This window comes from Acinonyx jubatus, chromosome C1, assembly GCF_027475565.1.
Source record: "Acinonyx jubatus isolate Ajub_Pintada_27869175 chromosome C1, VMU_Ajub_asm_v1.0, whole genome shotgun sequence".
Lineage (NCBI taxonomy): Eukaryota > Metazoa > Chordata > Mammalia > Carnivora > Felidae > Acinonyx > Acinonyx jubatus.
In genome coordinates, this window is record NC_069381.1 from 26,461,783 (window position 1) to 26,596,164 (window position 134,382).

The window sequence follows — 134,382 nt, forward strand, 5'->3', positions numbered from 1 at the left end:
TCCCTATCCCTTTTGGTTGTTGATATCACAGGATTGCATTTTTAAAGATTTTTTAAATGTTTGTTTTTAAGAGAGAGAGAGAGAGCACAAGCATGGGAGGGGCAGAGAGAGAGGGAGAAACAGAATCCAAAGCAGGCTCCAGGCTCTGAGCTGTCAGCACAGAGTCCAACGTGGGGCTTGAACCCACAAGCTGGGAGATCATGACCTGAGCTGAAACCAGACACTTACCGGACTGAGCCACCCAGGTGCCCAAAATTGCATGTTTAAACATTAAGTGTCCAAAAACATAAAGTAATAAATGCATTAGTACCCCAAATTATGTAAAAAACAAGGTTTGGAGTTACAAACCAAAATTATAGTAATACAGGCTTTACATTAATAAGTCTTTTCTTTAAATGCATTAGCGTTTGGGGTGCCTGGGTGGCTCAGTCAGTTAAGTCTCCATTTGTGAGATTGAGCCCTGCATCAGGCTCTGTGCTGGGCATAGAGATTACTTAAGATTTTCTCTCTCCCTCTCCCTCTGCCCCTCCCCTGTGTGTGCATGAGTGCACGTTCTGTCTGTCTCTGTCTCTCTTTCTCTCTCTCAAAAATAAATAAATAAATAAACAAACAAATAAATAAATGCATTAGTGTTCTAAACCAGGTAGAAAACTAACAAAAAATACAATTCAAACCATTGTGACAATAATACTAGTGCTTATAATTGCCTATCTATTTATATTTACTGAGATCTTTTATTTCTTCATACAACTTTAAATTACTGTTTACTGGGGCGCCTGGGTAGCTCAGTCGGTTGAGCGTCTGACTTCGGCTCAGGTCATGATCTCGCGGTGTGTGAATTCGAGCCCTGCATCAGGCTCTGTGCTGACAGCTTGGAGCCTGGAGCCTGCTTCAGATTCTGTGTCTCCCTCTCTCTCTGCCCCTCCCCTGCTCATGCTCTGTCTCTCTCTGTCTCAAAAATAAATAAAAACATTTAAAAAAATTACTGTTTACTGTGTTTTTTCTTCTTACCTTGCAGGACTCTACCTGTCTTTCAGGACAGGTCTAGTGGCCACCAACACCCTCAGCTTTTGTTTATTTGAGAATGTCTTAATTTCTCCCTCACTTTTGAAGGACAGTTTTGCAAATATAGGATTCTTGATTGACAGTTTTTTTTCTTTTAGCACTTTGGGATTATTTTTTAAGTTTTTATTCATTTAAGCAATCTCTATACCCAAGGTGGGACTTGAACTCATGACCGCAAGATCAACAGTCACCTGCTCCTCCAACTGAGCCAGACAGGTACCCCTCTTTTAGCACTTTGAATATATTGGCCACTCTCTTCTGGCCTCCAAATTTTATGCAAAATATGCTGATAATCTTTTGACAATCTTTGAATATAATGATTCACTTATTTCTTGCTGCTTTCAAGACTCTCTTTTTTTAAAGATTTATTTATTTATTTATTTATTTATTTATTTATGTAATCGCTACCCCCAACATGGGGCTCAAACTCACAATCCCAAAATCAAGAGCTGCATGCTGTACCGACTGAGCCAGCCAAGTGTCCCAAGACTCTCGGTTTTTTGAATGTTTGATTATAATGTGCCTTGGTGTGGGTCTCCTTGAATTCATTTTACTTGGATTCATTGAGCTTCTTGGACATTTATATTCATGTCTTTCATCAAATGTCTTTCATCAAATTTTTTAGCCATTATTTCTTCAAAAACTCTGACCCTTTCTCTCTCTCTACTCCTTCTAGGATTCTTAGGACACATATGTTGGTCCACTTGATTGTATCACAGATCCATGAGATTCTGCTCACTTTTCTTTCATCTTTTTCTTTCTGTTTCTTAGCCTCAATACTTTCCATTGTCCTGTCTTCAAGTTGGCTGATTCTTTCTCCTGCATGCTCACATCTTCCTTTAAATCCCTCTAGTGAATTTTTCATCTCAGTTAGTGTACGTTTCATTTCCAGAATTTCTTTCAGATTTCTTTTAGGTTTTCTATCTCTCCCTTCTTTTTTTTTTTCTATGTTTATTTAATTATTTTGAGAGAGAAAGAGAGAGCACAAGTAGGGGAGGGGCAGAGAGAGAGAATCCCAAGCAGGCTCCACACTGTCAGCACAGAGCCCAACACAGGGCCCTATCCCATGAACCATGAGATCATGACCTGGGCCAGAATCAAGAGCTGGACACTCAACTGACTGAGTCACCCAGGAATCCCTAGGTTTTCTATTTCTTTATCGATATTTCATTTGTTCATACACCATGTTCTTGATTTTCTCCACACAGTTTTTTTAGTTCTTTGAGCATCTTTAAGACAGTTGTTTTAATTTTTTTTTTTAGTTTATTTATTTTTGAGAGAGAGAGAGAGAGACAAAGCGTGAGTGGGGGAGGGTCAGAGAGAGAGGGAGTTGCAGAATCTGAAGCAGGCTCTAGGCTCTGAGCTGTCAGCACAGAGCCTGATGCAGGGCTTGAACTCACAAACAGTGAGATCAGACCTGAGCTGAAGTCAGATGCTTAACCAACTGAGCCACCCAGGTGCCCCTTTAAGACAGTTGTTTGAAAGTCTTTGTCTAGTAGGTCTGCCATTAGGTCTTTTTTAGGGACGATTTCTGGTGCTTTATTTTTCTTCTTTTTTTAAAAAAAATGTTTATTTATTTAGAGAGAGTGTGTATGTGAGTAGGGGAGGGGCAGGGAGAGAGGGAGAGAGATAATCCCAAGCAGGCTCTGAGCTGTCAGCACACAGAGCTGGATGTAGGGCTTGAGCTCACAGACCCTGAGATCATGAACTGAGCTGAAATCAAGAGTCAGACGCTTAACTGACTGAGCCACCCAGGCGCCCCTTTCCTTCCTTTGAATGGGCCACTTTGCTGTTTCTTTGTATGCTTTGGAACTTTTTGCTGAACACAATAAATTTGAATCTAAAATTATGGTAACTCAGGAAATCATTTTCTCCCTCTCCCTAGGGTTTACTCAATCTTATTATTTTTTTTTTTTAATTTACTGTGAGTTTTGTTTGCTTGGTCATTTTAGACCATTTTTATGCTGAGGGTCAGAATAAGGTGTAAGCTTAATATCTTTGGTCTTTCTGGACCTTTCCCTGGGCAAGTGTGGCCACTTTCTAATTTTCTCTGTATATGCAGTTGCTTTTCAATGTTCTAATCTTACATATCTGTCTCTCAAAAGGGAAAAAGCAAAAATAAAGGAGGAAAAAGAGACCCTGACCCTTTAAATCTCCTGCAAATCACTTCAGCAGAAATGTGTTTTTCAACAAGGGGGGATCAGGGTGGTGCGACAATGGCCACACATCTCTTTGCACCTCTTTGATCAGAAGCAACTATCAGTGATCAGAGCACAGATCCCGTATATTTGGAAGACAGGATCATAGTTGCACACCCTATCTCCCATGTACTATGTGCAAGTTGCTCCAGGAATACTTACACAGCTGTCTGCTATGTGACTGAGGGGGAGGGGATGGTGTTATTGTACTAATAGCTAAGAATGACCAAAATTAGCCATAATTTACCATCCTAAGTTTTCCCCAGAAGTTGCAAGCCTTCAAAGACTCTAGCGTTCCAAAACAGTTACATCAGAGAGATTCTGCCAGTGCAATTGTCCTCTCGGTGGGGAGACAGATTCCTGGTGACTCCTTTTTTGCCATCTTCTCAGAGTCCTCAAGCTAGTATTATATATATTGGAAAATACCAGAAGAAAATACGGAAGTCAAAAATAATTATCACAAGGGGTGACTGGCTGGCTCAGTCAATAGAGCATGTGATACTGGATCTCAGGATTGTGAGTTCCAGCCTCATGTTGGGTGTAGATATTACTTAAAAATAAAATGTTTAAAAAATAATTATCTACATATAAAAAGCTTATGCACAGCAAAAGAAACAAACAAAAAGACAACCTACTAAACGGGAGAAGATATTTGCAAATGACAGATCTGATAAGGGATTAGTACCCAAAATATATAAAGAATTTATACAAATCAACAGCAGAAAAACAAATAATCCAATTTTAAAAAATGGGCAGAGGACATGAACTGACATTTTTTTCTAAGAAAGCATATAGATGTTCAACAGACACATGAAAATATGCTCAGCATCACTCATCATCAGGGAAATGCAAATCAAAACCACAGTGAGGTATCACTTCACACCTGTCAGAATGGCTAAAATAAAAAACACTAGAAACAACAAGTGTTGGCAAGAATGTGGAGAAAAAGGAACCCTTGTGCACTGTTGGTGGGAAGTAATTCCACTACTGGATCTTTACCCAAAGAGTACAAAAGTACTAATTCAAAAATATATATTAACCTCCATGTTTATTGCAACATTATTTACAATAGCCAAATTTTGGAAGCAACCCGTATCCATTGACAGATGAATGGATAAAGAAGATGTGGTATGCATATACAATAGAATATTACTCAGTCACAGAAAAAAACAAAATCTTGCCATTTGTAACAACATAGATGGTCTAGAGGGTATAGTGCTAAGTGAAATAAGTCGGTCAGAGAAAGACAAGTAGCATATGATTTTACTCATATGTGGAATTTAAGAAACAAAACAAATGAACAAAGGAAAAAGAGACAAACCAACAAACTCCAGAGGGGAGGTGGGTTGGGGGGATGGGTGAAATAAGTGAAGGAGATTAATAGTACACTTACCATGATAAGCACTGAACAATGTACAGATTTGTTGAATCACTATATTGTACACCTGACGCTAATTCAACACTGTATGTTAATTATACTGAAATTAAAAATGTTTTAAATATTTTTTTAAATGAAACTTTTAGAATTTTAACAGAAGTTTTTAAAATTTGGGGCACCTAGATGGCTCAGTCGGTTGAGGGTCCGACTTCAGCTCAGGTCATGATCCCAGGTCTTTGTGGGTTCGAGCCCCGCATCAGGCTCTGTGCTGACCGCTTGCTCAGAGCCTGGAGCCCGCTTCAGATTCTGTGTCTCCTTCTCTCTCTGCCCCTCCTCCGCTCACACTTTGTCTCACTCTGTTTCTCAAAAATAAATAAATGTAAAAAAAAATGATTTTAAAAATAAGTTTTTAAAATTTTAAATGGTTATCACATCATTACTCCTATACATTTTTTAGAAGTATAAGAGTTTCTTCTTTTTTATTGGGATATACCTTGCATGCAATAAATTGCACAAATCTTAATTGTATAGATCTGTGAATTGTTACATATGTAATTGTTATCCAGATGAAGATATTGACATTTCTGATATCCCATAAAAGCTCCCTTATGCATGATGCCACTTAATACATTCCAAGAGATAACCACTGTTTTTTGAAATTCTATTGGCATAGAGTAGCTTTGCCTGTACTTTATGTAAAAATATAATCATACAGAATGTAGCTTTTTGTGTATGGATCTTTTCCTCAATTTTACAATTGTAAGATTCACCCATGTTATTGCATGCAGTTAAATCTTTTTCATTGTTGTTTAGTATCCCAGATATGACTATATCATAATTTATTAACCATTCTACTGTTGATTAACATTTGGTTTGCTTCTAATTTGGGGCTATAATGAAAAATTAGCTGCTATGAATATACTACATGCATATTTTTTAGTGGACATAGGCATTCATTTCTCTTGGGCATATACCCAAGGAGCTGAGTCGTACAGTCATGAAACACGTTTGTTTAGCGTTAGTATATTCTGCTGAATAGTTTTCTAAATTTGAAGTAATTTGAAGGAAGATATGAACATGATGAGAGGAGAAATAAAAGATTTTACAATAACTAGGTGGAATTTCTAGACATGAAAAATATAATGTGAAAAAGTCACTGGATAGCAAATTAGACACTGGAGAAGAAACATCAGTGAAGCTGAAGACACACAGTAAAAACTATTCAAAATGGAGAAGAGAGAGGGGAAAAAAGAGACTGGGAAAAATAAACAGACTCAATTTCAAGTGGTTAAATTTACCTGTAATTGGAATCCTAGAAAAGTAGGGAAAGTACACAAAATTATTTTAAGAAACAATTACCAAAACCTGTACCAATATGATGAACACTATAAAGTTGTTGATCCAAAACGCTGAAAGAACTTTAAAATATTTTATATTTTCTGTGACAATTTAATTCAATCATTTTTGATAATGCGCTGACTTTCGGTCCTTAAAACCACAGCTTTGCACCTATTTTTCTGCCCTGTCATTATGAAGGTATAGTTGTCAAAGTAGGAGGATGGAACATGTTTACCAGTGTGTTAGCTTCTAACTTTATTTTTTTAACGTTTATTTTTGAGACAGAGAGACAGAGCATGAACAGGGGAGGGGCAGAGAGAGAGGGCGACACAGAATCGGAAGCAGGCTCCAGGCTCTGAGCCATCAGCCCAGAGCCTGACGCGGGGCTCGAACTCACGGACTGAGAGATCGTGACCTGAGTGGAAGTCGGACGCTTAACCGACTGAGCCACCCAGGCACCCCTAACTTCTAACTTTTAAATCTTTAGACACATAGTACGTAGGCCTCTATTTGTAATTTTTCCCAGCACTCCACAAACGCTCAGGGTCACTGTGAACCCAGCGGTCCGATCACAAGTACATTTCAGAACTAGACTAGCGCTCGCTGGGAATTAGGGGTGAGGAAGCATGATTTTATGTCAATATGTCTGGATTAGCCTCGGTGGTGGACATGTGACGCACCAACAGCAGGAAAGGCAGGCCTGGGAGAGCCCTAGAGGTGATTGTTCTGGGAAGGAGGTTGTAGTTCTTGAGGCCAGAATATAGTCCAGGGAGGTGATTTCAGGATCAGCAAGGGATAGCTGCAGCCACAGGGGGATAAACACCATCCTCCTAGGGCTAGAGGAAAGGGAAATAGATGTCAGGGCAAAGAATCAGTTTCAGAGAGAGCACCTTGAGGACTGAAGACAGAGAGAGAAATTAAGGTAAAATCTGACAGGCTTCCCTACAGAAGCCAAAAGGGCAGGTGGTACCTGGGCTAGAGGCAGGTAGGCAGGTGTGTGCAGAGCCCAGGACCTGGACCAGCCCCGGTCATGGGCAGGAGTGGGGATGGGCTGGGTACAGAGATCTGGACTGCGAGTAAGTTGGGAGAGGGAGTGGGGTCTAATACAGAAGGGGACTTTGATTCTTTCTGTGTCAGGAGCAGCTTCTTGGCACCACATTTGGACCCCCACAGCCAAATGGCCTAGGTGGGTAGGGCCAGGGATTGAGCTTCCTGGTCCTGCAAGATGTAGGGGGAGTCTAGGGCATACTAACTGATAGCTGCTGAAAACAGTTGGCAGATGAGTTTTCCCTGGATCCTGAAGAAAGGGGTTGTCTGACATCTAATCAAGGACCAACCTGGGCTCCCTTCTTCTCCATCCTGGGTTGAGGGAGGGTCTTGGGTCAAATTCTTGAGGTTTGGAATAAGTAAGGGGATCAAGAATCCAGAAGGACTGACAATACAAAGCAGACTGTTCTCTCTCACCCCTTGAGCTCTTTGCCTCCTGGTCTGCACCCCAGGTTCCAGTCTCTTGAGTCAACAGGGAGGAAAGAAGGTGTTTCTCACACACTGTAACTCTAGACAGAGGCTTTATTTCCACCAGGTCTGACCTCCCAGAGGCAATCAAATCTCAAGTTATTTTTCCCCAGGTCAGACACAGAAGACTAAGTTAGACATTTCCCAAAGGAAACTGACTACTTTACTACAGGAAAAGTCACATTAAAAGCAAGATAGTACAAGACCATGGGGATGGACAAGGCCATAGGGAATAATGTTTTTATCTGGACAGAAATAAATTCAGCCTTAGGAGACTCAGCTGGCCCTAATGTGGACACCAGATCATTTCTCAATGACCCAGCCTTGCATGGCCCCGAGGCTGAGCAATTCATTCCACCAGAGCAAGTAAATTCATGATGTGGGCCTTGGCCTGAGATGCTGTTCCTCAATGCATGGGATAAACCAGCCTAATCCCCAAAGAAGGAGAGAGAGCTAAACATTATTGTGGACCTACCGGTGTGCAGTTGGGGTCTCATTTGTGCTTTTGTTTAATTCCTCCAAAAAGCAAGATAGGCTAAGATTTGGCTGGTGTGAGGTCTTAGGTGACAACTTTTCCTTCCCACTCCCACCCCCACCAGGTTTCAAATAAACACTGAGGAGACTGAGCACCCCTCTTGGAAAAAGACAAAAAATAGCCATGCCCATAGTGGTAATGCAAACAAGAGTCCAGATTCAAGAAAGGGCAGGTGACAATACCCAGACCTGGTAAGGGTGTGGTAAAATAGGGACCATCACATTACTGTTGAGTGTCTAATTGGTGCAGCATTTTTGAAGGCAATTTGGTGATGTAATTAAACAATTTAAGTGCACACACGTACTCCTTGACAAAGCAATTTCATCGCCAGGAATTTATTCTACAGATTTTACAAGTATGCAAAGATTTGTGAACAAGGACATTCATTTGCCTCATTTATCACAGTAAACAAGGAAAACAAATGCCCATCAATGGTGGACCCATTGAGTAAAATAAATACTCTGCATCTATCAAAAAGAATGAGGTAGATGTACAAGAAATAATTATTATGAAAAGATATAAAGAGATGTACAAGATTATTAAATGAGAAAAGAAATTGCAGGAGAGCCTTGTAATCTTATCCTATTTGTGGGTTTTTAAAGACTATTAATTATACATATATTTGTACTGGAATAGAAAACATACAGAAAGATACACACAAGAAAAAGTGAACAGTGGCTACCACTACGGGACCTTTACTTTCTATTTCACATTTTTCTCTACCGCTTTGAATTTATTTTCAAACATGTATTACTTTTAAAATATAAAAGAGGGGTTCCCAGGTGGCTCAGCTGGTTAAGCACCCAATTCTTGATCTCGGCTCAGATCATGATCTCGCTGTTCGTGAGACTGGGCCCTGTGTCAGGCTCTGCGCTGACAGCATGGAGCCTGCTTGGGATTCTCTCTCTCCCTCTCTCTCTGCCCATCCCCCGCACGTGTGCTCGCTCTCTTTCTCAAAATAAATGAACATTGAAAACTAAAATAAAATAAAATTTAAAAGAAAAAAAGAAGGAAAAAGGGACCAACGAAAGGTAACTTATCAAATGTCATCATTAGAAAGCAAATTCAGAAATAAGACCTGAAGGTCAGTAAGACCTGGTGGCTGACTGGGGGACCCTTCCTGACCCAGCTGACTGGGCAACATGAACATGCTGCTCTCACTCCTAAGTTCTAACTCCTTGAGACCCAAGCACTCTTGCTGTGGGGCCTCCTGCAACATGGCTGAAGAGAGGGAGTGGCTCTCTTCCCCAACTGAAGCCAATTTCTGAGTTATCAAGGCATATAAAGGGAAAGCACTGGTGGCCAGTGACATTGGCAGGGATTTGCACCCAGTGACAGAGTCCCAGCTCAGCTGAAGCAGAAGGCAGCAATTCTGGCAGATCCCCATCCCAGCTAATAGCAGGATAGATCTCCAGCTTGGTTACCACCAAGTCTTGGCACAGGAGTCTTGGCACAGTGGAGGTGATGGCAGAATTGCAGGTATCCAGCAACAGCAAAAGGAAGCAATCATCAAGACTGAGTCAAGAATAAACCTGGGTAATATGAGTTTGGAGAATCCCAGAAAAACTTGAGGAAAATCTACCTATCTGGAATGTCTGAGCATTTTAAGTTAAGAATACCTAGGGTTCATTCATTCATCTTATATACTGAGGTCTTACTGTGTTCAAGACACAGTAGCAAGCACAGGGGATACAGCAATGAATAAGGTAAACACAGAATTTATTAAGTTGAATTGGATGAAAATACAATTGCCAATATTCAACCTTTTTGGATCTACAAAAATGGCACCTTCCTATGGATCAACATAAATACATTCTGGCAAGAGAAAAGAAAAGATGAATTTCCTAATTAATTGCTTGATTACAATTGTGAAAATAGCTATAAAGGGACAGATTTAACACAATTGTGTGAGTGTGTGTGTGTGTGTGCGTGCGTATGTGTGCGCGCACACGTTTCTGGTCAAGAAGGGCTTCTCTATAGTTACTTTTAAAGAGGTGAGGATGGGGGCGCCTGGGTGGCGCAGTCGGTTAAGCGTCCGACATCAGCCAGGTCACGATCTCGCGGTCCGTGAGTTCAAGCCCCGCGTCAGGCTCTGGGCTGATGGCTCAGAGCCTGGAGCCTGTTTCCGATTCTGTGTCTCCCTCTCTCTCTGCCCCTCCCCCGTTCATGCTCTGTCTCTCTCTGTCCCAAAAATAAATAAAAACGTTGAAAAAAAAAATTTTAAAGAGGTGAGGATGAAGAGGAATTAACTTAGTGAAGGAGAGAGAGGTATATCATTCCTGGCCAAGCCAGGCGCAAAGGCCTCGAAGGGAAGGAAATTGGTCTGTTCCAGGGACTGAGATGGTGAGTGAACCCACGGAGAGGGGCGGAGGCGGTAGAGGATGAGATGGGGATAACAGGATGCTGAGACGGACACGGGAGCCAGATCACGGCATAATCCAAAACACTGCAACGTCTAGAGAACATTCAGGCAACAAAGCCTGTTCATTCCCCCTTGTAACCAGCGAGCCCCGCACTCTACAGCGAGGCGGCCAATGGGAATCGAGTCCTTCCGAGGGCTTCCTTCACCCAGTGCGCCACGCGCAGGGTGGCAGTGGTGACGCAGGCGGGGGAGGCCCGGGCCTCAGGAGGAGGAGGCCAGGGAGGCCGCGTGTGCACCGGGCGCCCTCACCCCAAGGCGGCAGCCCAGCGTCCAGCAGTCCTGGCGGAAGCGGCGCACCGAGAAGCAGTAGATGAGCGGATCCAGGCAGCTGTTGAGGCTCAGCAGCGCCAGGCTGAGGGTGTGCAGGACGTCGAGCGTGGAGGCGGCGCGGCACCCGCCGCCGTCGCTGCCCGCGGCTCCCTCCCGCCCGGCCACCCAGGGAGCCAGCAGCAGGTGGTAGGGCGCCAGGCAGAGGGCGAAGACCAGCAGGAGCCCCAGCACCATGGTCCTGGCCGCGCGCCGGTGCGGGCCGGCGGGGGCCGGGCCGGGGCCCGAGGGGGCCGCGAGCGCCCGCGCCAGGCTCACGTAGGCCGCGAGCACCAGCAGGAAGGCGGCGGCGAAGAAGGCCACGGTGGCGTAGGCCAGGCCGGCGCGCGCCCAGCCGTGCTCCAGGCAGCGAGCGGCACCGCCCGGACCCGGGCGCAGCGCGTGCGGCGCGGCCAACGAGGGCGCGGCGCAGGCCAGGCCGGCCAGCCAGGCGGCTGCGCAGGCGGCGCGCGCGGGGCCCCGCCGGCGCAGCGCGAGGCGGCCGGCCGCCCTGGGCCGGGGCCCGCGCACCGAGCCGCAGCGGCACACGCTGATGAGCGCGGCGAAGGCCATGGCCGCGTAGGTGGCCACGTAGTAGGCCGCGCCGGCCGCGCGGCAGGCGGCCTCCGGGAAGGGCCAGTGGGCCGGGCCCAGGTAGTAGGTGAGCCACAGCGGCAGCGTGAGCGTGAAGAGCACGTCGGCCAGGGCCAGGTTGAGAAGGTAGAGCCGCAGGGCCTGGCCCAGGCGCCTGCCGCTGCGGACGAACACCGCCAGGGCGGCCACGTTGGCCGGCAGCCCCAGGCCCAGCGCCAGGGCGTAGGCAGTGGGCACCACGATGAAGCGAGCAGGGTCGTCCCAGGGGCTGCAGCCGCCGACACCCGGGTCCCCAACACTGCCGTTCATCTCGGACCTTGCACCAGGGAGAGGAAGAGAGGTCACTGTGGAGGCTAGCCACAGAAGGCCTCCGTACCACCTCCCCCCCACCCCCACCCCGTCTTCCTCTAACTCAGTCCCTGCTGGAAGGGGACACTAAGGAGCAGGGAAGTTCGTGTAGGAGAGGATGAGGACTGAGCTGAGCCAGCACCCCTGAGGATGGAGAACAGGGGGTGGACTCCAGAGTCCCTTGAAGTACAACGGGCTTGCTGACAAGCTGCAGGAAATGAGGAAGACACAGGAGTCTCAGATAGCTTGGAAATTTCCAACCTTGGTGACTGAGAGGGTGGAAGTGCCGCCCCTCACAGATGGAGTATGGTTCAGATATGTGGAGGCACCGGCACGTGCTTAAGCCCGAGCAAGGCTGAGCCAACAGGGAGTTCTGGAGAAACCAGAAAAAGCGCAGTCCTCCCTCCTCCACATACTATGGACGAACAGGCTTATGATGCAGTGACCCTGAGGACAGTCCCATGCATAGTGACCTTGGACTTGCCTTAATGAAGGTCCACTCCCCGCTTGCCTGTAGCCCGGGGGGCAGGGCTGAAAAAACGGTTCAAAACTCTCAGGCTTTCCAGCCTGGTTCCTTCCCCTCACCTTTTGACCACAAAGAAGTCCTGGGTGTGCTTCAAAATTTTGGCCAGCAAAGCAAAACAGAGCACAGGCCCAGGAATCAGGCAGGTTCTAGATACACACGCTTATTTGCCATGTGACCTTGGGCAAATTACTCCGCTTCACTGAGCCAATCTTTCTCTGCTGTAAAACGGAGATTAAGATACCTACCTCACAGTGTTGTTGGGAGAACTATGAGAAAACATAAGTAAAACTCTGAGCGCTGTGGCTGACACTGGGGAGACACGCCAGAACCATTAGCTCCTTTCCCCCTAGGCAGCACACAGATGAATGTGTATACCACCCACACAGGCACCCCAAGCAAACAAAACAACACAGAGACATCTGGGCGTATTCCTCTTCTCTCCCCAGGGGGGTAAGTGCAGAAGCCCATGTCCTGTTCCTATTTTTGGCACAGTCACCCCCCTAGGGTGTCCCAAAACTCAGTTCCTCCAATACCAAAATTTGTATTTCTGCCTCTGCACCCCTCAGGCTGCAATCCTTTCTGGGACCCTGAGTGGAATGTCTTCTCCCCTCCCTCTCCACTCTGTCCACTGTTGGCTCTAGCCCCCAACTGCCCCACCCGGAACCTCTCCCTGCCATCCCTCCAGGTCGTTCCTCTCTTACCTCTTGCTGTCAAAGCTGCTGCAGCAATCTCTAGGGCCTTAGGGGGCCTGGCTTTAAGGAGCTGAGACAGAGCAGAATCCACTCCCACCCCCACATCTCAGACCCTCCCATCAACCCCACTAATCCCAGGACGCCACGTGAAGAATGGGCCAACAGCTGGAGGGGCTGGGGCACACCTGTGGCAGCTATAAGCTGGGTTTGTGGGGTGCGGCCAGGGCCGCAAGGGAAGGGTGCATCTTTGAGGGCAAGGGGGCACAGAGAGGGAGATAGAAAAGTAAAAGGCCTTGCAGCTGAATGTCATGGTACTGACCTGACCGAGGTTCAGGGTGCGGTTTGAGGGGGGCACATATCCTGAAGCCTGGCTTCTCCTTGGGCCAAGGAGGCACTGCTGGAACTCAAGATACTCCTGCTGCTGTCAATCCCAACTGCTCCACACCAGCTGGCCAACCCACTCCTCCAGCACCCTGCCTTTCCCACAGCTGCTAGGTGGGCCCTACAGCCGAGCTGGGGGCCCTGTAGCTGCTAATCAGCTTACAGGCCAAGCCGTGGTAAACAGGAGCCCTCAGTCTAATGCCAGCTGTGAGAGGTTTTACTCAAAGTCCAGGCTGGAGACAGGCTGACTGTCGCATCCCGGAAGGAGTAGAGATGGTAAGAGGCCAGGATCCTAGGGGCTCCAGATCCTATGTTTATGGCCTTCAAAATGTTCATGCAGAGGGGGAATTCTGGAAACAAGGCAGATTTAATCACATTGGGCAGATCATCTCCTCTACCCTGTTGAAGGGAGCAGGGGTGCTATGCATGCCCACTTTCAACTTTGACAGCCGGTGCAGTGCAAAGTGTGGGTTCTGGAGTTCATCAGGCCCTAATGAATCTCAGATCTGACACATGGGCACTTAAGCTTTCTGACCACATCTTCTCATCTATAGAACAAACTAATAGCAAATGCTATTTAATGATAGCATTTACTGAGCACTTATTATGTGCCAGGCACTACTGTAAGCACTTTCTCACTAAATCCTCACAGCAACTCTATGAAGTATTTACCATTATTACCCATATTTTGCAAAGAAGCTAGTAAGTGGTGGGTACCATTACCCACCTCTTCCCTTTCTTTGCTGACCAGGGTGGGTAAATCTTAACTAGTCTAAGTCCATCATAGGAATTCCTTTCTCCTTACGAATGGGTGGTCTAGGTATAGAGATGGGACTAATTCTGGCCAATGGGATGTGAGGGGAAATCTGGGGGTCTTCCAAGAGAGCTTTCCTCTCCCTTTTCACCTTTGGATGTTATGTGCAAATGTGCCGTCTGGAGCTGCTGCACCTATTTTGCAATGCTGAGGGCAGGAGCCAATAAATTGAAAGCAGCAGAGCAGAAAGTTGAAAGAACATCAGTCTTTGAGGTCATTGCAAAGCAGCCAAATTACCCAACACAGAAACTGAAAGTATGTTATCGCTGGACCTCTGTCAAAGAAAAGGATTCCTGATTGTTTCGACATTCTATGTAGTGAATGTATACTACTGCGTTAAAAAAAATTTTTTTTTAACATTTATTTATTATTGAGAGACAGAGACAAAGCATGAGCACGGGAGGGGCAAAGAAGGGGGAGACACAGATTCTGAGGCAGGCTCCAGGCTCTGAGCTGTTAGCACAGAGCCTGACGTGGGGTTTGAACTCACAAACCACGAGATCATGACCTGAGCCAAAGTCGGACATTAACCGACTAAGCCACCCAGGTGCCCTAATATACTACTCCATTTTTTTACGTATATTTACATATACTACTTTTAGATGTACCAGTGTGTGTCATACACACACACACACACACACACACACACACACAAATATAGATTGCATCACTGTGCTTTCAGACACAAGAGGAAAAGACCTAAGGGTGCCAACTTGCTTGAGGTTCCCAGCTAGTCAGTGTCAGGGCAGAAATTACCATTGTGTAGTAAAGATGAAATGGACTAATGTACACAGACAACTTTCATTCCTATGGGCTCCCAAAAGCCATTGTCCCTACCCCCAAAGTAATCTGTCGGCTGGTGGCTATGGCAGTTGCATAAATAAGCTCTTTTCCTCTCTTCCATTATGGGAGGCATATCACTTTCCAAAAGGCCCCCACTGAGGTGAAGACAGTTGGTGATGTGATAGTAGGGACTCTAATGTGGCCACTTTCCCTCAGTAATTGTCCATACACACACACACCCTTCTGATTCCCTGGGACCTCTGGGATTCATCCCCGGCTTCCAGCATTGCTTTACCACGCAGCATCCCTTGAGTTGGCTGTCCTCTGCTTTCATGTAGATATCCAAGGAGCACTGCACTAAGTACCTACCTCGCCACCAAAGGCTGCAGTTTCAGATCCTGTAAAACAATGATCCAATGCCCATCTTTGTTAGCTCCGCAGATCTAAAGTGCACAAAGTAAAAGAATGGGAGGGGATATCTCACGCGACTGGGAAGCACACAGGCAGAGGCAGGTACTTAGACTCTGCCATAGCCAAGGTGTAAATTTTAAGTATGTAATACCAATGCTTTAAATGTGCGGGTCTTTTGAAGCAGCACCCTCACTTCGAGGGAAAGACAGTAAGTATGCAAAGGTGATTTACTGTGAAGTTTACAATAGCAAAAAACTAGGGACAATCTAAATGTTCCTTAGTGGGGGCTTGGATAAATATATTACAGTACATCCTCACAACGGAATACTATATAGCCATTAACATCAATGAGGTAAAACGGACACGGAATGAATGGTGTTACAGTGTGTTAGTTTTAAGAGACATTTAATAAAGTAATTTATAATTGCCTCATTTTCATTAAAAACATCTGTACAAAGGCATAGTAAGAGTTGAGGTACAGTTATTAAAAAGGAGTGGATAGTGGTTATTTTTGGTGCATTAAATTTTGAGGTGATTTAAATTGCTTTTCTGTTTTCTATTTCCACATTACATGAGGAATGACAGTATGTGCAACACGTGCTCCTCAAAAAAGAGCAGTGAATGTCTCAGAGAGAAAGCAGGGTCAGGTAGAGAAGATGTCTGCTTCAACACTGAACAGCCCTGGATGCACTGGAAAGAAGGTGGCAGACTCGGCGTTCCACCATGCTCCTGCCGTGATAGTGATGTGGCATGAAGAGAAAAAAGGACTCCCAGGACTCCTTGAACGCACTTGCAAGAGTCTTCTTCCTAGTGGGTCTGACCACCTTCTTAGTTTGGACTTAGAGCTGGCAGATATCCAGCAGCAGCAGGAGCCCCAGGCAGATGATTGCTGGGATGTAGGTGTTCGGCGACTCTTTCAGAGATGCCAGAGTGAAGATGGCTCCTGGAATGGAAAGTGAGGTCCCTGAGGCCCCCTGCCCCTCTCCAGCTGAAGCCTTCCCATTCAACACCTCCCAACCACACCCACACAGAGCCTGAGCTAGCTGCTCTCATCTCTCTGGCCTCCCAAACAGAACCAGGAATCAGAAGCCTCTTAAACTAATGTAGCCCCTCTCAGAGGGTGAGAAAGAAACAGGAGCAATCTAGCCAAATAGCGCAGGGAGGTAGGTAGGTGGGCATCTGGGAACAACTTCTAATCCTTCTCCTTTCTTAATCCTACCGGAGGGAAGGTGGAGGTATGGGAAAGATCCGAAAATGAGGGAAGCCCCAGAGATGGAAAGCAAGTCCGGGGGGGAGGGGTGGCAGTGGTGGCAGCAATGGTGACACAAGGCCAGGGGATCCAGAAGAGTCTGAAGTCGTCTGATCTTTGAAGCAGCAGCTGTCTTGGTACATCAGCAGGTCCTGTGGGCAGAGCTGCTACGAGGGGGTGCTCTACAACTGCCTGTCACAGGGAAATTCTCTGCTTTTCTGGGGGCCCTGGCTTCCTTGCTCTCTATTCCCACCTGCCAGACACATAACCCCACCGGCAGCTGCAACTCCATCCCCTCCTCTCTAGGGTAGGGCTTAGGAGAGAGCAGTACGGACTTTGAGATTATATACATCCATACAATGGGAATACCCTGCAGCCAGCTGAACTGATGAGGTAGGAAGTATGTCTGACAAAAAATCACGTTCTAGTATATTAAGTTTTAAAAGCACCTGTCCTAGTCCAAAGGCCATGGAAAATAGAGTACAGCAGGGAGGGCTCCTGGTTCTAGAAAAAAAGGAAAGGAGGCAACAGTAAAGGGAACAGCCAGATCTTCCATGATCCTCTGCCAGAAGCCCCGATTTCCCCAGCCCAGTTGCACCCCCTTACCCATCATGAGCAGGGTCAAAAGCAAGTTACTGATCTCTTGCAGCATCGGTGGGCCCAGGACCAGGAGCAGCCCAGCCAGCAGTTCCAGCCAGCCCACAGCCTCTTGATAGCCCATGGGATCTGGCTGATAGCCGAACACCTTCAACGGGAACACCTCAGCAAACTGCACAAACAGGGCTTTCTAGGGGCAGCAGGGAATGTCTGTCAGCCACACTCAACAAGGATCCACTGCCTGGGCACTCCACAGGGACATTCTGGGCCTGCGCCCTCAACCCCTCCCCACCCCCCCCACCCCCAACAAAGGAGCTACTATTCTAGGTCAGGTCCAGGGTTGAGGTCAGTCTGGAGAGGGGAGGGCCTCCCTGGGGAGGGGCGGGGGGAGCTGAGCTTTGGAATCAGGAAACAGGCTTTACCCTCCAAGAAGGGCTGGATGGTGTGATGGACTGATTTTCTCAACAGACTCTCACCAGATTACAACCCAGCCCCAAATTCCAAGACCAGGAAGCTAGGCTTGCCAACTTTAGGAATGTCACAGCTTCTCTTTCTTTCTGCCTGACCTGCTTTCCCCTGATGACACTATGCTGGGAATATTGGGAGGTGGGGGTGAGGATGGAAGGGTAGACGGTTGCTCATTCAACGGATTCCACTATGAATATGGTATGCTGGGCCTGGATCCCATTGCAGTCGACACAAGAGTAGTTAAGGAGGCTCAAAGAGACTCATTGTGCTGAGTTAGGCTCCGTGACAACTTCAGCCTCAGGCTGACTACCTTTTCCTGCATCGCACGCCACCCCCACTTTAGCTCTACCTCCCCTACAGTCAGCAGCAAGGAAGAAACTCTAAGCGGCTGGCTCTGGGGAGGTATGTACTTCCGCAAACAATCCACCACCCTAAACCAGGGAGGAAGGGCAGAACCGAGGCCTGGGAGGCTGGCAGGGGTCTCCAAGTCAGGCTTATTTGAAGGGCTGGGGAATTGGTGAGCATAAGGACACGAAAGCTTTCCCGAGTCTGGACCTAGCCGGAAGGTGGAAGAACTTGTAGACTTCCCTCTCAAGCTGCCCGGGAAGGGTTCTCTGGATTCTGAGTTAGGGGAGCGTCTAGATTGACTCCTGCTTCCTGACCTGCCGTGTAACCTTTAGCAGACACACTTCACCTTCAGGGCGAGTTTCCTAGCCCACCAAGCGGTAATTCATAAACCCATCCTCATGAACCTCCCAAGAACGCAAACAGGAGAAGGAGGAGAAAGGGGCAGGGAGGGTTCTGGGTCCCCCTTCCATTCCATCTTCTTCCGCCCGGGGTCCCGGCGCATTCCTCCTCCAGCCCTAGGTTTGCCCGGGGTCCCCAGTGCTCAGCTGGAAGATGTGCCCCTTCCGTCTAGGCAAGAGCCAGAGGACTCGGAGGAGAACCCCGGGAGAGCGCCTACGTCTCAGTCTAGCACTGTCTCGCCGGAAGGCAGGCGGGTCCGCGGGGCACCGGCGCGGGCAGGCGGGCCGGTCGCCGCGGGGGGGGGGGGGGGGTAACGGCCGCGTCCGCAGTACCCGCCGCCGCGTGGCCGCCCACATCCCGCTGCTCACCATCTGCTCAGACGCTGGAGCTGAGATCTGCCCCGAGAGCTTGGCCGCCCCCGTGAGCGCGAAGAAGCCACCCAGCAGGACGCGCAGAGCGGCGAGCCCGAGCGCCATGGCCGCGCAGGTCCTCCGGGAGGGAAGGAAAGGGAAAGGAAGGGGAGGAGAGGAGAGGCCCCGCCGAAACCCTCCCCCTGCCGCCCGCTCGGTTCCTCCCTCCCCAGGGCCACCAGAAGACCGGCGCCAGAACCTCCCGCTCCCCGCCCCCCACCCCTAGGCTGTTGCCACCCTCTTTTCTGGCCCCCACCTGTTGCGAGGGGAGACGGCCTTCGGGAGGGGCATCCCCATCTCTCAGATGGGGGCACTGAAGCCCAGTGGCTCAACTGACCGCACGAGCCCCTTTGAATTCAAGGGGCGTCTCTTGTCTCCCAACCAGTATGACTGAGTAGAGTCAGACTCCAGGAGTAACCATCTACACGTGCCTCGCAGAAGACCGGGGTTTCCTTCCAGCCTGAGCCACACTAGCTTTGGGATCTGAGCTGCCACCTAACCTCCTCGGGCCTCACTATTTGCATCTGTAAAAGCGATTAAGCCCGTTCTCTTTAGGAACTGGCCTAGCACAATGTCTGGCACCTGTAAGAGCTCAAACGTTATTTGTAAATTAGTAAATTATGAAATCATTAATAATAAGTCAGTAGCAAGTAATTATAAATTGTTTTCTTTGTGTAAAATATATTTTTCCTCCAATTTCTCTCAGTTGAAATTAAAATATGAAAAGTGTTTGAAAATTCAGACACTTGCAGCATAGGTAAGAGAGACTTCCACTAACAAAACCCTACAGGCCACTCGTGGTCCATCTGCTATAACCTGGAAATCAGTCTAGACCTTGATGGACAAACTGTGGGCCAAATTTAGTCAGCGGTTTTTTTCCACTGGTTCCCCCTTCTTCCTCCCCAGCTAACAATGTTTTACACTTTTTAATGATAAAAAAAATTTTAAGGCAGCTTTCATGACACATGAAAATTATATGAAATTCTTAGTTCAATGTTCATAAAGTTTTATTGAAACACAGCCACACTCATTTGTCTGTGTATTGCCTACAGCTGCTTTTGTGCTGCAAACCCAAAATTGACTAGTTGCCACCACATGGCCTGCAAAACCTAAAGTATTCACTATCTGGCCTTTTATGGGAAAAGTTTGCCAAGCCCTGGTCTAGAGCGCCACAGAAACCCCTACTCTCCTGCAGCTTCTATTTCTGATCAGCCAAGCTGCTTATATCTTTGTTTTCTACGTACCCACAACCTGCTGGGGTGGGTGGCTGCCTGGCTGAAGACTGCAATGTCCCATGTGCTTCTAAAGGCCAAGCAGATTAACATCCAGGTGTGCTGATACATTACAAACAGGCTTTTTGTGACCATTTTTGTCCCTAATCCAGATGATCCAATCAATCAATCAAATAGCTAAATTCTCTGCCTTGGACTATTAAAATTATAATATATAACTAGGTATAAATGCACAATTATTCCTCAACAAAAAAAAATTATTAAAACATATAATCACTGAAAACACATATCCACATTAGGAAATTATATTTTAGGATATTTATACAAAATTTAACACAAAATTATAGACTTTGATCATTAGCAATACCCATCTTACTATTCTTTCTCCTTTACTAATTTTTCTATCCTTGGAATTAAAGATGTGACTGCAAGTCTTAGAGCAGGACCAGAAACCAACAGATTTCTTTGTCTTGACTCAGTCAAAGCGGAAAATGTAGCATCACATAAATAAACAGTTGAAAAGGGCAATAAAAACTTCATTGCCTTTTCATGGAGTTCTGGGTAATTTGTCTTTGCATTTATCCAAAACTGAGTCACAGACATTGATTTAAATACTGACTGTAATTCCAAATCTGAAGATAGCTGTACTAGTTTTTCTTCTTCGAAGTCCATGAGATTACTATCTTTGGGATTCATAAAAGGATTAATTATCCACAAATTTCCTGAACGCAAGTCTTCTTCTGGTGGGTAACAGTCATTGAACATTTGACAAAGTCCTTCCAGGTGCTCAAAAATAATGCTTGCAATGGTTCTCATATTTAAGTCTGATGAGTTTACGAATTCGGAAAATGAAGGGAACATGTCATAATCATTCTCTTGTATGCGCTTCAACCACATTTTTAACTTTTCCTTAAGTATATCCATTTTATTATACAAATTGAAGAGAGTAGTCATAGTTCCTCGGAGACTTAAGTTGAGTTCATTTATAAGTGAAAAAATATCTGATAAATAGGCCAGCTTTGCAACCCATTCTTCATCAAGAAAATACTTGGCCAAATCTGAATGCTTCTGGTTTAAAAAAATTTCAATTTCATGTCGTAGTTCAAATAATCTTGTTAAAATTCTCCCTCTCGAAATCCAACGTACTTCAGCATGAAGGGGTAGATTCACATGCTCAGGCCCCATTTCTTCACACAAAATCGTTAACATTCGTGAATTTGATGCATTGCTCTTTATAAAACTTAAAATTTGTGCTGACTGCAAAAGAATTTTATGTAAGCATGGAGACAACTTTTCTGCTGCTAAATGCTCACGGTGAATAAAACAGTGTGTAAATGCCACTGTATTCGTGGCGATTTCTTGAATCTTTGCCCTTAAACCAGAACACCTGCCAGTCATGCTTGCAGCCCCATCTGTACAGAGACCAACACAGTGTTTCCAATTCAGAGACTTACTATCAATATATTTATTTATTAGTTCAAATATTTCAAAACCAGTTATTTGAGAAGGCATTTCAATGCAACATAGTAATTCTTCTCTTATATCACTGCAATCATAATCAATGAAACGAATATAGCACAAAAGAAGGGTGATATTTGAGATTTCTGATGATTCATCTACCTGAAGGGCAAACCACTTTGACTTTCTGACTTTTTGAATCAGCTGATCTTCAATGTCTGCAGACAACTCATCAATCCTGTGTCCAATCGTGTTATTAGAAAGAGGAATGGTTTTCATTTTGTCTCCAGCACTTGAACCCAAAACTTCTGAACACATTTCCACTAAATATGGTTTAATTAATTCTTCGGCAATGGAGAATGGCTTCTTGCTGGCAGCAATTTGGAAAGCAATTAAATAAGAAGCTTTCACAAGTGACTTTTCAACCAGTAAACACTTTTTTAAAGAACTATTCTGACATTCCATTTCAAGAGATTTTTGTTCAAAAAAATCTACTGGTTTGTTTTCTAATTCTGAATGTTTTGTCTTCAGATGATGAGAAAGATTTGCTGGCTTCATGTTTTCAGTGGATAAGATTTCTCCACAAATGACACATTGTGGCCTTGGTGAACTTTCTTTTGATCCTGGACAGATAATAAAACCAACTTTTAAATATTCCGCATCATAAGTCTGGAAAAAACCTATTCTTTTTTTCTTTGCAGGTGGAGAATCAAGTTCCGCATCATTTTTCTCATTAGGCATAGGTAAATCTGAATGAAATATTTGAATCACTGTTATTTTTCAAGAAGAAATAAGCAATAGTCTTTATGTTTTCCCCCACACATTTAAAATATCTTTTTTTAGTATTTATATTTGTCAAAAGAATACACTAACGTTGAAACAGAAACCACAGAACTTTCATGGTGCCATTAAAAACAGAATTTCTCCTTGCCCAAAACTTGGCCACTGACTAGAGCAAAACTATAGGCTGCGGGACATGAACTAGCAATGCTATATATATATATTCAACAGATTGCTGGAATTAGGGCTGAAGTCCACAGGATGCATCTAGTTAAGAATAAATTAATTTACTTTTTTAAATTTCAGAAAAAAGAAAACAAATGTTTAAAAAGTTAACATTTGGTGAATCTAGCTGTAGAATATATTAATGTTCATTGTGCCATATTTTCAATCATTCTGAACTTTGAAATTTCTCCAAATTAAAGTTGAAGAAAAAAAAAGGTTAATTAGTAGTTTTAATACCCAATGTATGAGGGTAAAGAGAAATGAGTGTTCTCAAACACTGATGTAATTTTTCAGTTTTGCAACACATATCAAAAAGCCTTAAAAATCTATGATAGCTTTTGAATCTGAAATTCTACGACTTAGGATTTATCCTAAAGACCTAATTAGACAAGTGAACAAAGATTCATTTGCACAACTTAACTCAATACTGTTTACAATATTAAGCAACTAAAAGCGATCCAAGTGTCAATCTTAGGGGGATGGATAGGTACATACATTGGAATCTATGCATCCATTGAGAATCTCAATGTATATTTAAATTTATATTGACATGGAGTATTTCTGATGAGCAATGTCAAAGGAAAAAGTTCACAACAGTACATCTTAAACAATCCAGTATTTAATCTAGAAATTTTTAAAAAATGTATAAGCACACACATACCCACACATATAGATGTCCACAGATCTTTTACTACCTTCCACATGTGAATGTATATAGAATATAAATTCATGTACACAGAGTATATCATTTTAACAGGAATATACAACAATCAAATTTACTTTGGAAGGAAAACAGGATTCTCCTGGACTCCTACTAAAAGAAATGCACCCTACATAAAAACTCAAGATTACTTGTTGACAGATTATACTTTTAAATAAACTACATATATTCTGTGTTGTAAAATTATCATTAAAAACAAAAATCAAAAAATGCTTTGGGCAGAGTAGGCTATGTAAGTAATTGAAAACATGAGGGTAGTGGCAGTTAACATGGATTGGGGCAGCAATAGTTTACAGCCTTTCCAAATATGAATTCAAATCATTTTCCTGATCACCAACACCTCAGACACACAGTTATATTTTTAGTAAATGACAAATTAATTCACATTGTTTTTAAAAAGAAAGAAGAACTACAGTTAAATCATTAACGCTTTTAAAGAAATTTGTATCTTAATAGTTATAATAGTTTGTACATTTGAAAAACAGCAGTGCACAGAGATGTCTGTCCACATAATGCTGTGTGTGCAGATGGATTCAATTTAGTAGTTATTGGTGTTAATGAGAATAATTACAAAAGGAATAAATCAGATGTTCAAAGGATGTGATGCAAGGATGAATGTTTTCCCGTTTAAGAAATGGTATATGATTTTCTTTGCCTTTCTTAAAAAAAACAAAAACAAAACAGAGTTAACTTTCCACATAAGCAGAGCACAAGGATACATACCTGTCTGACATTCCTTGTGTTGTGTATGTGGTTTGCAAGAGGTGGCCTTGGTCTGTGTAACAGGCTTGCACAATACTGCTTTGTTCTTTAAAAGCTTGGAAGACTGGGAAGATAGAAGTTTTGTGGCATCTATCTGTGTGCTTCCCTAGTTAAAAGCAAATTCAGAAACCAAAAACATGTTTTTTAGTACCTTAACACTGACCAGAATCACTATCAATTGAAAGTTGGCACATAGTAAAAGAAACAGAATTCCTGTGAAAGAGTAGTTGCAATAAAGAAGCTACTTTGGAAAATATACACTAATTCCTAAATCTTCTAATTAGTGTCAGTTCCATTCATTAATTTTTTAAAAATACTCTGCCTATAGTAAGGACAATCAACACAATAAAAACAATCTTTACTGATTAAGACAACTGGCTATTCAGAAAAATTAGATCCAACTCAGACTTTATGCAAAATATATTCCATATTGATTTAAGACCTCAACATGAAAAAAATGAAACTTTAAAATCACTGGAGAGGGAGTGGCTAGCTGGCTCAGTCAGCAGAGACTCTTGATCTCGGGGTTGTGAGTTCAAGCCCCACGTTGGGACGAGAGATAACTTAAAAATAAAATATTTAAAAAATAAATAAAACAAAACAAAAAAATAAAATAAATTAAATCACTGGAGAACTTTCAAATGACCAGAACAAAGAGGAGGTATTCTTAAAAGAAACACAAGAATTATAAACAAAACAGAAACGACCAATACATTTGACTATCTTGAATTTTTTTTTTTTTAAATAAAGGTCTTTATAAAACAAAGCTGAAGAGTAAGCAACAGAGTTAGAGAATATATTTAAGGGGCACCTGGGTGGCTCAGTCTGTTAAGCATCCGACTTCAGCTCAGGTCATGATCTCAGTTTGTGGGTGTGAGCCCCACATCAGGCTCTGTGCTGACAGCTCAGAGCCTGGAGCCTGCTTCCGATTCTGTGTCTCCCTCTCTCTCTGCCCTCCCCTGCTCTCACTCTCTCTCTCTCAAAAATAAGAATAAAACATCCTAAAGGGAGAAAGAGAGAGAGAAAATGTATTTAAAAGATGTTTGCTGGAGTGCCTGGGTGTCTCAGTTGGTTAAGTGGTTAAGTGTCCGACTTCAGCTCAGGTCATGATCTCGCAGTTCATGAGTTCAAGCCCCACATCAGGCTCTACACTGGTAGCTCCGAGCCTGGAGCCTGCTTCAGATTCTGTGTCTCCCTCTCTCTCTCTGCCCCTTCCCTGCTTGCTCTCTCTCTCTCCCTCTCAAAAAATAAATAAAAATTAAAAAAAAATTTTTTTCATAAATAAAACATGTTTTTCACTCAACAAGTATTTACGGAATGTTTACTGTAACTCAGGCACTGTTCTAAGCCCTCGGGATACAGCAAAAAAAAAGAGAAAGAAAGACCTGCCTTTATGGGCTTTACATCCCACAGGGAGACACAGAAGATAAACAAGTAAAGCAATATATATTGTATAATTCCAGGTAGTGACGAGTGCTATGAAAGAAAGCAGGGTAAGGGAATGGAGGGTGATGGTGTGGAGAAAGGGTATTTTTAGAGTAAATATTTGAGCAGAGATCTTCTGAATACTCAACTCAAAAGAACAAACCACACAAAGGCCTGAAGTCAGAGGACTCCAGGCAGTGGGATTACAGATGCAAAAGCCCTGAAATGGGAGAGTCTAGCATGCTTTAGGAACATTAACAAGAACAAGGCTGAAATAAAGTAAGCAGGGGCTAGAATGAAATGTTTGAAGAGGCTGGCAGAAGCCAAACTGTATAGGATCTTGAAGGTCTTAGTTTCAAAAACAGTAAGAAATTAGGATTGTATTTTAAATATGATGGAATGCACTGCAGATTATATTTAAATTTACTTTTTAAATAAGCAATGGATGTAGTAATTTTGAATTATGTAATAATACAAAAGGTATAAAAGTATTTACATGAAAAGTAAGTTTTCCACCCATCTACCCCCTGTCCAGACTCAACCTTGAATACAAAGTTCCCAGTTTTGTTTTGTTTTTGAAGTTTATTAATTTGAGAGACAGAAAGCACATGTGTGAGCAGGAGAGGCGCGGAGAGAGGCAGAGAGAGAGAGAATCCCAAGCAGGCTCCACACTGTCAGTGTGAAGCTTGATGCAGGGCTCAAACCCACACACCGTGAGATCATGACCTGAGCCAAGATCAAGAGTCGGACACTTAACTGACTGAGCTACTCAGGTGCCCTCCTAGTTTCTTACACATCCTTCTAAAGGCGGTCTATGTAATTAAATAAGTTACTTCTGACTACAAATTGGTGGCATATTATTAGCAAGGCTCTAGCACCTTGTACTGTACCTATTAGCAAGCTATCTTAGAGATATATTTACATAACTTTGTATAAAGCCACCCTAGTAACAGCTTTATACATTGAATGTATCATAGGTAATCTGAAGAGTCTCTGCTACTGAAAACTGAATGTTAAAAACATTTGCTATTACAAACAAGGCTTTTTTTTTATTACATTTATTTATTTTTGAGAGACAGAGTGAGACAGAGCGCAAGCAGAGGGACAGAGAGAGAAGGAAGCACAGAATCTGAAGCAGGCTTCAGGCTCTGAGCAAGTGTTCAGCACAGAGCTTGATATGGGGCTCGAACCCATGAACCATGAGATCATGACCTGAGCTGAAGTTGGACACTTAACTGACTGAGCCACCCAGGCGCCCCAAACAATGCTTTAATAAATACCCCTACATATAAATTAATTCTACACGTGCTAGTATATTTATAGAATAAGGTATTCTAAATTGTGGTTTGGTGGGTCAGAAGACTTTAATTATGTTGGTACAGTCACACTGCTTTCCATAGAAGCACACTATATCATATTATATGACCTTCAGCAATGTACGTGAGCTCGTTTCCCAACACTCCAGTTAATATGGTATTTATGAAACTTTTTGTTATTTCTCAATAAATGAAAAATTATCTAACAGTAGTGTGGTTAGGTATTTTGCATGTTTAAGCATTATTAGTGTTTCCTCTTCTGTGAACTATCTACTCCTATCCTGTGCCCTGTTTTCCTTTAGCTTTTAAAAAAAATTCTATAAAGTTAAAAAAGAAGGGGGTGGGGGGGACACCTGGGTGGCTCAGTTGGTTAAGCACCTGATGGCACAGGTCATGATCTCACAGTTCAGGAGTTCGAGCCCCACATCAGGCTCTCTGCTGTCAGCACAGGAGCCTGCTTCAGAGTCTCTGTCTCCCTCTCTGCCTCTCCCCTGCTCACACTCTTTCTCTAAAAAATAAATAAACATTTAAAAAATGTTTTAAAAACTTCTATGCATAATTTTTTGAATGAGTAATGTAACATGTGACATAAAATTCAAAGACTTTAATATCAAACATGAAAATATACTAATTTCCCTCTTAAATTCTGCCTCAGTCGTTCAGTTCTCCTTAGAGGCAACCACTATTATCTATTCATTGGCTGCCTTCCAGGGCTTTCTATACATATGTATAGGTATGTGGTGGTGGTGGTGGTGTGTGTGTGTATGTGTGTTTAAAACACAAATGGCAGTTTGCTATACCATTTGGCCTTTTTCATTTATTGTATATAAGACTGCTCTATGTCTGTACATATATAGTTACCACATTCTTTTTAAGTGCACAGTATTCTACTGTAATGGATACAGCGTACTTATTTTAACTATAGTCCCCAAAGAGCTGCTGTATATGCTTGGGCAGGGAATTCCACTCACCAGACCACATGACTAAGTATGAGCTAGGAGAGGGGTATATTTCAGGTTCTACCCATGTAGGCCTATTTTTTTTTTTTCTAGTTCACACAGTAACTGAGAATGAACTCACAATGGCCCTGACTATTGATCAAACAATGTGGCTGTTTTCAAGCCTTTGCTACTACAAACAATGCTGAAATCATCCCCGTACATGCTTCAATTTATAAATGCGCAAAATATATCTGAAGGATAAATTCCTAAAAATGGAGTTCCTTGGTAATATGGTATTTACATTTTAAATTTTAACAAGTTTTACTAAATTGCTCTCTGTAGCAGTTTTACCAACTGCAATTGACAACATGTAAAAATGCCTTAACAGTGTTATCCATTATTTTTATTGTTGCCAATCTGATAAAGTTGGAATTTCTCTAATTTTAAAGTTGAATATCTTTGCATATGTTTAAGAATAATTTTTATTTCCGGGACACCTGGGTGGCTCAGTCGGTTAAGCATCTGACTTCGGCTCAGGTCATATCTCATGGTTCGTGAGTTCAAGTTCCACGTCAGGCTCTGTGCTGACAGCTCAGAGCCTGGAGCCTGCTTCAGATTCTGCCTCCCTCTCTCTGTCCCTCCCCCACTTGCCCTCTGTCTCTTTCTCTCTCTCAAATATAAATAAACATTAAAAAAATTTTTTTAAGAATAATTTTTATTTACTAGTCTGATGGATCAGATTTTGTTGCCCATTTTTCTACTGGGTGCTGGGTCTTTTTATTGATTTATAGAAGCTCTTTACATATGGAAAAACTGGCTTTTTATGACATGAATTGCAACCTTTTAATTTTTTTCATGTCTTCTGACTTTGAAATGTAGCTGAATTTCCATAACAACTCTTTATGGCTTCTGAGTTTTGTGACATATTTAGAAAGACTTTCTCTACTTGTTTATTAAAATTCTTTCCTGTATTCTTCCCTACTACTTTATTATTTTTTTACATTTAAATCTTTCTCCATGTGGACTTCATTTTGGTGGAACTCATAAGGTAGAAATCCAATTTATTTTTTTCCATATGTATGCTCAGTTGTCACAATGCTGTTTATTGAATAAGTTTCTCCTACTGATCTGAAGTGCTATCTTTATTATTTCTAAATCTACATACATATTTAGGTCTATTTCCGGACTTCTATTGAGTTCATGGCTTCAGTATCAATTGTTTTATCTTTCTAGCTTCATAAAATTTACAGTTCTACTATAATTTTGGAAACTAGCTCTTCCTCTTCCCCCTTCTTTATTCTTCTTTTACAGAATTTCATTGAAGATTTTTAAGCAGTGGAGTGACACAATCTGATTTAAAATCATTCTGCTAACAATGTGGAGAAAAAAAATGCAAAGGGCAAGAATGCAAGCAGGAAGACAGGTAGGAGGTCACTGCAATGAATCAGAGAAAAGACGATGGTGCCTCAGACAAAGAAGGTAGCAGCAGGAATGGTAAGAAGTAAGGAACACTAGAGAGGAAGTCTGGGGTGGAATAAAAGGGTTCTGATTTAGACATATTATTTGAGATGGCCATTAATCATCTAAGTGTATATGTCAAGTAGGCAACTGGATACATGAATCTGGAGCTCAGAGGTCATGGCAAGAGAAATAAATCTGGGAATAAGCCACCATCTAGGGGGTGTTTAAAAACCACAGGACTGTACTGAGTCCCCAGGAAGATTGAGAAAAAAGACAAGTATGTTGACCTAGAAGTTGAAGAAGGTATTTGAAGAAGAAAGGGAGAGCAACTGTATCAAATGTTACTGAAAGGATAGGTTAAATGAGAACTGGAAATTGACCACTGGACTTGCAAAACTAAAGGTTCATGGTGACCTTGACAAGAGAAATTTCTCCCCCCCCGCCCCGTGTTTGTTTATTTTTGAGAGAGAGACAGAGCACAGTAGGGAAGGAGCAGAAAGAGAGGGGAGACACAGAATCTGAAGAAGGCTCCAGCTCTGAGCTGTCAGCACAGAGCCCAACGCAGGTCTCCAACGCATGAACCGCAATATCATGACCTCAGCCAAAGTCTTAACCAACTGAGCCACCCAGGCACCCTGACAAGAGCAGTTTCAATGGAATGGTGCAAAGCCTGACTTAAGTGCCCTAAGGAAAGATAACAGATAAGGGAGTAAGGCAGGAAGTTGAGGCCACCCTTAGAGTTTTTCTAAAATGGAGAGTACAGAAATAGGACAATAGCTGGAGGGCTCTGGTGTTAAAATATTTTTCATAGATATTAAGTATTACTGCATGTTTTTTGTGTCAGTGAAAATGAGTAGAAAGAGGTGGGGGCAAATCCAGAATATATAAAGAGATTCTATAAATCAATAAGGAAAAGATAATTCCACACAAAAATGGGGAAAAATTAAGAACAGGAAATGAAAAGAAAATTCAAATGTTCAAAAATACAGACATATAAGCAAAATTGCTAGTTATCAGTGATATGCAAAATAAAATAAGGTATTACTAAATAGACTGACAAAAAATGTTTAAATCTGACAACATTGAATGATAGCAAGGCTGTGGGAAATGAGTATAATCATAATCTCCTGGTAGGAATAAAAACTGAAACAGACATTTTGAAAACAAAAATGCAAATACTCTTTGAATTCAAAGTTCTACTCTTCCATATCTACACCAGACAAACACCAGCACACGTGCACAAGGAGATGTATACAAAGATGTTGATTGTAGCAGAGATTGTTTTAATAGTCAAGACCTGGAAGCAACCTAATGTTCATCAACAAAGCAAGGATAAATAAAATGCATTACTTTCACACAACACTATCCAGCAGTCAGTGAACTAATAAGAAATGAATTCAGTAAAGCCACAGAATACAAAATTAACAGACAGAAATCAGTTGCATTTCTATACACTAATGAAGAACTATTAGAAAGAGAAACTTAAAAAACAATCCCACTCACAATTGCATCAAAAAGAACAAAATACCTACAAATAAATTTAACCAAAGAGATGAAAGATCTGTACTCTGAAAACTATAAGACACTGATGAAAGAAACTGAAGGAGATACAAATAAATGGAAAGCAATACCATGCTCATAGACTAGAAGAATTAATATTGTTAAAATGCCCACACTACCCAAAGGAATCTATAGATTCAATTCAATTCCCATCAAAATACCAACAACATTTCTCATAGAACTAGAACACAGAATCTTAAAATTTGTATGGAACCACAAAGACCCTGAATAGCCAAAGAAATCTTGAGAAAGAAAAACAAAACTGAAGTATCACGCGCTCCCTGATTTCAAACTACAAAGCAATAGTAACCACAATAGTATGGTACTGGCCGGAAAACAGACATGGAGATCAATAGAATAGAACAGAGAACCAAGAAATAAACCCATTCATATATGGTCAATCTATGACAAAGGAGACAAAAATATACAGTGGGTAAAAGACAATCTCTTCAATAAGGGAAAAACCCAACAACTACCTGTAAAAGAATGAAACCGGACCACTATCTTACACCACATGTTGAGTAAGAGTTGAAACTATAAAACGCCTTGAAGAAAACATAGATAATTAGCTATTTTTCATTTTTTTAATTAATTAATTTATTTTGAGAGAGACAGAGACAGCATGAGTGGGGGAGGGGCAGAGAGAGAATCCCAAGCAGGCTTCACGCTGCCAGTGCAGAGCTCAACTCGGGGCTTGAATCCACAAAACTGTGAGATCATGACCTGAGCCAAAACCAAGAGTTGGACGCTTAACCCACTGAGCCACCCAGGTACCCCGGCAGTTAGCTATCTGACATAAGTATCAGCAACATTTTTTTGGACCAATCTCCTCAGGCAAGGGCAACAAAAGCTAAAATAAATAAATGGAATTACATCAAACTAAAAAACTTCTACATAGAGAACGAAATGATCAACAAAGTGAAAAGGCAATCTACTGAATGCGAGAAGATATTTGCAATTCATGCATCTGATAAGGGAATATCCAAAATATAGGAAGAACTTATACAACTTAATATAAAAAAAATAACCCAATTAAAAAATGGGCAGAGGACTTGAATAAGCATTTTTCCAAAGAAGACATATAGATGGTCAACAGGTATATGAAAAGATGATCACATCACTAATCATCAGGGAAATGCAAATCAAAACCACAATGATTCATCACCTCAAACCTGCCAGATTAGATATTATAAAAAAGACAAAAAAATGACAAGTGTTGGCATGGATATAGAAAAAAACCCTCATGCACTGCTAGTGAGAATGTATATTGGTGCAGCCACTGTAGAAAATAGTATGAAAACAGTATGGAGTTTCCTCAAAAAGTTAAAAATAGAATTCCCATATGATCCAGCAATTCAACTTCTAGGAATGCATCCAAAGAAAACCAAAACACCAAAGTGGAGAGATACATACACCCCTATGTTCACTGCAGCATTATTTACAATAGTCAAGATACGGAAGCAACCTAGGTATTCACTGATGGATGGATAAAGAAGTATGATGCACACACGTGCACACACACACACACACACACACACACACACACTGGAATATAACTCAGCCATAAAAAAGAATGAAATTTGCAACAACATAGATGGACCCAGAGGGTATTATGTGCACTGAAATAAGTCAAACGCAAAAAGACAAGCACCATATGATATCACTTGTATGTGGAATCTAAAAAACAAAACAAATAAGCAAACAAAACAGAAACAGATTCCTAGATAGAATTTCTGGTTATCAGAGAAAGGGAGAGATTCGGGGGGGGGGGGGGGGGGGAAGGAGGGACAGGCAAAACAGGTGAAGGGGATTAGGAGGTACAAATGTCCAGTTATAAGAAAAATAAACCATGGGGATGTAATGTACAACACAAGGAACAAAATCAATAAAAATGTAATAACTTTGTATGGTGACAGATGGTAACTACAACTTACTGTGGGAATCATTTTTTTTTTATAAAAATTTTTTTTTTCAACGTTTATTTATTTTTGGGACAGAGAGAGACAGAGCATGAAGGGGGGAGGGGCAGAGAGAGAGGGAGACACAGAATCAGAAGCAGGCTCCAGGCTCTGAACCATCAGCCCAGAGCCTGACGCGGGGCTCGAACTCACAGACCGCGAGATCGTGACCTGGCTGAAGTCAGACGCTTAACCGACTATGCCACCCAGGCGCCCCGGGAATCATTTTACAATGTATAAAAATATCAAATCACTATGATGTACTGATGTACTCCTGAAACTAATAGGATACTGTATGTCAATTATACTTCAATTTAGGAAAAAAAACATAAGTTTTAAAAGAAAAAGAAAAAAAAAGATAGACTAAAACTAAGCAAATAAGCCCAATCTAACAATGGTTAATTCTCAATGGTGAGAATACAGTAGAGCAGGAGTTAGCAAAGTTTGGAGTGGACCAAGCCCAGCCTACCATCTGGTTTTGTAAATAAAATTTTATTGGAATGCAGCCACTTACTCATTTATGGATTGTCTATGGTTACTTCTGCACAACAGCAGAGATGAGGAGTTGCAACAGAGTCTGTATGGCAAGTTTAGTCTAAAACATTACTACTTAGGAAGTCTGCTGACTTGTGCATATTTTTTTAAGTTTATCTTGAGAGAGTGTGTGACAGCACGGATGGCGTGAGAGGGAAAGAGAGAGAGAGAATCCCAAGCAAGGCCCACACTGTCAGCATGGAGGCTGATGCAAGGCTCAACCCATGACTCATGAGATCATGACCTGAGCCGAAATCAAGAGCTGGACACTCAACTGACTGAGCCACACAGGAGCCCTGACTTGTGCAGATTTTCTTCTTTGTCCTTTTCTATATCTCACCTTCCCCTAAAATGTAAGACTATTTAAATATAACTTGAAGGAGAGTCAAACTAAAGTCTGAGAGAAACAAAGAAAAGATTCTAAAACTTTCATTTTTTTTTTAAATTTAAGAGTACTACATATACTTTGTATTGACTAAACCGAAAACATTAATCAGAGCTATTCTATAACACAGTTTAAATGACTGGTGAATTATAGAGGTACTCCACATAGAGAAAAAATACATAGGGCAGTCCTATTTAAATGAGGGATGTATTCTTGAAAACCCAGAATAATTCAAAACTAACTGTCCCATATATAGAAGAAAAAGGATGCACTCTCAGGATACATAAATTCGCAACCAATATAGAATATTTTTATAATATATACTAATAACATTAGTATAAAACCTAGTCTATTAATACCCTTATTAATTATACAGTTATGTGCTTAAGAAGAGAATTATTCATTCTGTTATAGCAATTTATTAATCATGTAATTTTAAAATATAACTTAATGTATAATATACAATATACAAATATAAGTACAATGTTAACAATGATATTGCATTAACTACTGCAGTATCCTGCCTGAAAATAATTGAGTAAAAGTTATCATTATCATCTTCTAACAACACAAGTAAGGGGAGAGTTAAAAGGTATCAAATTAGGACAAGCTATCTCGCCACATCATGGGGAAGGCTGGTCTGAGTCCCTGGAAGATTTCTACTAAAGAATGAATCTGATGTGGCTGGTTTTTGCTCTCATTTTCTTTGCCTCTGGGGATTTCTTGATATGCAGACACACTGTCCATCTTTCACCTTGCCACCATGAAACAGCAATCCACATTTGGATCACTTTCTTTAATAATAGCAATTGTTGCTGGAATATGGTCAAAAGCATATGCCAGTTACTTCGCTGCTGGCTGCTGTGCTGAAGGCCCAATAAGTGCCGGGACCCTCTTCCAGCTGCCTTTGTTTTTCTAATTCTAGCAAGTCTTCCTGTATTACTCCATGGAGAACCACCCAAGCGAAATTTCAGCATCCCCTTCACCAACCTTGCACAAATTCACCTTCTTTGTCACTTTCACAGATTGTTTATCAGGCGTGAGGCTGTCGTCTTCCAAGATAAAGCCTCTTTAGATTATGGTAAAGCTGAAATGTTTTGATAGCTTCGGTTAGCAGCTATAGCTTGCCTGCTCATTTTTATACTCTTAAAACTTTGGTAGGCTTTAAAATTAGAAGGCCAGCCATGACTTGTAGTGAACTTTTTTGTCTCACTTTCAACTCCTTTCAAATCATTAAAATTACTTCAGGCCTTAGCACAGGCAATGGCTTGAACTTAGGGGGGCATTACAGCAGCACTGATCTTGCAGCTGCGTTGCCAGGATTTTTTCCGTTTACTCCACTATTCTTGCCTGGTTATAAGATTGTGTGTGTGTGTGTGTGTGTGTGTGTGTGTGTGTGTGTGTGTGTGTGTATGTGTGTGTGTGAGAGAGTGTATGTGTGTGAACTAAACGATGTATCTTCTTTAATGCTGCTTTTGTTTTTTTGAGCATTATCTCAATATTCTGCAGGCTGCACTCTCCTAAATGAACTGCATGGGGGATCACATCCTGGTCTGGCCTTTATCACAGAGTTTTATCACATCTAACTTCTGTTCCAAAGATACTGAATTTGGGGTACAGTTTTTTAGCACTAGCACCACTACTTAATGAACTTGAATGACACTGCTATATGACATACAAAAATATCTTTAACTATACCAAAAGCAAATGTTAAGACAGCTACCAAAAACAGTCACCAAAAACATTAACCCAAGATCCAATATATTAGGTTCATGTGATATTGATAAAAGATGATGGGAATTTTGTTTCCTGCTAACACAAGATATAGGAAAATAATGACGTAATTTGCAATCCTTTCAACTAGTCAGATTTGAAATTATGTGTTTCCTCAAAATATTTTTTTTAATTTTAAAAAGTTTCACAATACTTCAAATTGGAAACATAAAGTGGGAACTTAAATGTATTTTTACTTTGCACTATTTTCAGCTTCACATAATTTGAAGATGCATAAAATAACACTACACTGAACTTTTTCAAGAGACTTTCCAGTCTAAAAGAAAAATACTTGAATGTAGTAAAAGAGAAAAATAAGCACAGATGGAATTAACAAGAATTTAAAGAAATTAAGGAGCCAGGGAGCCCGGGTGGCTCAGTTCGTTGAGTGTCTGACTCTTGATTTCGGCTCAGGTCATGATCCCAGGCTCATGGGATCAAGCCCTGCACTGGGCTCTGCACTGAGTGTGCAGCCTCCTTAACATTCTTTCCCTCTCTCCTTCTGCCCTCTCCCCTGCTCGTGCTCTTTCTCTCTCACTTTTAAATTTTAAAAAATTTTTAAAAAAAGAAAGAAAGAAATTCAGGAGCCAGAACACAACAAAATAAATCAGAAATGCATTCTTATTAATGTAACTTTAAGATTCCGAAACAAAATCAGTGCATAATACTCTACTTTTTTTTGAAGACTAAGCGAAATGCATTCAGATACATATTAGAATGCTACATCCAAAATGAAAATAAACCCATGTGGCATTATGAGGAAAAATATTAACGATAAAACTTACATCTTCAATGACTTTTTGTGTTGCCTCTTTAGTAACTGCACCTGTTATAAATGAACACACACATTATTATCCCCAAAATATACAGATGTAAACACTGAGACCAACAAGTTATTTTCCTCTCACTAAGGTGGGCCAGAGTCTACTCCAGAATTTCTCAAAGAATGGTCCAAGAAAACTGGGCATCAATATCACCTGGGATGCCTGAGAAAGGTAAGGATTCTTGGGCCCCAATTTCATCCTACTACAGTAGAATCTCCGGTGATAAAGGCAACTATATTCAAATCACTTAGGTTTAAAAGAATAATAATAAATTGTACACGCCTCTTCCTTCCCTACCATGCCAATCTGCCTGCTACCCACGTCCCTCTGAGAAAAAGGGGCATGTTTCCTCACAGAAATATAAAAGTAAATATTACTAACAAGAGCTACTTAGACAAAACATTTAACTCTATAGTCTAATTAAATGCCTTTACATCAAGTCATACCTTTTAAAACACTATTAGTGTTCCCTGTGGGCTGGGCAGGAGGTATTTTTGCCAATGACACCACACTGGTTATAACTGGTGTTGTATTTTTCCTTGTAGAAGGGAGCTCCGTTGAAGTAGTTTGCGCCTTATAAATATTTACTGATTAAAACAAAAAGGTAAGACCTAGTATAAACAAAAGGGTTACACACACACACACACACAAAACCCTGTTCGACAACTAAGTTTCCAAGAAACAGTGCAAATATCTAACTCTGTATAATGTAACTCTATAAAAAGAGTGATTCTGGTCAGATTAACATTCATTAGGACTTAAAAACAGCCTGATTTTCTAAAATTATAAACTTCAAATGCTATTTAAAAATATAGGTATTAGCTTTAGAATTAACTGGCCTTCCTATTAGTGAATATTAAAATTCCTCCACCTAAGCTTGCTTCAAATAAAAATTTAACATGACAGTTTTTATAAAGAAGTTGGTGAGTTTGCTACCCATCTGCTGGTTTGTCAACACATATTATAAAATAAAAACTCTACCACTGACCTGACTGGTCTTAGGGAATGGATGATGACATAAAAGATTGGCACATGGCATATGTGATTAAGATGATGATCAATAAAATTGCAAAGGTAGACAAGGGCCAGACTGTAAGGACAAAGCACATGGATTCTGTCAATTCAACAGCACTCCAGGCTTTGATCAGACAGCATAATATCAAATGGTTTTACCCTAATTCAGAGAAGTACTACTTCAGGGAGCTACTTTAAGAACATGCCACACATGTAACTATTCATCTGGATATTTTGACCATATTAGCTTTCCTACTTGCAAAATTATTCTTAGCCAAAAAAATTTTTGCCACCTATGAAGAACTGGTCTACTTTATTTTTTCTGATATAATTAATGTGTTGGTTCTTTTTTCCTTGGCTACAATCAAACTCTTGATCAAATCTTACACCAGTCATAGCAACTGTATTAACATACTTCTATTCTCTCCTTCTGTTTGCCCTGATTTTCTATTTTTTTCTAGTTTATTAACTGAATAACATATGCCCCTTAGTGGAAATTATTTATGTACAGATAACATCAACCAAAAGCAATCAAATCTAATTTTCCTATAAAATACATTTATTGATTCCTTGGTGTGTTTTATTATGATAGCAAAAAGCATCAGGATTGATTTTCCCTGAAGGGCAATTTTTAAGAATTCTTACAAGAGGGACATCTGGGTGGCTCAGTCATTTAAGCATCCGACTTCGGCTCAGGTCAAAATCTCATGGTTTGTGGGTTTGAGCCCTGTATCAGGCTCTGTGCTGACAGCTCGGAGACTGGAGCCTGCTTCGGATTCTGTGTCTCCCTCTCTCTCTGCCCCTCCCCTGCTCATGCTCTGTCTCTGTCTCTCAAAAATAAATAAGCATTAAAAAAAAATTTTTTTTTAAATTCTTACAGGAAAATTTAAGGACATCCAGGCTATTTGAATTCAATAAAATTTTGATGCTATTATATTTACAACTGTGTGTACTAATACTATATCCTAGCACTGACATACAGATCCCATTAGCCAAGTTTAATTTTTACCTTTATTTTGTGAAAGAGGGTCATTCATAATTTGTCGATGACAAAACTCCAAGACACAAAATAAGTTACAGAAATGTTTGATGTTTCCTCGCCATTTTATGGACTCACTTAGCTTACCCTGTCGTTTACAGCCATCACACTTGGCCATCTGAGAAAAAAATATAAGACAGGATAGGCTTAAAACCATAAAATAATGAAAAGATAACATTAATCATAAAACCAGAAGGCACTATGAAAACAGGATATGTAAATCAGCTGAAATTACAAAATGTAAGGTTCCTACCTTAAAATATTCTAGTTAAAAATGCATATACTTGGGGCGCCTGGGTGGCTCAGTCGGAAAAGTGTCCAACTCGATTTCAGCTCAGATCATGATCTCACGGTTCATGAGATGGAGCCCTGAGTTGGGCTCCTTGCTGACAGTGCAAAGCCTGCTTGGGATTGTCTCTCTCCTTCTCCCCCTGCCCCACCCCCGCTCTTGTGCACACTCTCTCTCAAAATAAATAAATAAATATTAAAATATATATTTATTTGCTTTACATACGTATCTCCATCTACAGAATATAAAAACTGATCTCCCATTTTCAAAATTACTGATGAAGGAATCTAAAGATAGGCTCTATTTTTAAAAGGTTAAGCAGTGACATCATGTAGTAGAAAGAATATGCACTTTGGAGTTGTAAAGACATTGATTCATTCAACAACTATTTAATTAGGTACGCTTTGTCTTGAGCACTGAGATAGGCGCCACATAATTATGATAAAGACATACCTCCCAAACAAAAATATTGTATTTTAGCGGGTAGGGAGACAAACAGACGATTTCACTGGCGTGTTATAGGTGCTATCCAGCTATCACCTACCAGCTTCTTGAAGAATACACTACTGAACCTCCCTGGATCTTACTCCTTTTCCTTATTTCTAAGCTGGTAATAACACACCTACCTCTAAGGATTATAGTGAGGATTAAATGCAATAACACTTATGAAGCACTGGACCTGTATTAGTGGTTCAATTAATTGTAGCTTTCATTGTTAGCCTTCCAAAAAAATAATTTTTTAAAAAATAAGTGGGTAAGGAGGTCAGTCACAGTCATTTGACCTATGAAGCAAGAACAAGGTCTGACTTCAAATTCATCAGAGTAACCTTCTGAATGAGACAGCCACTTAAAGGCAACATAACTATAAAGGCAACTTGAAAGAACTCAGTGATAAATAAGGTTCGTGTGCCTCAAGAGAAAGCAAAAGATAAAAATAAAAGGAATATACCCTCAAACAACAACAAAGCCTCCAGATATCATATGCTCTTTACCACCAAAATTTCATGTTTATATTCAACTGAATTTTGCTTTGGGAGCCCATAATTTATTTTACCCAGTTCTAAACACTAAATTTTACTTCACATGATCTGAACGTATTTAAGAAAATAATTTGTACTAACTTCAGAAAACCAAAAAGGTGTATTACATTTACCTGATAAAACAAAACTGTAAATTTGGACATGCAATCTTCACAACAGAACTCTTCTAGCTTTCCTTCCAATCGATTTTCTACCAAATTAGGGGATGTCTGTGAGCAGTAACTGCACATCTTACAGTAATTCCCCCAGCGCTCTCCAAAGTCACGGGCAGAGAGGAATTTGCAAACTGAGAACCAGAAGGGATGAAAGGAAGAAACATCAAACTTACATTAACTCGAAGGAGGTAAAGTGAGTTTCCACAGTCTCAGACACCAACTAAGCTAGTTTCTTGCTTGCTTCTTAAGCCAAGAAGCAGTAATTGCTTAAGTATCCTCTTTACAAGTGGGTGCAAGAACAGGAAGATCTCTCAAGTCACTGATAAACTTATGAAGAGATTTTTTTACACTCTAACCTAATACCATTGACCAAATTACCTTTCAAAAGTTTTTTTTTTAGTTTTAAGCAATTTATTTAGATGACTGTAATTTTAAAAATCACTACAATTTGGCAAATCATAATCACAAATATAATATTTAAATTTGTTTCAAGTTTTTCTTTGAGATTATTATAATATTTAAAAAGACTTTAAAGTGAATTAAGCATGAAAAATAAAATGAATTAAGTATAAACTCAAGAAAGAAAAAAACCTGAAATTATACCTAAAACAAAATTACTTGAAAATTAATTGTAGAATAGCCCAACTCAGCATGAACTACTTTGTACCAACCACAAGCTCTGTGGATAAAGCTGAACCGCTTGCTTTCTTTACCTTCACTACAGAATGGCTTATCAACCCCTGAGAATCGGACAGTCTCCTTTATAATTTTCTGCAGTTTACAGTAATCACACATTGCCATAACTTTATTTTTCTTTTTGTATTCATCAGAACAAGTCTTGCCACAAAAAAGAAACATTCTACCCTGCAGAGATTAAAAAAAAAAAGTCATTAAGACCTAATTAACAGTTGCTTTAACTTTAAGAAATCATTCTCATTTCAAAGCAAATGAAGTGACTGTCAAAGATGAAAAGATAAATGCTTCTAATGGATATGTTCACAATTCAATCCCTTTCATAATTTCTCTTTACCTTGTAGAACAGAAGTTCTGGTTTTGTGGCAAACAGATGGTTACAGTGCTGACACTTGAGTTTAACAAGTGTCCGGGTTAAAGCAACTTGCTGGGACGGGGCCGCAAGAGGCCGGAAACTGGCTGCAGGAGAACCACTGATGGAGGCAGGGGAACCAGCAGAGGTGTTACCTCCTCCAGCTGATACTGATGACCCAGCCGGTGGGCTTACAACCACTTGGCCCTGAGACAGGGACACCGCTGACGAGTTTGTTCCTTTTGGCTTGTTAAATACATTCTGAACGAACACAAATAAGGCAAAGATTTTAGCAACTGAGAAACAACTTGGTAATTTTCATTTTCTCATTTTAATAAACTACTACCTGTAACATTTTATAAATATTTTTTAACATTTTATAAAGTAGTTCACAGAAAGAGTTTAAATGGCACACTTCCAGAATAGAAGGACTGAGAAATGTAACATAAAAAGGTTTAAGAACTTGAATTCAGGCTTTCCAAACACCTCTAATATAGAGCTCTAATAAACTAGAGCAGGCCCCTTCTTTTCCCCCAATATACCCCTCCATCTGCATTCCCATCACCACCCGGCCTCTGATGGCTATTATGAGTACAGTGGAGGGGCGCCTGGGTGGCTCAGTCAGTTGAGCGTCCGACTTCGGCTCAGGTCATGATCTTGCAGTCTGAGTTCGGGCCCCACGTCGGGCTCTGTGCTGACAGCTCAGAGCCTGGAGCCTGCCTTGGATTCTATGGCTCCCTCTCTCTCTACCCCTACCCCGCTCATGCTCTGTCTGTCAAAAATAAATAAACATTAAAAAAAAAAAAAAAAAAGAGTACAGTGACCACCAGTAGTCTCTTTCTTCCTGGTGCCAGGGACATTGCATCAGGCACCTTGCCACCCCAGGGGATCACTAAACTCTACCTTCTCTGTGTATCTCTCAGAGAGTGAGGAGCAAATGGGACAAGAAAATGGAGGCTTATGATTCCATGCCAGGAGTCAATAAGTATCTGGCCCATGATGAGAGGGACACATGAGCACATCACCGTGCCACCTATCTGAACCTTATCTTAGCTTCCATCCTTTTGAAAAGGATAGCGCCAAGGGCAAAAGTAGGAGGGAAGGGCAGTTTAGGTAAGGACCTTGAATTTAGGAAGAGGGCACTGAGGCTCAATACCTGGCTTAGACATTTTGCAGAAATGACTTCTGGGACCAGAGTTGAACAGAATTTTTTTCTTTCTAACTTGAATTTACTCTTTTGTAAATAGGGACCTTCAGCAGTTCACATATTGCCATTCCCCAATGCCTAAGAGCACTTAGGGGTAAAATACTACCTCAGATCATACCTGGAAAGCCACCACACAACTGGAGCTGCAGAAGCTATAGATAGTTCCATTGGACATGGCTAGGTGATACTGAGGGATTGCTGAAGTTTTACAACTATGACATGAAACCTGGACACCTTGGCAACAACAACAAAAAAAAAACCAATGAATAAGCTACATAGATGAACACATGATCCAAAAGGGTATTAGGGGAATTAAAAAATATTCAGTAATATACAAAGCCAAAATCAAGCAACCTTACAATAATCTGTAAAGCTAACTGTAACTAATCTCAGTTAAATTCCACTTACACAAAAACTAACTTGGAACTTACAAGTGTGGTTTTTATTTCTTTCTTTTCACATATGGAACTACAAAATAAACGCCTCAACCAAACGAGTAAAAAACTATTTTCACTTACAAATCAGTTCTTTGAAACTAAACTTTGGGTCTTTATTTAACCACACAGATAAATTCAATTTGTAACAAAATGAAACAAAAGCAGCTACATTGTTCTTTAATAGTTACTAAATCTATAAATTTATCCAATGTAAACATTACCTGAAGAAATAACGGTCTTAACTCTATAAGCAGATAAGCAATTAATAGAGCAGAAAAGTTCGGTTTTTCCTGAGTCGTTGGTAGTCTCAATCATTTCTGCTGAAGGCCTCAATGATTTCCCCAAGGCGTATGGAGGAGTTTGGGCTGAATTCTATCAAGAAAATAAAATAACATTTAGATACCTAGCACAAACACACACGTTGTTTAAGAAAAGAAAAACTAACTATAAAGATTGCCTTTGATTGAAATATCTGAGCTCAGAGGACTATGAGGCCACTCTAACTATAGATTTTTCTGGAAGTTGGGATGTGAGAAAAATAAGTTCTTTCAGACAATAACGAAATGTAAACTGAAGAAAATGAGTAACTACACTCACATACATTAACAACAAAACACATTAAAGGTAATGAATTTGGTATTTGTTATACACTTTTCTCATTAAAAATAATCTAAGATAACCAGGTAATCCATGAACCAAAGGGCCATCCTCAATAGTCTTGGACATCAATCTATAAGACTGTCTACCACCTTTAAGGTTACATAATCAGTAAGACTCTTTAGCAGGAGGAAACAGAAATGATGCTTAATGTAAATTAGGAGATCTTACAGAACTACCTGTTTTTTAAGCTGAGTTTTACACTAAAATGTGTCTGTAACTTTACTCATATTTTAAGAAACAATAATTACGATGGCTACCATTTATACAAATTACCAATATTATTACTTATTCAGTGCTTACCAGGAGCCAGGTCCTATACTAAATACTCTGTATTTAACTTATATATACTATATCATGAAATCCTTCAAACAACATATTGAAATACTTTTAAAAATTATATTAACAAGAAGTTTAAATTAATTTTAATTCAATTAACAAATAAACAGAAAAGTGGGAGATTAAACATTTCATCTCGCTCCAAAGATCCAGGCTAACCATTACACTATACTGTCATTGACACAACATAGTCTCTCAACAAGTAGGGGAATTAAACAGTAGGAAAATACAAATTGTTGGGACTGCAAGCTGGTGCAGCCACTCTGGAAAACAGGATAGAGGTTCCTCAAAAAACTAAAAATAGAACTACCCTACGACCCAGCAATTGCACTACTAGGCATTTATCCAAGGGATACAGGTGTGCTGTTTCTGAGGGACACATGCACCCCAATGTTTATAGCAGCACTATCAACAATAGCCAAAGTATGGAAAGAGCCCAAATGTCCATCAATGGATGAATGGATAAAGAAGATGTGATATATATATATATATATATATATATATATATATATATATACACACACATATATATATACGTATATATATGTATGTATATATATATACGTATATATATATACGTATACACACACACACACACACACACACATACACACAATGGAGTATTACTCGGCAGTCAAAAAGAATGAAATCTTGCCATTTGCAACTACGTGGCTGGAACCGGAGGGTATTATGCTAAGTGAAATTAGCCAGTCAGAGAAAGACAAATATCATATGACTTCACTCATGAAGACTTTAAGAGACAAAACAGATGAACATAAGGGAAGGGAAACAAAATAATATAAAAACAGGGAGGGGGACAAGACATAAGAGACTCTTAAATATGGAGAACAAACAGAGGGTACTGGAGGGGTTGTGGGAAGGGGGATGGGCTAAATGGGTAAGGGGCATTAAGGAATCTACTCCTGAAATCACTGTTGCACTATATGCTAATTTGGATGTAAATTTTTAAAAATTAAATAAATTTATTAAATTTATTAAATTAATAAATAAATAAAAATCTTTGCCAAAAAAGAAAAGAAAATATAAATTGTGAAGTTTCACTATATAATCTTCCTGGTGAAAGAGGAATATCACTTATACAGTTGACAGTATAATACCAGCAACAAAATTAGAAACAGAACGGATTTTTGGATCACATATATAAAAAAAACACGGGTTTTATTCTTGTGAAAACAGTAACCAAAATGCCAAAAGTGGTAACTCCTTGAAAAGGGATACTTCTCACAGATCAATGTCCAACACCAACTACTTGGAGGAATTAAAAATAAATCAAACTTGCTAACTGAAAAAATTTAGTTATCATTTATGCTTTTTTAGAAAAGTAACTTTTTAAAGACTTCATTCAGTAATAATTAACATAGATATCTATTTAGTAACCAAATGAATCTATTATTCATTACAACAAATAAAAATTAGGTAAAGTAGTCGCATAAGGCATGTTGCCAAAATAATTACAATTCATCCCAAAACACATTAAAAAAATATATTTTCTAGGGGTGCCTGGGTGGCTCGGTTGGTTGAGCATCCAACTCTTGGTTTCCGCTCAGGGCATGATCTCATGGTTCAGGGGATGATCAAGCTCCACGTGGGGCTATGCACTGACAGTGCAGAGCCTGCTTAGGACTCTCTCTCTCTCTCCCCCCCCCCCCCATCTCTCTTCCCCTCCCTGGCTCTCTCTCTCAAAATAAATAAACATTAAAAAAATTTTTTTAAATACGTATTGTTTTTTCCTAAAAGGAAAAAGAGAAAGATATGCTTTAGATCTACTGATTTTTAACATCTTATGCCTGTTGGCCACAGTTTATTTAAAATAATATGGAGCTTTCTCCACTTACCAATATATCATAAAACATTTCTGACTCACAGAAAATCATGAAAGTACATTAGTGTATCATTTCACTATAGTCAACACACCACCAGGACCTATCCCATTTTTCTGGAGGGAAATCACACCCCAAAATCAATTGATGGGAAGAGCCCACTCGTTTATTTTAACCTCATCCCTGCACAGCCATCCTGGAAGGAGTGACGGACGGGCCTTTATACCTGCTTATATGCTGTGACGCTTGTTGAACTAAACACCTTCTGGGACCGGCAAGGCCCAGAGCTGCTGTAGCAGTAGCCCCCACAGTTCTCACAACAGTTCATGGTGAGGTTGTTGGCGGAGTGAAATTTTGAGAAACAGGCATCACTACAAAGACCATGTACCACATTTTGATATTTAACTTCAAATCGGATCTAGGAAATAAAACACACACACATCCAAAATAAGTAAAGCCAATTAAAAATCTCTGATCTCTGGTCACGGCAGATTTGCTGAAGAAGACCACCAGCCTTGTGGGATTGGCTGTCAGAGTCCACACAAGAGGCTAGGAATATTGTACACAAAGATTCTTGATGTTCCTGGGGTGCGTGGATGGCTCAGTGGGTTGAGCATCCGACTTGGGCTCAAGTCACGATCTCGCAGTCCGTGAGTTCGGGCCCCGCGTCGGGCTCTGTGCTCCCTCTCTCTGTCTGCCCCTCCCCCACTTGTGCATGCCCTCTCTCTCTCTTTCTCTCTCTGTCAAAAATAAACATCAAAAAAAATTAAAAAAAAAAAACATTCTTGATGTTCTTGAGCAAATGCCTAAAAATGCAGCATATAGAAAGTACACAGAACAGATTACAAATGAAAAGTTGAGTATGGTTAAAGGGGAACCAGATGTTAAGAAATCAGAAGACCAACTGCAGGATGGCCAACTAGTAGAGGTGATTCTTCAGGCTGAAATGAACCAAGTCTGGCAAGAAAACTTTAGAGTGGAAACCATGGGAGCCTTTAATGGAAGAGCCTCCTGCCAACCAATGGAAATGGCCAATATAATCATCATTAAATGACTAGCGTGTTGATGGGAAACTGATATAATTAATATTCTGTAATATTAAAAATGTTTCCTTATTATTGATGCCTTATAAACAAGAAAACTAATACAGAACATACTTAGAGTTGTTAAAACTGATGACTGTGGTAACAGGGATTGGTGAATCCATATTTGATATATAAAGCATTCATGTAAATTATTTCAAAGATGGTTTTTTTGTTTTGTTTTTTTAACAGAGAGGTTGTGCAAATATCTGAAAGTTAATTGGAAAAATTCCTACAGATTTTTAATGCAGAGGCCATAACTGAAATGTGAAGTATTTTTAGTAGTGTCTTCAACACATCATTTAATGTTTTATCCTGAAAAAAATAGGAAAGGTACTTAATTATTATTATTGTGTAGATAAATTTATAAATCACTGAAGTGAAGTACTAAGAGTAAAAACCATCAAATTATAGTTGTACAGCTGAGGAAACTGATTTGGTATTTGAAAGAAAGACTTCTTATTTATAGTGATAATTGTAAAAACATTTTTTTTGTCTCATTTAAAGAAGTTAGCTTTCTGTTGCTTAGCCTTTTGTTTTCTTGATCAACCAAAGTACATCAAGGTAGAGATAGAATTTATATAAAAGAAGAGACATAAAGAGTTCCTAAAGTTTATAGGACTTATGAATAGGCTTATATTCAGAACATCTTAGTCACACATGGGTTGTAACTTCAAAGTAGAATCACTAGGTGGTTTCCACTAAGTTTCCAATATGAGTGCAGTTGGGTATCAAACTGAAGATAAATGCTATCGCAGGAAAGAAACAGTTGGCATAAATTACTTTTAATGTGTCCTCACCCTTTCTTCCTAGACCCTATCATTTCTAAATACCTAAGTTGGTATTTTTTAACTTCAAGACAGTACTCTTTTGTGTTTGTACGCATATGTGTGCGTTTTGCTATTCCTTGTGTTTTGCTATCCCTGACTCAATTCAGAATTTTTAGAATGAGAAAAATTTTTTCCCCAATATATTTCTCCCCTACAATGCTATAAATTGAATGGTAAATAAATAATTAAATGAAAAAAAATCTCTGATCTCTGAGCAGAATCCCAGGAAAGGTACAATGTAACTTACATCAGCATTCTTCTGACACATGCTGCACTTGGTTGAAATGCTGTTAGTATATATGGTAACAACAGGCTTCTTCTTTAGCTCATAAGAAGAAAGGCATGATTGGCTGCAGAAATCTTTGCTAGAATTTTCAAAACGGGTCGTGATCACATCCTTTGGATTTAAAATGTCTCTAAAAATAAATAACAAAAGGCAAAATGAAATATGTTCTTCATAATTGTAATTTCTTCCTCTTTGTGAGCTAAAATAACTATGTTTACTAAGGGCAGCTATTGCATGCTAGAAAATGGCTGGCCAGGGATAAGACATCTGAAAACCTGGGCTTGATGATTAGTTCTGTTAGTTAGCTGAGTGACAATGAGTGAGGTAATTACTCTCTCAATTTCCTCATGTAGAAAATGGGTTTATGATACCTAATTTATAGATGTGTTGAGGGAAAATTATATTTAAAATATATCCAGCCAGATGTTCATGACAAAAGCCGTGAGGCTTCCAGCTCCAACCAAGTTTCATCCACTGGAGCCAATGGAAGAAGTGGCCATCCCTCAAGTCCAGACCACAAAACCCTTGTCCTCTTACTAGCCAGCAGCTGCTAAGAGTAGGAACAGCAGAGACAAAGAATGACATGTTTGTTTGTTTTTTAATTTAAATGCAAGATTTGGGAAACAGATGAACTACCGAAGATTAATATAAAAAATAAGCATGATATATAAAACTGAACTATAACTGAAGAGATCAAAGAAACAGAGGACAAAATAACTATTAAGGTTTGGTAGCAGAGGACAGATGGAAATAAGAATAAGACAAAAAGAACACAAATAACTGAGTCATTCTGTAAGATTCCTCAAGTTATTTTGTAAGAGCCCATTGATGCAATACGCACTAACGGTAAAAACAAAGGCTGAGTATTGCCATTTTCTGACAAGTATAAAAAAACTAAAGGAAATGGTCAGTAATCAGAAGCACTAGTATAAGCCACGAAGAATATAATGGCAATAATATTATATACAGTAATGTGTACTAAGTAATTGCTATGTACCAGACATCATTCTCTTTACTCAAATTATCCAACTTAATTTTCACAAAAATTCTGTGAGATAAGTATTATTATAATTGCCATTTTACAGATGAGGAGACCAAATCGGAAAGGTTAAATAACTTGTCAAAGTCACAAACTGGTAAGCAATGAAGCCAGAATACAAATTCTAGGCAGTCTGATTCCACATTCAGTGGTTCATCATTCCACTCTTCTGCCTCCCATCCTGTGCCTTTATTATACAAAACTGTTTCACAGTAAACTATTTACGAATAACAATAACAACAAAGTACTTTAATTTTCTAAAACTCACCTAACCTTAAAAATAGGACAGTGAATCTTGGAAACCAAGTGGATATGCTTACACACGGATGAAGTTATTAATTTTGAATAGTGATTTTTCTACTAAAAACAAAGCAATAAAGAATGTTATTTAATAATGTGAATCTGCCAGTGGTATAATATACATATATGTAAACCAAAGTGAATGACTTTTTAATGGAAATCTGTGCACATGAATATAAATGCATTCTAAACCTTATGCATCCAAATGAATCTTACACCTTAACTTTAATCTTAGAAAAACCATACATCTTCCAAAAACATGGCTCCAACATTCTTCTACTTTATCCTTTATTTACAATAACTCCAAGAACAACTTTTCAAAGTTATAGTCAAGTATCATGTTTAACAGTATGACTCAGTTTAATCGTCTACGGTAGTCAACTGATAAGGCATCAAGCAACTTCTGACAATTTGTAAAAATCAAACCCATGGTTTAAAGATAGATTTGTCACCTATCTTGGTCTAAAGGAAAGTTTCATAGGCTCTGAACGCAATGCCAAATCAAGAGAGCAAAAAAATTTTTGAAAAGGAGCAGCGCTGTGGTAGAACATCTCTGACAAGAGTAACTATTTAAAAAAAATAATATGCATTTAGATGTATAACTTGTGCTGTGTTCTTTAAAATTTCATTCACTTTATTTTGATATTTGATATGTTGAAACGGAGTATCTAAAAACAGAAAACTAAACTTACCCTTCTAGATCAGTTTCACGAGAATGCTATAGAAGAGTTTAAGTAAGGTATTAGAATGGCATTTTAGAACAAAACTAAATTTGAATATTTATGTAAAATATTTTTAAATTCCTCTGTCCTTTTAGTTGGAGATTTTCATTTTAACATGATCTACTTTTAGATACTTAAGGCCAACACCCCAAACGGATAAAGAAACTGTCGTAGATCTCCAAAGACAAAATAGGGGCCTAGAAATAATATGTTAAGATACATGATGTGCTAAGCCCTGGGCTAACATTGTCTCATTAAAATCTGAGGAAGTAGATACTATTTACCAATGAAGAAACTGAGGCTTAAAAAAAATTAAACATCTAGCCCCAACGTCATATAGTTAGTAAGGGATAGAGCCTGATCTACACAATAAGCTCTTAACTTTTTTCACTCTACATTAACACTTCGGACAACACAATACATTCTTAGAACTACATTACCACGGGAAGAGGCAGAACATGCCAAATTTTTCAAACATACTAAGGTAGAGAAAGAAGTTTATGTGGCTTTGTTACTATTTCTTCCTCTCTCTGCATCTATGTGTGACTATAAAGCAATAACTTCAAAGAACTTTTTTTAAGAAATAAACACATTATTTTGTGGCCATTTAGAGATTTTTTTTTAACCTTCTAAAGAATTAACTAACTTTTATATACTATTATAAGACCAATGTTATAATATGCTATATACTTCAATAACTTTCAAGATAATAAATAATTGTGAATGGCTGTTGTCTATAGTCACAGGATATATGAGCAGCCCTGCAATTCCCACAAATGGTTTGTTATTTCTTTCCACAGTAAAATTTAAACTTAAAGAGACAGAAAACTAGTTAAGATGATACTTTTAACACCAAGTCTCTTGTTTAACATTACAAAGAATTTGCAAATTTCTCAGCTAAAAAGCTATTTCCATAGAAACGTGCTCAAGAGATTTAAAGTAGCAACAGCATATTTGAACTAAACTAGATACACACTAAAAAAGTAAAGTAAAAAGGGATGTAATTAAGAATTTTATACTTTGAGCAGTTTGTGCAGGTTTTCCTGGGAGGAGTTGGTACGCAGACAGGTGAAGGATATCCAGTGATGCACCGCGTGGAGCAAAAGAGCTGAGTAGATCCTGTCTTATGATATGCAGTTTGCCCTTTATAAAGCATTTTTTTACAACCAGAACAAAAAACCTGAATAGCTACGGCTGGAGCCGAAGGAAGCAATACATTTGGGCCAGATGATGCAAGAGAAAACTGAAAGCCTGGAGTCAACTGTTGGGCTATAAATACAAAATAAGGGGGGAAAAAAGTTTTAGTATCAACACAAACACATATACATTCTCCATTTTTTAAGACAAATTTTCAGTCTCCAAATCCAATTAAACACTCTAAAACAGGGAGTTTCAAACTTTTTTTTTTTGGGGGGGGGGGAAGGTGTGGGTTCAAACTTTTTTATAACCCATAGTAACAACTATATTTCACATTATAACCCAGGAGACACATACATACATTTCTGTGTATGTTTATATGTGTAGAATTTAATAACTGAAACAGTTTTGCAAAATAATGTTTCCTTACTACATGCATCACATTCTTCTAATACAATCTTAGTCTATTCTCTCTCCCTCCCCCCACCCACATACATACATGTATATATGTGTGTGTGTGTGTGTGTGTGTGTGTGTGTATGTATTTTTTTTTTAAGATTTTAAGTAATCTCTACACCCAATGTGGGGCTTGAACTCATAACCGTGAGATCAAGAGCCGCATGGTCCACTGACTGAGACAGCCAGGTACCCCTCAATTCCACTTTTTAAAATGCTAGTCAACACCACCTACCCAGTTTAAAAAGTACTGCTTTATCTTAAGGAAAAAAAGATTTACATGAGGATGTGCTCTCCCTCAGTTCTACTAGTTAGAATATAACAATATTAATCATAATTAACTTACTTGGTCCTATTTCTTTCCTTTCTTTTCCTTTTTTAGATTTTATTTTTAAGTAATCTCTACACCCATTGTGGGACTCGAACTTACAACCCTGAGATCAAGAGTTCCATGCTCTACTGACTGAGTCAGCCAGGTGCCCCATATTCAGTTCTATTTCTTACCAAGAGGACTGTCACTGACTGAAAACACAGCACTAATTTTCAGTTCACTTTCTTGAGTTTTTTGCTTTGGGGCATGTCCATACTCCTTAAAGAAAAAGAAAAGAGAGAAATGAGTACAGTGTTAGTATTTAAATAAACTAGAAATTCAAGAAAAAATAAGTCTGTCATATCTCTTCTACATTCTAATCATAATCACCTTCACAAATACCTCAAAAATCAAAATTTACAAGTTGTTAGAACAGATTTAAACTTTACAAAAAGGACCTTTCAGAATTGGAAAATCTTTCATGACAGTTATTACTACTTTTCAAATGTAATATATAGGAGTCACATACAGTTACTTCAATGTTCAGCACTACCCTTACTTTAGTCTGTGTTTGTAAGAAAATGATAAATAACATTAAGTCTGAATGATGTAGAGTTTGGATCCAATTACAGGTCTACAAACTGTCATATCTGTTAATGGCATAAAGACACAATGCAATCTGTTTGTTATACATAACATCATCACAGCCTAAATCAGATTTATTCTAATTATCTATTCTTTAAAATGCTTTAAGATGAAATATAATCATAAAACAAAGTTTTATTTTTTTACAAGACAAAATTCTAAAAATACATATATCAATTTTAAAAAAGACTTCTTTATTGAGATCACAACCATCCCACATTATGTTGTTGTTAAAACAGCCTTACATACTTCAAAATAAAAACTTAAGGGGCACCTGGGTGGCTCAGTCAGATAAACGTCCGACTTCAGCTCAGGTCACAATCTCACAGCTTGTGGGTTTGAGCCCCACATCAGGCTCTGTGTTGACAACTCAGAGCCTACTTCAGATTGTGTCTCCCTCTCGCTCTCTGCCCCTCCCCCACTGTGTTCCGTTTCTCTCAAAAATAAACATTAAAAAGTTAAAAAAAAAAAGTCTTACTTTTCTGAAACAATGGTGATAATAAATAGTAGTTGTATTTTACATCCTTATACTTAGCAAAATAAATGATGGGTATGTCAGCTCCCAAAGCTACTTTTGGAACTGCTTTGGACTATTACATGCCAAAGACTAGGAACCACTGCATTAATTTACCACTTCCCATAGTGTACATTGTGGCGCCAAATGAGCTGCTGCCTGTGAGTAGGGACTACAGTATCTTCTTTATAGGTGAGGAAAGTGAAGCTTAGAGATGGTTCAGCACTTTGTCCAAGGTCACAAAGATACTAAGTGCACAAACGGGAATCAAACCCAGGTCTATCTGTTTCAAAAGCCATGCTATCTCCCTCATAGATGGACAAATATAAAAAAATTACTATAATGAATTCAAACCCCAGCCCCCACCAGAAATTAAGCTCCCAACTCCTTTCACTCATAGCACCTGTCACAATATGTCACTTATTTATTTGGGTGATACTTTGTTTGTCTAGCATCCTTCTTCTTTACCCCAAATGTGCAAGACTGAAAGGACCATGGCCATCAAGAACAGGCACGATATCTGTTTTTCTGCCTCTGCACACTCAACATGTGGCATAGTTAACATAACCTAACAGAGAAGGCTCTGGGTTCTGACAGAAGCAGAAGCAGATGTGATCTTGACTCAAACAAATTTTTTAATCTTTTCTAGTTTCAATTTCCTTATCTACAAAATATATTATCTAACCCACAGGGCCATGATGGAGAGATAAATGATTTAATACAGATGAAGTATGTAGCATGATCCCTTACAGATAAGCCAAAACTGAAGCATGATTTATACACAAAAATGCTAGCTTTTATTACTTTCACAATTATAGCATTTAATAAATATTTGTTGAGGGGCACCTGGGTGGCCCAGTCGATTGAGCATCCGACTTCGGCTCAGGTCATGATCACACGGTTCGTGGGTTTGAGCCCCGGTTTGGGCTCTGTGCTGGTAGCTCAGAGCCTGGAGCCTACTTCGGATTCTGTGTGTGTGTGTGTGTGTGTGTGTGTGTGTGTGTGTCTGTCTCTCTCTCTCTCTCCCTGCCCCTCCACAGCTCACGCTCTGTCTCTAAGAATAAACATTAAAAAATTTAAAAAATTTAAAAAAATATAATAAATAAATAAATATTTGTTGAGGAGCACCTGAGTGGCTCAGTTGGTTGAGTGTCCAACTCTTGATTTCAGCTCAGGTCGTGATCCCAGGGTTGTGGGATCAAGTCCTGCATCAGGCTCCGTGCTGAGCATGGAGCCTACTTAAGATTCTCTCTCTCTCTCTCCCCTTGCCCCTCTCCCCCCTCTTTCTCTGAAAAACTAAATCAATAAATAGACAAATAAATATTTCTTGAATGAATGAGTCCAAGTGGATAGTCTTACATATACTAAAATAATAATGTTTATTTATTGGCACTTGCATAAAAAAGAGAGGAAGTTAAAAGTACCTATATACACCCTCCTTCAAATTACCAAAAAGAACACTTAAGAATCAATATAAAATTAATTTGCCCTATCATCAACTCAATCTCTAATATTTTTCTAACATGCCTGTTAAATTTCTCCCGATTATTTCCTTTTACTTCACAAAGTAACTGTTCCAAACCATCACTGCCAAGCCACAACCATGCAAATGTCCAGCTCCCTGATGTTTAAATTTCACCAAGAAAAACAGAAACAAAGAACTCCCTCAACACTCTGATTCCCCCCCACCACCATGCCTACAAATTGATCAACAAACTGTCCTCCTATCTTCCAGGAAAAAGCAACCTTCTTACATGACTGACTAAAAACAGGCTTGCGTTTGGGATCCTGCTCCCTCTCCCATCTTTAAGCACTCCATAGTATCGTGTATCTTCAGCCTCTCACCACCTCCATGCTGGTTTTCTCCTCTCAGGTTATAAGGAACCTATTTCTTAAGGAACTACTTACTACCCTCTTCTCTCCCCTTCCAATCAGTCAGTGAAAAAGTGCCTCATTCTTTCTCTACTTCTTTATTTTTCTTTTAAATGCTTATTTATTTTTGAGAAGAAGGGGCAGAGAGAGGTGGGGACAGAAGATCTGAAGCCAGCTCTGCACTGACAGCAGAGAAGCCAGATGTGGGGCTCAAACTCACAAACCCATGAGACATAACCTATGCCGAAGTCAGACACTTAACTGAGCCACCCAGGCACCCTTTCCTTAATCTGATTCCCTCCTGAACCTAATGCTATCAGGCTACTGCTTCAACTGAAACTGTTGGCTGTTTTTTGTTTGTTTTTTTAAGTTTATTTATTTACTTAAGTAATCTCTACCCCCATCTGGGGCTAGAACTCATGACCCTGAGAACAAGTGTCACATGCTCTACTGACTGAGCCAGCCAGGCACCCTCAATTGAAACTATTTTAAGATTAACCAATCACCTCACAGTTGCTTAACCCAATGAACACTTTTAGGTTTTATCTTACATGGCTTCTCAGATACATTTGACACTGCCAATGATTCCATTCATTGTCTTCTGGTTCTTACTTCAATTCATTACTATGTCTTTCTACCCTTCATTGATGTTCTTATATTCAACCCTAGGGGTATCAGAAGCCCCTAGAGGTCTTGTTAAGACATAGACTGTTGGGCTTCAACCCCAGTTTCTGACTCAGAAGGTCTGCACCAGGGTCCAAGAATATACATTTCTAACAAGTATCCAGGTAATGCTGAGGCTGCTGATTGCAGGAACTACTTTGAAGCCACTTTGAAGCCCTAAATTAATCCATTTCCTAGCTTTCTGACGTGAGCTCTACTCTCCTCTCTCTACATTTTTTTCCCTGAACAATCTCATCCATATTCGTAACTTCAATTATCACCTATATGAGGTTACCAGATTTAGCAAATAAAAATATAAAAGCTTGGTTAAATTTGAATTTCGTATAAACATCAAATAGTTTTTAGTATAAGTATGTCCCAAGTATTGCATGCAACATACTTACAGTAAAAAAAATTACTGTTAACTTGAGAGTCAAATTTAACTGGGCATTCTATATTTTATCTGGAAACACTATACCAAATTTCTAAATACCATCATTTCTTGGCCTTTTGGCTAAGATAAAGTGCAACTCTCTAAATACCATACCCATATATGCAAATGCCTCCCAGTGCAAATTATCAGTTGACTGTCCCACCAGCCCTTTAAACACAACAGATCCCAGGGCACCTGGGTGGCTCAGTCGGTTAAGCGTCCAACTTCAGCTTAGGTCATGATCTTGCAGTTCATGAGTTCTAGCCCCACATTGGGCTCTGCGCTGACAGCTCAGAGCCTGGAGCCTGCTTTGGATTCTGTGTCTCCCTCTCTCTCTGCCCCAACCCTCCCCTGCTCATGCTCGCATCTCTCTCTCTCTCAAAAAAAAAAAAAAGAAAGAAAGAAAAAGAAAGAAAAAAAACATTAAAAAATAAACACAACAGATCCCAAACGGTACTTATTACTTCCCCCCAAATCCTGTACCTAGCCCCTCAGTAAACTGTATCACCAAAAACTCAACTTACCGAGGACAGACACTTCTAAGTACTCTGGGACTCCTCCTTGACCCACATACCTCATATGCTATCTCTAGGTCTGATCAACCCTACTTAAATATCTCAAATTCATTCTCTTTTCTTCTCTTCTTTATTGTTGAACACTCAACCACTAAACATACCACATTCGCTCACCTCTCCATGATTTGACACATGCTATTTTCTATGCCTGAAAACCTTAATTGTTACAACTCAAGTGCTACCTACCCCATGAAGCTGTTCTTTCCTCTCCAGACAGACTTCAGGGCTCCTTCCCCTATTCTCCCAATGTACCTTACACAATTTTTTTAGAGTAATTACATAAGACTGTGATTCTGTATCTGTACAGAGGTGGCACAAAGCAACAGAAAGAATACAAGTTTGAAAAAAAAAAAAAAAAGAAAGAATACAAGTTTGAAGCCAGTTCCTATTCCAGTTCTGATGCTGCCTTTGAATTTGGCAAATTACTTAACTTCTCCTTTTCTCAGTTTCCTCATGTGTAAAATGGAGTAAAGATCTGCCCCTCATATGGTTGTAGAATTTAAGTGAGAATGCATACAGCATGCTTAACACAGCTTCTGATGAGGCACGCTCAATAAATAATTACCCCTTTTTCCTGTATCTTTATTCCTCCTTACACTATTAATTTCCTTGAGAGCAGAGGCCCTGTCTTTTCATCTTCTGAAAACTAAATAACTAACACAACTTAGCCTACAGGATCATGGTTAAGGGGTTGGGAATCTTGAACCAGACTGCTTGGGTTTACATTCTAGCTCAACCATTTACTAGTTGTGTGACATTTAACAAGTTACTACCTGTCTCAGCTTCTTTATGTGTAAAGCAGGGATAGTAATAGTATTTAACTCCTGGGTCCTGCTCATCAAATGGAGTAATATATGTACACCACTTACAACAATGTTAAACAAGTGCTATGAATCATAGTTAGCAAGAATAAAAACTCAGTGAATGAATGACAGCTCGACTGTGACTTTAACATCCAGAACAGACTCTTAGTAGAGGTATTCCCCACCTTTCAAAAGTTCATGTAACTCCACTTTGCTTTCACAAAAGACCTAGGTCAGTTCCTGCATTTGCCAACCAAAGGAAATCTGAAGATTTTCACTTTTAAGAGAAAAGGCAAAAAGCGAAAAACAGCCTTCAGCTTTGTTTTGCAGCGAACAGTTACAGAGCAGTGTGCAGCGTGAGAAGCGAGAGTGGCATCACCGAGCTCCTTTCCCAAGAACCACACTCAGCATCTCAGCATCAACCTGATGCTGCTGTAGCTCTGAACTATGTAAGCATTGGTGCTTTCTCTTCATTTATTTTGTGCACCTGGGAGTAAGATGTGTCCTAAGGTATCAGAAAAGCCTAAGAGTGGTTAGTTTGGGGGGGTCTAGGAATACTCAAAAATTTTTCCATATAAACCAATGGTAATCAATTCATTTTACACCATTTCAGCTTACAAAAGTTTTCATAGGAACACTACTTTCAGATGGGGGAGGGGGGAGGCTATATATCAGAAAATATTAAACATTTTCTATTTCTTGCCTCCTATTTTCCGAAATTCGAATGCAACATGGAAAACACTACACATGATTTGTTTAATTGGCTTTTCTATCATAGCCCACACTATCAATTATGAAAAAAAAATTACAGCCTATTCACCTTGAGTAGCCTTAATATAAACCAAAGAGAACTGAGTTGGTTCGTATCCACTTAAAATGTAAACTGTTAGGGGGATTTTCATTATCATAATTTTGATATTCAGAAAGAACACTCAACTCATAGCACAATATTTGTTAAATTTATGTACCACAGACAAGGCATAATGAAAGAAAAATTGGATCTGGAATTTTAAAAAACTGGTTTTGTATCCCAACTTGCTACGAGACCTTGGTGAAGTCACTTATTCCTTCGGGCTCAGTTTCCTCATCTGTGAAACAGAGGCTCTTTTATTCCAATTTTTGAGCATGTACTTTGTGCCAGTCATTTGCCCAGGAATTGAGGATTCAGGTCAAATAAGACCAGAGTGTATGTAAACAAAATTCATTGATGTATACACGCTACAGCAAAAGTGAAAGCAATATACAATAGAAAAAAAGAGAATTACTAATTCTACCCCAGTGACTATTAAACTATGTCTTAAAAGAGGAGAAAACCTAGGCAAAGCTGCCTAGTTTAGAATACCACGGGCAGAAGAAATGGCATGTGCAAAGGGAGAAAACAAAACTCAACAGGATATGCTTCTGAGTAAAATGCAGATAATTTGCAGACTGAGTAGATTCGAAAAGGTGGGAAGGATAACCAATGATACTGAAGACAGAAACAAAGGCCGAAACGTGGATAGTTTGGATGTTACACCAAAAAGTTCACGCTGTATCACACGAGACAGGGTCTTTAAAGGGAATGGTGTCATCAGATCTGTAGAGACACAACAGCATCATTATACAGTGTTTTGAGGGAGGCTGTGACTACAGGAAAAAGGATGAGTAGGAAATACAGTTCAAATGAGAAATAAGAAATAGGGAAGAAAAGGAAGAGACAATAAAAAAATTCTTCAAAGGTAGAATCCACAAAACTTGGCAAACAAAGCAACGGCTTTGGAAGAAGAAGAGTAAGAATTTACCATCTGGGGGGAAAATAAATGTCATGGATGCCACCACCCCCCACCCCACACCCCACGGACACACCTCATAAGCCTTCTCAGCACAGCACAGGAAGACATAGAGTTGACGAATGAAACAAAGCTTTATGGTGTCCCTGTCCTGAAATAATACTGCCTTTAAGATGGTATGAGAAATAAAATATTACCATCATTTATTGTTTTATTATATTATTTATATTTTTAATATTATTAATTTGCTTATGTAATAACTAGAGTCTCAAGCAAAAGAACTGTCCAAGAAGAAAAAAAAATCATTTTTTGCCAAAACAACTAACCAATGTCTCCATATTGATCCCCAATCCGGGTTTCCAATCCAGGTTCCTAAGGGTAGCTAGATGATTTTTCTGAACATGTTTATCTCATTCTCCCACTTAAAATCCTGCAATGTCTTCCCACTGCTCTCAGCATGAGCCTCATCCTAGAGGCAGAATAACACAGGCTTTGAAGACTGACTACCTGAATTTGAATCTAGTCTGCCATTTATGAGGTGTGATCCCTGGTAAATTGCTTGACCTCTTTGTACTTCGGTTTCCTCATCTGTAAAATGGGAGTAATAACATGGTTGTGAGAACGATGTCTGCCACAGTCTAAGCACATATATCAATAATAATAAGTTAATATTTATGAAGTCACACATAATATACACTACACATTGATATATAAATACCATCTGTTATCAGTGTTGGTGTTATGATCAACATTATCATCATCACCATTTTCATACCTTTTCTGTTCCAGGGCCACTGGTCTTGCAGTTTTTCAAAAGAACCATGCATCTTTCCAACTCAGGGCTTTCCTATATGCAGATCCCTGTGTCTGGAACACTCCCCATGCATTTGCCTAGTCCATTCATTCTTCATAATTCAGCTTACACATCCTTCCCGCAAGGAAGCCTTCCCTAGCCAGCGTCTGCCCCCAACCACACGTAGGTCAGACTCCCCATTTTAGGCTTTTCTTGAAAAGCACTTGTCATAGTGTGTAATTATATATATTATTTGATTAATTACTTGTGCAATGTCTATCTCCCCCACTAATGTATAAGCTCAATGAGGGAAAGGACTAAACGGACTCCTCAATCCCCTGATACAGAACAGACCACAAATACTTACAGAATAAAAGGAAACTACTGTCAGATACAAGAGAATTTAAAAAAAAAAAAGGTACCAAGTATAGAAAAACATTAATACATACTACTTTCCTTTTACGAAAAGAAATAAACAGTTACTAAGGTCTCATTTACAGAGCAGAAAAACCGATTTACCCATCTAATGGGGAGAAAAATCAGCTTGGGTTGTTTTAACATACAAGCCAGAAACTGACTAACTAAAAATCTGAATTCACCAGATAGAAAAGAATTCAAAAAAATTTTTTATTTAATAAAATGAAATGCTTACTTGAGCATTGTCAGGTTCTTCTTTAATTTTGTCCAGAAGTCCCTGCTGTGGTGCCATTGCCTTGCCACATTCACCATCCAAAGGTTCTTTCATTCTAATTGTTTACGTAAAGGAATTCCCCAGTCTAAAACTAATAGATTTCTTCTTGGGGAAGGATAGCTGGACTCCTAAAATACAACATAAAGGATTGGTATTCAGGTTTATTCTTCTCATTTTTTCCTTCATGTTTATATTAAAAGCTTTGTGTTGCGCTCAAGGCTTTAGAGTTGAGCCTTTGAAAAACAATTCTTCTGGGGCCATGACTAACTCTAGTCTCCCCTTCTCCTTCCTTCTGCTCCTTTAGTAGTTCTCACCACATAAGGAAAGTTTCCCGGCCACAGCTCCCAACCTCCCTAATAACTTTAAAGCCAAACGCTCTGGTCTCTCAAATGCGGAAAGTTACAACGGGAACCAGACCAGCAACCCAGAATATGGGAAGAAATTACCAACCGCTCAGAGGAAAGGATTCGGAAAACAGTTTCTGACTCCAGGAGAATTAGTACTTGGAGGCCCACCTCTGCTTTTATTTCTCAAAGTGGGGACACACCAAGCTCCCCACCCCCACTTCTAACTCAGCCGCTGCTGGAGGCCTCCATACGGGCCCCATTTCTTGGCCTAAAGATAGACCAGAGCTCCAAATGCCATCACAAGTGAACAACAGTACACCCTTGTTTAAAGCGGACCACCTGCACCTTCCAGGTTCTCCCTGGGAACCATTCCCACGAATAAGCCCCCCTAAGCTTTGCTTCTTAAATGCTTTCCTGGAAACAAGAAATTCTATTAGCCATTCAGCAGATTTCCGTTCCCCTAAGGGTAAACGTTCTAAACCCGAACCAAAAAGGAAGCCCCCCAAAGTTGTCTTTATCCAGAGTCAAGCCAGGCATGGAAATGGGCAACTGGTGGAAAAGCCTGCGGGGAAGAACACATGAGAACTTTCGACCACTTGCCACAGTTACAACCATCTAAGGGTGCTCATCCCTCTTTGGAGTAGGGTATTCGCTCCGAAAGTCTCGTCCCCACCAATAATCTCCACGCCCGTCACCGAGTACAAACGCGGCAACGTTGTATCGGAGGGAGAGAACGCGACCCGCAAATCCCTGTCACCGCGTCCCTGCAGCGAAATCCGCACGGCGTCAGCCGCGCAGCCCGTCCGGTGCCGCCCCCACCCGGTGCCCGCCTCGTCACGTGGCGCGCCCGCCGCCCCGCCCCGCGCAGCCCTGGCCGCCGCCACCCGCCGCGCTCACCTTCTGGCCACCTCCCGGCTCCCGGGGAGTACCGGGGTGGGTAAGGCCGCCTAGGACCCAACGGCTTGCGCCCAAAGACCAGGATGATTTCCTCTTACTGAAATTCTTCCGCCTGATCCATCACAACGCAACACCCAGCCAACCGTGCGTGCGCAGCCCTGGTCTCCGCCCCCCCAGCCCCGTTTCCCGTCATGCCCCGGACCTGAGCCGAGTGGGTCTTCCCAGGATTCCCCTTTGCTCAATTATGGTTGACTTCTTAAAGAGACCAAGACCCAAGCGTGAGAAGGTAGAAGTAAGAGTTTGGGGCAGGAAGTTGGGGGCATTAGAAACCCTGCACTATTCTTTAATGCCGGTTTCCAGAAAGATGGCCTGTTAAGAGAATATAAAAATAAATAATGGCTGACATTTATTAAGCCAAGTGCTTGCTAAACACTTATACGGCATCATTCCACTTAATCCTCACCACACCTGCAAGAGGTACAAATTTTTATCTGGGAGATGTAAGTGAATAGATTAATTAACTTGCTCGAAGCCAAGTGGTATTTTCCATTCAAAATTGTTTTTTGATTTGTGACTGCTGTATAGTATTCCATTTTATGAACATGCTACAATTTATCTACTATTTATGTACATTTGAGATGTTTCCAGTTCTTGGTTATTAGGAATGTTGCTGCTGTGAACATTCCTGTCTTTTGTTGCAAGTTTACTAGGTTTATGCCTAGCAGTGAACTTGCTTGTTACATACACATAAAACTTTAATGGAGAGTTACAGTTGCCCCACATCCTTGCCAATAGCTACTATTGTACATCTTTTTAATTTTAACCATTTTTGTGGGGGTATAGTGGTATCTCTTTGTGGTATTTTATTTTTATTATTATATTTTATTTTTAAATCATCTTTACACCCAATATAGGGCTCAAACTCACAAACCTGAGATCAAGAGTCACTGTCTCCACCAACTGAACCAGCCAGGAGCCCCTCATTGTAGTTTTAATTTGGATTTCTCAGCTTTCTAATGAGGTTGAGCCCTCTTTTGGATATCTGGATATCCTCTTTTATGAAGTGCCTGTTCAAGACTCTTACCCATTTTTGTATTGGATTGCATGCCATTTTATCATGGGTATATATTCTCAATGAGTCCTTTCTTGAAAATATGTATTGCAAATTATCTTCTCCCAGATATAATTAGTTAAGAGGAGGTCATATTGGCATAGGGTGGACCCTTAATCCAACATAATTTGTGTCCTTATAAGAAGAGGAGACATAGAGACAGACATTTGAGGAAAGAACAACAGGTGACAATTGAGGCAGAGACTGAAGTACTGCAGCTGCAAGCTGAGGAATGTCAAGGATTAAAGGTAAACACCAGAAGCTAGAAGAGACAAGGAAGGATTCTCCCATACAGATTTCAGAAGGAACAAGGCTCTGCTGATACCTTGATTTTGGACTTCAAGTCTCCAAACTGTAAGACAATAAATTTATGTTTGTAGCACTTTCTTACAGCAGGCCTGGAAACTAAGATATGGTTGAATCTTCCAACCTGTGAAAATAGTATACCTCCCCATTTATTTCTGTAATTTCTCCTAATAATATTTTATAGTTTTTAAGTATAGAGATCACACATCTTTTTTAGATTTATTCTAGACCTTTGATATTTTATGGTATTTTAAATGGTAAAATTTCATTTCTTAATTGTTTTTATTTCCAGTGTAAGTATAGAAATACAATTGTTTTTTGTATGTTGGTTTTGAAGCCAGCACCTTTGCTGAGTTCATTTATTAATTCTAATAGTTTATCCATATTTCAAATTTTTTTCTGTTTCTAACTATATAGAAAATAATGACAAATTTATTTCCTCCATTCTAAGCATATAATTTTTATCTCACTTTCTTGCCTTATGGAAATGGTAATATTGGACATCTGTCTCTTTTTCCTGCTATGTTGCTTTCAATATAAAGTCATTAAATATTAATTTTGCTTTAGAATTTTTGCATTTACCTGTGGGGCATTAAGTATGGCAAATTCTTTGAAACTTCTTTCATCAAGAGAGAGAGTCTGTGTCCCTGCCCCTTGTTTTGTAGTTGGCTTTGTGAATTATTTTGACTGACAAAATGTGACAGAAGTGATATCATGTGAATTCCCAAGTGTAGGTCTCAATATCTTTGCAGCTTCTGCTTTCACTTTCTTGGAACATTCTCACCACATGTCAACGTTAGATGGGTTAAACTACTGAATGATGAAAAATCATGTGCAGAGAGTAGCCCCATAGCCAGCACTAATGCCACATAATGTGAGTGGAACCACTTTAGATCCTCCAGGTTGATAGATGACTACAGCCGCATGAGTGAGCCCAGGCAAAATAAGCAAAAGGATTACCCAGCTAAGCCCAGATTTTTGATGATGATGATGATAATGTATTTATTTATCATGAATGAATAAATGGTTCTTATTATAAGCCAGTTAGTTTGGGGTGCTTTGTTATTTAGCAACAGGTAACTGTTACAGAATTGATATCTAGAAATGGAGTACTGCTATAATTAAAATCTAAAACATGACATTGACTTTGGGACCAGGCAGCCAGCAGAAGTCTGGAAAGACAGCAAGGAGTCTGTTAGTGGAGGCTGGAAGAGCAGTGAGGAAATTGTTATTGGAGGCTACAGAAACAGTAACCAGTGTAATGCAGCAGCAAAATGTTTTGCAGCACTGCCACCTGTAATAACATGGAAGATAGAAAATGTAGTTAGTGAACTTGTGGATCTGGTTAGGAGATTTCCAGGCAGAATATTAAAAGTGCCTATTGATTTATTTTAGTTACCTGTGATAAGATTTTGCAAAAGATAAGCTAAAAAAGGAACTTTTGTTTTCAAGCAGAAATTAGACAAAATATGAAGGGCCCAGGACAGTCTCTCCAGCTAACAAAATATCATCAAAATAAGAAACAACCTCAGAGAAGAAAAATCACATATAGGATATTGTAGGTAAATGTGGCCTCAAAGTCAAGATCAACTCAAGAGTGCCGCTGTAAGACAATGCCTCACAGACCCTCTCATCTAGACAGAAGGGCTTCTAAGAAACACAGGGCGTTGTCCAATAACAATCTGACACAACCAGAATAGAGTTTTGTCTCAGAAAAATGGATGTGATTTGGGGGGCACAGAGTGAATCCAGTAAGATCCACAAAGGTTTTTTTGTTTTGTTTTAGAGAAGAGAGAGAGCGAGAAGGGGAGAGGGGCAGAGGGAGAAGGAGAGGGAGAGAGAGACTCTTAAGCAGGCTACATGCTCAGTGAGGAACTCAACACAGGGCTCGATCCCACCACCCTGGGATCATGACCTGAGCCAAAATCAATAGTCAGAAACTCAACTGACTGAATCACCCAGGCACCCCAAGATTTTATTTTTAAGTAATCTCTACACCCTATGTGGGGCTTGAACTCACAACCCTGAGACCAAGAGTTGCAAGCTTCACTGACTGGGCCAGCCAGGCACCCCTCCTCTTCCTTTCTGAATAGGAGCATTCATTGGAGTCATTATGTTTCTGTATCATCAGGTGTATTGAGTATGTGGGCAGCAGGGAGCAGGGGGAACAGATAACTTGTCTTTTTAGTTCACAAAGTTGCACCTGAGCAGATGCACCCAGTGAACTAAAGGAGTTTCTTCTTCATAGACCTGATTTAGATGGTGAGATCATGGACTTTGATCCACTGCCATAATGGCTTGAGACTTTTGGTTGAGGATGTGAGTGTATTTTCGTTGGGAGGGGACATGAATTGTTATGTCCAGAAGGCAAACTGTGAGAGATTGTTTCCAAAGATGGCCACCAACAATTCCTCCTATCTCTGTATGTGTAATGAGGTTTCTCCTACCATGAGGTGGATTCAGTTTCCTTGCCACTTGAATCTAGCTGGCCTGTCAACTTATTTTGACCAATAAGTTGCAGAGGAGTGACAGTGTGAAGTTACAGGTGTAGGCATTAAGAGAACTGGCAGCTTCTGCCTTTGCCCTCTTGGAGCCACCAGCATGTAAACAGGTTTGGCCACCCTGCTAGAGAGACCAGGTACAGAAGGAGAGAAGTCCCTGAGCTTGCCTGCCAAGGTCCCAGGGATGTGGGTGAAGTTATCTTGGGCATTCCAGCCAAATTCCTAACTGAAAGCATCAACATCCTATGGGACAGAACTCCCCAGCTGAACCCAACCAATCACAGGACCATGAGATATAACAAATTGTTGCTTTAAGCCACAAAGTATGGGGGTGGTTTGCTACATAACAATGGATAACTGACACACTAAAACAGTTTACATCTTTTAGTTGGATGTTTATCAGGAATTCCTCTTAGTATGTATGTTCTGTTTCAAGAATCCTTACTGTATACTTCTATTTCAAGTTCCCATTTACATTATTGTGACCTGTTTAAAGTACAGATTTATTGTTTATGGCTCTTTCTTTTCTTCTCCCTTTCCTCTACCTTGAAAACTAGTTACAGTATTTTATTTTCCTCAGATACAGTTATGGATGATACATATTTTTGAATCACTACGTGTTAAAGAGTATATTTGTATAACAAAGAAACCCCAAAATGCAATACCTCAAATAAACTGAAGTTTATCTTTCTCTCACATCACTGTTAAAGGCATGTGTTCCAGGTCATTAGCAGTTGTGTTCCTACATCATCATTTATGAACATAGGATTCTCCCATCTTGTTTCTCCATCCTTGAAACTGGTTCACAGACACATCTTCCTGAGGGTGTGAAGGAGGCACACGTGGGTCTTATGTTGCTGGGCTCAGAAATGACACATAACACTCTGAGTACATACTCCTAGAGACTCTTGTGTCCACATAGCCATGTATAACTGCATTGAGGGGGGTAGGGGGGAGGTGCAAGGAGAGAATAGTGTCATGTTCCCAGCTACAATGATAACCCCACAGTAAAAACGACATATTTGTTACCAAATTAAAACAAAAGTCACTGGGAAGTGACAGGCAGCTCTCCAGTTCGTGAGTGTAGTGCAGACGTGTGAGTAATAAGTAAGAAAATCCTATGTGAAACATGAAAAAGAACATTTACTTACAAAGGAAAGAGAATTAGACCAGCTTTGGACTTCTCATCTGCAATACTATGACAGAAACTAAAATCTAGGAACGTTATACATGTCCAAGACATTTGTCATGGTCAATTAATGACATTTCTGGAAGTACTGGACAAGGTATGGTGTAGATTGCTAACTTTCCAGTAAATTTCAGTCTTCCCTTTCTTTATGATCAGTTCTATCCATCATAGGCAGACCAAGCCTTCTCCACCTCTCCCCTTCTCAGGACTGCCTGGCCAGTCCCAAGAGGAGGAAGCCCCATAGCTTACCTGGGCCTGGGGGTAGTGGAGGAAATGTGTATAAACGTGCGTCGATGAGTGTTTATTTAGTGATGAAGTTAGGTTTTAACATGCTTATCGGTGAAGAACATATGAAGATAGGGTGCCTGGGTGGCTCAATTGGTTAAGCTGCTGACTCTTGATCCCTCTCTTGAAATAAATAAACAAAAAAAAAAGAGTTAAAAAAAAGAATATATGAAGATAAACATTCATAGCAACATCTATATACAGGCAGGAGTTTATGTAAGTTGTATGTGATTTAAATTACTGTAAATACGGGTGTGCATGTATAAGAAAGCAATAGGAGTTGGGGTTCATTAGGCTGTGACATTATTCCAAGTGGCCTCCAGGCAACCTTGACCATGCCTAGACAGACAGGCAGCTTTTGGAGTGCTGTACCTCTCTGGGACCAGCCCTATGTCCTACCACGATCTCAAAGTTCAGAGATGGAAGGCCCTTTAGTGGTTATATGGTCTCAGCTTGTGCAGTGTTTGAATCCTTGCTGCAGCACTGCAAAGGCGATCTTCAGTCTCTGTTTGCACACCTTTCAAGACAGGGAGTTAACTCCCCCCTAGCAACTCCTTTCACAGTGGACAGCCCTGCCTTCAGGAAGGTTCTGATCATAAACCCTGGCTAGGCCCTAGGAAGGCATTCTCCTCCTCCCTCTTCTGTCCTCATTCCCACTTACATAATTCAGCTCCTGAGTACTTCCTTTCCTTTTCTCAATCACCATGACTAAAGCTATCAATTATTATTGAGCCAGAGCTGGTGCTAAGCACTAGAGACATAGAAATGGATGAGTTAAATTTTATCTTTTAAAAAAATGTTTATTTATTTTAAGAGGGAGAAAGAGCATGAGCAGGGGAGGAGCAGAGACAGAGGGTGAGAGAGAATCCCAAGCAGGCTCCGCACTATTAGTGCAGAGCCTGACACCAGGCTTGATCCCATGAACTGTGAGATCGTGACCTGAGCTAAAATCCAGAGTTGGATGCTTAGGGGTGCCTGGGTGGCTCAGTCGGTTAAGTGAGCAAATGAACACTCTCATGCTCTCTCTCTGTCTCCAAAAAAAAAAAAAAAAAAGGAATTAGGAGTGATTAACCAGGTCGAGGAGGAAGAGAGGTGGCTTTCAGGAAAGACTCCCTGGAGGAAGGAAGAAACATCTGAGCTGAATTAGAGGCAGAGTCAGGCTGAGGAAGCCTGCAGTCAGTGCTGCCTCCTCTAACACACACTCTCCAACTGTGTCCCTAGCTCCTCATTGTCTTTTCTCCTGTTAAGCCTGGAAATCCAGAGAGGAGAGAAACAGGCTTAGACATCTCCAAGGCTGGGGTCAGTATCTCACAGAGTTACAGGCAGAGCCAAGGTGGGAGGTGCCACCACGTGAATGCAGCAGCACGCCAAGTACCCTGTGAGGCCCAGCCCTGTGTCTGACTCCCCTCTGGGAGAGGCTCAGAAGGAGGGCACAGGCCCTCCAGCCCACACAGGGAGCTTTACAGGACAGTGTGCTAACCCGGGAGGCAGCCCTAAGCTCTGGGTTCTGGTGAGGGTCTACATCCCTGGACCAGAGAATAGGAAAGGCCATGGGCCTGGCCTGGCTGAGCAGCTCTTGCCCCAAGGGTCCCCGCCATGGGCTTAGGTTCCTAACTACTGCTCTCTGGCAGTTCTGGCAGGCATACGTGTGCCAGCACTCTGGAAGCCAGGGCACATCTTGGACTCTATGGTTACATCAGCTCAGCTCAACCCGTCAGAGATTCTCAGACTAGAGAAAGCTCTGGGGCATTAAGAAAGAAGAAAGAAAGGAAGCAAATGAATTCCTTCTGTACCAGGCACTACACAGGGTGCTTCACACAGATTAATCCTTTGATACTATAAATCTCAATTTTAGCATAGTCATAAGAAAAGACCGAACTGTTAACACTTATCTATGATAGGTAGACTATTAGAGGACTTTGTTTCAGTGTTTTATACAATAATACATTATCAGAAGTAAAATATCTTGGGGTGCCTGGGTGGCTCAGTCAATTAAGTGTCCGACATCAGCTCAGGTCATGATCTCACAGTTCATGGGTTTGAGCCCCGTGTTGGGCTCTGTGCTAACAGCTCAGAGCCTGGAGCCTGCTTCGGATTCTGTGTCTCCCTCTCTCTGCCCCTCCCCCGTGTGCGCTCTCTCTCTCTCTCTCTCCCTCTCTCTCTCTCAAAAATAAATAAAACGTTAAATATTTTTAAAAATAAAAAAAGAAAATATCTCTAGCAGCCAAAATATCTATTTTGATAGATAAGATATATATTTTATTTCCCACATTTTATACAAAGGGTCAGTCATTAACAGTGAAGTACTGACTTCTATTTGCTCTGTCGTTCTTTGTCAGTTGAGGTAGTGACTTGTCTAAATAGAGAGTTTGAAAGGACAAACTATGCAATTTGGGCTTTTCTTTCTACATGGAAGCAAGTTGTCAACAGGAAACTAGTTTTCCTTGGCTCTTCTCTGCCTTAAGTATCACAGGGGCAGGCCTGCCATGTGGGGAGTCTTTATCCTCCAACCTAGCCTTTTTCCCAGTAATGAAGGTGATGTGTACCTTTATTTACCATTTCCTAAGTCTTATTTCTCAATTCATTTAGAAGTTAGTGGGGAAGAGGAATGCTAATTGTTTGGCCCCCTTGAAACTCCCAAGAGTACACAGAAAGAATGCTGAATCAGGAGATACAAAGTCAAGTTAGTAATCCTAGACATGCCACTTATGAATTGTGCCCTAGAGCAAAACACTTACCATTTAAAACCTCGATTTTTTAGCTGATGAAGGAGTCTATGTTCTTTTTTTTTTTTTAAGTTTATTTATTTATTTTGAGAGAGAAAGTACAGGTCAGGGAAGGGCAGAGAGAGAGGGAAACAGAGAATCCCAAGCAGGCTCCGCACCTTCAGCGCAGAGCCCATCTATGTTCTGACTGGTTTTCTAATGTAGTTAATGTACAGTGTTATATTAGTTTCAGGTGTACAATATCGTGAGTCAACAGTTCCATGCTCATCAATTAAGTGTACTTCACCTCCTCTTCTTCTCCTTCTCCTTCCTCTTTTTGAGTAGGCTCCATGGGGTTTGAACTCACAACCCTAATATCAAGAGTCACATGCTTTACCGACTGAGCCAGCCAACCACCCCAGGTCTGGTTGTTTTAAGCCAAAAAGGGAAAATATGGTGGCCTTGAGAATGATGAGAAAATCTAAGAAAAGGTTTAGACAATGAACAGAACAGAATCCCAAAATCTGTCAGCAAGAATAGCTTGATCCAAGTCACTGATAATTGCTAAAATAAACTTTATGCCAAACAATTGGTCTTTTAGTCTGGGTAAGCTAATTGCTAAGATAAACTCCCAAATTACAGAGGTTCTACAATGTGAACATTTGTTTCTGTCTCACACAATAGTCCAACATGGGTACTCCTGTTCTAGTGGCTTTTCTGGGCAGCTGTCCTCCAGGCATTGTCTCAGGGACCCATAATCTTTACATTCTGTGGCTCTATCCTCTTCTATGTCTGTGGAGTCTTCTCCATTCAGCCAATGGTTGGGGAAAGAAAGGGCAAAGATCACATGAGGGAGGTTTATATAGGTCAGGTCTAGATGTTGGCCATTGTTTCTATGTTCCATTGTCCAGAAATCAAGTCACATGCCTGCACCCGACTGCAAGAAAAATGTAGTATATTTGTATGCCCAGGAGGATAAGAAAATGGGGTTTGATGAACATATGAAAGCCTCTCTCACAACATCCCTTGAACAAGATTCAAAGTTCTGAGAATGATCATCTGATTGGCATAGCTTAGGTCACTAAGCTACAGGCCAAATCAGGAAAGAAATACAGAAAGAATCAATCCCTTTCTATTCCACTGTGAGAGGAAGCAGACAAGGGAATTGTCTTTACTTGCAATGGAGAATTTTCCTAAAAGGGAGATCAGGATGCTTAGAAACAGGGGGAGAGTTGGATGCTAGACAGCCAAAAATGACAAATGTCCAGTATATCTGTAATCTGCCTATGTTACACAAGAAAGTCTCTAAAGGTTTTTTCAGCTTTAATTGTTCATGACTCAGATGCAATAACTAAAACATATGTAGATGTCCAAGTATTTCTGTTGAGAGCAACAGCCCTCCAATTCCTAAGGGCCTCCCTGACTCTCAGAAGGGCAAATAATTCATAGAACAAGATGATGCCTGTCAATACATGGGAAAGCATTAGTGCTCAATGGAACCATGTAGTCTAAGTAAAGTATGATTAAGTAACATAACATGTTAAAATGGAAAATAGCATTGCAACTTCACGACCTTGTTTGTTTTTTTTTCCAGGTTTGTCACTACTAAAAGACATAGCAGCTCTAATATTTTGACTCCACATTTACTCTCATGTATATCCCTAACACTTAAATTTGATCTTTAGTAGTTTTATCCACCAAAATTATCTGGAATTCATTGCAAAGTGGCTGATTATATGGGGCAGGGGAAAAATAGTATGACTTCAGAACATTCTCTTATGGCAAGAAAGGAGGGATGTTTCAAGGATGTCAGGGGCGGAGCTAAAAGGACAACACTTAGAGATGTACCCAGTGGTGAAGTTGTAATAATTAAATTTAAATTTAAATTTAAATAATTTAATATAAATAATTTAAAATGTCATAATTAGAGAAAGTTGGAATAAGTAAAATCTACAAAGGCTACGCATTCATACTAAGACTCAAATGGGAAAAGTAAACAAAAAAATAGCTTTAAGTAAACAAAAAAATTTTAATACAATAAAGGATGAATACAATATATGTTTAATGATTAGTAATGTGTATGTCTTTGCATGTACAGGTGTGGCTGCACGTATATTTTTTTCTTCTGTAAGAGGTATGTTGACTTAAATATATCCACATATAATTTACCTATATCTATGAGTTACATATGAACAAGCAGATAAAAATGAACCAAAAGGTAGGAGGAAGGAGCCATCAACACTAGTAATTTTGTAAAATTATCACGACCAGATATAAGGTGAGTCTGTCAATTATTCAGCACCACATTTACAAAAAGCAAGTAAAAATAGAGTTCAACAGATATTCTAAGAATGAGAAGGGTAAATCAATATTCTATCTTTCAGGAGATAAAACAACAAAATGGCTCTAGTAATTATAATAAGATACTGATAAGAAATACATAAGTTCCTAAGCAGATCAATGTCATATAATAGCAAGATGGCTATTCGTCATGCAAACCTTAGAGCTTACATAATTTCCAAAATAGACACTAAGTTTCAAAATTTAAAAACCATAAGGAAGACAGAGGATTATAAGTCCTATGGTATTTTAAAAGTTTTACTATTACAAAAGGGTTTTAAATAAATGGTCTTAATTACCTTGGACAACAAAACTAGGTCTTATGTCCCAACCAAGAAAGAATTAGTTGATATCACAGATCCTGGAACCTCAACTGATTTAAAATTATATTTCTTTTTCTATTTGATTTGGTAAAATTTCTGAAATCCCAGAAAATAATCAAAATGCTATTACTGAAACCTTAAGAAAATATGAAAGTAAATATAATCTTAAGAGATATAAAAGTGGTACAAAAATAATACAGTAATAGTCAACCCATGGCATTGAATATTCAATCCAGGCCTACCTAATTGATACAAGTGTAGTCGATTTTGTCATCTTTGTGTTTGTGCACAGTTTGCTGATATTTAACGCCTATGAGATATTCAAAAGTATCAACCATATTAAATTTGTAATTCCAGCTTAAATTGTTTCAGAGAATTAATCAAATGTGTATTCTGGTTTAGTGATCAAGAAAAACTATTTCAACATTTTATTTACTAGAAATAGGATTTTGGCAATTGGGCATTAAACAACAAACAAGCTGTGAGTATTCTCCAAGCAAAAAAGCCCCCTGGACATGAAAAATACTGAATCATAAGGCACAAAGTAGATAATGTGTTTTTACTAATACTCCTCAGGAAGAAGGGGAAGTAACAAATGGGAGACTTGAATAAGGGGTTGGTTGAAAGAATTTGGAAAATTGTGGCACATACACTTTCTGAGAGAGACACACAACCAAACAGATAATTAGCCTACAGTGTGGTGATTATTACAGAAGCGATACTTGGACCAAAGAAGAAAGAGAAGTTAACCAAACCTGTGCATCTATTACTTACCAGGCATAATAGAATACGATGAAATTGGCTAGATGTTTGTAACCAAGTATCATGGAAACCTCACATCAGTTCTAATTCCAAAGATTTTTCATAATGTGGGGAAACCAGATTAAGCCCAAAATGGCCCCATGGCTAGGATCTAGACATATTCTCCAGGCCTACCTAATTGATAGGACAGCCAAGAAGCCTGTTTTCTAAGGGACTTCTAAGAGAGAACTGATGTGAGAGGAAAAAATAAGCCATCGGGACAAACCTGGTGCAGTAATGAAGCCTCAGGGACAGTGGATAGGTGACTGGACAGAATACAGTGTCTGTCACTTGGATTTGATTCAGCCTCGGCTCAAATGGTGTCACGTCTAGGGAAAGGGAAAGACAGGGGAAGAATGAGGTCTCAAGAAGACACAAAAAAGAACAAAACTCAAAACTTGAAACATCAGTTTTTACAAAAATTTCTGACCAATATTAACCCTACTTCAGCACCCCCTCACACACACATTACAGTGCAACACAAAAGTGAAGAGAGATGGTCTCCTCACTTTATTATAGATATCAAAAGATCATATTGCCAGGGAAATGGTGATTACAAACAAATTAGAGGTCTCAAAAATTAGTTAAACAGCTTCCCCAGCTTCTGCCAAGGTTGTAAGTGATAGAGTTAGCATTTGGATCTGAAAATATGTGTGGATCCAATTCCTCCCCCCCCCCCCCGCCTTCATTTCAATGTGCTCCTCTGTGGTCTCCAGGCTGTGTTTATTTCTAATGATAACTACTTCACTTTGCAGCTCTCTAAATCGGAGGATGCTCAGTCTCCTATACCATCTGCCTTTGGATTTTTTTAAGGTTTTAAAGTAATCTTTACATTGAATATGGGGTTTAAACTCAGAACCCCGAGATCAAGAGTCTCATGCTCCACTGACTGAACCAGCCGGGCACCCTCCATCTGCCTTAGGATTTAAAGTTGGGTCTATATCCCCTATGCCCCCCTTTGCTACTCTTACGTAAAAATTCATGTTCCTTTAAAGCTCATTTCATCAGGCTTTGAGTACCCCTCCTTATTACTGGCATCTACTTATCTCCTAGTCACTCTTTAACATTCATTGAAGAATTTAGCTGCTGGCTCCGTTTTCCTCTTCTGCCACGATTTCACCTTTCCCATGGACACTTCTAATACCTTGGTCTCTCAGTTTGTTTAGCTTCTCAATTTCAGCAAACTTTTCCCCTTTCTACCTGCACCTCCCCACTCCAATGACACATCTTGAATCCTTTGCCTAAAATTGCTCCTCCTTGGAAATAATATATTCAGATATCCCACTTTCTGACCACACCCTATTTTTTCTCACTCAATTTCTCCCTCTAAAGCTACCCTTCTATTTTATAAAGACCTCTGGTTCCTCCATCAGTCTACTTTCATTCTATTTATTCACCTTTTGCTGTCTTCTCTTCCTTTTATGTTTTCTACTAGTCACTTGCCGATATCCTCCACTCTCTTCTATGGACCTTATCTCGTTTCTACCTGGAAAAACCCTAAATCAACTTCTCCATGCCCACACCTGTGCTGCTTATTATTGTTGATAAAAGTCATAGTCTACCAAACTGGCACAAATATAAATTCTCAGGGTTCTCAGCCTCAACTGGGCTGATGGTATGTCTAGAAATCCTCCCATGGCTCTTTTGTCAGTTTTCTCTTCCATTCTTCACAAAGACTATTCAGTTTCTCCTTTCTCTTCAAATCTCTGACCCAAAACTTCACTCACAGCAGGTGACATAACCTCTTATTCTCATAGAGAAAACACTATACAATCAAATAAGAACTTCCTCAGTTCCTGGCACAAAATGAACAGTTTTCTGCAATTAAACCTACCATTCTTTCTTTCCTCCAATTACAAAGGAGAGAGTGTCTCTCCAGCTACTACCTTATCTTTGTCACAGCCACATACCTCTTAGAAGAGCTGACTACACTCGTTTTCACTTCTTCCTATCACAGCCACTCCTCAATCCACTGCTATCTGGCTTCTGCCTTCCACAGAAACCACTCTTGGCAAATTCACTAATGACTTTGTTGCTAAATCCTATGGCTATTTATCAGTCCTTATTTCAGCAGTCAATGGCATTGCTGCTATTGACCTCATCCTCTCTTAAATCCTCTCTTCATGTGGCTTTGTGATACCATATTCTCCGAGTTTTCCTCATATGGCCTTAGCCATTTCTTCTTAGTTCCTTTCTTGTGTTCCTATAGCTACACTAATTTGTTAATTATCAGTGTTCCTTAAGGTTTCTGTCTTTGGCCTTTTCACCTCACTCTACCCACAATGAGTGCACTCTCAACCACCCACTTCTGTGGCTATAATCATCAACTCTGTATGGTAACTTGCAAAACTACAACTCTTTCTGAGATATTTCTTCTGAACTGTTTATCCAACTGCCTATTAAATATTTATCTTTAGGTATTTCATGGTGTTTCAGACTCAACATATCTAAAACTGAACTCATTATTTGCCCCGGTGCCCCACCCTTTCAACAGCTCCCCTCCCCCTCTTGTATTCCCTATCTCTTGGAATAATGCCACCACCCCCCTAGGATGTAACAGTGAGAAATAGAAACAAAGATATTCTGAAACAGGATACATTCACCCATCCATTCATCAAACAAACATGTATCAAGTGACTCCCTACCCAGTATTGTGTTAAGTACTAGGAGATGGGCTGAAAAGAGACAAAGACGTATAGTTTCAGAAACAGAGAAAGTGCATGTCAGGCAGAGATGCAGAGAAAGACCTACACAGAAAGTTTCATTTCGTGTGTTTGATAACCAGGGGAAAGTATATATATACTTCAAATAGTTGTCCTGAGACAGGATGTTACACTTAATTTGGGTGCTTTTTAAATTTTTTCTTCAACATAAAGAACCTTGATGAAGAGGGAAAAGGGCTGATTAAGGAGACAAACAGAATTGACTCATTCTTTTTTTTTTTTTTTTCAACGTTTATTTTATTTTTGGGACAGAGAGAGACAGAGCATGAACGGGGGAGGGTCAGAGAGAGAGGGAGACACAGAATCGGAAACAGGCTCCAGGCTCTGAGCCATCAGCCCAGAGCCTGACGCGGGGCTTGAACTCACGGACCGCGAGATCGTGACCTGGCTGAAGTCGGACGCTTAACCGACTGCGCCACCCAGGCGCCCCAGAATTGACTCATTCTTATTCTTGTTATTGGCAATTAGCTGTGTACTAACTATCTAGTTAAATCTCATTCTACGATTCTGCATCATTCTTTGAAATTTATGGAGCCTTTTTTTCCATTATAAAAGTGATACAGGCTATGGTGGGGGGGGGGAGGATATATAAGAAGCCTTTTGGATGGTATAGAATTCAAAGAATAAGGTTGTGGGATTAATTCTCATTCTTTCTGAACTCCTATTCTTGGACCCAAAGCAGAATACTTTTTTTTTTAAACATTTGTTTTTGAGAGAAAGACAGAAAGACAGAGAGACAGAGCACCAGTGGGGGAGGGGCAGAGAGAGAAGGAGACACAGAATTGGAAGCAGGCTCCAGGCTCTGAGCTGTCAGCACAGAGCCCAAAGCAGGGCTCGAACTTACGAGCTGTGAGATCATGACCTGAGCCGAAGTCAACCGACTGAGCCACCTAGGCACCCCAGAATACTCTTAATATCTAGGTGTTTTCCTAAGGGTTTGATTGCCACTGATTATCGATGAGATCCTGGGGAATTTTAGGACTATGGCTTGACTGCTGTTGGGCCTCTCTCTTCAGCTATTTATTCAAAAGAGGTAAGTCTGATGCTTCATCCAGAAGTAACAGCGATGATTTTTAGGGCATATTCAGGTATGGAGAAAATAATATTTATTTTCTTCCAAATCTGAAGCCTCACACTGCAACACTGGCAGAAAATTTAATCTCAGTCATTACTGGCATTCTCAAGAAGGGCACCAGAGGTCTGCATAGTTCCTAGGGTGGGCCCACCCCCCCCCCCCTTGAAGCATCAAGGAAGCTCTGCAACGATTGGCTCAGTAGTCCAGATTGGTTATTGGAGACAGCCACTGCCCCAATCTGCATGTTCTCCACAGGACAAGTGGCTTTGGCATGCGCATCTTCAGCAAGGATAAAACTCCTTATGTTCAGGGTCCAGTCGTCTCCCCACAGCGCTGTTAAAGAACATGGTACACGTTCTTCAAATCACACTATAGACCTTCACCCTCTTCCTAGCCTTCTGAAACCTTTTCTTCCTTGGTTTTCTCTAAGACACTTCCCTGTCTCCTACACACACACACACACACACACACACACACACATACACACTCATACATACACATACTCCCTGGATACTTTCATAATCTTTTCAGTCGGGTTGAATTTTATAAAACATAAGACAGCTCTTGACTTCCAACAGCTTCTGCGTTGGCTCCTACCAAAATCTCTCTGACAAAGATGCAAGGGAGGGAAAGTATACAATACAAATCAATGTCTCAGAAATTAGATAACTGCCTCGTGAACAAGCAATTTGCACACTCAATGGAAATCCTCACCTGGGACCAGGATTCAATCTTTCTTATAGTGTTTTCTTTTCTCAATCCTATTATCAGAAGCAGGGATGTGCACTAAGTGCTCCAGTTCTCCTGAAGCTGTTACACAAAACCTAGGGCTTATCTCTCATTGATATTTTTTACTTGCACGAGTCATTCATTTATGAGAAACAAGAGTCTACACATCTTATAGACCAATTGCTTTATCTTGCTTAGATAAACTTATGTTAACTTAGAAAATAAAAGACATTTGTTGACAGCAATTGCTCATGAGTACATTTAGTAGATAGGACTTTTGGCTGCAAGAGATAGAAAACCAAATCAAAGTAGGTTAAGTACAAAGAGAATCTACTGGCTTACATAATTTGTCCAAGAGTTGGACATCACAAATGGATGGACCAGGGAGGGAAGGTGTCAAAATTAGTATTATATGACTTAGACTGGAATCAGAGTCCTCCACCTCTCAGGTACTATGATTAGGTCAGTGATGGTCATTTGATGGTCACCACCTCACTGGGATTTTTTTTTCTCCCACCCTATCAAAAAACACGCTTCTGTATCCAGTGAAAATATCCTTCAGGAGTGGAGGTAAAATAAAGACATTATTAGAGAAGAAAAACAAAAAGAATTTCTTGGCAACAGTCCTGCTCTAAAAGAATTGCTAAAGGAAGTTCTTCAGACAGGGGAATGATACCTGAAGGAAATGGGAACATCAAGAATCAAAGAACAGAAGTGGTAAATATATGAGTAAACGTAATAGACTATTCTCCTCTGGAGTTGTTTTAAAAATATTTGTTGGTTGGGGTGCCTGGGTGGTTCAGTCAGTTAAGAGTCTACTCTTGGTTTTGGCTCAGGTCATGACCTCACAGGTCATGAGTTCAAGCCCTGCATCAGGCTCTGTGCTGTCAGTGCAGAGATTGCTTGGGATTGATTCTCTGTCTCCCCCTCCCTCTCATGCCCCTCCCCTGCTCTCACTCTCTGTCTCAAAAATAAATAAATAAATAAAATATTTTCTGGTTGACAGCAAAAATTATTAACACTGGCTGATGGGGTTTAGAATTCTAATACATAAAATGACTATAACAAAAGGGTAGAGAGAGGATAAACAGATTTATTTAGGGATAATATTTCTACATTTTACTTGAAGTGGTAAAATACTAATTCTAAGTGGACTATAAAAAGTTAATTATGATTATTGCAGTCACTAGAGCAACCACTAAAAAAAAATTATACAAAGATATATGGTCATAAATAGTTAAAATGGTGGGCGCCTGGGTGGCTCAGTCGGTTAAGCGGCCGACTTCAGCTCAGGTCATGATCTCGCGGTCCGTGAGTTCGAGCCCCGTGTCGGACTCTGTACTGACAGCTCGGAGCCTGGAGCCTGTTTCAGATTCTGTGTCTCCCTCTCTCTGACCCTCCCTTGTTCATGCTCTGTCTCTCTCTGTCTCAAAAATAAATAAACGTTAAAAAAAAATTAAATAGTTAAAATGGAATACTAGAAAATGTTCAAATTAGCCAAAAGAAGGCAAGGAAAGGGAACAGAGAACAAATAATAAAATGATATACATAATTACTAGATATTATATTAGGAACATAAGAATAATTTGGAGAAACTAACTTCAGTTACCAATGTAGTATTCAGAATCACCAAAGGGTCTGAATTTAAGGTTAACTGCAGAGGACATTTAGGGATCATAGCAGCAGGGGTCAGGAGGACCTTTTGACCTGGACATAGACTTTTGATAATATCTCAGGAGGCATGGTCAAAGACAAGATTGCAATAAATTCATCATTCAACTCTATATATCTTTTATAATCCTATTATGATTTTAGGAATAGCACAATTATTTGATACTATACTCTTTTAGGTGTTGAAAATGTTAATTTGTTAAGTAGCATTTAAAATATACCATGAATGGGGCGCCTAGGTGGCTCAGTTGATTAAAAATCCAACTTCCGATCAGGTCATAATCTCAAGGTCCTTGAGTTTGAGCCCTGCATCAGGCTCTGTACTGACATCTCAGAGCCTGGAGCCTGCTTCAGATTTTGTGTCTCCCTTTCTCTCTGCCCCTCCCACTCCCCCACTCGCACTCTTTCTCTCTCTCTCTCAAAAATAAACATTTAAAAAGCTTTCAAATAAAATATACCATGAATATATATACAATGGAATATTACTCAGCAATCAAAAAGAATGGAATCTTGCCATTTGCAACAACGTGGATGGAATTAGAATGTCTTATGCTAAGTAAAGTAAGTCAGAGAACGACAAATATATGATTTCACTCATGTGGAACTTAAGAAACAAAACAGATGAACATAGAGAAAGGGAAGGGAAAATAATATAAAAACGGAGAAGCAAACCATAAGAGACTCTGAAATATAGAGAACAAACTGAGGAGAGGTGAAGGGTACTTGAGTGCAGGGATGGGCTAAATGGGTGATGGGCACTTGTTGGGATGAGCACTGAGTGTTATATGTAAGTAATGAATCTCTAAATTCTACTCCTGAAACCATTACTACACTATATGTTAACAAACTTGGGTTTAAATTTTTAAAAATAAAATAAACCATGATTTTTACACACTCATTTGGGATCATCTTAATATACTAAGACCACCCGCAAATGGAAAAAGCCTGAACCCCCTCTATTGCTGCAGGTAATTCCTTTTACTGGTAATTTACTCTGTACCTTGAACTTTTCCAACCTTGTCTTTCCAATCCACGTGCAGATGACACAGGCACCCAAGGATGAAGAAATTGGGGATATACAGAAATTGCTAAGAGACCCATCTTTTGAATCCAGTAAATCTAACTGCCATTCCTGAGTCCATCCCGACGCTGCCCCAGCCTCTAAGTGTCCAAATTTGTGGCTATCTAGCATGGCTTCATACTTCAGATCCCACGGGACTGTAAGCGCTCTTCCCGCCCTCTGTTGCTAAGAGGAACCGGATCATTCCCGGCCAGCTGTGCTGCGCATGCTCGGCCGCACAGCTCGGCGGGAAAGGGGCGGGGTCTACCTGACTGTTTCGCGTCAGAGTTAAGTTCCTTAGAGAAGCGTCCTGCGGCGAGCCTCACTGAGGGGAATTAGTAAGCCTCCTTAAGTGGCTGTGTTGTCGGTCTTTATTCCTGCGCCTTACCGGAAAGGGGCTGAGAGTTTCGTCTGTCAGAGGGAGGATGAAGCGTCGGGTCGAGCCGGAGTCCTAAAGATGGTTCCTTGCGTGCGGCTTCCGCCATGTGAGAGTCGGGAACTCGGGTCAGGCCCCTGGTTGTGTTTGTCCTTTTCTTTAACCTTGTCTGCAGAGTCGGGGGATCCTTGTCCAGCATTTCCAGCGTTTCTCGCCTCCCACTGCCCCTGCGTCGTAACTGCGCTTTCGGCGTTTGGTCTCTGTCCGCGGCCTCTTTTTTAAAAACATTCATCTGATCGTACCGGTGGCTCTCGATTAAGCCGTGGTGACTTTTCAAACTTAAAAAAAAAAAAAAAAAAAAAAAAAAGACATCATGGAAGTTCTTTTGCAAGTAGACGTGTATACGGAATCTCAACTAAAAGAGATTGAATAGTTACTACAAAAGTTTGACTCGATGAATTGGAATATAAAATCGGGATTAGATGAAGGTGCAGTCTTTATCATTTTATTTCAGTATTTTGCCTTAGTGCACGGGGATTGAGAGTATTTTGGTTTGCATGGATTAGTGTGTGCAATCAGTAACTTCCAGCTTTCTTAGGATGCAATTTCAGCAAGAGTTGGATCACTAATAACACCTGACAGTAACTTGTATTCCTCATCACAAATATATAAGACAAGAACTTAAAATTTATAACAAGAACTAAAAATAAAATATTTGTAACAAAACTATATTAATTTTAGTTTTGACAGGATCAGGATTCAACAGTTTGCGGTTTTTTAAAAGATTTTATTTTTAAGTAATCTCCATACCCAAGGTGGGGCTCAAACTCACAACCCCGAGATCAAGAGTTACATGGTCTACCGACTGAGAGGCACCCTTGCCATTTAACTTGTAGGTTGAAGCAAGAGCATTAGGGAAGTAGATGCCCTTGCTAGAATAATGAATTTGCTTCTGGGATTTTCTGTGAGTGAGCATATAACAGGTCACAATCCAAAAAGGATAGGTGAAAAGCTGTCCTCTTAACTCGTCACTGATAAAGCTACAAGGAATTGAGCTGTATTCAGCCAGATGGCAGGAAAAACTATTTTCTGAAGGTCACTTAATCTGGCACAAATTGAGGCTTTGGAAGTCTCTAAAATACTTAACATTTGGTATATTATAGAATTAAGTATATTTCATGATTTTTAAAGTACATTTTTAAAATAATATGAATGAAATGTTTGCTGAACCCCTAAAGCTACTGATTTACAAGAGTTAAGTTCAAGGATTTTGGTGTTCAGGGACCTTTCTGATATGACCCATGTCAGCTTCTCAAATGTTATTTCCTCGCACTAGCACTCTTACTTTTTATCTTTAACAATAACTCCGCTTCTTACAGTTCCCACGTTTGTCATTTTGCACATGCCGTCTGTATACCTGGAATATACTTTTCATCATCCTTTGTAGACACTTTAAAACCTAGCTCAAATTTTATCTTCTAGAAGATTTCTTCCCTCTTTTCTGCTTTTTACCTTGCATACACTTAAATTGTTGTAATCATACTGTGCTAGCAGTGTATTTATAATAGAGTGTTGGGACATCCTAATCGTTCCTCTAATTCCAGTACCTAAATACTTCATAAATAGTGGCTCCCCATTGCCTGTAGAACTAAGCAAGGACATTTTAGTTTGGCTTGAAAAGCATTTAGCCTTCTGCCTCCAGCTTTTCTTTTTAATGTTTATTTTTGAGAGTGAGAGACACAGAATGTGAGCTGTGGAGCGGCAGATAGAGAGGGAGACACAGAATCCAAAGTAGGTTCCAGGCTCTCAGCTGCCAGCACAGAGACCGGCACAGGGCTCAAACTCACAAGCTGTGAGATCATGACCTGAACCGAAGTCGATGCTTTACCAACTGAGCCACCCAGGCGCTCCTCCAGCTTTTCTATCAAGATAGTAAAAAAGCTTACAGAACACAAATGAATAAAACAAGTTTTTGCCAAGTGCCATGTATAAAGAAATAGCTATAATGCAAAGAAGTAAAATGTTAAACTGCTTCTGGACTCATTCATTAGTCACTTTATTTTTTCTTGTGACCACACCACTAGTAAGTCCTCCAACTTTTTTCTTTTTTGAGATTATTTTAGCTGTTCTAGGTTCTGTATACATCGCATATATGTTAGAATTATCTTGCAGGTTCCACAAAAACTGGGACTGATTTGTAGCTCAGTTTGGGGAAAACTGACCTAACAGTATTAAGTCAATCAACAAGCATGCTTTATTTCTCCATTTATTTATATCTTTCTTAATTTCTCTCAGCATTGTTTTGTTTTTCATTGTAGAGATCTTGACATATTTCATTAGATGTATTTGATGTTTTATGATGCTGTAGAAAATGGTTGTTTTAAAATATTTAATTGTTATAGTGAAAAGAAATGATTTTTGAATATTGACCTTCCTAAATTTACTTAATAATTTCAGCAGTTACTTGAAGATCCTTTTGGATCATGACCTGGGCCAAACTCAGATGCGTAACCAACTGAGGCACCCAGGCATCTTGGACTAAATTGTTTCTGGCAAGAAAACAACTTTATTCTAATTTTTGTTCTCCTGTATGTTATGTCTTTATTTTTCAGCTGCTTTTAAGATTTTATTTTTAGTTTTCACCAGTGTAACTATAACATACATAGTTGTGTTTCCCTTTTGTATTTACCTCATTTGTGTATTCATAGAGCTTCTTGAATTTGTGTGGTTTGATATTTTTCTTTATCTGGGGGAAATTGTCCAGCCGGTAGTTCTTCAAATATTATATCTGTTGCATTGTCTGTTTTCTCTTTTTCTGGGACTCTGTGTACATCTGTAAATAGATATATTGTCATACTCTGCATGTTACTTACATTTTTTTGTAGTTTTACCCTTTTATGCATTAGTCTGAACTACTTTCTACTATTGATATAAAATTTATTAAATTCTTAATTTCCCTATTTTCCAATTCTCAAATTTCCATTAACTCTTTTTTTTTTTTTTTTTTAATTCCAGGACTCTGCTAAACTTCTCTTTTTCTCTGTTTTCTCAAATGCGCCAAAGACCTAGCCTGATAATACCAATATTAGCCACCTGTAGGTCTGTTTTATTGTCTTTTTTCTTTTAATTGATTTTCAGTCAGTCTTATTTGGGAGTTTTTGGTTGGGGTGTACCCATACATTTTTACTGTACTGTGAACACTGTGGATGAAAAAATTTAAAGACTAACTGCACTAACTCCAGAGAGTGCTGTTTCCTGTAGGCAGGCAGACAGTTCTTACAGATTACATTAATCCTGTTGAGGCTAGTATTAGGCCTTGTTAGGGCTTATTTATTTTTGGTTTGCTTTCTTCTAGGGAGTAGTCTTTTCTCCTGGGTTGTGGTCTGTACTCCTAGCACATGATGCTCCCCTGGAGTCCCAACTGCAAGTCCAGATCTTTACCAAGTCCCCTCTACCTTTGCTGGGCTTAAATTTCAACTTTGTTCTTAGCTCTGCAAAGCTTCTATAATCTCTTTTCAGCTCTTTAGACTCCCAGTTGCTATTTTCTGTTTCATATCTACAGAGTATTGATATGCAGTTTGGAAGTCAGCTAATACGTGGAGGAGGAGGAGGAGGATACTTGTAATCAAATTGGGGGGGTTATTTCTCCTTGGTTCTCACCTCTCCCTTGTGCCTCTAGAGTTCCAACTACTTTGGTGACCCAGAACTCCCAGCTCCTTAGTTCAGTATGCCTGTTTTCTGCTTGGGCTTGTTCCTCTGCCCTGGAAAGTGCCCTCAGGGGCAAAGCCTGTTAATTTTATCATTGTTTTCAGCAGGAAGGTTTATCATACTGAAGACTACTCTGTTTTGCCTAGATTTTTTTTTTTTTTTTTTTAAATAAGCAATTTCTACACTCAACCTGGAGCTTGAACTCAGGACTCTGGAGATCAAAAGAGTCACATGCTTTGCTGACTGAGCCAGCCAGGCACCCCTAGATTTATCAGCTTTTTATTTCTTTATGTTTTTAATATTCATTTATTTTTAAGAGACTGAGAGAGACAGAGCGTAAGCAGGGGAGGGGCAGAGAGAGAGAGAGAGAGAGATACGAATCCAAAGCAGGCTTTAGGCTCCGAGCTGTCTGAGAGATCATGACCTGAGCTGAAGTCAGATGCTCAACCGACTGAGCCACCCAGGCACCCCTATCAGCTTTATTTTTAATTCTTACCAATCTGATAAAACTTGGAGCTGAGTTGGTTTAGAAGCTGAGTAGGATTTGAATAGGCAATAATGAATTTACAGGTAGGAGAACAGTATGAGCACAATATAGTGGGGAAGAATTAAAAGATTAAGGGTAAGCAATTTGGAGCATCAAGCTTATATAAGCCGTATTGTACCAATTTTCCAGGAGGAAAGTGCATACATTCTCTGTGGAGGTCTGTTTGTATGTCTAGAAATAACTCCTAATAGCTTGTAATTTCTTTGCAGTCTCCTGTTTTACTTTAAAAATTAATGTGAATTTTGTTTTTTGCTTCATGTTATATTCCTCTTTGGTTTAAATTAAAATGTTTTAATTGGTTATTACCAAGTAGTATTAACCATCAGGAATATGTGCCACATTGATCCTAGTACAATTAATGCTCTTCAACTTATGCAATTTAGCCCCAGTTGGGGCAGGTGAGAGACTATATTAAAAACAGGTTTCGGGGCACCTGGGTGGCTCAGTCAGTTAAGCACCCGACTTCAGCCCAGGTCATAATCCTGCACTTCGTGGGTTCGAGCCCTGTGTCGGACTCTGTGCTGACAGCTTGGAGCCTGTTTTCAGATTCTGTGTCTCCCTCTCTCTCTGCCCCTCCCCTGCTTGTACTCTGTCTCCCCAAAATAAATAAACATTAAAAAAAAAAAAAAGGTTTCAATGCTTGGCTGGCTCAGTTGGAGGAACATGTGACTTGATTTAAGGGTCATGAGTTTAAGGCCCACGTTGGGTGTAGAGATTACTTAAAAATAAAAGATTTTGGGGGGGCACCTGAGTAGTTCAATCAGTTGAGCATCTGTCTCTTGGGTTCAGCTCAGGTCATAATCTCATGGTTCTTGGATTCATGCCCCACAAACTGGGCTCTGTGCTGAGTATGGAGCGTGCTTGGGAGTCTCTCTCTTAGCTGCCCTCCACTGCTTGTGCATGTGCTCGTGTGCTCTCTCTCTCTCTCTCTCTCTCTCAAAATAAATAAATAAAACTTTAAAAAAGTCTTTAATTAAAAAAATTTTTAAGTTTATTTCTTTTAGTAATCTGTACACTTAACATGGGCTCAAACTCACAACCCCGAGATGAAGAGTCACATGCTCTGATTGAGCCATCCAGGCACCCCAAAAATAAAATCTTTTAAAAAAGGTTTCTAGGACTTATTTTACATTAATGTGCATCTTGTTGGAAAAGGAAGCACTGGATTTATTATTCATACATGTTTTTTGCTCTTTTTGTTTTTCCAACAGTTCTATACTGTTTTCCCCTGCTTCAGAAACATGTTATAGATTAATTAATTACACTTTCAGGGTGCTTTCCATTATTTTCATATTTGTGTGATGACTGACACATTGGAAGGGATTCCAAGATGCAAAAGCTCATAGGTGCTTTGTTTTTGTTTTTAATGTTTTATTTTTAATTTTTATTTTTATTTATTTATTAAATTTACAGCCAAATTAGTTAGCATATAGTGCAACAATGATTTCAGGAGTAGATTCCTTAATGCCCCTGACCCATTTAGCCCATCCCCCCCTCCCACACCCCCTGCAGTAACCCTCTGTTTGTTCTCCATATTTATGAGTCTCTTATATTTTGTCCCCCTCCCTGTTTTTATATATTTTTGTTTCCCTTCCCTTATGTTCATCTATTTTGTCTCTTAAAGTCTCATACGAGTGAAGTCATACCATATTTGTCTTTCTCTGACTGACTAAATTTCACTTAGCATAATACCCTCCAGTTCCATCCACATAGTTGCAAATGGCAAGGTTTCATTCTTTTTGATTGCCGAGTAATACTCCATTGTATATATATATACCACATCTTCTTTATCCATTCATCCATTGATGGACATTTGGGCTCTTTCCATACTTTGGCTATTGTCGATAGTGCTGCTATAAACATTGGGGTGCATGTGTCCCTCAGAAACAGCACACCTGTATCCCGTGGATAAATGCCTAGTAGTGCAATTGCTGGGTCATAGGGTAGTTCTATTTTTAGTTTTTTGAGGAACCTCCATACTGTTTTCCAGAGTGGCTATACCAGCTTGCATTCCCATGTTTTATTTATTTTTGAGAGAGAGAGAGAGAGAGAGAGAAACAGAGTGCGAGTGGGAGCGGGGCAGAGAGAGACGGAGGGAGACACAGAATCTGAAACACGCTCCAGGTTCTGAGCTATCCAGCATAGAGCTGGATGTGGGGCCCGAACTCACCAACCACGAGATCGTGACCTGAACTGAAGTCAGATGCTTAACCGACTGAACTACCCAGGCGCCCCGATAGGTGCTTTGTTTTTAATTTATTTTTAGACTTACCTATTTTCTTTCAGGTGAATGATAGTCTAATAGTTAATTTCCAGTGAGTTTTACTTTGCTGGTATGGGCTGGGCAGAGGCCATAAGAGCTTTTATTTTACTTCACAGGCCTGAAGGATTCATTTAATTCTTTGCTTTGTGATAAGGGATTTTAGTAAAAGCTACCAGAAAAGTGGGGAAAAGATCTCAGATGAGAGAAAAGAAGATACAAGGAACCAGTCTGTCCTTGAAAAAGGAGCCTTGGGACTGAGCAATCAAAAGGCACTTGTGGGGGCACCTGGGTGGCTCAGTCAGCTAAGCATCTGACTCAATTTCAGATCAGGTCATGATCTCATGGTTTTCAGGTTAAGCCCTGTGTCGTGCTCTGTGCTGACAGCATGGAGCCTGCTTGGGATTCTCTCTCTTCCTCTCTCTCTGTCCCTCTCCTGCTCATGCTCTCTCTCTCTCTTTCAAAATAAATAAACATTTTTTTAAAAGGCACTTTTAGTTCTTCAAAAGCTGTAAAATGGATTTTTTTTTTCAAGTTTATTTTGAGAGACAGTGCAGGCTTGAGCCAGGGAGGGCTAGAGAGAGGGGGAGAGAAAGAATCCCAAGCAGACTCCGCGTTGTCAGCTTGGAACCCAGTGTGAGGCTTGAACTCACAAACTGTGAGATCGCAACCTGAGCTGAAATGAAGAGTCCGACACTTAACCGATTGAGTCACCCAGATGCCCATGGAATTATTTTTTAAGCCTGAATGCGCAACAATCTTTTATATTGTGATTTTGGATTTTAGCTATCTTATCTAGTTACCAAAAAGAAATCCATTCATGGGGGTGGAGGAAGGCAGGCATGAAATGTAATGGAAAAATAGATTCAAAACATATTTAGAAGGTGGGGCACCTGGGTGGCTCAGCGGTTAAGCATCTGACTCTTGATCTTGAGTCAGGTCACGATCTCATGGGTTATGAGATCAAGCCCTGCAGCAGGCTCTTTGCTGACCTTGTGGAACTTGCTTGGGATTCTCTCCCTCCCATCTGTCTCTGCCCCTCCTCACACTCATGCTTTCTGTCTCTCTCTCAAAATAAATAAACTTAAAGAGAAGAAGACCAGCAAAGAGATAGGAGAAATAGGTCTTGGAGTCATAGGATTCAAGGAAAGGGAGAATTTCAAGGATGAATGAAGAGAGTAGTCAGAGAGAGGGCAATAGCTTTAAAAGTTGGATCCTTCTATACTGACAGCTCAGAACCTGGAACCTGCTTCGGATTCTTTGTCTCCCTCTTTCTCTGCCCCTCCTGTGCTCACGCTCTATGTCTCTCACTCTCAAAAATAAACATTAAAAAGAATTTAAAAGTTGGATCCTTGAATGTATTTGAATGTTTATATGTGAAGAACCAATAAGGAGGGGAAGTAGAGTTGAAGATACAGATAATAACTGGCTCTGTAGGAAGGCAGTGTTGGGGGAGAGGTAGTGAGTACAGGTATTTGGATTAACCTTGGATAGAAGACTTTACATTTCCTAAGACTATTTATTTATTTTAATTTTTTTAACGTTTATTTATTTTTGAGACAGAGACAGAGCATGAATGGGGGAGGGTCAGAGAGAGAGGGAGATACAGAATCCGAAACAGGCTCCAGGCTCTGAGCAGTCAGCACAGAGCCTGACGCGGGGCTCGAACTCACAGACTGTGAGATCATGACCTGAGCTGAAGTCATTCGCTTAAACGACTGAGCCACCCAGGCGCCCCTCCTAAGACTATTTAATAAGTTAAAAGTAAACTTGTGAGTTTGGTGGTTTATGCTATAGTCAGGCCTGGGGGAATAGAAGTGGAGAAGACTAGTCCCAGAAGAAAGCATAGATATGTCTACCAGAAAATTATACAGCAAAGCTATATTGGGGAATAGTGAATGAATGAAGGGAAGAAAGCCAGTGTTGGTACTGTGAAGGAACCTTGAGTCCAAGCTGTCTAAAGACCTTTTGTGTTTCCAGAAACCTACCATATTTAAAAGGACTAATTTTAAAATCAGGCTCTCCATTAATTCATATTTTATTTTAGGAACCTGGATACTATTCCCCAAGAAGAAATTCATTAGTTTGGAACTAGTGGATTCCTTTGCATCAGATACTAAGATGAAAGAATCACCGATAGATAGTGAATGTGACAAAGCAGTGGCACCACAACTGGGGCAGCTGGATGAAATTAAGACAGAACCTGACAATGCACAGGTAAGTATTTTATTTTCTTTTTTCTAGAACAGCGTTTAAGTGTACATTCCAGTTATGCAGATGTTGGTTTATGGGTTTAAAATCTTTCTTTTTCTTTCTTTTTTTTGTTTTTTTAAAAATATCTTCTTTATAATTTTTTTTTTGTTTATTTTTGAGAGAGACAGAGACAGAATGCAAGTGGGTTACGGGTAGAGAGAGAGGGAGACACAGAATCCAAAGCAAGCTCCAGGCTTTGAGCTCAGTACAGAGTCCGACATGGGGCTCAAACTCATGAGCTGTGAGATCATGACCTGAGCTAAAGTCGGACACTCAATGGACTGAGCCACCCAGGTGCCCCTATGGGTTTAAAATCTTAAATCTTGGGGCACCTGGGTGACTCAGCCAGTTAAGCTTCCAACTCTTGATTTTGGCTCAGGTATGATCTCACTGTGAGTTTGAGCCCCACATGTTGGGATTCTCTCTCACCTTTGTTCTCTGCTCCTCTCCTCACTCTCATACATACATGTATGTGTTCTCTCTCTCTCAAAGTAAATAAACTTAAAAAAGAAAAGAGAATCTTAAATCTTTATCTTCCCTAAAGTAGTTGGTCAAATCATATAAAGTATATTGTGTCAAGTGCCATCACAACTATATGCAAGAATATGATTTGAGAGAAGAATAGATGGTTGGAATTGGGTTTTTGGATTGATACAAGGATTGCCTAGGATATTATGGGCCTAGCTAAGGGTAACACATTTTTCTTTTCATTTTTATTAACTAGAAACCATACGAGTAACTAATTGTATGTTTTTATGCTACTGACTCAATTGAAGTAGTAGAATTAGTACATTTTTAATCCTTAGAATTTTGTATTTTTTTTTGTAATTATCTTACCCAAATTAGTTTCATGTTTGTTCTTAAACTTTTTTAGATATATCCTAAAAAACCTATAAGTGACAAACTGATTCAAGCTGTGAGTATTCTGTAGTAGGGCCAAATTTTCCTTAGAATGTTTATATATGAACCAGCTGAAATTTCTGATGAAATAAAAAGTAAATTCAGTTTTAATTTCTTTCTTTTTTTTATTAAAACTTTTTTTTTTTTTACATTTGTTTATTTTTGAGAGACAGAGACAGAGCACAATGGGGGGAGGGGCAGAGAGGGAGGGAGACACAGAATCCGAAGCAGGCTCCAGGCTCTGAGCCATCAGCACAGAGCCCGATGCAGGGCTTGAACTTACGAACCGTGAGATCATGACCTGAGCTGAAGTCGGACACTCAACCGACTGAACCACCCAGGCGCCCCCAGTTTTAATTTATTTCTAATATTCAGTTTAGAAATAGCCTAAAGTAAGTCAGTATCAAGTAAGGATATGACTCTCATTGACTTGGTGTCACTGGGGAATGTTGTCCATCTAGGAAGTATCTGTTGCTTCTTCAGTCTATGGACATTCAAACACATAAATCACATTTAGATAGATTGTCAGCTGCTCTGAAACATCCTCCTCTGTAAGACTTATTTAGGCCAGTCCAACAACTTTTGTGTTGATGGTCTTTATGAAGACAGTTAGCTATTAATGACTGGAACAAGGATGGAAAATAGATGTCATTATTGAGTGTGTCTCCTCTGTTTGTAGTAGCTCCTGAAGGGCTGTGTGAACAAAAACTATTGAAGTCACATCTAGTTATGATTACACATAATGTGATTTATTGGTGTTGTCAGTCAAAGGTCACCAAAAGGAGAGTATTCACCTATGTACTATGGTTCAGTTTAATTATACAATTCACTGAACAGACTTAAACATAATTTATCATTTTCTATTGAATAACTGCTAGTTTTAGACACAGTGTATTCATTATTTTCATCTCTTTTTTTAGGAGTATTGTCAAGCCCAGCAGCCCAAAACTCAGGAGAATGAACTGAAAATAAACACTACATTTTCAGACAGTGGTAATAGAATCACTTTATTCTAAATGTAATAGCCAATTTATTCTGCTTTTTTAGAATATGTTTGAATAGTGTGCATTGTTTGTTTTGGGTTTCACGTCCAGGAGAAGTAACCTCTAAATGAAAATGAAAGAATGCATACTTAATTTTATGTAAATACTAATTTTCTTCCTTCCTGTTTTGTGTTTATAGCTCCACAGTTGACTACAAGCATTGAGCTTTCTCTGACATCATCTGGCATGAATAAAATGCTTCCTTCAGTTTCAACCACAGCTATTCAGGTTTCCTGTTCTGGTTGTAAAAAAATTCTTCAGAAGGGGCAAACTGCTTATCAGAGGAAGGGGTCTACTCAGCTCTTCTGCTCCACGTTTTGCATCACTGAATACATTTCATCTGCCAGTTCACCAGCTCTTCCCAAGAAAACTTGTTCAAACTGCTCAAAGTATATAATTCTAAATTATGCCCACTTTTATTTCCCCTACATAGAGCTCGATCAGTCTTGGTTGTAATTACCTACATTTTCATTTTTTCTGAAGTAGTATCACCTTGATTTAGTGAAAAGAAGCTGCTTCTGCGTTCACTTCCTTTATTAGATTCTTCAGAAATAGTTTTTTTATTGAGAGATTTGCACAAATTAAAACATAGGGAGTTCTAGTTCTCTTCAACTTTAAATAGTGTGACTTCTGAAATTTACTTTTCTTTCTAGTTGAAATTCTCTATAAGTGGGATTATTATATGCCCATTCTATTTTATCATTTAACTGTATAGGATGCACTAACACATTAATCATATAACAGTTTATTTGGATCTTCCAAGGTATAAAATTATATAATGTTTCTCTTGTAATGAAGTTATTTGATTCTTTTGCAAAATCGAATAGTCACAGGTAAACATAAATAGGTAGATATCTTTTCAAGATTTCTGTGAGCTACTGTCGGGGTCTTTATTGCTAACTTTTTTTTTTTAATTTTTACATATGTAAGGCAATTTAGATGCAGAGAAAGGAAGTAGTACTAATTTCATAATGAATTAGTGGAAAATGTCCAGAACTTTGAACTCTACCCTGATATGTAGATCAGTGTGCTTTGAGACTCCTATCATAATATTCTGGTTTGTTAACGCTCATGAAATGCTATTGCTAAATTTTATATGTTTTTGTTTCAGAATGAAGAAAACACATAGATCACCAGTTTTGCTTGTAAATACAATAAATTCCTTTCAGATGTCTTATTTTGGAATCAGATTGCCATAATTTGAATCTTGCTTTCTCCATTTATGGTTACATTTTGTAACTTACAGCAGCTGTATTAGTATCATCTGGGAACTTGTTAAATAAAACCACAGAATCTCAGGTCTCACCCAGACCCACTGAATCAGAAATGCTTTTGTCCCCAGATGATACGTATATAATGCTAAAGTTTGAAAAGCACTGAGAACTTCTGTCTTAGTATTCCCATCTGTTTAATTCAATGTACATAAGAATTATGAGCGTTAAATAATAGATTTAAGTGATAGAACAATACTGGTATGTAATAAGAACTCAGTAAATGTTAATTATTACTATTACTACTCTCTTAACAAACTTACAAATCCTTTTTATTGGTTGCTTCAGCTCCTTGTTTGGCTGGCACTTTGGTGTTACCCTTTGCTGCAAGTCTTAGACCCTGAAACTGACCTTTCTCTTGTGGTTTTTCAGCCCTTCAATACTGTGTCTTTTTTCTTTTTTGCTAAGGGCTGTAATGCACTTTTCTTCAGTCTGCTTTCTTTCTCTGCAGAAACATAAAACTGGAAGGGACCTTAGAGATCATCCAGTCCAAACATTTTCTTTTGGTTTTGAGGAAACTGAGGCCCTCAGAAGTTAAGGTATCATGTTACTATTTTGGCCCATTATACATCTTCAGCACATCTCCCAGGTAGATTGAAAAGGCTGAAACAGGAAAGATATAGTAAGTTCTCTAAGGCAGAGAAAGCCAGTATGAGCAAAAACAAGAAACAAGTTTTACTTTCTTTGGAATACAGAATTTTTTTTGATGCAAAATACTATTGTATACGTTGGTGGAAAGGTGGTAGTGCTTAGGCTAGGAGAGTCCATCCATTTTTCAGAGTAACCTGTGCTTGTTTTGAAATTTTTTTCCTTCACATTTATTAGCATCTTGCATTAATACGTAGTTCTCAAGTTTTAGCTAATTATCAGTCCTTGTTGAAGTTTCTTTTATAGCAGTGATTTAAAATCTGTTTTGAGTTATTGCAATCTTTATTCTGTTTTATGAATCAAATGAAAGTTAGCTTTGAAAATGACATTTTAAATTATGTTAGAGAAGACTTCTTTTGAAGAACTGTTGTTTCTGCACCTTAGTATCCCAGGTGGAACCAACCAGAGATCCTGAAAGCAACCAACAGAGTTCAGAATATCCCTGTACACTAATGCTGTAACACTTATATATATAGGAAAGTTGTTCAGTCCGATGCTTAAGAGTTAGTTTAAGCTAATTGTAGGCACTTTTAAGAAAATTCATTTTTTTATTTTTTATGTATAAGGCCTTAGTAGATTAGAAACCAGCAATCTAGTATACTGGTAGCAGTAAAAACCAGTAAGCGTTTTCAGACTTCATGCTTCTGCTGATGCAGTTTCTTCTGCCTCCCTTTCTATCTGGCTAATTTCTGTCTTAAAGGTCTGCCTCCAATATCTTTACCTTTTGTCTATTTGCACACCATTCCGTCCTCTCTTCCTAACTCCCAACCACTCGGAGTAGTTGTTCCATGGTCTGTGTTTCAGTAGTGTTCATAATTCCCACAATATTAATCATAGCATTAATGTTTTAAAAAATTGATATTGCCCCGGTTAGACTGTGAACCTCTTGAGATTAGGAACCAGATCATACTCCTGTTTATATTCCCAATGCCTAAACACTAGCTGGCACACAGTGAAACCTAGAAAAATTTTTGTCAAATGAAATACAAGGATAGCACAACTCAGATACTGCATTTAGAACTGTATCTTAAACCAGTAAAATGACTGATTGGGGATCATGAAATGAACCTGTTATTTTTGGTACCATTTGTTTAAGAGGCAGAAAGATCATAATACACTAAAAATTTGTAAATGTTGAAGTGTTAAAATAGTGCTGATTTCAGGAGTATTTCATCTGGATAATTATTACACTGAATAATTGATATTCTGAAGGTTCTAAGTAGCCAGATATCTTGGCAGTCCTCAAACATTCTGGTCCCTGGACCCCTTTACACTCTTAAAAATTATTGAAGAGACAGAGAGCTTTAGTTCATAGGTTATATCTACTAAGATATACTGTGTTAGAAATTAAAATGGAGAAATTTTTAAGCTCATTATTTAAAAACAGTCATTTAAAAATAATAACTCATTGCATGTTGACATAAATAATATTTTTTAAAATTCATTTTAGAGAGAGAGGGGCAGAGAGAATCTGAAGCAGGGTCCATGCTGAGCACAGAGCCTGACGGGCTCAGTCCCACAACCCTGGGATCATGACCTGAGCCAAAATCAACAATCAGACACCCAATTGACTGAGCCCCTCAGATGCCCCTACATAAATAATATTTTTTAATGAAAACTAGCCATATATGTTTTTTAATTTGATGAGAAGAAATGTTAAGAAAAATTTAGTAAGCATGATTTTATTTTGCAAACCACTTTAATGTCCGGCTGAGTTTTCATATCTGCCTTTGTATTCAGTTCATTGGAAAATGTTTTAGCTGAAGTGTGAAAAAAAACTGATCCTACAAATATGTAATTGGAAAAGGGAAGTGTTTTAATAGCCTTTTAGATTTTGTGGTGCTCTTCTGTGATACTCCACCCAAGTATTGTTAAAGGTTATTTGGAATGTAGAATCTGAAACCATATCAAAATTTTTTTGTACTGTTTGGTTAAAATTCATTGGTCTTGTTAGGTTACAATCATTGGTCTGTCTGTACTTTGAATGTTTTTTTTACCCATAAATGAATGATTTTTGTTACCTGGTATAATAATTTGGAAAATAATGGTTCACTGAGTTATGCAGATCTTCTAAATGTTAACATATTTCTTTATACAATATTTCAAAAATCACATTTGCTAAAAAAAAAAAAAAAAAAAATCACCACCCCCAAAAATAATCCTCATCATCACTACTAATCTCATCAGGAAAGTTTAACTATTGGGAAGCAATCAAATTGGAGGTGGCAAATTTTCCAAAATTCTAATTTTCTTTTTTTTCAGCTTATTTATTTATTTTGAGAGTGAGACAGCACGAGTGGGGGAGGGGCAGAGAGACTCCCAAGCAGGTTCCACACTGTCACCATACAGTCTGATATGGGGCTCAAACTCACGAAACTGTTGAGATCATGACCTGAGCTGAAACCAAGAGTCCGATGCTTAACTGACTTGCTTAGTCAATGGCTTAACCGTACCACCCAGACACCCCCAAAATTCTAATTTTTCTTTTTTTCAATTTTTTTTTTTAATTTATCTTGAGAGAGCGTGAAAGGGGGAAAGGCAGGGAGAGAGGGAGACACAGAATCTGAAGCAGGCTCCAGGCTCTGAGTTGTCAGCACAGAGCCTGACACAGGGCTCAAACTCACAAACCATGAGATCATGACCTGAGCTGAAGTTGGACGCTTACCTGAGCCATCCAGGCACCTCTGAAAATTCTAATTTTCAATGAAAGCTCAAATTTTATCATTGGCAATGAATACTGCCAGTTTATCTTGAAGTTACAGTCTTACTTTATTCATTTTTGAGAAAATATTTACCAGATACTCACTTCTGGATAATAGTTTGTTCTTTCAAGTGAAAATATGTTCCACAAAAAAAGTAGCTACCTTAGGTTGTAACTGTTAACATTCCCACATGAGATATTCTTTGAGGCGGCCATCATACTTTAGTGTGCAGGGGAAGATCTTTATGCCTGTGTCCCATTTCATCACAGAATACTGAAAAGAGGTTGTCAAGGGTGAAGTTTAATAAAGTAAATTGATTTTTACAGTGAATGTATGGCAGTGAATAACAAATACTAGGACATTTTGGTACAAGTGCCTTAATTTGCCTAAGGCTCTGGCAAACGTTTTTATCCAGCATTTTTTTCCCTCCCAGCTTATTAAGGTGAAATTCACATAACAAAAAGCCATTGCAGTAATGTTTAGTATACTCAGGGTGTCTAATTCCAAAATATTTCTGTTCTCCAAAGTAAAATGTTCTGTCTCTACCAGTCTGTCTTCTTGCTGGGGATTTATCTTTTCTGGATATTTCATATTAATGGAATCATACAACATATGACCCTTTGTGTCTGGCTTTTAGCATAAGGTTTTCAAGGTTTATCCATGTTATAGCATGTATATCAATACTTCGTTCTTTTTTTACAGCTGAATAATATTCCACTGTATGGATATATCACAGTTTGTTCATCCATTCATTCATTGGTGAACATTTGGGCTGTTTCCATCTTTTAGCTTTTTTTTTTTTTTTTTTTTTTTACATAAACTCCAGGCCCAACGTGGGGCTTGAACCCACAATCCAGAGATCACATGCTCTACTGATGGAGCCAGCGTGGCACCATCTTTTACCTATTTGAAATAGTGCTGTTAGAAACATGCATGTGTCTATCCTTTTTTGAGTACTCCTTCACTTCTTTGGGGTGCATATCTAGGAGTGGAATTGCAGTGGCCCATTGTTGATTTTACACCATCACTTGAAATGTTAACACAACGAGAAAGACAAATAACATTTTAATATGAAAATAGTTTTGATTTGTGAACCCCTTGAAAGTCTCTGGAGGATCTCTGGAATTTTGTAGACTGTACTTTGATATATTTTGTAGATTCCAAATTTGGTGAGGAATGAATATGTGATTTCTCATCATCATTTTGTTATGACTAGCACTAACTAATACAGACTAGGTAGTCCTCAAAACTACGCTCTCAGATGTGCTTTGTAGTCCCTACTTTAGGGGCACCTGGGTGGCTCAGTTAAGCATCTAACTTGGGCTCAGGTCATGATCTCATGGTTCGTGAGTTCAAGCCCCGCTTCCGGCTCTGTGCTGACAGCTCAGAGCCTGGAGCCTGCTTCAGATTCTGTCTCTCCCTCTCTCTCTGCCCCTCTGTAGCTCATGCTCTCTCTCTCTCAAAAAAAAAATACTACAAAAAAATGTATAGTCCCTACTTTATAGATGAGGGAATTAACATTTGAGAGTATAAATGACTTATCCATCACTACTGAATGTAAGTCCTAGAACTAAATACCAAAGGTTTTCTTATTTCAAGGCTATATTACTGCTGCTGCACACTCCTCAAGTAGGTGAAACGGGAGAGGGTTACTTGAGAGTGTGCTTTAACTTATAAAAGTGTTTAATAGTGCCCTTGTTTTTATTTTCAGAGACATTTTAAATCTAAAGGATGTGATCAGTGTCCAGCTGGATGACTCTAGCAAAAATTTTTGCAGCCAGTCTTGTCTTTCATCATATGAAGAAAAAAGAAAAGCATTTGTTGCCATATGTACTAATAACATTTTAACCAAGTGCAGCATGTGTCAGAAGGCTACTGTTGTAAGTTGCAATTTTTTTTTAAACTTTAGGGATTCTGATTATTTTACTTAAATATTAGCATTTTTAGTGAATTCTTTTAAATCCTAGATTCAGTATGAAGTAAAATATCAGAATGTGAAACACTGTCTTTGTAGTAATGCCTGTTCTTCACTCTCACTTGAACAGCCTCCTGTGATCTGTTGTGAGAACTGTAGGGCTTACGATCACACTGTCTAGTCTGTTGCATATACTTCCAATGAAAGGCCAGTCCCATTACTTTATTAGTTCAAAGGGTATGACAGCATATAAGCAGGTAAAAATAAAGACCTGTTGCATAAGGACCACTCCACTGGAATTTGCATGGGACTAAATGAAAAATCCAAGATTGAGTTCCTTCCATTAGTTTGCTTGTGAGTGGTTCCACTTCAGGAAAATGTGGGGATTAGATTTTAGTACCATTGGGAATAGTTTCAGTTGGCAACACATTGAAGGAGATGAAAGACTTCTGACAGTTCCTCTTACATAGCAATTCATGATAAATGCTGTATGGAGGTTTTCCTAAAATATCTCAGGATGATCATCTGCCTTGAAAAAAAGCCACACAGATAGACGCTTGTTTATAAACTGAGATTAGAGATAGCAAAAATAACAATAGCCTACTGGTCAGTAAGACTCAACCACAAAGGTGTTTTTAATTCTGTTTTCCTAAACCCTAAGCAAGGTTAAAATGAATCAAGAATGTCACAGGTTTATCTGAATCTGTGAGAAATAATCTCCTATTTCTGGTGGGAGAGCCTTTGGTGGTTGGTTCTGAGAGCAGAGAAGCTGGTTCTACTTTGGTGGACTAAATGAGATTAACACAATTAGTGGTTTGAACCCCTGTCATGAGGTGGGACTGTTGTCTTGCTTGTTCAGATGATGCTTTGAGACCCAACTCCCTATCTATGTAAATTCTTCCTTAAAAATAAGCAATTGAAGATGGGATTCTCAGCAAGTCTGAACAATTCAAATAGGTCATTTATGAGCCACCTTTTATCTATGGCAGAATGTCCACACCATGAGAGTATCTTGCCTTTGGACCAGAAATGGGAGAATGGAAGGCATGGGAGCCTTCTGAAGGCAAGAAATGCCATTCCATCTTTTCATTCTTTATCAGTCACACTCAATAAATAGGCTTTGTCCTGTTTTTAAGAGCCTGTTTTGAGTACCTAGTTACTCAGCCTATGTGATGGGGTAGGGCTGATTTGGGTAAAGGAGTTTAAAAAGCACCATTTAACACTACACCCTGCATATAAGATATTATTGTAATAGTGATAATGGAGAAAATCCATATTGTTAGTTAAGTGTAATCCAGAATTAGACAAGCAAAAATAATATAAAAATGGGGACAAAACATAAGAGACTCTTAAATACAGATAACAAACTGAGGGTTGCTGGGGGGGTTGTGGGTGGGGGGATGGGCTTAATGGGTAAGGGAGCATTAAAGAAGGCACTTGTTGGGATGAGTGCTAGGTGTTACACATACGGGGTGAATCACTGGAGTCTACTCATGAAATCATTATTGCACTATATGCTAACTAACTTGGATGTAAATTAAAAAAAAAAAGATTTAGAAAATTGTTCAAATCTATGAATCTAAAAATGGGGTGACTTTTTTTTAAGTGGATTGTTTTATATAAATATACTTTGACCACATTGTTTTCCCCCCACATCTTCTTAATAGAATAAATTATTACTTTTCCCATATGAATAATTAACTAACTACAGATGATACATAGTACTATTATTACTTGATGTTAAATATTGATGAATTGTTAGGGGTGTCTCAGTATAAAAAGTCATACTAATAAAGGGTAAAAGAATTTTCAAAGTTAGACTCTGTTTTTTGTTTCATTATTCCTTTGCCAATATCCTGTTCTTTCACAGAAGAAAACCTATATATTTTCAATTGTCTTTGCACTTTATGTCCCCCAAAGCAGTTCTTTTTCACCATTGCCATAGTCCAGGAATGAGGATTCCTCTTTCAGTAGAAACAATAGATGGTGAACCTCAGTTTATATCCTTTACCTTTGTACACTTACTGAATGCACTGTATTCTATACATCTTACTGCTTATGTGCTGCCTTCTCATAATATGCTTGCAATTTTTACCATGAAGTTAGCCTAGAAAAACAGTAATTCTCACAGCATGTTATAACTTAATTAAGCACCCTTTTCTGGCTCCTCCTTAGCACAAATAAAAGGCTTCCCTGAGTTTATGTCCAAAGTGGAATTGAGAAAAGAGATATAATTTTAAGGCTTTTATTTATGTATCCCGTTGGCTTTGATTGCCTGGATTGAGGAACATTTTCTGTGACCTCCTTCTTCATTGCTTGCGTATATATTACTGCCGCAACTAATATATATCTGAGACATAACACAAATAGTTATATTTTGGATTGATCTATTTCCCTCATTTTAGTCATTGTAATCCGTAGTGCCTTTTTTTCCTGGCTTTTAGGAAAGTGTAAAACAGGGCTTCATCATCATTACTTATTATATTTCAGCTAATAGCAGTAATGGTGGATATGTTTTGCTTGTTAACAATATATATCATATACCGGGAATATGAATATTACTTTAATCTCTAAACAGAGACCAGCCAAAACACTTACATCTGTTCTTTGCAAATCATTGAAGCCCTCAGATGAAATGATTGAGACCACCAATGACTTGGGGAAGACAGACCTTTTCTGTTCTATTAATTGTTTCTCTGCTTACAATAAAGCTAAGATGGAATCTTCTACAGGTAATGTTTATTTAGCAGTTATCAGAGGATTAGAAACTATTGAAGAATATTACTGCTTTCCTTTAATTTATAACCTTGATTTATCTCAAGGTTAAGTTTTTGACTTAAAAATCAAAACAATGCAAAACTTGTTGCAAAAAAAAAGTTTCCAGTAGTTTTATGTAAAAGAAAATCTACTTCACCACCAGAGACTTAATATTTATTTATGAAAATCGTTGTATTAGAATATAGAATTTTGTACTCAACCCTGCTTTGTAAAAGCAAGGCTAGTAGTTAGTTACATTTTTTACAGGAAGTAGAGCTAGTTGGAAATAGTTTGAAGTTCACTAGTAGAAAAGCACTAAGTAACCCAGAGCCAACTTTGTATTCCATCAGAGAGCCTCCTATAGAACCATTGGTGCTATTTACATAGATAATAAAGTGAATGATTCTCCTGGGGCTTATACATCATGTAAACTGGCTTATGATGGAAATCTCTGCACTGTTAGCTTAGAAACCAGTCTAGCTCCATTCATGTTGAGGGTTAAGAATCTTGGAGGTGTTAGAAATGATACCCATTAGGAGATTCTATAGGAATCTCTTTTCTCTTCTTTGTGGGTAATTTCATGTAAAGATTTGCTTGAAATTTCAAGCAAATGGTGTATAAAGAACTAAGAAATTGTATGCAAAGATAAAATATACAAAATAATAGAAAATGTAAATTATCAGTTTAAGGTTATTAATGTGTTATCCTAAAGAACCTACCTATTCCTTAGCCTTACTTCATATCCAGCAATACCTTAAGCTATTAGATATTTCCATTGTTTGTTGAAATAACTTGTTATTAAATAATGCTTTCTGATTGATTCTGCCTGGTTTTTGAGAAATCTTCTTATTTTTATCAGTAAATGTTTCCATGGTACATGATGCTTCAACGGGGCTCTTTTCTCCAAAGAAAGATACAACTCCAATTATAAGCAATATAGTGTCACTGGCAGATACTCATGTCTCCCTACCCATCATGAACTCTGATGTCTCACAAGGTAAAATTGATAATAAAGATATTTGACATATACACTGTTTTCCCATCCTTGATGAATCTATCTATTCTAAGTTTGTTTGTTGTTGTTGTTTTAAGTTTTTTTAATGTTTGTTTATTTTTGAGAGAGAGAGACAGAGTGAGAGCACGAGCAGGGGAGGGACAGAGAAAGATGGAGACACAGATTCCAAAGCAGGCTCCAGGCTCTGAGCTGTCAGCACAGAGCCCAATGCAGGGTTCAAACCCACGAGCCGTGAGATCATTACCTGAGCCAAAGTTAGACGCTTAACCAACTGAGCCATCCAGGCGCCCCTATTCTAAGTTTGTTTTTGTTGTCTGATACGAAATAAGCAATTGTGGTTTATGATGCTATTTTGTAGATTATAGTATAAGATCTTGAATTGATGATACTCTATTTTATTTTAGCAGATACAGTTTCTTCAGTAACAGCAAATGTCATTGTAGATGTAAGTTTTGTTCCTAATATTTTTTGATGCTGTATTTTCTTTGTTAAGTATATTTGTGTGTATATACACACAATTCATATATATACATATATATGACCACATTCATTCCTGTTTTCATCCTAGAACTCAAAAAAGTTGAGCAATAAACATCTTTTGGTATTCATATTCAATTTCCCAAGTCTCAGGTCTGACTTGAAATTATTAAGAATATTTAAACATAAGTATTATTAGTCATAGTTTTTCCTTTGGGTTCTTTATTACCTTTTTCAATACTATAGTCCTATGAGCAATAAAAATTATTTTTATTACAATTACATACCAAAAGATTATTTGAACATTTTTTTTCTTAATTTTGAGGGAGAGGGAGAGCATGCATAAGCAAGCAGGGGAGGGGCAGACTGTGAGGGAGAGGGAATCCCAAGCAGGCTCTACGCTGAAGAGGGGCTCGACAAGGGGTTCCAGTTCACGAACCATGAGATCATGACCTGAGCCAAAACCAAGAGTCAGACACTTAACCAACTGAGCCACCCACGCACCCCAAGATTCTTTGAACATTTAGTGTTGAATCTAGATCGTAACTTTACATTATAAATAATTGTTAATGTTTCCCCCTAGTGGAGCTCATGTTGCAACGTACCTATTCATTTTCTTGTGTTATTAGAATAGATATGTTTGATATTTTAATCATTTGATAACTATTCAAACAAATGTTTTTGTTTTTTTCTCCCAAACATTTCTAAGAGTTTACCCAGTGAATCAAGTACTGGTGTTGCTAATAATAGTGTTGAACAGCCAAGCCTTTCACCATCTTCATCAATATCCAGTCAGAATGCAGTTGGCTCCAGTGTAGAAGTACAGAAAGATCAAGTGTCAAACCAAGATGCTACATACAATATGAAATCTGTGAAAATAAGTGATGGACTATGTCATCCAAAATTTACATCCAAAGTACTAAAAGTTAAAGATAAATCACGAAGTATTAAGAAATCTTGGTGTTCAAATTTCCAGCATTTGAAAAGCAGTATTAAAAAGGATGTGACATTCTGTTACTCATGCCAGTTGTTCTGCCAAAAAAATTTTAGTTGCGGAAGAGAATCATTAGCAGCCCAAGGAATTTCTAATTGGAAAAAGACTCTGGAAAAATTCAGAAAGCATGAAAAAAGTGAAATGCATTTGAAGTCATTGCAGTTTTGGAGGGAATCCCAGTTTTGTGATGAAGCTGTCAATGATAATTTATCTATTCATTCAAAACAGATGGAAGGAAATAAAAAGTACCTAAAGCTTATAGTTGAAAATATTTTATTTCTTGGGAAGCAGAGTTTATCATTAAGGGGAAATGATCAGTCGATTTCAACTGTGAATAAAGGCAATTTTTTAGAATTGTTAGAAATCAGAGCAAAAGATAAAGGAGAGGAAGTATTCCGACTTCTGAATTCACAAGTTGACTTCTATAATAGTACACAAATTCAAAATGATATTATTGAAATAATAAAGACTGAAATACTGCAAGATATTGTGAATGAAATCAATGTCTCCCCAGCTTTTTCAATAATATGTGATGAGACAACTGATAGTGCCACTAAAGAACAGCTTTCCATTTGTGTAAGATACCCACAAAAAATGTCAAAGGCTGTCTTAATAAAAGAAAGATTCTTGGGTTTCATAGATGTTGAAGAGATGACTGGGACTAACTTACATAGAACTATCAAAACTTACCTGCAGCAAATTGGAGTTGATTTGAGTAAAATATGCGGCCAGGCCTATGATAGTACCATGAATTTGAGGGGAAAATTTAATAAAGTTGCAGCAGAATTCAAGAAAGAAGAGCCAAGAGCTTTGTACATACATTGTTATGCCCATTTTTTGGATTTAGCAGTAATTAGGTTTTGTAAAGAAGTAAAAGAACTCCGAATTACTCTAAATACTCTCAGCTCTTTGTTCAACACTATTCATATGTCTGGGGAAATGTCTGCACATTTTCAAAATACTTGTAAACTAAGTCAAAACAAAACATGCAAGAAACATACATCACAATCATGTTGGACAGCCCATGATCGTATGTTACTATCAGTGATCGAGGGTCTTCCAGAGATTATTGAAACACTGGAATTTGTAGCAAGCCATTCTTCAAATACAAGTTTGGCTGATGAATTGAGTGATTTGTTAACATTAGTTTCCAAATTTGAATTTATCTTTTGTTTGAAATTTCTTTATCGAGTGTTAAGTGTTACAGGAATTCTTTCCAAAGAGCTTCAGAGTGAAACCATAGATATTTTTTCATTGTCTTCAAAAATAGAAGCAATTTTGGAATGTTTATCATCTGAAAGAAATGACGTCTATTTCAAAACTATCTGGGATGGAACAGAGGAAATATGTCAAAAAATAACCAGTAAAAGTTTTGAAGTTGAAAGACCTTCTTTTCAGAAAAGAAGAAAAATTCAGAAAACAATAGATCTTGGCAATTCAGATAGTACTTTTTTTCCTACCTCAACAGAAGAACAATATAAAATTAATATTTATTACCAAGGATTGGACACTATATTAAATAATTTAAAATTATGTTTTTCAGAGTTTGATTATTGCAAAATGAAGCAAATTTCAGAACTACTATTTAAATGGAATGAACCGTTAAATGAAGCAACAGCCAAACATGTCCAAGAATTTTATAAACTTGATGCAGACATCATCCCAGAACTTAGATTTTATCGGCAATATGCAAAGCTTAACTTTGTCATAGATTATGATTGTATCAACTTCATCAACCTTGGCTATTTGTTTATCCAGCATGGTCTTCACAATAATATTCCTTGCATATCAAAGCTGTTATATATTGCTTTGTCTTGGCCAGTTACTTCAAGTGCCGAAAACTCATTTTCTACACTGCCTCGTCTTAAAACATATTTATGTCATACCATGGGACAAGAGAAGCTTAGTGGCCTAGCCCTAATGGCTATTGAGCAGGAATTGGTAAATAAACTGATGGAACCTGAAAGACTCAGTGGGATTGTGGAAAAGTTTATCCATCCAATGAAAGAGATGTAACACTTGCTAATTTGAGTTTTACCTAAAAGAATTTTGTATTTCTGCTGGAATGTTTGTTTTTATTTCAAAATTTTATCTCCTAAGAAAATTCTTTTTTTCACCAGAACACGTAACATTCACTTGATTCAAAATTCAAAAACCAGAATGATGTACAGTGAAAAGTCTCCTTCCCTTTTTTTAGTACCCAGTTCTCCCTGTAGTGTTGTCTGTTTCTCAGATATCTTTCTGGAGATATTTTTCATAGATCATACTCTGCAGTGCACACTGTTCTTCAGCTTGTCTTTTCCACTTAACATATTTTTGAGATTGTCCCATATCAGTACTTAAAGGGTTTCTTGATTTTTTTCATAACTGCATAAATTTTCATTGTATGGATGTACCATAATATATTTTAATAGTCCCTAATGACAAACATTTTAATTCTTCACAATATTTTGCCATTATACGTAATGCTGCATATAATAACGTTACACATAGGTCATATTGCACATGAGTGAGTTAACTCGAAGATAAAATTTTAAATTGGAATTACTAGGTCAGAAAATTTATACATTTTTATTCTTGATAGATAACTGGCAAATTGATTTCTATAAGAATTATGCCATGCATGATGCCACATCACCAACCGTGTGTGAGATTGCCTATTTCCTTCAACCTGTATAAACATTGTTCCCAAACATTTTGGTTCTTGCCAGTCTGTTATTAATCCCAGTGGAACTTTGCATTTTCACTTAAGAAGAAGGTTGGGTATCTACTTGACCCATTTATATTTCCTTTTCCTGTGAACTGTCCTGTTTAAATATGGCTGTGGTTTTGGTTGACACAAATAGCTAAATGATACAATATAAATTCTTAATCTACTTTATGAAAATATTACTATTTCTTAAATAATCAGAAAGGATCCTTTTTCTCATTATACTTTATAAAAGTTCAGGGGCTAAAGGAAAATGTGTCCCTCAAAGATTTGTAAGAATTTAGTGGTAGATGTATCTGGGCCTAGAATTTTCTTTGTTTTAGGAATATTTCTCTGCCACTTTTCCCTTGCTGTTTCTCATCAATTCTTATTTGTAATTTTTCTAGAAAGAGCATCCATTTTATTTAGGCTTTTTTAAAAATGTATTTACTCAGAGGTATAGAAAGTATTTTAATTTTTTCTATAAACTATACTTACTTTCCTCATTGATCTTCTATATACTTTTTTGATTAGGCCAAAGTGATTTATTTACTTGTTTTTCACACATATTCTTAGATTTATTTATCAGCCCTGCCTTTTAATAATACTATGGTTGATTTTTTTTTTGTTTTGTTATGGTTGATTTTAACATAAAAATACGAAGAGTGTAACAGGTAACATTTAATCCTGTTAAATCCTAACATTTTACCATGCTCCAGATTTTTTTTTTTTTTAAGTTTGTTTATTTTGAGACAGAGAGTGGGGAGGGTCAGAGAGAGAGAAAGAGATAGAATCCCAAGCAGGCTTCTCACAGCATGGAGCCTGATACAGGCCTCTGTCTCACGAACCATAAGATCATGATGAAATCAAGAGTTGGATGCTCAACCAGCTGACCCACCCAGGCACCTCCAAGCTCCAGACTTTTATTTCAGAAATAAAATATTACAGATGAAGTTGAAGCTCCCTTGCAAATCTTTTACTGAGAGCATTCCTCTTCTGTTTTCCCCAGAGGCAACAATTATTTGTTGTGCTTCTTTACATGCATGTCTAATTTTATACTTGAAAGATAGCCTTGTTTCATACTTATAAACTTAATATAAAACTCTATGTAAGTTGCATTGTATGTATCTTTCAGCAATTTGCTTTTTTCACTCAATGTTGTTTTTGAAATTTATACATGAATTTCTAGTTCATTTACTTTAACTGCTGAATAATATTCTATTATATGAAATACATGTTCATCCTTTCTCTTTTTTTTTAATGTTTTTATTTTTGAGACAGAGAGAGACAGAGCATGAGCAGGGAAGGGGCAGAGAGAGAGGGAGACACAGAATCTGAAGCAGGCTCCAGGCTCTGAGCTGTCAGCACAGAGCCTGACGCGGGGCTCGAACTCACAGACTCTGAGATCATGACCTGAGCTGAAGTCGGACACTTAACCAACTGAGCTACCCAGGCACCCCATCCTTTTTCTATTTAAAGGGACATTTTATACTCTCTGATTTTGCACTTTTATAATACACCAATGAACATTTATATATGGTATGTGCACATTCAACAAATATTCTTTGAGCAAGTACTATATACTTGACATTGTTCTAGCTGCTGGAGATCCAATGAGAGAATAAAATAAGGCCCTAACTCCAATGAAAACTTAGCATTCTAATGTGGAAATCCAAGAAAGATACTAGAAGAGGTTGTTCACCAGTTCTTTATGTAGATAGATGATAATACAGAAAAGAAAGTGCTTAGTGCTATGAAATTTCCTCTGAAGTCACCTTTGTCTACCATGGGTTTCTCATTTTCATTATTTTCTAGCTGTTTATAGTTGTAGTTTGTATATCGTCCTGAAACCAGGAATTAATTTTAAGAGGTTAGGCTTTTTTAATATTCAAATGTTTTGGATTTTACTGTGTGTGTGTGTGCGTGCGTGTGTAGTCTGTAAAGTCAGTAACAAAAAACCTAGACCTGAAAAAGGAAAATACAGTAACTAAAACAGCTATCTATTTTGAGTAGCTGCTATGTCATTTAGTGTTTTCTCAGTGCTTTACACGTTATTTCATTTAGATCTCTCAACAACCTGTTATTTTACAGAGAAAACGACAAGAGGTTATGGATCACACATTGGTAAATGCTGAGTCCAAGATTAGTGCCCAGGCAGTGTGACTCCACAGCCCATGTTCTACTACTTCTTACATAAACTGTTATCAGAAATATTACTAAATAAAGGATTACCAGAAATGCATTAAATAGAAGATCACAGAAATAGTATACTTTTTAAAAATTTTTTTAACATTTATTCATTTTTTTAATATATTCATCATAACGTTCATTTTTGAGAGACAGAGTGTGAGCAGGGGAGGGGCAGAAAAAGAGGGAGACAGAATCCAAAGCAGGCTCCAGGCTCCAAACTGTCAGCACACAAAGAATCCCAAGCAAGCTCTGTGCTGTCAATGTAGAACCCATTGTGGGGCTCAATCTCACCAGCCTTGAGATCATAATCTGAGCCAAAGTGAGATGCTTAGCTAAGCTACCCAGGCGCCCCCACAATTAAGTGTTTTAAACCAAGGTATAAAAATTTAAGAAAATTATGAAAGCTATAACCATTAGAAAAGCTCAGATAAGTGAATAAAAGATTTGAAAAGATCAGAATTCAGGAAAGCATTAGAAATTAAAAGGCAGTGGGGTGCCTGGGTGGCTCAGTCAGTTGAGCATCCGACATCAGCTCAGGTCATGATCTCGCAGTTTGTGAGTTTGAGCCCTGTGTCGGGCTCTGCTGACAGCTCAGAGCCTGGAGCCTGCTTTGAATTCTGTGTCCCTCTCTCTCTGACCCTCCTCCACTCACACCCTTTCTCTCCTTCAAAAATAAACATTAAGAAAAAAAATGAAAAGGCACTTCAAAAGTGAAAACTAAACTAGAAGGAAGTCCAAAGTGAATACGACACAATTAATACCTAAGAAAAAGTTTGGAGGAGCACCTGGGTGGCTCAGTTAAGCATCTGACTCTTGGTTTTGGCTCAGGGCATGAGCTCACGAATTGTGAGTTCAAGTCCCACATTGGTCTCCATTTTGACAGTGTGGAGCCTGCTTGGAATTCTCCCTTGCTCTCTCTGTCTCTCAAGTTAAGTAATTAATTAATAGGCTGGAAAGGAAGAAAATGTTTACAATCAAGACGAGACTTTGAGGGGTGCCTGGGTGGTGAGCATCAGTCTGACTTTGGCTCAGGTCATGATCTCACGGTTCATGAGTTCAAGCCCCACATTGGGCTCTGTGCTGTTAGCACAGAGTCTGCTTTTAGAGCCTAAGTTCCCCTCTTTCTCTGCCACTGACTCACACACTCTCCCGCTCTCAAAAATAAACAGGGGCGTCTGGGTGGCTCAGTTAAGCATCTGACTTCAGCTCAGGTCATGATCTCGTGGTTCGTGGGTTCAAGCCCCACATCAGGTTCCGTGCTGACAGCTCAGAGCCTGGAGCCTGCTTTGGATTGTGTCTCCCTCTCTCTGCCCCTCCCCTGCTCACACTGTGTCTCTGTCTCTCTCAAAAAATGAATAAACATAAAAAATAAAAATAAACATTTAAAAAACATTAGAAGACAAAAGACTTTGAAAAGATTCAAGAGAAACTGTTATCAAATATAGAAGACTTGATGTCCATATAAAAGGAATCTTCAAAGAAGAAAATATTTAATGTTTATTTTTGAGAGACAGAGCCCAAGCAGAGGAGAGGCAGAAAGAGAGGAAGACACAGAATCTGAAGCCGACTCTGAGCTGTCAGCACAGAACCCAGCGTGGGGCTTGAACCCACAAACCTTAAGATCATGATGAGCTGAAATCAAGAGTCGGGACACCTAACCAACTGAGCCATCCAGGTGCCCCAAAGAAGAAATCTTCAGAACTATCCAGTAATCCAAAGCAATAGAAAAGAACAAACACTAAAAACTATATGCCAGTTATTAAGATTTTGTCTCTGCTCCACACCCAGCATTCTGTCTTTTATGATGGTAAAGCTTTAAGTCCAAACCACGGCAGTTCTGCTCTTCTAGCTGGGTCTTGGTTAGCCTCGGCCAATAGGGGGCACTAGAGGAAGGCTGCGAGTCTGTCAGAGAAAGTATTTCTTCCTTCCCATCTGTTTCCTGGGCTTTATGTCTGCTTGTGGTTGTGAGCATCATTCCAGCAATGCTACTTCATTCTAGAAGCAGAACCTCCTTCCCTGGCAGAAACTGAATCCAGCTGCAGTTTTTACAACACTTGCAGAACCACTTTCATCATGCCCCTCCTGTAAGACCCCAGCATCCCTCCTCAGAGGTCTCTCAGCTCCATGAGGTCCCTGTAAATTTTAATTCCTAGCTCCTTTATTCGTTCTCTCATCTCTGAGAATTTAAGCTGTTGCTTCTATGACATCTTGGGTTTTCTTTCTATTTTCAGTAATCTAGTTAACTCTATACTTAGTTACTTTGGTTTCATATTCCCTCTACTCAAGTAGCTAATATGGCTTGTGTCCTTACTGGACCCAATACACTGTAATTCAAGGGGGCTTGCCTGAAATCAAAATGACTTTATGTATTGAAAAGATAACACTGTGTGCCTAGGAACACGACCCAGAATAGTCATGGCCTAAAAAAAAAAAACCAAAAAATTAATGTTTTCATTTAAAGAAGAAAATCATTTTGGAGCACCTGGATGGCTCAGTCTGTTAAGCATCTGACTTTGGCTCAGGTTATGATCTCACAGATCATGGTTTTGAGCCCTGCGTCAGGCTCCATGTTGACAGTTCAGAGCCTGGAGTGTGCTTCAGATTGTATCTCCATCTCTCTCTGCCCCTCCCCAGCTCATACTCTCTCACTCTCTCTCAAAAATAAACAATAAAAAAGTTTTAATAAAATAAATCCTTTTGAGGATCCAGGCCAAAAAAAACAAAGTCACTTTTTTTTTATATATATATTTTTTTAATGTTTATTTTTGAGAGAGAGAGAGAGAGACAGAGCACAAGCGGGGAGGTGGGTGGGGGGCAGAGAGAGAGGGAGACACAGAATCCGAAGCAGGCTCCAGGTTCTGAGCTGTCAGCACAGAGCCCAACACGGGGCTTGAACCCAAGAACTGTGAGATCATAACATGAGCTGAAGTTGGACATTTAACCAACTGAGCCAACCAGGCACGCAAAGCCAAGTCACTTGGAAGGTAAATCTGATTATTTTCATAGTTTTTCATAATGATATTCTATGTCAGAAAACAATGAAGTAACATAAACTTAGGATTTTATATCCAGCAAAATTAACTTACAAGCATAAAATCCACAAACTGTCATCAATATACAAACTCATGGGACATTGTTTCCATGATCCCTGGACCTGACGAATCTACTAGAGAATGAGGTTCAGATAACTAGATTAATTGGAGAGGCATTAACATAAGGGGTGATTTTACAATAATTTATCAGAATAAGAAAGAATAATGAAATTAGAATTACCCCTCTTGCATTAATGGATCTAGGCAATGATCATGCATGGCTGCTACTGTCGCTAAAGGACAGCCAGACTTTGTGTACTTCCCAATGGACATCAGCACCAGCTAAGCCTTGTGTCCTCAGAGGTCTGGATTGCAATTCCACAGAACTCTTCTTCCAGGCTTTTAAGGATTAATAATTCCAATCTCTTCTCTTTGTCCCCCCAGTGCTACAGATGGTAGAAGTCACCTGGAATTGCTGCTTCTATAACACCTCAGTGCTCTCTTTGTTCCTTCTTAGTTCTATAGTTCAAATAAGTCAGGGGCACCTGGGTGGCTCAGTCCGTTAAGCATCGACTTCAGATCAGGTCATGATATTGCAGTCGGTGAGTTCGAACCCCGCATCGGGCTCTGTGCTGATAGCTCAGAACCTGGACCCTGCTTCAGATTCCTTGTCTGCCTCTCTCTCTGCCCCTACCCCTTCCTCTCTCTCTCTCACATAAAAATAAACATTAAAATTATATATATATATATATATATATATATATATATATATATATATTTCAAATAACTCATGTGGTTTCAGTCTCCTGACTGATACAGAACCACCCATGAAGTATTCTTGCCAAAAGAATTCAATCTTTAATTTCATCAAGTCCCTAGATCTAATAATCTGGTTTCTCTTCAGGTCAAATAAATCTTCTGCCTTTTATTAAAACAAAACAAAACAAAACCAAAACTTACATCTAACTGCGCATTTCTGAAAGATTGGGTCAAAGGAACATATTAAACATCACTGAGATGCAACCAGCAAAATCTAGATACTGGAAGACTGCACAGGATAAACAACACTTTAACAAAAACTTACAAGAAAAATGTAAGATATGACAGAAGATTCTATAGATTAACAGAGAAGTAGGAGACCTGTCAACAAATTACAATATATGAAATTTGTTTGGATCCCACTGTAAACAAATGTGAACACTGGATTTTGATAATATTAAAGAATTGTTAATTGTGAAAACCTAATAGTGACATTGTGGTTATGTTTTGTAAAAAGTCACTGTCTTTTAGAGGTAAGTATTTCCAATGTTATTGGATGAAGTTATATGAAATCTGGGACTTCAAAATACTTTGGTGGAGGAGGAAAGTGGTGGAGGAGGTTGAGATGAAACAAGATTGGCCATGATTTCATAGTTGTTGAATCTAGGTGATATGTACATAGGAGACTCACTGTATTGTTACTCAACTTTTGTATGTGAAGTTTTCTATAAATGAAATGTTTTGTAAATGATGTAGTATTACCCATTGGAGTTCATGTCAGGAATGTAAAGGTGTTTCAGTGTTAGAAAACTTATGAATGAAATGCAACAAAATAATATATCAAATTAAGAAAGTAATATCTCAATAAATACTATAGAATTATATAAGGTGGGGCGACTGGGTGGCTCAGTCGGTTAAACATCCGACTTCAGCTCAGCTCATGATCTCATGGTTTGTGAGTTTGAGCCCCACATCGGTCTGTCTGCTGTCAGCACAGAGCCCGCTCTAGATCCTCTGTCTCCCTCTATGTCCCTCTCCCATTCACACATGCGTGCATGTGCACATGCTCTCTCTCAAAAAATAAACACTAAAAAAATATATTGATAAGGCTTTTAACATTTATACCTGATTTTAAAACATAGGTAAAATTAGAGTTGGGGCTCCTGGGTGGCTCCGTCAGTTAAGCATCCAACTTCGGCTCAGGTCATGATATTTCAGTCCATGAGTTCAAGCCCCACGTTGGGCTCTGTCCTGACAGCTCAGAGCCTGGAACCTGCTTCCAATTCTGTGTCTACACCCCCCTGCCCCTCTCCCACTTGTGCTCTGTCTTGCTCTCTCAAAAATAAATGTTAAGGGGCGCCTGGGTGGCTCAGTTGGTTAAGCATCCGACTTCGGCTCAGGTCATCATCTCGCGGTTTGTGGGTTCAAGCCCTGCATCAGGCTCTGTGCTGACAGCTCAGAGCCTGGAGCCTGTTTCGGATTCTGTGTCTCCTCCTCTCTCTCTGCCACCCCCCACTCCTTGCTCATGCTCTGTCTCTGTCTCTCAATAATAAATAAATGTTAAAAAAAAATTTTTAAATAAATGTTAAAATTTTTTTAAATTAGAAAAGTTATTCCTTTAACAAAATGTAGGTAATATTAGTATTAGTATATTTGTATAGGCCTAGCCAATATATAACATCATGCTTAAAGGTAAAATATTTGAAGTAATATTCCCCAAAATATCAGAAATCTACCAACTATGGGGCACGTGGCTGGCTCAGTCCATAGTGCATACAACTCTTGATCTGGGGGTTATGAGTTAGAGCCCCACGTTGAACGCAGAGATTCCTTAAAAATAAGATCTTGGGGACAAAACATAAGAGACCCCTAAATATGGAGAAAAAACTAAGGGTTGCTGGAGGAGTTGTGGGTGGGCGGATGGCTAAATGGGCAAGGGGCATTAAGGAAGACATCTGTTGGGATGAGCACTGGGTGTTATATGTAGGGGAAGAATAACTGGATTCTACTCCTGAAATCACTATTGCACTATATGCTAACTACCTTAGATCTAAATTAAAAAACAAAAATGAGTAAACAAATAATAAAAATAAATAAAATCTTTTAAAAAATCTACCAACTATCAGCCTTATATAATATTTTTAAATTAGACAATATTTAGATAATTGTAGGTTCATATTAAGTTGCAGGAAGTAAGAGTTCACACATATCTTTCACACAGTTTTCCCCTACATTAACATCTTGCATAAGGAAATAAGAAAGGAAGGGAGGATCATCTATTTTATGTTTGAGAAATTGTACACGTACTGGTTTTCATTTTGTTTTCTACATTTTCATTGTTAGTATAAAGAAATTCTATTGGGCTTTGTGTATTTATTTTATATCCTTCAAATCTGCTGAACTCACTTTGTTCTAGGAAGTTTTCTTGGTAAAATCTCTGAGATTTTCTACATAGACTTTGTCATGTGCAAATAAGGACAATTTATTCATTTCTAACTGGTATGCCTTTTCGTTCTTTGTCATTCTTCTTGTGGATGTATAAACTTTTAAATACTAGACAATATTCCCAAATAAGAGCACACAAATATTTATTGAGCACATCTAATATGTGCCAGATAGCTACTGGGAATACATCATTTAACAGAATAAAATCCCACCTCATATGGAGCTTGCATTCTAGTGGGAGGTGATAAACCATAACGAAACAAATAGGTAAAATATATACTATCTTTAAAAGTGTTAAGTAATGTGTAGAAAAGAGAAAGATTTGCTGGAATCATGTCTTTGAGAAGAGATAGGATCTAGTTCACAAATGGAGGAGATGGCCTTAGCTAGAAATAAGGAAATTTCATCCATAACAGAACAGGAATTTACAGGTGTAGGTAGGACACGAGATATGACTGTAGAAGCTCATGGAACTTCTCTTCTGAGTGCTTCTGTTTTCTCAATGAAATAGGAAATAAGGTTATCTGCTGAAAATGAAGATGAAAGAAAAGGCATTACACATTTGAAAAAAGAGGATATGACATGAAGTAGATTTTAATAAAGAAAAAAGTATATGATTGCAGGGCAGTAAAAAGGAATCCCTAGAGATTAGTAAGTAGAATTTAAAGACAGCAGTGAATATGTATGGATTAGATGGAGAGTTTTATTTGATATGATTTTGATGTTTGCCAAATGAGTTCAATTAATAAAAGCAAGGCAGAAGAATTACGATATATACAATGTCAACTTAAAATTATCAGTTTTGGGGTACCTGGGTGGCCCAGTTGGTTAAGCATCCAACTCAATCTTGGCTCAGGTCATGATCTCACAATTCGTGAGTTCGAGCCCCATGTCGGGCTTTGTGCTGACAGTGGCAGCCTCTTGGATTCTCTCTCTACCCCTGCCTGGCTCGCACTCTCTCTCAAAATAAGTAAATTAATTAATTTAAATGATCAGCATTAAGTACCATTTTATTGAGTGTTGACCATCTACCAGGAACATTAAAAAGGAGGAAAGTAAAAAGTAACTTTTTTATTTACATGATCTCATTCATTCTTACATTATATCTAGGAAATGGTGCTGACTCTTGATCCTTCTCCCTGTTTACACAGGCCAAATTTTCTAGGAAGGTGGCCAGGGAAGTGAACAAGCTGAAAATGTTTTTTCTAGATTACTCTAGATTACTTTTAAACTCTGACAAAAAGAGATTGGCAGATTGAATTTTTTTTTTAAGTGATACAATAATATGCTGTCTACAAAATACTCATTTTAGATTCAAAGACACAGGTTGAAAGTGGAAAAATGGGAGCCTGGGTGGCTCAGTCAGTTAAGCATCCAACTCTTGATCTCAGCTCTGGTCTTGATCTCAGGTTCAAGCCCCACATAGGGCTCTATGCTGGGTGTGAAAACTAAGGAAGGAAGGAAGAAAAACCGGAAAAATAGAAAAATATATTTTATGCAAACAGTAACAAAAAGAGAGCAGAGGTGACTATACAAAATCAGACAGAATATACTTAAAAAAGGTTACAAGAGGGGCACCTGGCTGGCTCAGTCAGTAGAGCATGTGACTCTTGATCTAGAAGTTGAGTCCAAGCCCCATACTATGCATAGAGCTTACTTTAAAAAATAAAAATTAGGGGTGCCTGGGTGGCTCAGTAGGTTGAGTGTCTGACCTCAGCTCACGTCATCATCTCACGGCTCACGAGTTCGAGCCCCATATCAGGCTCTGTGCTGACAGCTCAGAGCCTGGAGCCTGCTTCAGATTCTGTGTCTCCGTCTCTCTCTGCCCTGCCCTGCTCTCTCACTCTCCCTCTCTCAAAAATAAATAAACATAAAACAAAAATTTTAATTGAAAATTTTTAAAAATTTTTAAAGGAAAAGGTTACAAGAGACAGGGACATTATATATTAATAAAAAGGGCAAGTACAGCAAGAAGATGTAACAACTATAAACATGTATGCACATAATGACAGAACATCAAAATATATGAAGCAAATATTTACAGAATTAAAGGAAGAAATGGTTCTACAATAACAGCTGGAAACCTCCCATTCTCCGTAACGGATAGAACAACCACATAGAAGTTATGTAAAGAAACAGAGGATGTGAACAACACAATAAATCAAAACTAGATTTAACAGAAATATACAGAACGCTTAACAACAAAATACACATTTTTCTCAAGCACATGTGGGACATTTTCTAGGGCAGACCATGTGTTAGGCCACAATTAAGACTCAGCTGATTTTAAAAGATAGGTATCTTCTCTGACCACAATGAGATGATGTTAGAAATCAACAAGAGGGAAAACTAGAAAATACACAAAGCTACAATAATCAAAACAGTGTGATACTGGCATAAAGATAGGCATATAAAAGAATGAGAGCAGACACTCCAAAAATAAACCAGATATATAATCAAATGATTTGCAACAAGAGTCCCAAGGCCATTCAAAGGGGAAAAGACTCTGGGCACCTGGGTGGCTCAGTCAGTTAAGCATCTGACTTTGGTTCAGGTCATGATCTTGAAACTCATGAGTTCGAGGCCCATGTCAGGCTCTGTGCTGACAGCTCAGAGCCTGGAGCCTGCTTCGGATTCTGTGTCTCCCTCTCTCTCTCTCTCTCTCTGTTCCTCCCCACTTGCAGTCTGTCTTTCTCTCTCAAAAATAATAAATAAACATAAAAACGCGGGGGGGGAGATAGTATTTTCTTTAAATTCTACTGGAAAAATTGAATATCCACATACAAAAGAATGAAGTTGGACTCTTATCTAACATTATAAACAAAAATTAACACAAAATGGATCATGACCTAGAGGTAAGACCTAAAACTATAAAACTCTTAGAATAAAGTATAGGGCACAGCTTTATGATACTGGATTTGGCAATGACTTCTTGGATATGACATCAAATGCGTAAGAAAAAAAAAAGAAATAGATAAATTTAATGAAAAATTATAAATCTTGTACATCAAAAGACATTATCAACAGGATAAAATGGCAACTCAGAGAGAGAAAATATTTGCAATTAATCTAATAAGCAATTAATATAAGAATATAGAGAACTCCTAAATTTGACAATAGCAACAACAAAAATGAGATTCAAGAATGTTCAAAGATTTTGAATACACATTTCTCCAAAGAAGATAAACAAATATCCAATGAACACATGGAAAGATCCTCAATACCACCAATCATTAAGGAAATGAACATCAAAACTGCAGTGAAAGGATGCTTGGCTGGCTCAGTTGGTAGAGCATGCAACTCTTGAACTTGAGGTCATGAATTTGAGCCCCATGTTGGATGTGGAGCCAACTAAAAAATAAAATGTTTAAGGGGTGCCTGGTAGGCTCAGTTGGTTAAGCTTTGAACTCTTAACTTTGGCTCAGGTCATCTCACAGTTCGTGGGATCAAGCCCCATGTTGGGCTCTGCACTGACAGTGTAGAGCTTTCTTGGGATTCTCTCTCTCCCTCTCTCTGCCCCTCCCCTGATCTCTCTCTCTCTCTCTTTAAAAAATAAATAAACATTAATTTTTAAAAAATGGTTAAGATAGCACATTTTATGTGTGTTTTACTACAATAAAAAAAATGGGAAAATTTGGGGGGAAAGAGGCAGGTTGAACAACAGAAAGCCTACAGCCAAGGAAAAATAATAACCTGATAAAGACATCAGGGTAAGCAATTGTCCTGAAGCAACAGGAAGCATAAAGAAATGGAAGGAATGAAAAAAGGTTGAGATATGAAGAATAGAAGTAGAAATAACATCTGTATAAAATGAGTTCCAGAAAGGGGTGGGGAGGAGTAAATTATTTCCCAAAATAGCAACTACGACCAAATGGTTTTAAAAAAAAAAAAAAAAAATTTATTACATGTGTAATACACATCTGTATGCACAGAAAAAGAGCACTCATGGTAAAGTAAATGGAGTAAAATGTTACCAATAGGTGACACTGAGGGGCGCCTGAGTGGCTCAGTCAGTTCAGTGTCTGGCTTCAGCTCAGGTCACGATCTCACAGTTTGTAAGTTCCAGCCCCTGACATAGGGCTCAGAGCCTAGAGCCTGCTTTGGATTCTGTGTCTCCTTCTCTCTCTGCCCCTCCCCACTCGTGCTCCGTCTCTCTCTGTTTCTCAAAAAATGAATAAACATTAAAAACAATTTTTTAAATTATTTAAATAAATAAAATAAGTAGGTGACACTGAGCCAATGATGATACACGGATGTTCTTTGTACTATTCTTATTCTTACAACTTTTTGTAAGTTTGAAATTAAGTACAAAGGGTTTTGTTTTGTTTTGTTTTGTTTTTGGTTTATTAGATTTTATTTTTAAGTAATCTCTACACCCAATGTGGAACTCAAATTTGCAACCCCGCGATCAAGAGTAGCATGCTCCACCAACTGAGCCAGCCAGATTAGTCCAAATTTTTTAAATTAAGTCCAAATTTTTAAAAATGCTTTTAATTTCCCAGATTAGAGAAAGAGATATATAACTGCTAAAAAGGATTCAACAAAAATGCCTCACAAGATAGACTTTAAAATTCTTGGCCACATCTACTACAAGACTGAAGAACTATCATACTATCAACATTCCAGAAAGTGTCCACATTACTCTGAAAGGATGCAGTTATTGTGAAGGGCCCCAAAGGAATCCTGTGGAGGGACTTCAATCACATCAATGCAGAACTCAGTCTCCTTCAAAAGAAAAAGAAGAAACTAAGGGTTGACAAATTCTGGGGAAATAGAAAGGAACTGGCTTCTGTTCCCATGATCTGTAGTCATTAACATGACCCAAGGATATTACACTGAACTTCCATTAAAAAATCAGATTTGTGTATGCCTATTTCCCTATCAAGCTTGTTATTTGGGAGAATTGTGTAGAAATCTGAGATTTCCAGTCTTTTGTGGATATCTGAGATTTCTCGGGTAAAAAATACATCCACAAGTTTATGTGAGGCTAGGTGTTCCTTGTTCAGTACTTGAGCCCAGGAGGAGGATTAATTCTTGAAGGAAAGGGCATTGAACTTGTGTCAAATTTAACTGCTTTGGTTCAGCAAGCCACAACAGTTAAAAACAAGGATATCAGAAAAGGATTATGGTATCTATGTCTCTGGAAAAAGAAAAAAAAAAAACGTTCAGCAGGCTAATGAAGATCTAAGATAGCTACAGAAACAACAAGATGGCAGATGATTCCTAAGACCTATTTTAATAGATAAAAATTGGGACCTCCCACTACAAAACACTTAGATCCTACAATATACACATACTTTACATATACAAAAATCAACTCAAAATGAATTTAAGACTTGAAAGTAAGACCTAAAGCAATAAAGTCCTTGAAGAAAACATAGGTGGTAAGCTTCTTGACATTGGTCTTGGCAATTTTTTTTTTTTAAATTTCACAGCAAAAGCAAAGACAACAAAATACAACACAGACACAATGAGATGTGACAAAAAATGAAAAGTTAAGGGTAGAATGAAAAGTAATAATAGTCTAACCAGAGTCTCAAGAGGGGAAAAATCAGAAAATGAAGAGAATGAAAGAGAACCAACACTAGAAGAGATAATGGCCAATAATTTATTGGATCTGTTAAAACTATAAATTAGGAGATACAAATATATATCAAGAAGGATGATAAAAAGAAACCTACATCTGAGCTATAGTGTCATACAGAATGAAAAGACAAAAAAAAAAACAAAAACAAAAAAAACAAAAAACCATACAAAGGAATGACAAGTTGATAGCAGATTTGTCAATGGCAACAATGAACAGAGGACAAATGGAATACTATTTTAAGCACCAAGAAAAAATTATCAACCTAAAATTCTGTATCCAGAGAAACTTTTAAAAAATGTATTAAGTAGACTTCACACAGTGTGGAACCCAACACAGGGCTTCAACACATGACCCTGAGATCAAGACCTGAGCTAAGATCAAGTCAGACATTCAACCAACTGAGCCACCCAGGCGCCCCCAAATTTAGCTCTATATTCTGTTCAAAAGGGACCTGTCTAAAACAAAGATCCAGACAGGTTGAACTTAAAAGGTTGAAAAAGATGTAGCTAGCAAACGTAATCTAAAAGCTGCCATAGCTACATTAATACCCTAAAAATAGGCTTTATGACCAAAAAAAAAAAAAAGAGATGGTGTTACTACATAATAATAATAAATTCAGTGTATCAGAAAGAAAAACAATTCTAAATATATACATTCCAAACAACATAGCCTTCAAATATTTGAAGCAAAAATACATATATTTACTGGAAGAAATGAACAAATCCACCACTATACTTAGAGAATTAAACACAAATCTCAATTACAAATAAGAAGAACAGACAAAAAAGCAAAGCTCTAGAAGATTTAAGGAATGCCAATAGGAGGTTTGAGTCAACAGATATAAATAGAACACTGCACCCCAATTTGGGGAATACATATTCTCAGGCACACATGGAACATTTACAAAAATTGATTATCAGGTCATAAATCAACTTTCATAAAATTTCAAAGAATTAGTATCATACAGACAATATTCTTTGATCACAATTCAATTGATTTATAACTCAGTAACAAAAAAATATTTTTTAAAGTAATACATTTAAAAAAACTTAAATGTGTCTATGACTTCAGCTTCTATTAATTGTGAAATTAGAAATTTGGACCATTACTCCATCTGATAACAACTAAAAAGACTACATATAATATTTTTGTTAAATCTTCCCTAAAAGAATCAAATTGCTAAAGAAATACCAGACCAAGATTGAACTCAGGGCAAAAATCTGGAGAGGATGAACCTAACATTTGATGTCACTCATGCCCCAGTGTACAAATGCTAAGCAAAAAGAAAATAAGAATTGGGGCGCCTAAGTGGTTCAGTTGGTTGAGCATCTGACTTCAGCTCAGGTCATGATCTTGCAAGTTCAAGCCCCGCGTCGGGCTCTGCACTGACAGTGTGGAGCTTGCTTGGGATTCTCTCTCTCCCACTCTCTCTCTCTCTCTCTCTGCCTCTCCCCACTTGCTTGTGTGAGCTCTCTCTCTCTCACAAAATAAGTAACTAAAAAAAAAAAAAAAAACAGGAGAGAAAATAAAAGACATAAAGTGACCATGTAGCATGGTGGATTGGGCAGTCCAGTTTATGCCTGGTGCCCTGAGGTTAGTACTTTTAGTTATTATTAATAGCTTAATTATTATTGGAAGTGTTCCAAGATGGACAATAAATTAGTCATCCCAGTCATAGAGGATTTGATTTAAAAATTCTAACATTTGTTTAATTGGAGTCTTAGGAGAGATTGCAGCAGAATTAATATTTGAAGAGGTAATTGCTGAGAATTTTTTGTGAGATTTTTTTTTTCATGAAGGAAGACATTAATTCAGAGATTCAAGAAGCCAAACATTCCCAGCAGGATTAATAAAAAGTAGCCTACACCTAAATATATCATAGAGAAACAAACTACAGAAAGCCAAACATGAAGAAAAAAAAAAATCAGTCGAGAGTGGGAAGAGTTTACTATAAAAGGAGCAATAGTTAGACTGATTACTGACCTCTAGAGAGAAATAGGGGCTAGATGATATAGCTTCAAAGAGCAGGAAGAAAATAGCTGATAATGTACAATTCTATATCCAGTGAAAAATACCCTTCAAAAATGAGGATGACATAAAGATACTTTAAAGACGATGAAGAAATGGGCAAAAGACATGAATAGACACTTCTCCAAAAAAGACATCCAGATGGCCAACCGACACATGAATGCTCAACATCACTCATCATCAGGGAAATATAAATCAAAACCACAATGAGATACCGCCTCACACGTGTCAGAATGGCTAACGTTAACAACTCAGGCAACAGCAGATGCTGGCGAGGATGCGGAGAAAGAGGATCTCTTTTGCATTGTTGGTGGGAATGTAAACTGGTGCAGCCACTCTGGAAAACAGGATGGAGGTTCCTCAAAAAACTAAAAATAGAACTACCCTACGACCCAGCAATTGCACTACTACGTATTTATCCAAGGGATACAGGTGTGTTATTTCAAAGGGACAGATGCACCCCCATGATTATAGCAGCACTATCAACAATAGCCAAAGTATGGAAAGAGCCCAAATGTCCATCGATGGATGAATGGATAAAGAAGAGTACTGGATATTTTTGTATTTTTATAAACCTTCTTGATCTTTGTTCTGATTCAGTTACTTGTAAATAGCTTGATCCTTTTTGTTCTTGCTTTCATAATTTGTTTGGTAGTGTGAAGCAGTACTCAGTCTAGGGCTAATTAGACTGAGGCAAGACCTTCCTGAGTATCATCCCAGTGAGAATTAGGAGATTTTCTAGTCTGGCTGGTGGGACCAGGCACTATTTTCAGCCCTACGTGAGTGCCAGGCACCGTTCTCTAATCTATTCTAATGGTTTTATCTTGGCCTCAGGAAGATTCTTCACACACATGAGCTGATCAGTACTCCGCTGAATATTTGAGGGAAACCCTCTACAAATGTCCAGTGTTTCCAGACTAACACACAAAGAGTCTGGAAGTCAATGCTCATGTCCTCACAACAAGAAAAGCTAAATGTACTGAAAATCCATAGCTCTTCTTAGATTCACCAGAAAGTTGAAGTCACAGGGCAAACTGCTGTCCCCAAACTGGAGAGACAGACAGGCAGATAAAGAAAATCACAGCCGACCGGGCGAGGAAGCCCAGGAGGAAAAGCCTGCAGCGGAAACTAGCCAGCACCAGTAGAACGCTTCAAACTGTAATGCACAGGTTGCCAGACCCTCAGTGTGGACAACCTTGAGAGTTCAGATCTCTAGGCACCCACTCTCCTACTCTTAGGGGGAGCTTCCATACTTGTGTTAGTTCTACCTCCAGGATCCCAACTGGTTCTCAAAGAAAACTAGAGAAAAATCCTCCTTGTGCTTTCAGCAGAAGGAAAGGGAAAGTAACCATTGTGAAATACTTCCAAGTCTCTCTGTTCTCACTCACAAGGCCTGCTGTCAAAGGAAACCATTTTGCCAGAGCCTAATTGACTAGGGTTTTACCAAGGCCTAACAGACCTGGGGGAAGGAAAATACCCAACTCGGGCTCACTGACTGAGACAGAATCATAGGACTACAGAATGCTTCCTCTTCCTCCATACCTCATAACCACGTCAGTAGGGTTCCTGTATAATAGCAGAGGATGACAGCTAAAAGGACTTCAAGCCTCAGGTCGTATTTAAGGAGTCTCTAGGGATGCCCAAGGCAACAAGGGAGAAAAACAGGGACACAAAGCCTAGCCTCTAACACCACAGCTATAGGAAACAGTAAACACAGCCTAACTCCTAGCCAAGTAAGCATAATACTTCACACTAAAGGACTATCTGCTTCAGGTTCTTTTATCCAGTATCTGGGGTTGTCTCTCTGGGTAAGGCTGTCTTTCCTATGAACTGCAGTCACCTGGGATACTCAGCAGCATCTCCTTTAACTCAGTTCACTGACCTCTGCCTGGTTCCTCTTCCTGCACCATAGCCCAGAAGCTCTCCCAAGGCAGTGTGCTGGGACAACTAGGAGTCTCTCCTCATTTATTTCTCATCTCTCAACAACCACCATCTGCTCTCTGACATCCAGTGCTTTGAAAACCACTACATCATGTATGTTGCCTGGGTTTTTGTTTATTTGTTTTGTTTTAGGCAGTAGGGTAGATCTGGTTTCTGATGCTCCATCTTGAGTATAAAAGTAAGTCTCCTTTACTTTGTTTTTTAAAGATTTGTTTAAATGCTTATTTATTTGAGAGAGAGCACGTGTGCACAAGTTGGGGAGGGGCAGAGAGAAAGGTGGACAGAGGATCCAAAGCGATGCGGGGCTCCAGCTCACAAAGTGTCAGATCATGACCTGCGCCGAAGTCAGACACCCAACCGACTGAGCCACCCAGATGCCCTGTCTTTTTAAATTTTTATATCTGGAACGAGTTCTTTAAAAGTGTGCTAGAGGAGCACCTGGGTGTTTCAGTCGGTTGGGTGATAAATAAGCATTTGGAGAAGGTACCAAAAAATGGTGACACTTGAGGCAAACCTCTAAGAGCCAAAAGAAGTTACTTTAGTAGGAAAGAAGAAATCCTCTTCAGAGAAAGCAGCCTCTTGGCATTAAGCAAACACATGGCAGGCACTCTTCACTATCAACATGCTAAATCAAAGCAGCCCTTTTTCTTTCCTTGTTTTTTAAGATTTGTTTTGTTGTTGTTGTTGCTTTGTTTTGTGTGTTTGTGTGTGTTTTAATAATCTCTACACCCAGGGGCACCCGAGTGGCTTAGTTGCTTAAGCGCCCAACTTCAGCTCAGGTCATAATCTCGCGGTCCGTCAGTTTGAGCCCCGTGTCAGGCTCTGCTGACAGCTGAGAGCCTGGAGCCCACTTCTGTCTGTGTCTCCAACTCTCTGCCCCTCCCCCCACTCATGCTCTGTCTCTCCCACTCTCAAAAATGAATAAATGTTAAAAAAAATTAAAAAAAAAAATCTCTACACCCAACATGGGGCTTGAGCTCATGACCCTGAGGTCAAGAGTGGCATGCTTTCTCTGAGCTGGTCAGTTGCCCCAAAGCAGCAGGCGCTGAGAGGGAGAGAGAGAGAGAGAGAGAGAAAAAGCATGAGCAGGGGAGGGGCAGAAAGAGAGAGACAGAGAGAATCCCAAGCAGGCTCCACGCTGTCAGCACAGAGCCTGACGTGGGGCTTGATCCCACAAATCGTGAGATCGTGACCTGAGCTGAAATCAAGAGTCAGACACTTAACCGACTAAGCCACCCAGGAGCCCCCATGGTGGCTATTTTTTAAATGGATGAACACGTTTGTCCAGGGAAGAAAAAGAAAACAGTAGAAGAGGAAGAAGTGCAAGCAGCCTGTGGAAGTTAAGGGACCCTATGTGGATCCAGAGGAAATTCAGACTCAAAGGAGAAGGAAATAAAATGAGTACTGAGAGGATGTAAAGAATGGTGAAGAGCAGGGGCGCCTGGGTGGCGCAGTCGGTTAAGCGTCCGACTTCAGCCAGGTCACGATCTCGCGGTCCGTGAGTTCCAGCCCCACGTCAGGCTCTGGGCTGATGGCTCAGAGCCTGGAGCCTGTTTCTGATTCTGTGTCTCCCTCTCTCTCTGCCCCTCCCCCGTTCATGCTCTGTCTCTCTCTGTCCCAAAAATAAATAAAAACGTTGAAAAAAAAAAAAAAAAAAAAGAATGGTGAAGAGCCTGAATAGTCAGGAGGCCACAGATGGTAGGAAGCAACATAGGACAGCAATCAGAAAGATGCAAGAGCCCAGCAATGAAATACAAAAAAGAATAAAAGAAAAAAGAATCAGATCAAGCATATAAGATTAATACACAGTGTTAAATTTATATAAAACTGTGCTATAGATTTAAAAACCTGCTAGGTTCACAGAATAGGAAGAATGTGTTGCAAAAAGATAAACTGGATGGAAAAGAAGACAATTTAAAAGTCTTGGGAACTTCTGGCTATTTTATAAAGAATGACTAAATCCACGAAATAAAACTTTGATGATTATGCATTGTATAACAAAAAATGGAAAATAGTGACATTTCACAAAATGGTATGTACAAAAGAAAAAATAAATATTATTAACCAAGGATTCCTTCATGATAACTATAAAAGAAAAACTTGCAATTTAATTTTTTAAAAATCTAATTTCAAAATATAACAATCTATAAAACTATTTAAATAAGAAGATATAGAAGGAGGGGTACCTGGGTGTCTGTTAGTTAAGTGACCAGCACTTGGTTTCGGCTCAGGTCATGATCTCACAGTTCATGAGACCAAGTCCGGAGTCAGGCTCTGTGCTGACCAGTGTAGAGCCTGCTTGGGATTCTTTCTGCCCCACCCCCTCCAACTCATGCTCTCTTGCTCTCTCAAAATAAATAAATAAACTTTATTTACTTAAAAAATTTTTAATATTTATTCTTGAGAGAGAGAGAGAGAGAGATGGAGGATGAGCGGGGGAGGGGCAGAGAGAGGGAGACAGTATTTGAAATAGGCTCCAGGCTTTGAGCTGTCACCACAGAGCCCAACACGGGGTTTGAACCCACAAACTGGGAGATCGTGACCTGAGCCAAAGTTGGACACTTAACCAACTGAGCCATCCAGGTGCCCCAAATAAAAAAAGAGAGAGAGAGAGAGAGAGAGAGAGAGAGAGAAGGAAACCAGAATTACCAATTTGAATAAATGGAATTTCTTTTTTTTTATGTATATTTTTAAATTATTTATTTATTTTAAACTTTATTTATTTTGAAAGAGAGACTGAGAGAGAGAGAGAACAAGTGGGGAAGGGGCAGAGAGAGAGGGCAACAGAGAATACAAAGTGGGCTCTGTGCTGACAGCAGAGAGACCCATGTGGGGCTCAAATCTCATGTGACATCATGACCTGAGCTGAAGTAGGACGCTTAACCGACTAAGCCAGCCAGGAACCCCTATTATTTTTGAGAGAGAGAGAGAGAGAGCGCGCACATGGGTGTGCCAGCAGTGGAGGGGCAGAGAGAGAAAGCTTATTGTAGATGTTATAATTTTAATATTTTAATAAAGCTGTTTGTTTTTTTTTAATATTCATCATGTTTTCCAGTGTAAAATAGAGACTTGTATGAATATTTATAACTTTTTCCAACTTGTTCTGTCCTCTGGTAAAACAAATCTGTTGGATTCAGCTTCTAGCTCAGAGGACTGGTACCAGATTTGTCCTTCCGTAAACAACCAGAAAATTAAAAAAAGCCTAAAAAACAAAAAAACAACCAGAAAACTATGCAAAGTATATTGAATAACTGTTCACTGTACATTATGCTTTTTTTTTTTTTTAATGTGTGTTTATTTATTTTTGAGAGGGGAAGGGCAGAGAGGGAGATAGAGAATCCCAAGCAGGCTCCATGCCATCAGCACAGAGCCCAACTCAGGGCTCAAACTCACATACCATGAGGTCATGACCTGGGCCTCAATCAAGAATCAGAAGCTTAACCAACTGAGCCACCCAGGCACCCCACATTGTGCATTCGATTGCTAGGGCTGCCTTAATAAAAATCACAGACCAGATGGCTTAAATAATATAAATTAATTTTCTTATAAGTCTGGAGGCCAAAAGTCCAAGATCAGGGTATCAGGTTTGACTTTTTCTGAGGCCTTCCTTCTTGGCTTGCCCATTGACATTGTTTTACTGTGTTCTTGCATAGCCTTTGCATCTCTTCCCCTTCTTATAAGGACACCAGTCATATTGGTTTAGAGCCCAAACTTTTGACCTAATTTAATTACCTATTTTCTGTATTAAAATAATTTTTTTTAATGTTTATTTATTTTGAGAGGGAGAGATACAGAGCAAGCAGGAGAGGGGCAGAGAGAGGGAGACAGAATCCCAAGCAGGCTCCACACTGTCAGCATGGAGCCTGATGCGGGGCTCGAATCCATGAACCATGAGATCATGACCTGTGCTGAAACCAAGAGCCAGACACTTAACCGACTGAGCCACCCAGGTGCCCCTAAATACTTGTTTAAAGGCCCTATCTCCAAATACAGTCCCATTCTGATATGTACTAGATAAGACTTCAATATATGAATTTGGGAGGGATACAAGCCAGTTCATAACACACTGGAAAACAGGCTATGCAGTACTGTGATCCTGAAAAAAAAGTAACAAATGAGGTGAGGGCTTGTCATAGCCACCTGCCTGGAGGCATTATCCAATTAGCTGGATAGGAAAAGGGCTGCAAGCAGAGCTTGATAGTCTGCTGCACTGAGGAGAAGAAATGGACGTTTGATGAGGCTGAAGCAGCTGGAATCTGTAGAGCAGACCACTAGAATGGAGGGAGCTATGCAGAGAAAGAAATCGATATAAAGCCTCTTTTTTTTTTTAAGTTTTAATTTTTTTTAAGTTTACTTATTTATTTTGAGAGAGACAGACAAAGAGGGAGAGGAGCAGACAAAGGGAGAGACAGAATCCCAAGCAGGCTCTGCACTGTCAGCACAGAGCCCATCGCAGGGCTCAAACCCATGAACCATGAGATCATGACCTGAGCCAAGATTGAGAGTCGGATGCTTAACTGACTGAGTCACCAGGTGCTCCATTTAAAACTTAATTTTTAAGTAATCTGTACACCCAATATGGCGCTCCAACTTACAACCCGGAGATCAAGATTGCATGCTCTACCTACTGAGCCAGCTGGGCACCCAGTGTATAAAGCTTCTTTAGAAATCTTTGGCATTTGAATCCTTGCACCAAACTGTGCACATATAGAATGAGACTCCACAAGATCAAAGTACAATTATTTAATATTTAATTAGTGACTTTATTTTGAGAGACACACATAGAGTGCGAGCAGAGGAGGGGTACAGAGAGAAGGAGAGAGGGAATCCCAAGTAGGCTCCACTATCAGTGCAGAGCCTGACATGGAGCTCGAACTCCCCAACCATGAGATCATGACCCGACCCGAAACCAAGAGTTGGATGCTTAACCAAATGGGCCACCCAGGTGACCCAATTGTTCTTTTTTTTAGTAATTGTTCTTTGTCTGCGGGGGCACCTGGGTGGCTCAGTCAGGTAAGTGTCGGACTCTTGGTTTTGGCTCAGGTCATGATCTCATGGTTTTGTGAGTTCAAGTCCCACTCCGGGCTCTGTGCTGACAGCATGGAGCCTGCTTGGGTTTCTCTCTCTCCCTCTTTCTCTGCTCCTCTCTCACTCACACCATCTCTGTCTCAAAAATAAACTTAAAAAAACAAAAACAAAAACAAAGAACAATCAAGGAGTTGTAAGATGAACCTAGAGCTTACACAGGCCAGGGAAACATTCATGTTCTGTCTATCCAAAACAGAGGAACCTTGTTAAACAACTGTGGCATTAGCAGTAGACACTGGAATTAGTTCTTGAGAAAAGGCCATATATGCATATATATGACATTTTCCCTAATTTTCAAACTTGTTTAAAATATATTTGAGTGTTTAAGCAAAAATAATTTATTTCTAGGGGTTGTAACACAAGCAAAAATAAAGTATGACAATAACACAAAGGATGGGGAAAAGATGTTTTAAGGTTCTATTTTTTTATTAAAAAAATTTTTTTAATGTTTATTTTTGAGAGAGAGAGAGAGAGCAAGTGGAGGAGGGGCAGAGAGAGAGAGGGAGGCACAGAATCCGAAACAGGCTCCAGGCTCTGAGCTGTCAGCACAAAGCATGACATGGGACTCGAATTCGGGAATAGCGAGATCACGCCTAGGCCGAAGTCAAGATGTTTAACCGACTAAGTCACCCAGGTGCCCCTTACGGTTCTTACTTCTATGCGAAGTGGCATATATTTGAAGGTAAAAATAAGTTAAAGAGGCAACCACTAAGACAGAGGAATAACTAATGCGTCAACAGAAAAAATAAAATGGAATACTAAAAATATTCAATTCATCCAAAAGACCAGGAAAAGAGGGGAAAGGAAACATAGAACAGATAGAACAAATAGAAAACACAGAATAAGGTAGGAGACTTAAATCCATATTGGTAATAATACTAAATATGTGGTCAAAAGCAGACTCCAAATAAAAAAGATTGTCAAATTGGATGAAAAGGCAAGATTCAGGGGCGCCTGGGTGGCTCAGTCGGTTGAGCGTCAGGCTTCAGCTCAGGTCATGATCTCACGGTTCATGAGTTCAAGCCCTGCCTCAGGCTCTGTGCTGACATTCAGAGCCTGGAGCCTACTTCAGATTCTGTGTCCCCCTCTCTCTTCACCCCACCCCGCTTGTGCTCTCTTTCAAAAATGAACATTAAAAAAAATTTTTTTAAAGGCAAGATTCAATATGTCGTCTATAAGAAATAAACTTTATATATGATCAAAAGACAACTCCAACCTCATAGAGGATGGCAAGGAGTAACAGGACTCCAAGGAAGATGACTAAGCAAGCAAGCTCACGAGCTTGCCAGCATTCCCGTATGTGCTAAAAATGAAACTCAGTGGATCCGAGTAAGAAAAGTTCTTTCATTTTTTCAGGTAAGCTCTGCACCCAACGTGGGGCTTGAACTCACCACCCCACAATCAAGAGTTGCATGCTCTACCAACTGAGCCAGCCAGGCACCCCAAGACAGGTTCTTTTGACTCACAGCACAGCAAACAGTAGGATCATTAGCAGGGTTAACATCAGATGCCCTAATCCTCCCTCTGGTTTCAGGGAATAAAAAATTCTCCTACCAACGGTGAGCCATCTACTTGCACTCTAGACTCTAATACTTTTCTCTGCCTCTAAATCTTTGCTTTATAATTTATCTTCTCTCCTGTCCTGGAGCCCCTAAAATCACTTCATTGTATCCTCTCTCATCTCTCATGAACTCTTCTTACTCCCAAATCCTAGTATTCTCAGAAGTGCACCCTCAGGCTTTTTTTTTTTTTTTTAAGTTTATTTATTTATGAGCGAGAGCATAAGCAGGGAGGGCAGGAAGGGCAGAGAGAAAGAGAGAGAGAGAGAGAATGAATCCCAAACAGGTTCCACACTTACCTGCACAGACCCCAGTTCAGGGTTCAAACCCACAAACTGTGAGATCATGACCTGAGCCAAAATCAAAAGTCTGATGCTCAACTGACTTGAGCCACCCAGGCGCCTCACTCCTCATCTTATATGTACTTCCTGGACAATTTTATTTACTCCCATGACTTCATCTGTTACCTAGATGTTAATGATTCTCATATATATACTGCAAGTCCAGTAGTCTTCCCTGAGCTTTAGGTAAACATGTTTTGGACTCTGGTATGCCACCAGATAGCCCTTTTAGAATTAAGGCACTTGCTTCCCCAGCCGTCCCACAGGCTCAAAACTGCAGTCCCTCTCTGGGAGTTGTCCTCAGTTGAAGGAGATGCTTCGTCCAGGTGTATGCCCATCTTTCCCCAACTCCACTAGAGACAGACCATATCCGGCGGGACAAAAGGGCTCGACCCCCTTAACTCAATTTGGGACAACTCTAAAAGACTTCATGGATCGGCTGAGACCTCTGTTGTAACATCACATTTCAACTTTCCTCTAACCCTGCTTCTTTTATCCCTTCTGTGTATGATTGCTAAGTGCACTGCTTGTTAAATCTCCATCTAAAACAATAGTCAGGGGCATCTAGCTGCCTTTTGGTGGAGCATGTGACTCCTGATCTTGGAGTCATGAGTTTGAGCCCCATGTTGGGCACAGAGCTTACTTAAAAATAAATAATATCAAACTGCCTACCACTATACAGATCATTCTCTTATTTTCATGCTTCAGCATATGTCTAGGACTAGTGAATGGTTGTGAAGAATATATTAGAATAAACTTCTGTGACCTACGTAAAAGTGTAGGTTTCTCTTCCTTCTCAACTATGTAGACCTCCCCACGAGAAGAGCATCTTGAGGACAGGACATCTTTGTATCTCCACTTGTTTAAATATGTATATGCACAAGAGACAACAAAATCCACTGCTGGTTTGTGATCACTTTTTGGTCTTTTGGCTAAGATCAAATGTATTGCTGATAAATGAAAAAATAAACAGATAACTAATTAGCCTATGAATTTCAAGACAGTAGTGGTCTTAAAACATTATCTGTCTGGGTGGCTCAGTCGGTTGAGCATCTGACCCTTGGTTTTGGCTCAGGTCATGATCTCATTGTTCATGGGTTTGAGCCCTATGTCGGGCTCTGCGATGACAGCGAGGATCCTTCTTGGGTTTTTCTTTGCCCCTCCTCCACTGTCTCTCAAAATAAGGAAACAAAAAAACATATCTGCACTTAAAAATTAAAGTCAAAACACAAAAACAAAAAACATACCTGCAAATTCTGACACTCCTCCCAATTAGAGGTGAGAGGTGGGGGGGGACAGATCCCCTCCCCTTAAATCTGCTTGAGTTGTGACTGTTTACAGAGCATGGAGGAAGTGACAAAGCCATGTCACAAAGGTCATACAGCTTTCATGGGGGCTTCTTGGGATTCTTACTCTGAGGGAAGCCAGTTGCCATGTAAATCTGACTACTCTGAGATGGTCATGCTGAAGCCATAAATAGGCACTCCAGGCAACAGCCCAAGGTAAGCTCTTGGCCAAAAACCACCTTCTACCATGTCAACCAATAAGCCATCTTAAATGTGAAGCTGAAATTTTAGAGGACTACAGCCCATCAACTGACTGCACTTTCAGGAGATCCCAAACAAAAATGGCCAAGTCAAGCGCTTTCAAAATTCCTGACTCACAAAACTGGTCGAAGTACCAAATTCCTTTGGATAAATTTATTATACAGCATTAGCAACCAGAATACCTGAGTTTAAGGGTAGTTTGCTCTAATTTTTGCACATGGTAGGAGGTAAACCTCCATATGAATCTTAGAATCAATCAGTTTATCGATTTCAAAGTTATCTGGGAGGGGCATCTGGGTGGCTTCAGCTCAGGTCATGGTCTCACAGGTTCATAGGTTCTAGCCCCAAATGGGGCTCTGCACTGACAATGTGGAGCCTACTTGGGGTTCTCTATCTGCCCCTCTTGTGTTTCCTCTCTCAAAATAAACTAAACTCATCTGGGGGAGCCGCCTAGGTGGCTCAGTCTGTTAAGCATCTGACTCTAGGTTTTAGCTCAGGGCATGATCTCACGAACGAACACCTTGAGTTCAAGACCCACATCAGGTTCTCCACTGACAATGTGGAGCCTGCTTTGGAATCTGTCTCCCCCTCTCTTTGCCCCTCCCCTGCTCATGTTCTTTCAAAAGTAAATTTAAAAAATAAGTCATCTGGGACCGCACTGCATCTATAAAATCAGTTTGGGGAATATCGGGTTCCTCTGACTTCAGTTATGTTTGAAACTCATTTTAGGCCAAGACACTACAACCTCACACATCATTTGCTACAGAATCATGTGGACTTTGTCACATTTTGAGCTCTAAGCTTTCTCAGGCTTATTTTCTCCCACCTTGTCTCCGCACTTAGCATCTACCCAACATTGGGCCAAATACTAAAAATGCCAATTTACCCACATACAACTGGTAACATTAAGAATCTCTACTTAATGAAGTAACTTGCCCAAGTTAAAAGGCCTCTCCCAGACTTCCCAATCCCTTCAGCCTGAAGGATATATTCCTATTTTCTCCTCTTAGACTCTATGGTCTAAAAGCTTACCAAAAATGAATACATTCCTCTATTCTTTGCTATCAAGTTTAAAATTGCCGGTCATACCTAATTACACTGTATAAAGAGGGAGAAGAATTCTTAACTTGCTGCCTGTGAAGCCTGGTGACTAGTAAACACATTTTAAGATAACATGTGCAACTTTGGAGCCAGGACTATGCTAAACACCACATCCATCAATTTCTATCCCAACTGCACAAAGAAAGTTATGTTCATTTTATTGATAAGCAAACTGCAAATTGGGTAACCTGGCAGATAACACAGCTGGGCAAATAGCTCAATACTTTGAACTTCAGTAGTTAAGATCCCGTTATGCCCCTAAACCATTGTACTAATTTTTGCCTAGAGATCCATTAGGTTCCTAACGTAGCAATCAAAAAGGAGCAATAAAAACTTGAACCAAAAAAAGGACTGAAGATTCTGGATTTGGGATGGCTGGCCTCTAAAACATATGCCAACCACAGTGAAACAAGGACTAGGAGTATGAGAAAAACAAGGTCTTGACCTCATCCCTGGTACTGACCACACGCGTTTTCAAAGCAAATCCCATGGGAGGGGTGACTGTTACACTTTCAACAATCCTTTGTGGCTTTCTTTTTCAAGTAACACTGAGCAAACTTCTGAATTCCAAGTTTCTTCTCTTCTGCTTACTTACAGCAAGCTAACAAACTAGCACTTTCTGAAATTCTGCACTATACAAATGAGGCCCACAGAGACCTAGCAACAGAATTACCTTTTAAACATAGGCCTCACACACCTTATCCCAAACAAATGCTTAAGCTAGTGCCAAAGAGTCCTTTGACTAACATCTTGTCAAGTTTCAAGAATGACTAGAGTGAAAGGAGAAAAGATCTTACTTCCAAAGTTCTTTATTAAGCAGATTTTACAGCCAATTCCAGCAAGCTTTTCCCTACATCTATATTCAAAGACCCTGTCCATTTGCTACCGCATTATGAAATTCAACTTAGAGGAAACCTCGTCATTTGGCAAGCTGTAATTCTGTCTGTGCTTCTCTGTGAACAGGAGTACCCTGTAATAACCAGCATCTGAGGATTCTTTTTGTGAAATACAAAGTGGGACACAAAATGCTA

General features: G+C 39.3%; 4 protein-coding genes and 1 long non-coding RNA gene across 18 annotated transcripts; 2 read left to right on the forward strand and 3 right to left on the reverse strand.

Moving 5' to 3' along the window:
* Positions 1-10,652: 10,652 nt before the first annotated feature.
* Positions 10,653-11,660, reverse strand: LOC113599154 (platelet-activating factor receptor-like). The gene has a single exon (XM_053203217.1). It carries the CDS (start codon positions 11,658-11,660, stop codon positions 10,653-10,655), a length of 1,008 nt encoding a protein of 335 aa, XP_053059192.1.
* A 4,034-nt stretch (positions 11,661-15,694) lies between these two features.
* Positions 15,695-18,946, reverse strand: TMEM35B (transmembrane protein 35B). Its single transcript, XM_053211202.1, has 3 exons — positions 18,736-18,946; positions 17,162-17,342; positions 15,695-16,249 (listed from the first exon to the last, which is right to left on the reverse strand). The coding sequence occupies exons 1-3, from the start codon at positions 18,841-18,843 to the stop codon at positions 16,146-16,148; spliced, it is 393 nt and encodes a 130-aa protein (XP_053067177.1). The 5' UTR covers positions 18,844-18,946; the 3' UTR covers positions 15,695-16,145.
* Positions 17,669-40,830, forward strand: LOC113599433 (uncharacterized). 6 transcript variants are annotated; one of them, XR_008293845.1, is made up of 7 exons: positions 17,669-18,853; positions 19,163-19,361; positions 22,169-22,210; positions 28,949-29,131; positions 36,221-36,303; positions 36,678-36,736; positions 38,027-38,129. It is a non-coding gene; the product is annotated as an uncharacterized LOC113599433 (long non-coding RNA). The 6 variants fall into 6 exon arrangements; XR_008293844.1 differs by having other exon boundaries at positions 17,671-18,853; positions 19,139-19,361; positions 28,949-29,060; positions 38,027-38,126; XR_008293843.1 differs by lacking the exon at positions 38,027-38,129 and adding an exon at positions 40,707-40,830 and having other exon boundaries at positions 17,674-18,853; positions 28,949-29,060.
* Positions 20,299-80,761, reverse strand: ZMYM6 (zinc finger MYM-type containing 6). 9 transcript variants are annotated; one of them, XM_053211153.1, is made up of 18 exons: positions 80,567-80,761; positions 73,147-73,249; positions 65,943-66,096; positions 60,077-60,243; positions 51,552-51,636; positions 50,474-50,723; positions 47,355-47,523; positions 45,422-45,613; positions 42,580-42,730; positions 42,040-42,155; positions 40,700-40,975; positions 40,383-40,533; positions 39,628-39,800; positions 38,156-38,303; positions 36,579-36,719; positions 36,094-36,134; positions 23,917-24,061; positions 20,299-22,216 (listed from the first exon to the last, which is right to left on the reverse strand). In XM_053211153.1, the coding sequence occupies exons 4-18, from the start codon at positions 60,167-60,169 to the stop codon at positions 20,385-20,387; spliced, it is 3,963 nt and encodes a 1,320-aa protein (XP_053067128.1). In that variant the 5' UTR covers positions 60,170-60,243; positions 65,943-66,096; positions 73,147-73,249; positions 80,567-80,761; the 3' UTR covers positions 20,299-20,384. The 9 variants fall into 9 exon arrangements, with proteins under 9 accessions (XP_053067128.1, XP_026915515.1, XP_026915510.1 ...); XM_027059714.2 differs by having other exon boundaries at positions 20,299-22,090; positions 80,119-80,761; XM_027059709.2 differs by having other exon boundaries at positions 80,119-80,761.
* A 95-nt stretch (positions 80,762-80,856) lies between these two features.
* Positions 80,857-105,110, forward strand: ZMYM1 (zinc finger MYM-type containing 1). The gene is given in 11 exon segments (XM_053211207.1): positions 80,857-81,042; positions 89,117-89,286; positions 91,143-91,215; positions 91,405-91,654; positions 97,598-97,766; positions 97,854-97,975; positions 97,977-98,058; positions 100,380-100,533; positions 101,418-101,555; positions 101,981-102,018; positions 102,760-105,110. Coding segments are annotated over 11 exon segments (3,531 nt in total). The 5' UTR covers positions 80,857-81,008; the 3' UTR covers positions 105,061-105,110.
* The last annotated feature ends 29,272 nt before the right edge of the window (positions 105,111-134,382 follow it).

Bases quoted from the DNA above. Each gene is read 5' to 3' on its own strand.
- TMEM35B (XM_053211202.1), bottom strand. From the start codon at position 18,843: ATGGCGCTCGGGCTCGCCGCTCTGCGCGTCCTGCTGGGTGGCTTCTTC. The intron at 17,343-18,735 runs GTGAGCAGCGGG...TGCTGCCCCTAG, and splicing joins CTCCAGCGTCTGAGCAGATG to AAAGCCCTGTTTGTGCAGTT. The intron at 16,250-17,161 runs GTAAGGGGGTGC...TTTCCATTCCAG, and splicing joins TTTGACCCTGCTCATGATGG to GAGCCATCTTCACTCTGGCA.
- LOC113599154 (XM_053203217.1), bottom strand. From the start codon at position 11,660: ATGAACGGCAGTGTTGGGGACCCGGGTGTCGGCGGCTGCAGCCCCTGG.
- ZMYM6 (XM_053211158.1), bottom strand. From the start codon at position 60,169: ATGAAAGAACCTTTGGATGGTGAATGTGGCAAGGCAATGGCACCACAG. The intron at 50,724-51,551 runs GTAAGAAATAGA...TTGTATTTATAG, and splicing joins AGTCAGTGACAGTCCTCTTG to CCCAACAGTTGACTCCAGGC. The intron at 39,801-40,382 runs GTAAAGAAAGCA...TCTGGTTCTCAG, and splicing joins TAAGCCATTCTGTAGTGAAG to TTTGCAAATTCCTCTCTGCC.